Raw genomic sequence first — 138,961 nt, 5'->3', positions numbered from 1 at the left:
ATCCACATTGTAGGAAGCAGATGAAATGGACCAGGCACTAGAGAAACAGGACTCCCAGAAGAACACAGCGCCTCAACAGTTCTCTATCAAACAGACTGAAGTAATAGTTCAAACATCCCTGGGCCCAATGTGGAGGCTGGAATGACCTGTTGTGTAAGCGGAAGGTTTAGCAGACAGCAGTCTGCAACCTTACAGCATGCTGGACTAAGAACCAAGTGCAGCCCTCTGGTAAGATGGTGGTTTGGCCAGAGGGCAGCCCTGGAGAGGTGGCGCAGCTGGGAGGAGCACCCACAGCCTGCCCTGCTGAGCACCCGTTTACTCTGTCCCCAGGGAGCCAGCCCAGGGAAACACAGCAACTCGCCAGAAGTCACAGGGCAGTAAGGTCAGCCCAGGGCTGTGTCCCGAGCACTGAGTACTCTCACGGTTGGCCTGGCGACGTGGGAGGCTTCTGCAGGTGGGTGTGCTGTGGGTGTGAGTGACAGGTATGTGTCTGTTTATGCTCACATGTGCATCCATCACCGTCTTGATCATGTGAGCAAGTATGGAAGCAGCTGGGGTTCTGGTGGGAGTCAGGGAGGAGGTGTGACTTTGGGGTGCATGACTTACCCACCACCCTGGAAGGAAGTGTCAGAGCCTGGCTAGCTGTAGGTGAGGGGGCAGGAGGTAGAGGCGGCTCACCTGATCGATGTTTCTCCTTGGTGGAAGGCGTCTCCCTTGCTGCCCCGAAGCCCATGAGTCCCTGTAGTATGGTACAAGACTCCAGGTTTAGGATGAGGTCTGCCCATGTGACTGGGGGCTTCTTGCAGGGCAGAGAGCTCATCGGCTCCAGAAGCTGCAGTGTTTGGGGTACCTGGTGACTTCAGCCCTAGACCTCCCCTGCTAGTTAGAGGTGAGGGGACCCCACAAGACAGCAGACAACAACCTGGTGTGATGCCCAGCCCTTGGGAACTGAGGTGGCCACCGCTCCAACAACCTATTTCTGGTGAGTACAGAGAGGTCGCGCTGCTGGGCTGCTTTTCTTTATGGGCTGTCTCACTGCCATGTCTGTATGTCTGGGGTGGTGTCATGGGTGTGTGGTGCAGAGAAGAGGCCAGACCACAGCACTACAGCAGGGCAACCCTGCGCCTTGGAGTTCCCCAGCCCAGGTCACTTCTGCTTTCAGTGGCAAAGGGAGAGAAGGGGACACTGTCCCCGGTCGCTGGGCCTTCCCCTCCGCGCGTTCCTACGGCTGTTCTGGCCTCAACTTCCAGCCGAGGATCCCCAGCTTTGTGGGTTCCCCCTGGCTGGGTTGTGGTAAGGAGGCAGGGCATGATGCAAGAGCCTCCCGGGTCTCACCATCTTACCTGGGTCATCAGTAGGGCCTGCACCTAACTCCGTGCCAGCCGCCGCCAGCCGCCACCAGCCGCCACCAGCTGTTGGGCTTCACAGTCGTCGGTGTGGACATCCAGCAGGACTTCCCGTGCGGGGCATTCACCAGTGTCACTGGTCTCCACCCAGCACCGGCCGCCCCTCCCTTTGTATCTCCAGAGATACTCCATGCTCCCTTGGTGGTGGAGGCGATGGTGGTCACCCCATGCTGGGTGAAGGCCACCAGCTGCGCTCTCAGGTGAGGGTTGGGTGGCTTTGGTGTGGGGGTGGGGGGGAGGGAAGTTCCCAGGCTTAGAGGGACTGGCTGAAGAAGGTCGGGCTGCCCTCGTCTCCAGTGTTTGAATCCCAGTCTGCCTCAGGCCTTTGACATGGCGGACTTCCAGATGACACAGAAGCTGGATCTGCAGGTCTGGAGCGTGGCCAGATGGCTCCAGCAGAGGGATGCTGAAGGCTTTCTCTGTGTGCTTATCTCCAGGTGGCCTGGGATTGGGTCAGCAGGAGTGGGCATGTACTCTAGTGTGTACTTCTGCATTTCAGTACAGGCTCCAACTGAGTCATGGGAAAGACCCTTGGAGCAGGCAGTCCCAACGTCCGGGGGTGGCCTTTGTGTTGGGGTTCTTCCTGCCTCAGGGGACTTTTAGGGTAAATAGACACAGTTCCTGGAAGCTGCTCGGAATGGACCTGGGGGCTGAGGGTATCCACTGATGGGCTGTTGGCCTAGATCCCAGAGGCCAGAGATGGGCTTTGGTGGAAAGGGCAGTGGTCTTTCCTGGGGGAGGAAAGAACATGTGTCTTGCTTGGCCCGGCACATGGTAGGTGGTCACTGATTAGGCCTCTCCTGCCACCTTGGGGGCTGGTCATTGAAAAGTGCTCTGCCTCACTCCTCCCTGAGTCCAGGGAGCTGGTCCTACAAGACACCACTAACTCCAAACAGCTTTCGGTCTCAGGCTGGGGTGGCACAGAGTGCCCAAAGACTGTTTGTAAGAACGTCCCTGCTGTGACTCCTACCAGAGAGCATCGAGGGTGGCCAGGAGTGGTCAAGAGATGGAATTAGGGACAGAAAAGATACGTGCAGGAAAGTGGATTGGACCCAGATGAGGGGACCACAGAGCCAGGGCTCTGGTCCTGAAGGAGACTTAGGTTTCCCAGACCCTCCCTGTTGCCTCCAGCCCTTTCAAGGGCTTGCATCTAACACATGGAAGCTGAGCTCCAAAGCTGTGGTCCCTGGGACATGACTGACTGTTACTCCCAGTTCTCAGGGACAGGCCGACTCCATCACAAAGCCGAGGAAAGGAGAAAGTCAAGAGTAGAGCCCCAGAGAGGCATGGACAGGGGGTTTCCTCAGGTGAGGTGACCAGTGGTCTGAGTTCAAGTGTGATGGGATGTAGGGGGAAGAAGAGCAGGTGCCAGGCTGGGCTGGAGCCTAGGCTGAGGGATGTCTTTCTTGTCCCAGCTAAGGACTCAGTTGTGTCCTAGTCTCCAGGCTTGTCCTGGCTTGGCAGGTGTGGGGTTAGGTTCCGGAGCCTGACTGGGCCAACCTCGAATCTTCCTGGGTTATTTCCAGAGGTAGAGATGGAATGTTCCAGATTCCCACACTGAGGAGGGTGGCTGGTGGGGACTCTGCTTCTAAGATGCCTCCAGGCAGGTTCCTGCACCCAGCCCCAGCTGCCCTAAGTTCTTCTGAGTGCCCCGGGCTCTCCAGCCTGCCTTGGAGCTCCTAGTCTCCCTGCGGCCCTGGGAGAGCGTGTGGTTGGACACAAGCAGTGACTCCATGTCCTTGGATGCTTCCTCTGGCTCCGATCCCCTTAACCACTCTGTTGAGGAGGCCACAGAAGGGCTGCTGAGAGATTCCGGCCAGCCCAGAGGGGAGAGGCCTCACTGTCCTCTGCTCCCTCCCTTCCTAACACTTGGAACACAGCTCTCAAGGCCAGGACTCAAGTAGCTGCCTTTGATCATGAGATAAAGACCTGGGGTTGGTTTCTGAGGGTCTTAGAAGCTACCAGGGCGGCACTGACGAGAAACCCCTGTGGCTTAGTATCCAGTTTCCAGGGATAGGGCAGCCTGGGCCAGCTGGGACACAGTGGAATGTTGTCGAAAGCACAGTGACTTGTGTGTGATTCATGCTTGGAATGTGCCCATCTCAAAGGAGCCGGGGCGCTGGGAATTGGCAAGCCCTTGGGTCTCAAAAGCCCCTTTCCTTCCCCTTCCTCTTCTGTTTTGGGTGGGTCCCCTCAACACTTCCCTTGCTGAGACAGGAGACCTCTTGCCCTCTGTGAATGAGAGGGACAACTCCACAGAAAACTCCATTAACCTTCGCCCCCTGGCATCAGTAAGGCGCAAAGGTGGGAAAAGCAAGGGCAGAACTGTTCTTGGAGGGACAGATGATGCCAAGAACAAGGCAGAGGGGCTGAGACTCGACCCTGCGGACTCCCATCCCTGCTGTGGGATCAGGTGCCCTGTTAACTCACAGCACACCCAACAGACAGCCGGGTGTCTGGAAACAAATGAGCATGATGACGAACCGAAGGAGACAGACCATGAGGTCATCAGCACAGAGGCAGCTTGTCAAATGTGGGGCGGCTTCAGTATCATCGAGAGTAACGACTGTTGGGGCCGGAGTGATGGCTCAGCGGTTACTAGCACTGGCTGCTGATGCAGAGGACCTGGGTTCGATTCCCAGCATCCACATGGTGGCTGACAGCCTTCTGAGCTCCAGTTCCAGAAGAGCTGTCACACTTCAGTTCTAGGAGATCCAATGTCCTCTTCTGGCCTCGGTGGGTATCAGGAATGCACATGGTACACAGACATACCCGAAAGCAAAACACCCACATTAAAGAAGAGGAGGAGGAGGAAGAGGAGGAGGAGGAGGGGAAGAAGAAGAAGAAGAAGAAGAAGAAGAAGAAGAAGAAGAAGAAGAAGAAGAAGAAGAAGAAGAAGAAGAACTGTTTGACAAGAATATACCAAGAGAGTAAAAATCCATCAGTCCTTGACACAAGCTAGAGTCATCTGAAAGGAGGGAACCTCAACTGAGAAAAGGCCTCCACGAGATCCAGCTGTAATTAGTGATTGATGGGGGGGGGGGAGGCAGCCCATTGTGGGTGGTGCCATTCCTGGGCTGGTGGTCCTGGGTTCTATAAGGAAGCAGGCTGAGCAAGTCATAAGAAACAAGCCAGTAAACAGCACCGCTCTGTGGCCTCTGCCTCAGCTCCTGCCGCCAGGATCTTGTCTCCCTTGAGTTCTTGTCCTGACTTCCTTTGATGACAGACTACAATGTGGAACTATAAGCCAAATAAACACTTTCTTCCCCAGCTTGCATTTGGTCATGGTGTTTCATCACAGCAAGAGAAACCCTGACAAAGACAGAGGCCCCAGTGGAGAAGTGGCCCATGAGTCCATCCGTGGAGGACACGTGTCTATCTACAGTATCCAGTCATAAGGAAGAAGCATTCAGACACCTGCTGTAGCTGGTGAAACCAGAAGACACTGTAATGACCAACATGTGCAAGGCACCCGGGACAAACAGTATCTCATGATACTGATGCTGAGGTCCCTAGATTGGTTGCCTTTATAGACACAGGAGATTGAATCATGGTGGCCACACTGGGTAGGGTGGTATCTTAATTAGGACTTCTATTGCTGTGAAGAGACATCATGACCACAGCAACTCTTTTTGTTTGTTTGTTTTTTTTTTTCAAGACAGGGTTTTCTCTGTGTAGTTTTGGTGCCTGTCCTGGATCTCACTTTGTAGACCAGGCTGGCCTCAAACTCAGAGATCTGCCTGGCTCTGCCTCCCGAGTGCTGGGATTAAAGGCGTGTGCCACCACCACCTGGCCACATAGCAACTCTTATAAAGAAAACATTTAACTGAGGTGGCAGATCACAGTTTCAGAGGTTCAGTCCATTATCATCATGGTGGGGAGCATTGCAGTACACAGGCAGATGTGGTGCTGGAGCAGTAGCTGAGAGCCCTACATCTTACAGGCAACAGGAAGTCAACTGAGACACAGCAGTGTCCTGAGCATAGGAAACCTCAAAGCCTGCCCCCACAATGACACACTTCCTCTAACAAGGCCATACCCACTCCAACAAAGCCACACCTCTTAATAGTGCCACTCCCTATGAGATTATGGGGGTTAATTACATTCAAACTACCACATGTGGTGTTGCTGAATGAGGACTTCCAGCGTTACAAAGTGAAAAAGTCCTGGAGATGATGGTGGAGACTGGAGGTATTCACTAAAGGGTGGTCAAATGGGCTGGGGTGGTGGTAATGCACACCTTAATCCCAGCACTTGGGAAGCAGAGGCAGGAGGATCTCTGTGAGTTTGAGGGCCAGCCTGGTTTACAGAATGAGTTCCAGGACAGCCAGGGATACACAGAGAAACCTTGGGAAAAACAAAACAAAACAAAAACAAGACAAAAAAAAGAAAGCGGAGTGGTCAAATGGGCATTTTGTAATGAACTTCAACCTTGTTGGAGTTAAGTGCTGTGAGATCTGTGTGGTTTGCCACACTGACACCTCTGGGGTAGGCAGGCCAGAGTGCGGCTCACCCCAATTCACAGGAATTAGTAAATGTGAGAAGGATGCTAACGGCCACCTGCAGAATCAGAAAAGACAGCTGCAAGCCGGGCGGTGGGGGCGCACGCCTTTAATCCCAGCACACAGGAGGCAGAGCCAGGTGGATCTCTGTGAGTTTGAGGTCAGCCTGGGCTACAGAACAAGATCCAGGACAGGCACCAAAACTACATGGAGAAAACCCTGTCTCGAGAAAAAAAAAAGAAAGAAAGAAAAGACAGCTGCCACTCCTCGTGGTGAGTGAAGGTGGAACTCCCAGGAAGGCCCATCAGGTTGCAGGAGGCCATGTCCACTTGTGCCTCAGCCACCAACCCTTTTGCCCTCCAAGGAGAGGGCTGTTGTGGGGGGCAGTGGTGTCGTGGCCAGGGACCCGGGAGAACCTTGCTTGTGCACGAGATTCCTGGAAGGGCACAGCCCATGAGCAGCTAGAAGGTTCCGATGAACTCTGTCTTCTGCTCGTTTGTCAGCTGCCTGCCCCGTACCCCCGAGGGCCAGCTTTCGAGGGACTGTACCGCCACCCACACAAATATGTAAATGTCTGTTGAGGGTAGGGTGAAAGAGAAAGAGCCTCCAGCAGCACAGCCCTGGCCTGGCATGGGTCTGGGCGGGGTGGAGTGGGATGCAGAGAAACTCCTGTCCTCGGACTCACCCAGGGATATGCTGTCCGGGTCACGACCTTCCTGCTCTCCTGGAGTTGTCCCGGCACACGCTCTCTCAGGGCCGACTTTGCCTTTGCTGCTGGAAGAGCCAAGACTGAACTGGGGACATCGAGGGCTGACAGGGGACAGGGCCAATGCCCCCAGGCCCAGAGCCAGCCTCCAGGGTGGAGGGCAGTTGAGTTTGGAGTGGGTCACAACTGTTTCCATGTGGCATTTTCCGGGGAAAATGGGCTACAGTTGGATGTGAGATGTATGAGCCCCACCGGCCCAGGCAGCCCTCAGTGGAGGAGGCTGCCTCAGTAATGCCTCCTGCTCACAGAGCCGGGGTGGAGGTGAACCCCTGCAGGGCTCTGCCCCCAGAAAGGGATAGGCTGGGGTGGTAGGGTACTTTCAGGGCACCAGGCAGGTGTTCCAGCAAGGAGCAGTGTGCCTAATCACTGCCCTCCTGGCACAGGAACTCCCAATGCCAGGCCCAAGATGGAAAGAACTGGCTACATGACCTGCCCTGTCTGGCTGAGGAGCAGGCAAGGACCAGTCCATACGGAAGGGCCTGGCCCGGCCATTTCAGCCTCCATCTCTGAGCTCTCAGTTCCTGAGTGAAGGTGAGGCCTTGCTGAGGGTGTCCTCAGAACAAGATCAAATCAGTCTGAAACAGTTTCTTGTCATCCCAGCACGTTGTCATCACAGTGATGTAACCAACCCTTAGGCTCAGCCTGCACTGTGGTTAGGGGAGTGTCAGAGTGAGCATGCTCAGACCCCCACTACTTCCTGAAACCCTTCAGCTGGGCCTGCAGGGGTGCTCAGTGCCGCCTCAGGACGGACCTGCTCAGCAGCCTCAGGACGGACGGGCTTAGGTAAGTCAGCGGGTCCCAGGTCTGGGGAGTGGGCCTGGGGGACCAGTCCCTCCACAGTGGTGTCTGGGAGAGATGTGCAATAATGGGGCTTGGCCATTATTTAACCAAGGTCTGTCCCCAAGAGGGAACGCAGGGGCACCATCCTCACCCACGTTGTGGCACAGGGATAATAGCATACGTCATACTGCCCATGCCCTGGCCTGCCTGGATCCTTCCGGAAGATCCTTACTCCAGTTGTAGGTACAGACAAGAGTGGAGGGACTAGACTTCCTCTTACAGGGAACCGAGAGGGCCACGAAGGCCTTGGGAACATCCTGGGCAGTATGGTTGGTGGGGTGAGGGGTCCTCTTTCCAGGAGTGACCTAGGGTCGGAGGCAGGTTCTGAGGAGGGCTGGGCAGGACAGGGGAGGCTCAGCTGGGACAGGCGGTAGTTTGTCTGGTCATGGGGCAAGATCCTGGGACTAGCCACTAACAGACTTCTGAGGCCAGGCATCCCGCGTGCCCGGCAGAGGGGATCTTATAACCTCTACTGGATTTGTGAGGCCACCCGGACAGACTGTTTAGGTTAGCCAGGAGTGTTTAGGCTAGCCACCAAGGACTGGAGAATGAGGCGAACATTGTCCTGGTCTTACAGACCAGGGCGCATGGCACAGCCCTTTAGGGTGTTAACCACGCAGAGGACTGAAGATGGAGATCACCGAGGGAGGGTGAGGAAGACTAGCTGGCACAGGCGCTCGGTTTAGACATCAGTCAAACTGAAACGTGCATTTAAAATTGGCATTTTTTTTTTAACCTTTAAAATTGGGAAGCGTGGTGTGGGGGATGGGTCATCAGCTCCACATGACATATGGTCGACACCAGTAATTTAACAGTTCCTGCCCAAAGGGCACTCTGAATTTGAGGACAGAAATGAGGTTGGAGATTTTTTTTTCTTACCTTTTTCTTTGTGTGTGTGTGTGTGTGTGTGTGTGTGTGTGTGTGTGTGGTGTATGTTTCCATGTGTGTGGACACATGTGAGTGGACATGCACATGGATGTGGAGGCCAGAGATCCACATCCCAAACCATCCTCAATTGCTCTCCTGCCTCCTTCCGGGAGGCAGGGCTTCTCAATCAAGCCCGGTCTGCAGATATGACTGGTCTTGCTAGATCGTTTGCTCTGGGGATCTCATCTCCACCTTCTAAGGCTGGAATGTGGACTGCCACATCCACCAGGCATTTATGTGGGTTCTGAGGATCCAAGTATAGGTCCTCATATTTGGACCTATGTTTGACGAGTACTTTTACAACTGAGCTGTCTCCCCAGGAGAGTGTTGTGGGAGGATGAGAAAGTGAGTTACCAAAACAACCAGAAATGCCTGTAGCAGAGAAATGGGGCACCGCATGCTGGCGACTCGATGGGACAGTCCAGTGGCCCTCGGCTACAACCCACCTCACAAGTCCCAAGTGAAGCAAGCAGGTAGACCCAGCAGGTGGCAGAGACAAGGTGTGTCCTTCCTTTGTGCTTTCTTGTCTGTTTAGAAAGCTCCACAATCCAAAGGTGACAAGCATGCTCCTGGAGACTGGAGGGACGGTCGTCAGTGCAGGCAGAGCTCAGGGCTCAAGGGCCGTGGCCGTCACATGGGGCATGCTGCCTGTGCATGCCTCGGGGACTCCAGGCACCGCTCTCCCCAGAAGGTGGGTTTACATAAGGGGCTGTGCGGCCACAGGGGCTGCGTGGGATGCAGATGGCTCTGCAGGAGGCTGGAGACAGGAAAGTGGAAGTGGGAAGGATGATGAGAGCTAGGTGACCAGGAGGAAGGTGTGGTTTGAAGACAGGCTAGATAGCATCAGCATGAGCGTGAGGTGGACAAGGGGAAGTAGAGGTGTGGGTGGAACTCAGGGCAGATAGAAAGGGACATCCAGGGGACGCGGGCCCGTTCATCACATAGCCTGGTGGGAACAGTGAAACGAGTGATGTCCCCAGGTCATCAGGCCGGCGGTGCTGCTGACGCCTGATGGGGTTCAGTCTGTCACGGGTCCCTCTGGGTACAGACCAAGGAGGGGGACTGAGTCCACCAAGTCCAAGCAGACATCGTGAGCACGGTAAACCATGTGGCCATGGTCTTGGTGGATGTCGTGGGCCCCGTGGCTATGGTAGACCCTCCTCTGCCAGATTCTCACAACGTTTGGGAGCACACTGTTGCTGAGTTCCAATGAAAGTCTGCCACGGTCTTCTCCCATCGGGGGTCAACCATTCTCAACTACCTCACAAATGAGACACAGCCCTAAAGATGGTCCAGGATGTCAAGAGGAAAACAATTCACTACCCACAGCCAGGCCAGACCCCCACAGTAAGCTGAGAGGGCAGTGTCTACTTCTTGAAGGGGACAGACCCTGGGATCCTTCTCTCCCTGGTCTTTAAGCACTCTGCTCGGGTTCATAAGATGGCCTGGCCCGGCCATACTCTCTGAGACAAGCATGGAGCATGGGGCTATTGACCCATGCCCCTTTCTGTGGAAGAAATAGCCTAGTTATTGCAAGATGTCCACCACAACTGATCAAGCTGGGTTAGGGATCCTGGGAGGTTAGGCCAGGGGCCCTGAGGGTCCTGAGCACGATCCCTTTTATAACGGAGAAGACCTGACAACAGAAAGGGAAATGGCGTGTAGCCTGGCAGGCTGGGAAAGGGGCAAGCAAGTCATTGACCAGACTGCAAGGCCAGTAGCTGTATCAGGGCTGGGGGTGCCCAAAGCCAGCCATGGTGAGGGGGCCACATCATAGCATGGGGGTTCAAGAGGCGCCCTCTCTGTGGTGTCCCAGGCTGCTCCTGCCTGAGACTCGTGGTTGGCCTCCTTTGATACGGGTGCTGATGCCCTGGGGTTTAGGGACATGACCCAGATGGGGATATGGGAGCCTTGTGTTTCCCTATCTAGGTGGAGCAGATGGTCCCAACCGCCCACCCGATCTCCCTGGCCCAGCTCTGTCCACAGGTGACAGGGACTTGACTGGCAGTTAGGGCGGTCTCCACCAGTGCGTCCTCGCCGCAGGAGGAAAGTGTGTGTCACGTTTTCGGTTGAGCCCCTGCTTCCTCTGGCTTCTTTCTGCAAAGTGGCTGAAAGCTAAGCACCACCCTCTTCCTCATCCCCAGGGCCACCTGGTGCAGGGGACGGACCCGCCTTTCTAGGCTGTCTCTGCGGCTCTTCAGGACTCTAATTCTGGTTGCGAGGAGGGCAGGTGCTGTGTAGCCCCCACTGCGCACTCCGGGGCTTCCAGCTCCGGTCCGTGCAGTCACGTGTTCATTCACGAGCGTGAGAGTCCTGATTACTGTCATTTTGAATTTGGAAGGAGAGGGCAGCTTGCTCTGTCAGATGTAAGGCGGGCCTTTAAGGTCCACAGCCCGCTCAGGGGCTCAGCCGCCGGCCAGGAAGGGGGATTCCAGGTGGCGTGTGGTGTGACCCTAGGTAGAGCGATACATCAGACAAGGTGGCACCCCAGATGAGTGATGCTCGGTCGAGGTGGTGTCTCCCCTCTACACTCAAGAACTCCGACTGTGCTGATCCCAGGTAGGGCTGGATCCCTTCAGCTCTTCCCTCGAGGGCCCTGGCCCAGGTAACTGTTGTCAAGATTTGGGGACTCCTGTAGTGCATCTCTGTTCTCCCTCACCCTGGAACTCCAGTGTCGGGAGTAGCCAGAGAGCCTCAGATCTTAGCCAGGCCTTGGAGATGGGCGCAACAGCTCCGATGGATGGACACATGGCACCCACCTAGGATGGCCTCTGTCACAGCTCCCGGAGCTCAGAGTGAGGGTCTCACAGACCCTTGCCAGGGCCCTTGAATCATGCCTCACAGGGAAGTGGCCTGAGACCCGGAGGGACAGACAGACGGCACCTGTTCTGTGCCCAGCAGGTCAGGGGGTGTTGGGAAGACGCAAGGAGCCTGCTGAGGGAGGACACCGCTTGGCAATGGCCCTTCCTGCTCTTCCTGGCCTCGCCTCTCTTTAATGGCGCTGAGGTGTTACTTCCGACTTCTCCAGAGGTTGGTGAACTTCTGTAATCTCAGGTGAATGGTTTGGCTTCTTGTTATTTCCAGTTTTCAGAAACAGTCGAGAAGGGAGCAGGGGAGCTGGGAACTGGTAGCTCCACCTGTGAAGCTGCAGGGCTTAGTGTGGATGTCTGCCGGCTCAGCTTCACTTGGACTGGCTTCCAGAGAATTCCAGTGGCCACCCCTGAAGGCCCAATGTACATTGGACAGATACTGTGGTTATCTGCCTGACTGAGGGGCAGCCATGGTCTGTGTTGTGGGAACAGGCGGGCTGAATCCAGTGAGGAATTCCTCGAGGCCCAGACCCTGCCCTCCATCTGCAGGCCTGTGGAACACATGGGTCTTGACAGGCCTGAGTTGTCTCTCGGGCTGTGGGGCCTCTGGATGAGGTTTCCCCAACACTGACGATGCACTGAGAGCCTCCTTTTGAAACCTCTTCACCTAGGTGACATAGAGCCCGTTCAGAAGCACCCCTGCCAGTCAGAGAAGGATCCACTGGATTCCCCAGTCCACAGCTCTGTGCACTGATGATATTTCCCTCAGAGGGTCCGGGAGGGGTCCTTGTCCCCTTCACACTGGTGATGTGCTTAAATATAGCTTTTGGGTCACACAATCTTAACTTTTTGGGTCATTATTTAATCAGAGAAAAAAATTTCCTTAGGAAGAATTTTAGCAAGTTAAAAGTTAAATTTTCGCAAGGTTGCTGGAAACTGACTGCAAAATTGGGCTGTGAAATATTTGTACCCCCCAACAGTCCCATCATAGAGCTTCAGGGCACCGTGTCTCCAGTCTCCAGAACACCCACTTAGTTATTTTTACCAACCTGACAGGAAGAAAAGACAAAACAAAAACAAGGACCCTCTTCCTCATGCTTATTTTTGTATTCTTGGCCTTTGGGGAGCTTTTCTTAATTCTTCTGTGGACACTCATGTGCCTTCCAGCTTTGCCAACTATGACAAACAACAGTTTTAACTATGGTACCCGGGGTGATACACTGATGCTCGTTGGCTTCTCCGGTGCCCGGCTCTCTCAACCAGGTTGCCTTCTGTTGCTTGTGGGATGCTCTAGCATCTTTGTTGAATGCGTCAGCCCGCGTGCTTTCATCCGAAGTGCTGGGGTTACAGGCACGCGGCACCACGCCTGGCTGGCTGGCGGGTTGGTCTCCTCCTCCTCCTCCTCCTCCTCCTCTTGTTTTGCATGTTTACCCAAATCCTTCTCAACTTGCCCTTTCTCCAGGCCCCTCGAAGCCGCTGTCAGAGCCGCCTTCACAAGGGGCACAGAGCCCACGTCGGAGCTGCCATGAGAACAGAGCCCACCAGTGCGGCAGGTGAGGAGGTCTCCTTTGACTCCGACACGTAAGAAGGCCGCAGGAATTCCTCTGTGGTATACCTGGTCTCACCATTCAAAAGTCAACATGCAGCCGGGAGGTGGTGGTGCGTACAACTGTAATCCCAGCACTCGGGAGGCAGAGGCAGGCGGATCTCCGAATTTGAGGCCAGCCTGGTCTACAGAGCTAGTTCCAGGACAGCCAGGGCTACACAGAAAAGCCCTGTCCTGAAAAACAAAAACCAGCACCACCACAAAACAAACTCAAGACGCAATGGGCTGGGGATGTGGCCCGCTGGCTGGAGTGCTTGTTGAACAGGCAGGAGGCCGTGGGTTCGGTTCCCACCATCACATGAAACCACGTGTGGTAAGTGGTGCAAGCTGAACAGTGCATGTGAGGCCAGCCAGGTCAGTCAGTTCATCAGTGGATCAGTCCGTAAAGAGAGCTCAAGACACACCCACTTCCTAAGTGCTAGGAAAAGCCAGGCACAGGAGTGAGGGACACTTGGTACTCTGAATGTCTATGAGAGTGACCAGTGGTGAGTCATGAGCCATCTGGTAGCCCAAGAGGGCCGTCGGGAGGTCCCAGGAAGCAGCTGACCAGGAGCTTCCCATGGCCTTCTCACCCTTCTTTCCACTCCAGAGGCTCCTCCCTACTCCAGGTCTGTTTACCAAGGTCACCTGCAGGGGTGTGCGGTTGTGAGGGCCACAGTCATGCTCAGATGGTCTATGTGACAGGACCTAGTGTCCATAGAGAAGACCTGAAGCCTTCGGTGGGCCTGAGCAGGTGGCAAGGGACAGAGCCACACCAGGGAATCTGTGGCTGGACCGTGTGGTGTTGTGAAATGCCAGGGCCCAGGTTGGTCCCAGATTGTGTTTATTGTAGATTTCAGTAAGACTGTGTGGGTACAGCTGGGGGACAGAGATGCCATGTCTGAACTGGGATCAAGCAGTAAACTAGAGACAGGACAGAAGGACAGAGGGGTGTCTGGACCAGGGAGTGGACAGACTCCCATGCGTTTGCTTTCACAGTGGTGAGGGAGCTGTCCAGGTGAGGAGTCGTCTAAAGACCTGCAGCTGCCCGTGGCTCAGTCCTCACCCTCACTGCCTGCTGGTTCTGATGCCAAGATTTGGCACTGGGGTCCAGGGCAGCTCACCACCTCTGGAACCTCAGTCTCGGTTTCTCTATCCAGATGTGATAACAGCATGCCTTGGGTGGTGAGTAAGGGCACCGGATTGTGAGAGGACAGCATCTTATGCCCAGTGTCAAAAAGGAATTAAAAAAAAAAAGGCAGATGCTGGGTAGCCCTGAGTGTTGTGGGTGGGGATGCAAAATGGAGCAGACACTGTGGGAATGATCCCAGGGCTCCTCAAGAGAAAACACAGAGTGGCCACGTGACCTAAGTAAGCTTGCTTTTGTGCATGCCCAAAAAGGAGACAGCAGGGACAGAAGTCAGAGTACACCCGTGCTCACAGGAGCATTACTCATAATGGCCCAGTGGTGGCAGGCAGCCTAGGGCTCATGGACACATGACGGATAGTGAAGTGTATGTGCACTGTGTCATCCTGCACGGAGTGTCTTGATGGGGCGCTATTCTGTCTTAAAAAGAAGAGATGTTCTGACGTACCCTACAAGGTGGATGAACCGTGAGGACACTACGCTCAGTGGAATAAATCTGCACTAATGAAGACTCTATTTGTGTGAGGCCCCTCTACAGAGTTAGGGAGAATGGGGGGAAAGGGAACTGGGGATGGGGGTATCAGTGCTTCTAGAAAAGCTTTGGTCTGCAGACTGAGAAGTATCCAGAGGTGGGTCGGGGCTGGGTTCAGCACCGTGGATGTACTTAGTGATGGTGAACTGCATGCTGGGCAATGCCTCAGATGGAACATTTTGTACTACATGCATTTCATCAGAATTTTTAAAAAGCAAGCCTGGAAAATGCATGAGTTGCATAAGGACGTATCAGGCCCTGTATCTGGGGACAAGCCACCTTCTTGACAAGGAGCCCTCACCTGAGGGACAGTACAGTTCTCAGCTGACACCTGGGACCACTGCGGCATCTCATAGGACCACTCACGTGGCCCAAGTTGCCCTTATGGGATCTGTCCAGGCTGAGGATGATGACGTGGGCAGCTGAGGTCACAGGGAGTCTGTGACAGCTGGCCAGAACACCCAGAGCCATGCCAGCGTGCGGGACACATTATTTCTCTGGACAGTTGGATGTCCATGTAGAGGTCAAGGGATTAACTGGCCCTGAATTCCTGTGGGAGGCCAAGCAACAGATATCAACCTGGGACCAGAAGACAGTGTCCCTAAGGCCCTTAAAGCAGAGCCAGGGCATGGCTGAGGGTTTTGCCACCAGATGGCCACTGCGGCCAGAGAAAGAAGAACCACAGCAGTCAAGGCCTGGGGCTGATGCCTGTCCTAGCCAGTCTCTGGTCCCACTGGCTCCCTCCAGCTGGAGTCCTTTTGAACTCCTGATGTGTCTAGTCTGGAGTCTATGGAGCTTCCATTTTATTTAAAATGTTTATTAATTATTTGTGCATGTGTGTGTGAGTGTGTGCGCGCGCGTGCGTGCGTGCGTGCCTCTGTGCGTGTGCGTGTGTGTGTGTGTGTGTGTGTGTGTGTGTGCGTGTCTACCAAGCATGTGTTTGCCATAGTGCACATGAGAAGGTCAGAGAACAACTTCCAGGAGCTGGTTCTCTCCTCCTCCTGTGGGATCCCGGGTCAAACTCAGGTCACCGGGCCTGGCAGCAAGTGCATTTTACCCGCCCGGTCACCTCTCCACTCCCACCACCACCGCTGAGTGCCTCACTTTTTCTTGGTATTATGAATCTCCCTGGGGGGTTTCCATAGACTCCCGCCCACCTTGCCGCTTCTGTCCCACAGGAAACACCACGCTGGGGTCCCCTGAGACCTGCCGCATACCCTATGAGGACAGCAGAGTGGTCCTGATGGTGGTGTACAGCGCAGTGTGCGTGCTGGGCCTGCCGGCCAACTGCCTCACTGCATGGCTGACACTGCTGCAGGTGCTGCAGAGAAACGTGCTAGCGGTCTACCTCTTCTGCCTGTCACTCTGCGAGCTGCTCTACATTAGCACGCTGCCGCTTTGGATCATCTACATCCGGAACCAGCACAACTGGAGCCTGGGTCCGCAGGCCTGCAAAGTGACGGCCTACGTCTTCTTCTGCAACATCTATATCAGCATCCTCTTGCTGTGCTGCATTTCCTGCGACCGCTACCTGGCAGTGGTCTATGCACTGGAGAGCCGAGGCCACCGCCACCAGAGGACCGCCATCTTCATTTCTGCCTTTGTGTTTGTTCTGGTTGGACTCGTGAACTACCCGGTGTTTAACTTACCCATGGAGAAGAGCTCCTGCTTTGAGCCCCTGGGGATGGACGCTACCATAGCCACCTACCACTACCTGCGGTTTACCTTTGGCTTTGCCGTGCCTCTGGTCACTCTAGCGTTCACCAACTACCAGGTTTTCAGGAGCATCAAGCTGAGCATGAGCCTGAGCATGGCACAGAAGGCTAAGGTGAAGCACGCCGCCATTGCGGTCGTCGCCATTTTCCTGGTCTGCTTTGCCCCTTACCACCTGGTGCTCCTCGTCAAGGCCGTCATATTTTCCTTCTTCGGAGGAGCCATGGATGCTGTGTGTGCCTTTCAAGGCAGACTGTACACCGTCTCCGTGGTGTTCCTGTGCCTGTCCACAGTTAATAGCGTGGCCGACCCCATCATCTATGTGCTGGTCACAGACCATTCTCGACAAGAAGTGTCCAGAATCCACACGGGCTGGAAAAAGTGGTCCACAAAGACAGAGGTCACATACTTTAAGGACTCAGAGGAGACACGCTCACCCACAGCACTTGCACACACCTACACCTTCCCCAAGCCTGTGCATCCTCCAGGGTCACAGCCGGCTGAGCCGGGTTTACAGTGCTCCCCAGAAAGACTGCCTGAGGAATTCTGCTAAGCCCATTATGCCTCAGGGGAGGATGCTAAGCCCCGAAACCAGCACCAGTCACATATTCCTGGTCCTCTGAGCCACCGTCTGGAGTGCCCACCACATGGTAGATGCCTTTCGGGAAGATACACTGCTGATCTTTCCTTCCTAAGGCCACTCAACTCTAGATATCTACTCCTTGGATGTCCAGAACCTCCAGGCCCTCCTATGTGGAAAGAGACTGTGTTTTGAGAGCACCTTAGGCTGCCAGGGACTCGGGGGGATGTGGCTGGAAGGAGAGCCATCGGCAGGGCACTTCACAGAGCACGGGACGATGACTTTATTTCCTATGCTTTCCTGCATTGTCCAGTGGCTACTGCAGTGCATATTGGGGCCTTCCACAGAGGTAGACATGACCTGCATCTAAGGTCACCATCACGGTGCCTAGGGACTGTGACACAGCCAACCCCGAGGGCTCCCAGTGGGGCTTGTTCTGCGTAGACATAATTGTCTTCTAGGGGAGCCATGGGGCATGGTGGCCAGCTGCTCCAGCTCCTGGTAGCCCCATACATCCTCCCTAGGGAGCCCTCTACCATTTACTTTAGGAAGTGTTAGTGGACACCCCAGAAAGAGGTTGGCGTAGCTGCTGGCAAACAAGGGGGCATCTGGCATCTGGCATGCCTTGCGACGTCTGGCCTTGGCGTCACAGGGGAAGCAGGCTGGGACTCCTGAAGGGGCAAGTCAGGAGCGAGCCTCTCTGCCCGCTTCCTCCAGCGCTGGATCAGAGACAAAGACCTCAGGGCTCTGAGTCAAATCCCAGGTGCTCCTTAAGAGCCCTGTCTCGGCCCAGTCATACGCATACTTTTGTTAGCTACCTCACCGGGTCACTCACGGTTGGGGCTGACCCCCGCCCCTTCCCCAAGAGACTCCCAACATACTTGGAGTACAAGGTCTAGAGGCAGCGAGGTCAGCGGGCTTTGGAGCCGATGCCGCTGAAGCGCGCGCCTCACAGGAGTTGCACAGAGATGGTGATAAATGACATCCGAGGTTACCTTTCCTCGTTCATTGTAAGAAGTACTGAGAAACCTGAGAATGAGAACACCAAAACAGACGTTGATCTGAACCTCCTTTTGTCGTTGTTCCTTATCTTTTATGTTTTTGAGACAGGGTTTCCTGCGGCTCACTAGCAGGGGATGAGCTGGGACTCCAGGTCCTTTTCTGTCACCTCCCAAGGTCTGGGATCACAAGCACCAGCTCCTAACTTCCTCTTTTGTGGTTTTTTGTTTGTTTGCTTGTGTGTGTGTGTCTGGGACATGTATGGAGGCCAAAGGCTAACACCTGATATCATCCTCCATTGCTCTCCACGGTATTTATTGAGACAGGGTCTCACACTGAACCCAGAGCTCACCAATGTGGCTAGACTAGTCAGCCTGCTTGCTCCAGGAGTCCCTGTCTCTGGTTGGCAAGCAGAAAGGCAGTCCAGGCAGGTCGCCATGCTTGTCCTCATGCCTCAGCTTTTTGCTTTTGTTTTTTCCTCTGTGTAACAGCCCTGGCTGTCCTGGAATTGTCCCTGTAGACCAGGCTGGCCTCAAACTCACAGAGATTCACCTTCCTCTGTCTCCCGAGTGCTGGGGTAAAAGGCATGTGCCACCACACCCGACCCCAGTCTCAGCTTTTATGTGGGTGCTGGGGTCCCAACTCTGGTCCTCATTTGTGAAGCAAACACTTTTTGAACTGACCCATATTCCGAGCCTCTCTATTTCCTTTTGTTTGTTTGCTTGTTTTTTGAGACAGGGTGTCTCTGTGTAGTTTTGGTGCCTGTCCTGAATCTCCCTCTGTAGACCAGGCTGGCCTCGAACTCACTGAGATCCACCTGGCTCTGCCTCCCGTGTGCTGATATCAAAGGTGTGTGCCACCACCGCCCGGCCTATTTCCTTTTTAAAATAAGACATTTTTACCTCTCTAGGTAGACATTTTTTCCTCTTGGAGGGCCAAACCTAGGACTGGAAGATGAACCCTTGGAATATGGGGACCATGACCAAGGACTCTAAGTGTATTCCAGCAGTGGTGAAGGGCAGGCGGTGGTGCAGGCTCTGGGGCCTCATGGTTCTGTATTGCCTTAGCAAAGTGAAACTGAACAGTCTCTCATTCCCATAGCCATCCACAAAGGCGAGCATGGGGAGGGACAGACGCCCTGCTTTCCCTGACGCACTAATCTGACCCTACTCTGGACTGGGGCTCCTCCATCCTTCCTCCACAGGCCCAGATGCCCTTTCTGGCAGCTTCTTCCTGCCTTAGTCCCTCTCCTCCCCTCAGCCTTGGGGCTCTGACATCACCCCAGGGCCAGCATCCCGTCCAGCACTCCAGAAAAACCATCTCGTTGGGATCCTGCATGGACCATATGGGCTGGCCTGAGCAGTCTCTGTGGGGAAGGCAGGTGACCAGAGGCTCCGGTGATTCCCACGTGGCCCCCACCCTTGTGGTTCCTCCTCATCATGACCCCCATCAGGAAAAATACACCCGGTGGGGAGGGGCTAAACCAGGAAACGCCAAAGGAGTTTATTTTACTTCTAACAAAAGCACATATTCTTGAAAGACTAAGAAGACAAAAGATGGCCAGGCCGTGGTGGCGCACACCTTTGATCCCAGCACTCAGGAGGCAGAGGGAGGCGGACTTCTGTGTGTTCAAGGCCAGCCTGGTCTACAGAGCGAGATCCAGAGATCCAGGACAGGCACCAAAACTACACAGAGACACCCTGTCTCGAAACCCACCCCCCCCAAAAAAGACAAAAGGTTCTAGAAAATGTTCCCACTGGAGACACCATGGCTACCGACGGTGTGGGTGATTTCCTGTACATTCCACCAAAGGGATTTCCCAGTGGATCCACGGCTACCTCTTCAACCAGGCTGGGAATCCCCACTTTGGTATGAGTGAGCACATGTGTGAGTGACTGAATACAGACACTTATTTTTTTACCACTGAGCTAAATCCCCAGCTGGGAATCCCCACTTTGCTGGGTTATCAGGGAAGCAGCTAGAGTCAACAGTGAGGGAGGCTGGAGACAGACAGAGGTGGGGCCAAGAGGGCGACCTGCAGGGGCCTGGAGTGGGTGTGTCTCTGGAGGTTCCTGTGAGGGACATGTGGGGCAGACAGGGGAAGTTAGAAAACCGGTGCTTGAGGAGACCCAGACGGACCTGGGCAGTCTGGACACGGGAGCTCTCTACAGACCAACCAGCTTGGGCCTCCCCAGCTTGGAGACCAAAGCATAGCCCCTGCAGGAAGGGCGGTGCTTACCCCAGGGGGCAGTAGCCGGCGGAACCTCCCACCTTTCAAGGGCCTGGTCCATCTGGACCAGGCTACAAGCCAAGCGCCTGTTGCAAATGCTAAGCTGTGGAGTGCTTGGCCCTGCCGGTGTGCGGAGGGTCCGGTGTGGAGGGTCCGGTGTGGAGGGTCTGGTGCGGAGGGTCTGGTGTGGAGGGGCCGGTGCCGAGGGTCCGGTGTGGAGGGGCCGGTGCGGAGGGTCCGGTGTGGAGGGGCCGGTGCGGAGGGGCCGGTGCGGAGGGGCCGGTGTGCTGAGGGGCCGGTGTGGAGGGTCTGGTGCAGAGTGTGAGCTCAGCCCATTCGCCTGCCTCTTGACTGTTGTTCTTTCCCCTCATGTTAGCAAAGATCAAGTCAGGGTCTTGTCATCACTGACCACAAAGTTTCAAACACCTTCATCTGGTCGTGGAAACTTCCGGAGTTCAGTTGGGGTTATTAAGAGCCTAGTGAGTGTGTCAGATCCGCCACACTTCCGCCATCCCTCCTCTGCATTCACCTCTTCACCTACTCAGCTACCCCCTCACTCATTCACTCCTCACTCACCACAAGCACACTCATTCGCTTACTCACGCTCTGATTCACTTACTCCGCCCCTCTTTCCTTTCTCACAAACCATGCTCTTCCCATCCCTCCCTTTCTTGCTAACTCTCTCCCTGGTCCTCACTCCCTCCATCTCTTGCACACTGATGCTCTCCCTTCTCCCCTTCCCTCCTTCCTCTCTGGTCTGTCCACTCCACAAAGTGCCCTGCAGTCCAGTAGTGAGGGAGGCAGGCCGTGGTGAAGCGCATCATGCCATCCTGGGGTCATGCAGGAGGGATGGACAATGGGGAGTGCCTTAGGGTTGCTGAAATAAAACACCACGACCACAAGGAACTTGGGGAGGAAAGCGTTTGTTTCAGCTTACGTGTCCTGATCACCGTCTATCATGAAGGGAAGTCAGGGCAAGAACCGAGAGGTAGAACCTGAAGCAGAGGCCATGGGGAAATGCTGCTTACTGGTTTGCTCTACTTGATTTATTCAGCTTCTTTCTCCCTTCCTTCCTTCCTTCCTTCCTTCCTTCCTTCCTTCCTTCCTTCCTTCCTTCCTTCCTTCCTTCATTCATTCATTCATTCATTCACTGGTTTGTTTTTTTATTCATTTACTGTTTTTTCCAGACAGGGTTTTCTATGTAGCCTTGACTGTCCTGAAACTTGCTTTGTAAACCAGGCTGGCCTTGAACTCAGATCCACCTGCCTCCACCTTCCAAGTGCTGAGATTGGAGACATGTAGCGTCCCATCTGTGTGGGTCAGTACACAGATGCTGTGGTCCACAGGGGGCCGAGGCTGTACGTTGTGCTGGCAGCAGAATTTGGTATTGTGTAGTAAGTCTCTCAGGTGGTGCTGGTTTTGAAGACGTGAGAGGTCATGGAGAGCAGCTGAGGCTTGGCACTGTGTGGCACTGTGTATCGGGGCGTGAGTCCCTGAAGAGAGGCCTGGAGAGGCTGTTGGTGAAGATGCAGGCCAGGGGCAGAAGAAACTCCATTTGGGAGATGCCAGGACCATGGGATGACCTCTAGGGGAAGGTGCAGATGTGGACTGGAGCTGGCTTGAGCCTAGGAGATTTGTGTCCGGTAGCAAACCCTTTGGAGCCTAAAATACTGTGAGTCTCAGAGGTCTGGTGCTGATCTTGATGTTGTTGGACTTTGGGTCTGTTTTTATTTGAATGTAACTGCTTCCTGGTTTTTTCCTTCTTTGAGTAAGAAAGTGTGTAGCTCCTTCTTTTTCTCCTCCTCCTCCTCCTCTCATTATCATCATCATCTTGAGACAGGTTTTCTCTGTGTAGCCCTGGCTGTCCTGGAACTCACTATGTAGACCAGGATGACCTTGAATTCAGAGATCTGCTGGCCCCTGCCTCTGGAGCACGAGGATCAAAGGCATGTGCTACTGTGCCTAGCTATTTAACTTATTTTTATTTTACAGGAGCCCACAGTTGAGAGACTTTGAACTTTTAAAGAAACTTTGGAATTTTACAGATACTTTGGAGTTTTAGAGAAACTATGGATATTTTAGAGAGGTTTAAACTTTGAGAGGGATTTTGGCTGTTTTAAAGAAACTGAACTTTTTTTTTTCTTTTTGGTTTTTTGAGACAGGGTTTCTCTGTGTAGTTTTGCGCCTTTCCTGGATCTCGCTCTGTAGACCAGGCTGGCCTCGAACTCACAGAGATCCGCCTGCCTCTGCCTCCTGAGTGCTGGGATTAAAGGCATGTGCTACCACTGCCCGGCAAGAAACTGAACTTTTAAAGACAGCAGGATTTTTAGTTATTTGTGCTTTATATTACTATATAATATTAACATGCCATCTTGGGGACAAATGGGAAAGGAAAGGTTCTAGTTGAATAGTGATGTGTCTGTGTATCAAACTCAGTTGTGCTGGCCAGTTTTATGTCAGCTGAATACAAACTAGGACCATTTTGGAAGAGGGAACCTCAGTTGAGAGAATTTCACCACCAGATTTGCCTGTGGATAAGCCTGGGTGCGTTTTCTTGATTGGCGATTGATGTGGGGAGGCCCAGCTACCTGTGGGCAGTGCCACCCCTGGGCTGGTGGTCTTGGATGCTATTGAGAAGGTAGGTTGAGCAAACCATGAGGAGCAAACCAGTAGGTAGCACTCCTCCACGGTCTTCCTGTCAGTTCCTGCCTCCAGGTCCCTGCCTCCAGGTCCCTGCCTCCAGGTTCCTGTCCTGATTTTCCTTGATGATTAACTAAAAGCTGTAAGACAAAATAAACCTTTTCCTCCCAAGTTGCTTTTGGTCTTGCAGCTTTATCAAAGCATTAGAAACCCTAAGATACCAGTCCTGCCAGGACCACCAGGGGGCAGCATCACCAAGCCAGAGCAGGCCAGTGCCTTTCCTTTCTGTGACACACCCTTTCAACCATTTTCTAAACAGCTACCTGACTGGAGTCTTGTTTTACATATACTTTTTTTCTGAATGTAAATTTATTATTTGATTTCTTTTCTTCCTCCTCCTCCACCTTCTTCCTTCTTCTGCCTTAGCATAGCATGAAACTTCTGACAATTCTCCTGCCTCAGTATCTTGAATGCTGGGTTTATAGGACTGAGCCTCCATACCTGGCTTTACATTTTGCATCTATTTTTTTTTTTTTTATTTAACTGGGGAAAGTGCATGTGGCATGTATGTGGAATTCAGAGGAGAACCCCAAGTGTCCTTGAGTTTCACTTTGTTTGAGACAAGCTCTCTTGTTTTCTACCGCATACACCAGGCTAGCAGGCCCAAGTGCGTCTGGAAAGTCTCCCTCTCAGCCTTCCATCCTGGCATGGGAGCATCGAGATCACAGACACCCTGCTGCATATGGTTTTACATGGTTCTGGGGATTCAAACACAGGTCCTCACACTTGTACATAAGTATTCTACCCATAGACCCATCTCCCAAGTCCCTAAAACTCAGCCGTAACTGCGTGCATATATCCAGGTCCTGTGTGGGAATTCTCTACTGGATATGACGCTAGGGATTAGATCAGTGGGCTGAAAACCTTCATCTCCTAGAACATGCCTTTCTGCACTGGTACTGACTCCATGCTCCTCTCCTTGGGTCTCACAGGATTAGTGGCAAGTTCTTTTGAACCTCAATGTGTGTGGACCCCCCAGGCTCATACCTCGTGTCTTGGCCCACCTCTCCAATCCTGCCCTCACACAGCTTCTGCTCTCTGCACATCAGCTGTTTTTACCCACATTTGAATTTCCAAGTCATAGGAAAGTAGCACACAGTTTCCACGGGTGCAGATGCTCCTAACCCGGGAATCTAGTTGATCACATTTGCCCTGACATTGCTCCCTCTTTCATCCCCATGTGGCTATTTTGTTTTCCTGCCCCAGGGGGCAAGCAACCTGCTGCTCCTAACCCTTCTGAGAGTGCTCTGAGGGCCGGGCAGTGGCGCACTTCTTTAATCCCAGCACTCGGGAGGCAGAGGCAGGCCTATCTCTGTGAATCTGAAGCCAGCCTGGGCTACAGAGTGAGTTCCGGGACAGCCAGGGCTGCACAGAGAAACCCTGTCTTAAAAAAGAAAAAAAGTACTTTGAAAGTCAACTGAAACTTAGTAACCACAGCCAACCTTAATAATCAGGAAGCAAGGCTTTTGCCAAAGCCCATCCAGTCCCTAGAGCCAATGTCTCCAACTCAGGGCACACTCCCTTCAGCGTTGCAGGTTTCCTGTGACTTCCACGGGATTTCCAGTGACGTTCAAACCCACGGTACCAATGGACGGATAGTGATGACAGCTTCACCTGGGTGAGGTGAGTCAGCCAAGACCCCACGTCAGATTAATCAGGAAACATTTTGCACCCATTAACTAATGTACTTCTTAAGCAGTTTCTGGGAGAATCTGAGATAGATTCCATGAGATCAGGGCCCCCGTCTGCCTCCTGCGTTCATGCACATCCACGGTCCACGCTTGTCTGTGTCTAATCAGGCTCACCTGAGGTCCGCCATGTGTACTCTCAGCTGGTGTCTATGTTTCTCTGACTGGTCTAGCCTGCCACCATTTCCCTTCCTGCATACAACACTGGGTTTTCTCAGCTGTAGTCTGGGTGTTTGTTCTCAGGAGGAATGGTCTTTTCAATAATGAAATAGGTAGAGACCTTGATCTGGGCTCTAGGATGCCTCCTCTCCCCAGGTAGCCTCATTTCCACAGCAGGAATATACTTGCATGTATTTCTATATTTTCCTATATTAAAATTGAGACTGTGCTCTGATATCTCCAACCTCAATCCAACAATCCAAATGGGGCCAACCTCTTTCCTTTCTTCATCTTTGGATATGTGGTGGCTTGAAAAAGAATGGTCCCCATAGGCTCAAATATTTGAATACTTACTCACCAGGGAATGGCACTATTTATGAGGATTAGAAGGATTAGGAGGTGTGGCCTTGTTGGAGGAAGTGTGTCACTGGCTTTGAGGTTTCAAAATCCCATGTCAAGCACTGTGTCTCTCTTTCAGCCTGCAGGTCAGGATATAGCTCTCAGCTACTGCTCCAATACCATGTATGTAGCCACGCTCCCTGCCATGGTGATAATGGACTAAATCTCTGAAATTGTAAGCAAGCCCCAATTAAGTGCTTTCTTTATACAAGTTGTCTTAGTTTGGTTTCTATTGCTGTGAAGAGACACCAAGACCACAGCAACTCTTTTTTTTGGGGGGGGGGTAGAAAATAAGTTTTTTATTATTTATTTTATTTTATTTTACAATACCATTCAGTTCTACATATCAGCCACAGATTCCCTTGTTCTCCCCCCTCCCACCCCCTCCTCTTCCCCCCAGCTCACCCCCCATTGTCACCTCCTCCAGGGCAAATCCTCCCCTGAGGACTGTGATCAACCTGGTAGACTCAGTCCAGGCAGGTTCAGTCCCTTCCTCCCAGACTGAGCCAAGTGTCCCTGCATAAGCTCCAGGTTTCAAACAGCCAACTCATGCAATGAGCACAGGACTTGGTCCCACTGCCTAGTTGCCTCCCAAACTGATCAAGCCAATCAACTGTCTCACCTATTCAGAGGGCCTGATCCAGCTGGGGGCCCCTCAGTCTTTGGTCATAGTTCATGTGTTTCCATTCCTTTGGATACTTTTTTTCAATAATTGAGTAAAAACCAAAATTTATTATAAGCCACAGTCATCCTAGGGACCTCCATGCTATATATATAGCCTCCATGGTTCTATGAGTTGTGGTCTGATTGTTCTTTATTTTATATCTAGAATCCACTTATGAGTGAGTACATACCATGACTGTCTTTCTGGGTTTGGGTTACCTCACTCAGGATGATTTTTTTCTAGTTCCATCCATTTGCCTGCAATTTCATGCTTTCATTATTTTTCTCTGCTGAGTAGTACTCCATTGTGTATATGTACCACATTTTTTCCATCCATTCTTCTGTTGATGGACATCTAGGTTGTTTCCAGGTTCTGGCTATTACAAATAGTGCTGCTATGAACATAGCTGAGCATGTATCTTTATGGTATGAATCAGCATTCCTTGGGTATATGCCCAAGAGTGGGATGGCTGGGTCTTGAGGTAGTTTGATTCCTAATTTTCTGAGAAACCGCCATACTGATTTCCACAGTGGTTGTACAAGTTTACATTCCCACCAACAGTGGAGGAGTGTTCCCTTTGCTCCACATCCTCTCCAACATTGGTTGTCATTGGTGTTTTTGATCGTAGCCATTCTGACAGGTGTAAGGTGGTATCTCAGAGTCTTTTTGATTTGCATTTCTCTGATGATTAAGGATGTTGAGCATTTCTTTAAATGTCTTTCAGCCATTTGTAGTTCTTGTTTTGTGAATTCTCTGTTTAGTTCTTTAGCCCATTTTTTAATTGGACTGTTCAGTATTTTGATGTCTAGTTTCTTGAGTTCTTTATATACTGTGGAGATCAATCCTCTGTCAGATGTGGGTTTGGTGAAGATCTTTTCCCATTCTGTTGGCTGTCTTTTTGTCTTATTGACTGTGCCTTTTGCCCTGCAAAAGCTTCTCAGTTTTGAGAGGTCCCATTTATTAATTGTTGTGCTCAGGGTCTGTGCTGTTGGTGTTTTATTTAGGAAATGGTCTCCGATGCCAATTCGTTCAAGAGTGCTTCCTACTTTCTTTTCTATTAAGTTTAGTGTAACTGGATTTATGTTCAGGTCTTTGATCCACTTGGACTTGAGTTTTGTGCATGGTGACAGATATGGATCTATTTGTAATCTTTTACATATTGACATCCAGTTATGCCAGCACCATTTGTTGAAGATACTTTCTTTTTTCCATTATATAGTTTTGGCTCCTTTGTCAAAAACCAGGTGTTCATATGTGCATGGATTAATGTCAGGGTCTTCAATTCGATTCCATTGGTCTGTATGTCAGTTTTTATACCAGTACCAAGCAGTTTTTATTACTATAGCTCTATAGTAGAGTTTGAGGTCAGGGATGGTGATGCCTCCAAATGTTGCTTTATCATATAGGATTCTTTTAGCTATCCTGGGTCTTTTGTTTTTCCATATGAAGTTGAGTATTTTTCTTTCCAAGTCTGTGAAGAATTGTGTTGGGATTTTGATGGGGATTGCATTGAATCTGTAGATTGCTTTTGGTAAGATTGCCATTTTTACTATGTTAATCCTACCTATCCATGAGCATGGGAGATCCTTCCATTTTCTGATATCTTCTTCAATTTCTTTCTTTAGAGATTTAAAGTCCTTATCAAGAAGGTCCTTCACTTGTTTAGTTAGTGTTATCCCAAGGTATTTTATATTATTTGTGGCTATTGTAAAGGGTGATGTTTCTCTGACTTCTTTCTCAGCCCTTTTATCATTTGTGTATAGGAGGGCTACTGATTTTTTTGAGTTGATCTTGTATCCTGCCACTTTACTGAAGGAGTTTATCAGCTGTAGGAGTTCCCTGGTAGAGTTTTTGGGGTCACTTCTGTATACTATCAAATCATCTGCAAATAGTGAAAGTTTGACTTCTTCCTTGCCAATTTGTATCCCTTTGATCTCCTTTTGTTGTCTTATTGCTCTAGCTAGAACTTCTAGTACTATATTGAATAAATATGGGGAGAGTGGACAGCCTTGTCTTGTTCCTGAATTTAGTGGTATCGCTTTGAGTTTCTCTCCATTTAATTTGATGTTTGCTGTTGGCTTGCTATAAATTGCTTTTATTATGTTTAGAAATGTTCCTTGTATTCCTGATCTTTCTAAGACCTTTATCATGAAGGGGTGTTGGATTTTGTCAAAGGCTTTTTCAGCATCTAAGGAGATGATCATGTGGTTTTTTTCTTTCAGTTTGTTTATATGGTGTATTACATTGACTGATTTTTGTATGTTGAACCATCCTTGCATCCCTGGGATGAATCCTACTTGGTCGTGATGGATGATTGTTTTGATGTATTCTTGGATTCGGTTTGCCAATATTTTGTTGAGTATTTTTGCATCAATGTTCATGAGGGAGATTGGTCTGTAGTTCTCTTTGTTGCATCTTTGTGTGGTTTGGGTATCAGGGTAATTGTAGCCTCATAAAAAGAGTTTGGTAGTGTTCCTTCTGTTTCTATTGTATGGAACACTTTGAAGAAGATTGGTATTAGTTCTTCTTTGAAAGTCTGGTAGAATTCTGCACTGAAACCATCTGGTCCTGGGCTTTTTTTGGTTGGGAGACTTTTGATGACTGTTTCTATTTCTCTAGGGGTTATTGGTCTATTTAAATGGTTTATCTGGTCTTGATTTAATTTTGGTATGTGGTACTTATCCAGAAAATTGTCCATTTCTTCCTGGTTTTCCATTTTTGTGGAGTACAGGTTTTTGATCTGATGATTCTCTGGATTTCCTTGTTGTCTGTTGTTATGTCTCCCTTTTCATTTCTGATTTTGTGAATTTGGGTGCTCTCTCTTTGCCTTTTGGTTAATTTGGCTAGGGGTTTGTCTATCTTGTTGATTTTTTCAAAGAACCAACTCTTTGTTTCATTGATTTTTTTTGTATTGTTCTCTTGTTTTCTATTTCATTGATTTCAGCCCTCAATTTGATTATTTCCTGGCGTCTATTTCTCCTGGGTGAGTTTGTTTCTTTTTGTTCTAGAGCTTTCAGTTGTGCTGTTAATTCATTGGTATGGGATTGCTCCATCTTCTTTATGTGTGCATTTAGAGCTATGAATTTTTTTCTTAGCACTGCTTTCATAGTGTCCCATAAATTTGGGTATGTTGTACTTTCATTTTCATTGAATTCTAGGAAATCTTCAATTTCTTTCTTTATTTCTTCCTTGACCCATTGATGTTTCAGGTGGGCATTATTCATTATTCAGTTACCATGAGTTTGTGGGTTTTCTATAATTTATGTTGTTGTTGAGGTCTAACTTTAAGGCATGGTGGTCTGATAAGATACAGGAGGTTATTCCAATTTTTTTGTAACTGTTGAGATTTGTTTTGTGTCCAAGCATGTGGTCAATTTTTGAGAAGGTTCCATGGGGTGCTGAGAAGAAGGTATATTCTTTTGTGTTAGGATGGAATGTTCTGTAGATATCTATTAGGTCCATTTGATTCATAACATCTGTTAGGTCCTTTATTTCTTTGTTAAGTTTCAGTCTGGTAGATCTGTCTTTTGGTGAGAGTGGTGTGTTAAAATCTCCCACTACTAATGTATGGGGTTTGATGTGCTTTTTAAACTTTAGTAGTGTTTCTTTTTTGAATGTGGGTGCTTTTGTATTTGGAGCATAAATGTTTAGAATCGAGACTTCATCTTGGTGGATTTTTCCCATGATAAATATGTAATGTCCATCCTGATCTCTTTTGATTGATTTTAGTTTAAAGTCTATTTTATTAGATATTAGGATAGCTACACCAGCTTGTTTCTTAGGTCCATTTGCTTGGGAAGCCTTTTCCCAGCCCTTTACTCGGAGGTAGTGTCTGTCTTTGAAGTTAAGGTGTGTTTCTTGTATGCAGCAGATGGATGGGTCCTGTTTTCTTATCCATTCTGTTAGCCTGTGTCTTTTTATAGGTGAGTTGAGACCATTAATATTGATGGATATTAATGACCAGTGATTGTTAATTCCTGTTATTTTTTTGTGGTTGTGTTGTGTTGTCCTTCTTTGGTGTATGTTGGTGTGGGGTTATCTATTGCTTGATTTTTCATGGATGTGTTTAGCTTCTTTGGGTTGTATTTTCCCTTCTAGTGCTTTCTGTAGGGCTGGGTTTGTGGACAGGTATTGATTAAATCTGGTTTTATCCTGGAATATTTTGTTTACTCCACCTATGGTGATTGAGAGTTTTGCTGGGTATAATAGTATACACTTATGATTCTGGTGATCTGGTTTGGTGGCTGGGCAGTGCCTTCTTCTGTGTTCCCAGGTCACATTTTGTTCATTCGTCAACTCCTCAGCTGATCTTGTTTCTTCAGACTTCAAACTGTAGGCATCTGAATTCTCTCCCAGATGGATTTCAGCTGAGCGGGGTAGTCTCACCAACACCTCCAAGTTGTTGGGTTTCGCTGGATCAGCAGCTGGGCCCTGGGTTGTCCTCAGACGGAGTGTTCAGATTCGTTCTGGTTCTGTCCCACGGAGATAGCTTCTTCCCTGGGTGTTGGGGTTAGAGGCGTCCCTGTTCCAAGCTGTGTCTGCTTGTCTCCATCGCTGGGCCCGTCTACCTCTGCGGGCCGCCACCGGGCCTGTATGTCTCTGCCGGCTGCAACCGGGCCTGTATGTCCCTGTCGGTCACCGCCACCGGGCCCGTCTACCTCTGTGGGCCGCTGCCACAGGCCTACCTGCGTCTGCTTGTCTCCGCCGCCGCCGGGCCTGTATCCACAGCAACTCTTATAAAGGAAAACATTTAATTGGGGCTGACTAAAGTTTCAGAGGTTTAATCCCTTATTATCATGGCAGGACACGACAGTGTGCAGGCAGACATGGTGCTGGAGAAGGAGCTGAGAGTTCTACATCTTGGTCAGCAGGCAACAGGAAGTGAACTGTGTCTTCACGGGGCATAGCTTGAACATATGAGACCTCAGAGCCTGTCCCCACAGTGACAAACACTTCCTCCAACAAGGCCACACCTCCTAATAGTGCCACTCCCTACGGGGCCTTTTCTTTCAAACCACCACACAAGTTGCCTTGGACATGGTGTCCCGTCACAGTATTAGAACAGTAACTGTGGCAGAAGCTGGTACCAGGAGGTACCCTGAGGTCACCACTCCCTATATTCCATTTAGCATCAGGCTTTTCTTTGAACTTTTTATCTCCTTGAACACAGGACTTGGCTCCATTACACTTCCTGGTGCTCCTTTTCTCCTCAAACTGTACTTTTGTATTTCTTTTTGTCCAGCTTGCCTCTTTTCATTATAAGCTGCATAAGAGTGATTACTATTAAGCACGTAACACAGTCAATACTTGGCTGACTTGAAATCCCTTCTGTCAAGACCATTAATATAAACCTCTTCAATTTAGCCTCAGGTAGAATTTTTGGACAAGGATAGAAAGCAGCCACATTCTTTGTCAAAAAAATCACAAGAACAGTATCTAGGCTGCTTACTAATATTCTTCCCCTCTGAAACCTCCAGGGTTGAGCTCCCTCAGCACTGTCTTCCATGTTCCTATGAGGATGGCCCATTAAGCCCCACTTAGTGTCCAACTGCTGTTCTGGTCTAAAGTTCCCAAGTCTTCCACATCCCTCTAAACACCAGTATGGGCAGGCGTGCCACAGCAGTATCCCAGTCCCTGGCATGAAGTAGATAAGGATGCTACCGCATTTTTATTTGCGCTGTATAAATGGGAAAATGCTCAAACAAATGAAAGAAAGGTACCACTAGATCATGGCAAAAGAGAATCTCTGTCCCTTGGCCCATAAACCAGTTTCCAGACTTGAGCCAGATTGTCGACACAGAACTCCTTGTATGAAGGGAAGGCCAGGTTCCCCCAGGAAGGATCTTGATAAAATACCTAAGGGTTTTAAGTTAGCCTTTCTCCAGTCCTTTCCTGGAAGGAACTGTAGCCTTTTACAAGGGTAACTGTACACTGGGGTAAGGAAGTTATCAGACTTTCTGGGGTCTTTTGGATACTGGTTCTGAATTGATGCTGACTCTGTGAGGCCCCATGAAATATTGTGTCCCTCCAGTTAAAGTAGGAGCTTATGGAGGGCAAGTGATTAATGGAGATTTGACTGAACTCCAACTCACAGTGGGTCCAGTGGGTCCCTGAACTCATCCTGTGGTTATTTTTCCAGTCCCAGAATATATAACTGGGATAGATATACTTAGAAGTTGGCAGAATTCTCACATTGGTTCCCTGACCTGTGGATTGAGGGCTATTATGGGAAGACTAAATGAAAGCTTTTAGAATTATCTCTGCCAGGAAAAATAGTGAATCAGAAACAGTAGTGCATGCCTGGAGGAAATACAGAATGGGTAGTAGAGAAAGGTAGTTATAAATACCAGCTAAGGCCATGTGACCAGTTGCAGAAATTAGGTTTATAATTTTCATGAGTGATTCTGTCATATTTTGTTAAGAATGTATTTGTAAAGATATTTGTGTTTTCTTTCTTTGATTTCTTTATCATGAAATGTAACATCAATTAAGAGAACTTCAGTGATTATATTTAAGTTTGAGATACTGAAAGAATATCTCTCAAGGGACATTGCCATATAGTCTAAATTTATAATGCATGTGCTACTGTATATGGGGTAGTTACATCATGTTAAACATGATTATGACCTGGTTATATTTTTCATTTGGAAATTAAGCACCACATAAAGATATATGGTTGTGTGTCAGGTTGGCAAGGGATGGACATGTGATGGCTATTCTTGGTTATCAACTTGACTACATCTGGGATTAACTAAAACCCAAATGGCTGGGCATGCATGTGAGGGATTTTTTTTTTAATTCACTCATCTGAAGTGGGAAGACCTACTTCTTATTTTATTTATTTATTTGTATTTTATTTACATTGGTGTTTTGCCTGCATGTATGTCTGTATGAGGATGTTGGATCCCCTGGAACAGGAGTTATAAATAGTTGTGAGCTACCATATGAGTGCTGGGAATTGAACCTGGGTCCTCTGAAAGAGCAGTTAGTGCTCTTAACCACTGAGCCATCTCTCCAGCCCCTGGAAGATGCTGTGGGCCACAGGAATGTATCATAAGAACTCAGCTGGTTATGGCAAAGTCACTACCTGGAGGGATCAAGGAATTCCTCCAGAGGAAGCCAAATTCCAAGGAGCTTTTGGTGTTATTCGGCTTATATATATATCATCTGTCTTCTGTTATGAAAATCATGTGTGCCTTCATAGTTTTCCCAATTGATTTTTCACTAAGAAGGGCTAACAGTGTGGACTGATCACTCTCTGGACACACACATTCCAGGTATTTGGAGAACTGCCTCAGGAAAGGCTTCCTCTGGAATCAGATATCTCCCTTGGCCACTTTCAAGGACTAGCAGTAATAACAGTCCACATGCAAGTCTCCTGATTTAAGGTAAATTCCACAAGGAGACACCGCCTAGGTCAGGTGGAACTTAAATAATAACTTTACACAATTCAGCTCGGACCCTCCTTTCTTACAGCCTTACTAACTTTATAGACCTTTAACTCCTTACCTAACCACTTCTAGGAATATTTAGATAACCTTCTGCACTGACAGCTATGCTCAGCCAGAACCCCAGTTCAAACCTCCCTGTAATTATCATCATTGGCAGCATCTGCCAGGTCCATCCCCAGATGGAGGAAAGTACCTTATCAGAGATACCTCTGTACTCTCTAAGAACAGACTTAAGCATCCAGACTACCTGTTTGAGAAGGCCTGGCGGATGTGCCAATTAAGCTTAACTTCCTCCTTTCCCAAATCTTACCTCTAGTTCCAGATCTCCCTTTATTTTATTTTATTTTTATTTATTTTTTTTTGTTTTTTGTTTTTGTTTTTGTTTTTTTCCATCACAGGCAATTTATTTTGTTCTATTCATTCACAGTTAATACAGAAAATACTTGGAAACATTTCCATATAATGTTTGACACAGAAATCATCAAATAGAAGTATACAATGTTGACAGGAGGCAGTACATTTATAATTTATAACCCCAAATGTATTTATAAATTAGAAATGGAAAGATCTACAAATGAAATTATGAAGGTTCACCAAAGTCATTTAATCTGTCAGTTTCTCATTCATTTTTATGTCTTAATAATATTCTATTGTATGAATAAGCCACATTTTATTTCTCTCCAGTATTTGATAGCTATTTGAGTTGTTTTAACTTTTTTACTATTAGCAACACACTGCTATAAACCTTCATGTACATGTTTCATAGGTGCACATTTTCAGTAGTTTGAGGATATATTCCTAAGGGTAGAATTGTTGAGTAACAGAGTAACAATGTTTTGCATTTTGACCAACCACCAAACTGTTTTGCCAAAGTGGCACACCATTTTACATTCTCACCAAATCCTTGTTTTTAAGGCTCTGATTTTTATACAAAAGCATTCAATCATTCTGTCAGACCAAACCAGGAAAAGTAAGCTATAGTTCAGAGCTGTTCTATTCCATTTACTATGCAAAACCATTCTTGGCGTTTGCAACTCTCAGCCCTTTTGAGTATTCTTGCAGTGTTCACCTTTTCCTCCACCACTTTTTTTTTCTTCTTTTTTTTTCTGGTTTATTTCTATCTATTACAAATGTATAAAAAATCCTCCATCAACGCTGCTGATAGCAGCAGAACCTTGAGAAATATACCTTTGATTTGCCTCGGAAAAGGAACACATATTGCACTGTAAAGTTTATAAAATTGGCGCAAAACATTGTGATAATGTTACAATACCAGTTTTAAGAGTTCAGTGACTAATGGGGAGCCGATGGGATACATGCAGAACTGTGAAAGCGATCTCACTTAGCCAGCTGTACAAGTAGACTGTAAATCTACATTCAGATCATTTCTGAACTAAGACTATCATCTCAGTTTATCTGTTGAGGTCAACCAGGAAACCCTAGAATATACCTTGATTTTTGCAAAAAAACAAAATAGGGGGAGGGGTTTCTTCAGCATTTCAGTCCACGAGTAACAGTATCCTAACAGGCAAAGTGTTCTCTCACTGTCAACATAGAATGAACTGCTGCTGGAGGTCAACTTGGGCTTTAATTTGCATTAGCACTTACATGCATAGTAGTCCAAGTTGTTGACCTCATGACTTTTAAAAGTAACTCTAAAAAAGTAAAATGGCCCTTCTTGGAAGACTAAAGAAAGACATCCAGCCACAGTTGTAAAAAGTCTCATCAAAACAATATACCCTTTTATGAATTACGCCTCAATTAAAAAAAAAAAAAAGGAGCCCCAAATAAGAAGCAGCTCTGAAAAAGAAAATATAACTTAAGATATTTGAAAAAAACAAGGTGAATACAGGTTCAAAAGTAATTAAGATACATTTTCTTGAGGCTATCTAGAATTAGGCTTTAAAGAATTCTACCATTTCAAGTTTACCACTAGTTACTAGATACCTATTTACAAACAAGATGTTCACCTTTTTTGTTCCTTTATCAAGAGAAAAATCTACCTTCAGACTATGAGGGTGGTGATGGGGAGGGACTAGAAAACAAGATTCAAACAATCCCATGCAAATATCACATTTTTCAAATGGAAGAACTCCAAACTGCACTAGAAGTTCCAATCACTAAGACACTTTCCATTGAAATGATTTAAGTACAACTACATGGCACCAAGATTTAGGCCTAATATAGGCCTGACAACCAAGTCCTTGTTTTCTGGAAGAAAGGCCTCAAAAGTCCCACTCAATTCCACATAACAATACTTCAAAGATCAATTAGGTTTTCCTTTCCTTAATATTTTTGTTTTTGACTTCTAATCTTAAAGACTAGATTAAAACTTAGCTCATTTCCCAGAAGGCATTGCTTCCCTTTGCTCTATGAAAGAGTCCACCAAGACCTCTTCCTCAAAACCATCTAGCCACCAGCCTCCAGCCTGTGCTTGTGATGCATGTTTCTCAACATCCTGAAAAGGTAATGTAGGTAAAATATGCTCATAAACATTAAAACTAGTTGTTAGAAAGACGTAACTAGCTTTATAATTTAAGTTTTAAAGCATAAATACTTGCAGCTTAATCTGCACTGACAATGATTGTCGAAGCCTAGAATTCAACATTTATAAATTCTCATTCACACACACAAAACACACTATTATCACACAACTTGTGTCTTGAGAGAATCTTCTGCTTTTTAAATCTTTGGCCTCCCAGTCAATCCCAAGTTCTACCAACTTTTCCGAGTTCTGGTAGTTACCTGGACCACTGAGGCATTGCCACAAGACTTCTTCTCTTTTGAAACATCCTTTTTCTCTAGATATTAGGATAGCTACACCAGCTTGTTTCTTCTGTGGTGTATGTTAGTGTGGGATTATCTATTGCTTGATTTTTCATGGATGTGTTTAGCTTCTTTGGGTTGAATTTTCCCTTCTAGTGCTTTCTGTAGGGCTGGGTTTGTAGACAGGTATTGATTAAATCTGGTTTTATCCTGGAATATTTTGTTTACTCCACCTATGGTGATTAAGAGTTTTGCTGGGTATAATAGTCTGGGTTGGCATCCGTGGTCTCTTAGTGTCTGCATGAGATTTGTCCATGATCTTCTAGCTTTCATAGTCTCTACTGAGTAGTCTGGTGTTATTCTGATGGGTTTACCTTTATATGTTACTTGGTCTTTTTCCTTTGCGGCTCTTAATATTTTTTCTTTGTTCTGTGTGTTTAGTGTTTTGATTATTATGTGGCGAGGGGACTTTTTTTTTGGATCCAGCCTATTCGGTGTTCTGTAAGCTTCTTGTATCTTCATATGTATTTCTTTCTTTAGGTTAGGAAAGTTTTCTTCTATGATTTTGTTGAATATATTTTCTGTGCCTTTGAGTTGGTATTCTTCTCCTTCTTCTATCCCTATTATTCTTAGGTTTGGTCTTTTCATGGTGTCCCAAATTTCCTGGATGTTTTGTGTTATGACTTTTTTGTCTTTAGTGTTTTCTTTGACTGATGAATCTATTTTCTCTATCGTGTCTTCAGTGTCAGAGATTCTCTGTTCCATCTCTTGCAATCGGTTGGTTATGCTCGTTTCTGTAGTTCCTGTTCGTTTTGTCAGGATTTCTATTTCCAGCATTCCCTCAGCATGTGTTTTCTTTATTGTCTCAAATTCATTTTTCAGATCTTGGAATGTTTCTTTCATCTGTTTAATTGCTTTTTCTTGGCTTGATTTGATTTCTTCCCATTTTTTGTTCGTTTTTTCTTCCATTTCTTTAAGGGAGTTTTTTATTTCCTCTTTAATGGAGTTTTTCATTTCCTCTTTAAGGGAAGTTTTTATTTCCTCTTTAAGAGAGTTTTTCATTTCCTCTTTAAGGAAAGTTTTTATTTCCTCTTTAAGGTAGTTTTTCATTTCCTCTTTAAGGAAAGTTTTTATTTCCTCATTGAGGGAATGTTTTATTTCTTCTTTAAGGGCCTCTATCATCTTCTTAAAGTCATTTTTAGGGTTGATCTCTTCTGTTTCTTCTGTCATGGTATGTTTAGATCTTGCAGGTGTAGAATCACTACGTTCTGATGTTGCCATATAGGTCTTTATGTTTTTGCCTGTATTTTTGCACTGGCGTCTACTCATCTTTTCCTCTGTGCGGTGCAGGTGGTGTCTGTGTCTGAAAGTGCCTCTCTTGTTCTAATTTTTAGTCTTGGTTTAGTAGGGGTTCTTGGTTAAATTGGTGCTATTGGGCTGTTTCTTCAGGGACAGCTGATTTCAGTTGGTGAATTATATACTTATGATTCTGGTGATCTGGTTTGGTGACTGGGTAGCGCCTTCTTCTGTGTTCCCAGGTCACGTTTTGTTCATTTGTCAACTCCTCAGCTGATCTTGTTTCTTCAGACTTCAAACTGTAGGCATCTGAATCCTCTCCCAGATGGGTTTCAGCTGAGCAGGGTAGTCTCATCAACACCTCCAAGTTGTTGGGTTTCACCGGATCAGCAGTTGGGCCCTGGGTTGTCCCCAGACGGAGTGTCCAGACTCGCCCTGGTTCCAACCCACGGAGATAGCCTCCTCCCCAGGTGTTGGGGCTAGGGGTGTCCCCGTTCCAAGCTGCGTCCGCCCCTCTCCGTCCCCAGGCCTGTCCACCCCTGTGGCCCGCCGCCACAGGCCCACCTGCGTCCACTTGTCTCCGCCGCTGGGCCTGTATGTCCCTGTCAGCTGCCGCTGGGTCTGTCTGCTTCTGCGGGCGGCCAACGGGCCTGTATGTCTCTGCGGGCTGCTACCGCGGGCCTACCTACCCCTGCCCGTCACTGCTGCGGGGGCCCATCCACCTCTGCGGGCCGCCACCGGGCCTGCATGTCTCTGCCGGTTGCCACTGAGCCTGTATGTCCCTGTCGGCCGCTGCCACGGGGCCCTTCCACCTCCAAGAGTGGCTGACCTGTGTCCGCCTGTGTCCGCCGCATGGCCTGTCTACTTCTGTGGGCCGCCGCCGGGCCTGAGTGTCTCTGTCGGCTGCCGCCGCCAGTCCTGTCCACCTCCGTCTGCTTATCTCCGCTGCAGGGCCTGTCCCTTATTTTATTTTTTTAAAGATTTATTTTATTTATTATGTAAATAGTGTTCTTTCTGCAAGTTTGCCGTAAGCCAGAAGAGGGTATCAGATTTCATTACAGATGGTTGTGAGCCACCATGTGGTTGCTGGGAATTAAACTCAGGTCCTCTGGAAGAGCAGACAGTGCTTTTAACCTCTGAGCCATCTCTCCAGCCCCAGATCTCCCTTTAACTATCACCAGAGGCATCTAGCTGTACACAGGTTGCCTAGTGACCAAGCACACTTTCCCCCACCCTGCAGAAAAACGGCAGATAGCTTGGACAGATAGGAGCCACAGGAAAAAAGAAGGCATTTTTATTTTTACCCATTGACCTAGCAACTTATAGAATCTTAACATTTTCTACCAATCACGTTTAAGACTATAGTGGAGCAAATAAGGTCCCTCTTTTTAGATATTACCCAAATTTAGCTTTTAGTTAATTCATTTCCCCATTAGTCACTTCCCTTTTGGGTTGCAAATGGTAATTAACAATTACTGCCTCTTTATGTGATTCTTATCACCCCTCCATTTGACCCTGGAAGCCTGGCTTCACCCTGCCAAGGGATTACTGCTTGCAAGTATATATACCAGGACTTCCAGGGCACGAGAGGATGGAGAAGAGAAAAGAGAATGGAAGAACTAGATGGGTAAGAACTTGAGAGGAACAAACTGAGATGGGGAAGAACTAGATTGAAGGGCTAGAAAAGAGTACTAGAGGAACAAGATGAAAGATGAGGAAGAGCCAGATGGGGAAGAATAAGATGAGGAAGAACAAGATGGGAGAGGAGCTGATATGGGAAAGAACTAGATGGATGAGAACCTAGAAGGGGCAGAACTAGATGAAGGAATTAAGATAGAACCTAGAGGGGACAACAGATAAATGTAAAGAGAAATTGGGCAAGAAAGGAGCTAAAAATGAGAGCAGAGTATAAACTTGTAGAGAGAGAACTGACAGAATAATAAAGTATATGGACTAAGGAGTTTCGTGTACATAGATTCATTTCTTTTCTTCAAAGATTAATCATCAGCTGGTTGTAGATTCTTCCCGGACCCTGGGAGGGGGATTTTCAAGGGGCTGGACCCCCATAGTCCTCGATAGGAAGACCTACTTGTAATCCAATCTTTGAGGTGGGAAGATCCCCCTTTAATCTGGGCCACACCTTCTGCTGGCAGCCTATATAAGGAAGAAGGAAACTGGCTTTCTCCTTGACTGCTTGCTCTTAGTCTTGCTAGCAAGTCCACTCCTTCATTGGCATTAGGACCTACTTCAAGATTCTACTGTATACTGAAGACCAGCTGAGACAACCAGCCTTGTGGATTGAACACTACTAGATTCTTGGACTGTGGTAGCTTGAATGTAATTTGGCCCCTATAAACTCATAGGGAGTAGCACTATTAAGAGGTGTGACTTTGGAGTAGATACGACCTTGTTGGAGGTGAGCTTTGAGCTCTTATATATACTCAAACTATGCCTAGTTCAGTTCACTTCCTGTAGAACTCTCAGCTCCTTCTCCAGCACCACGTCTGCCTGCACGTCACCACGTCCTGCAATGATGATGATGGACTAAACCTCTGAAACCATTAGCCACCCCAACTAAAAGTTTTCCTTTATAAGAGTTGCTGTGGTCTTGGTGTCTCACAACAATAGAAACCCTAAGACATGGACCTTCCATTCACAGGCAGCCATTGTTGGATTAGCTGGACCACAGCCTGTAAACCATTCTCATAAATCATGTATATTTTGATGTATAAATATACAGATATAGGTAGATTCATTCTATAAGTTCTCTAGAGAACCCTGACTAATACAGACTCCCTTCTTTAACAGTGAGGCTCCTCAGATTCCTCTTCCACAATGTGTCTTTATCTGCTCAACAAATCCTGGCTCCTCCAACCTCCTAATTCTGTCTTGGCTGGTAGGCTAAAAGCTGGTCCTTGTAAAGTTTATTGAGCTCATAGTTTGGAACTTCAAGAGCATGGTGCCAGCATTGGCTTGGCTTTGGTGAGGGCCTTTACAGAAGCTGGCATCACAATGTAGACGCACATAAGAAGATCACATGTCAAAACAGGAAGCTAGAATGTAGAGAGGGGCCAGTTTTGCTTCTTCACAACTCTCAATCCTGGGACATGCTCCGAGCACCACTCCCCCAAAGACCTACTTACTTTTCTCTGGTCCCACCCCTTAAAGTTCCCACCTCTTTCCAACACTAGGGCCAAGCTTTCAACATGTAAGCCTTTGGATAACACACACAAATTGCATCCCAACCATGGCCCAAGCCCCAGGTGAGCATGCCATTGTTTCAGATGTGGACAGAAGACAGGAGACCCCTGTCTCTGAGATGAAGGACTTTGCTACTCAAGGTAGGTCTAAGCATAGGAACCACTGGACACTCACTTCTCTGAGGAAATGGGTTTGTTTTTTAGCTTTTACATAAAACTGCCATATCTTATGTAGTGTGTGTGTGTGTGTGTGTGTGTGTGTGTGTGTGTGTGTGTGTGTGTTTTAATAATGTGGCTCAAAGTTGGTTTGCTTTGGAGTTGGGGGACATCAAGGCCAAAAGCCAGCATCCTATCCAATGGTACAGAGCTCAAAGCTGGGTTTTCCCAAGCTTGTGGTTCTTAGCCTTCTTATTACTGTCTGCACTGGCTACAGTGTGTTGCTGGTGGGGTAGCTGCTTATGACTGAAAATGGAGTTTACTCAGCCTGCCTCTGTCCAACAAATCTATTGCACTCCATCCTACATGGCTTGGAAAGAGCAAAGAGCATGATACCTGTTGTGGATGCACAGAACTCATACACTGAGACAGTGATGCTTAGACCCTGGAGCCACCAACTATTTTCTGGGATCTTGAACAGTTCACCGAATTTCTCTGTCTCACTGTCCTTATTTGTGAGACAATGGAAGGTCACTGTTTTTGTTTTGTTTTAAAGATTAATTGGAATTAGTAATGCAATGGTGGTTATCTGCCAGAGAGGGTAGTCTCTTAAAGCAGATGCTTTGAAGGCAAGCTGGGAAGGCAGGAAAGGAGGCTTACAGCTGGTCTAGGCAAGGCGTGGGTAAAGACTGGATCAGGGCACACATGAGGTACCTGGAGGGTGGCGGGAACCATGGGAATGGGATATGGCTCGGCAGCTTGGGAAGCCAGGCACCTATGCTGCGGTTTCCTCTGAGCACCAGAAATGGGGCTACTGAGGGGTCCTGAGCAACGGTGCATTTAGGGGGCTCTGTTGACTGCAGGTGGGAGTGAGTGGGCTTGCAAAGGCAATGGCCAGTGGGAGGCAGCTCTGAAGGACCTGAAGGAGGCAGGGAAGAGAAGCCAGAAGCAGGAAAGGAAAAGGAGCAGTACAAGACTGTTTTAGTTTCCATAGGTACTGGTTATGTTTCTCTTCAATTTCCCTGAACACACTGATCACTGCTAATTACATCCAGAAAACTTCTGTATCAGTCACCCACCAATCTGTTTCCACCCTGTTTTTTTTTTCTTTTGTTTGCCATGTTTTTTTCTTCTTCTTCTCATTTTGGTCCTATGGCCTGGAATGCCTGTTAATATGTGATTAAATTTAAGATATTTCAAAAGAGTAGATGAGGTAAAAGGAGGGGGCAGAGGCCCTGGAACACATTTTTACTCTAGAGAGTAATTTTTTTTAAAGTTGGTGTGATGGGATTAATTGCCAATTTGACAGAATCTATGATCACCCAAGGGATGGACCTCTGGCCATGCCTGTGGGGGGTTATCTTGACTGTGTGACACCCTCCAGGTACCTCACATGTGTTGGTTGAGGTTGGAAGATCCATCTTAACTGTGGGTAAGACCTGGGTTGTACAATGAAAAACTGAGCACTAATTTCTTAGCTAGGATTTCTATTGCTGTGTTGAAACACCATGACCAAAAGCAAGTTGGGGAGCAAAGTGTTTATCCAGCTTACACTTCCACACTGCTGTTCACCACCAAAGGAAGTCAGGACAGGAACTTAAACAGGGCAGGAACCTGGAGGCAGGAGCTGATACAGGGGCCATGGAGGGGAGCTGCTTACTGGCTTGCTCCACATGGCTTGCTCAGCCTACTTTCTTGTAGGACCCAGGGTCACCAGCCCAGGGATGGCTCCACCCAGTATGGGCTGGGCCCTCCCCCACTGATCACTAATTAAGAAGATGCCTTACAGCTGGATCTCTTGGATGCATTTCTTCAGCTCAGGCTCCTTCCTCTCTGATGACTCTAGCTTGTGCCAAGTTGACACACAAAACCAGCCAGCACACCTGGCTCAGCATCATCAATCTCTGCCTAGCTGTGGATGTGCTGTGACCAGCTCCCTCAGGCTCTGGTGATGAGACTTCCCCACCATGACAGGCAGTACTTTGAGCTGTGAGATAGGGTAAACCTCTCTTGTCTTTTTTTTCTTTTCTTTTTTTTTTTTTTTAGTTTTAGTTTTAGTTTTTTGAGACAGGGTTTCTCTGTGTAGTTTTTGTGCCTGTCCTCGAGCTTGCTCTGCAGACCAGGCTGGCTTTGAACTCACAGAGATCCTCCTGGCTCTGCATCCCGAGTGCTGGGATTAAAGAAATGCACCACCACCACCCAGCTGAGTATTTATAATAACAACAGGAAAAGAAACTAAGACCTTAGGCATAGGGAATAATGGTTTTCATTATGACTTTTTTTTTTACATTTATTTGCTTATTTGTTTGGAGGCATGGCTAGTGCATGTGATAGCATGCCTGTGGAGGTCAGAGGACAACCCATGAGAATTAGTTCTGTCCTTTCAGCATATGGAGTCCAGGACTCAGACTCAGGTCATCAAGTAAAGGAACCATGGAGTTGCACTGGCCTAGCTGCCTTGGGAGGCACACAGCATAGGTTTTTCAGGTTAGAGCCCATGGCTCCTGGGGCACCATGTGTCTTTCAGTTCCTGAGAAATCAAGGCACTCCCTCAGGTGGTGAAGCATTTATGCCAGATTGTGTTTCTCTGTAAGTTCCCTTGGAAGTCAAGGAAGCATGGGAGCTGATGGGACAACTGGTCTTAGACATCAATCTTGTGTACCCTGATCCTGGAAATGACAACTGCATTGATCCTGGCAATTGATAGTATATTCTGTTTCTGATAAGGGTATAAAAAATATAAATATAAAAAATAAAATATAAAAAATCTGGTTGCTCTCAATACAATTGTTATAGCCCCAGTCTTGCTGTGGCCCCTCCAACCTAAGCCTGGTTTAATTTCTCACCTGCTGTATCAGATAACCTTGGCCTAGTAAGTAAGCATGGGCACTTAAAAATCAAGCTTGGTGGCAAGCACCTATCTCACTGGACCTCATGAAATCTTCACAAAAGGATATGATTATACGTTGCTTACATTGGCTCCTCTCCCATTGACCCTCCCCTGTTTACCCTCCTGCTGGTCCCCTCCCTCCCTCCCCAAACAGTCCCCTTCTGCTTCTGTGTCATTACATAGATTATTTTAAAACGCAATGTGTAGTTTTTTTTTTTTTTAACTTGTTGCTCTTTGGGGGCCAGTCACCCAGCTCCCTAATAAATACATGGAGACTTATTCTTTCTTATGAACGCCTGGCCTTAGCTTGGCTTGTTTCTAACTTAAATTAACCCATTTTTCCTTAACTACATTTTGCCTTTGGGCTTTTTACCTTTCTCTATCTGTATTGCTTTCCTTCTTACTTTGTGGCTGGGTGGCTGGCCCCTGGCACCCTCCTCTCCTCCTTTTCTTGCTCCTACCTCTCTTCTCTTATTTATTCTCTCTGCCTGCCAGCCCTGTCTATTTCTGTCTCCTGCCTCCCTATTGGCTGTTCGGCTCTTTATTAGACCAATCAGGTGTTTTAGACAGGCAAAGTAACACAGCTTTACAGTTAAACAAATGCAACGTAAAACGATGCAACACATCTTTGCAATTAACCCATTTCTATTAATTTACTTTCTGCCTCATGGTTTATTACCTCATCTCCCTATTGCCCATTCTGCTTGCTCTGTGTCTCTTCGCATCTCCTTTCTTCTTCTCAGCATCCTGTCTGCTCTGAAAATCCTGCCTAGCTATTGGCCTTTCAGGTTTTTATTAAACCAATCAGAATGATATATCTTAACAATGTACAAAAAGGTTATTCCTCAGCATTTCCCCCCTTTTGTCTAAACAAAAAGGAAATTATACTTCAGAGAAAATACTTCATTATCTATTCTTAGTCCAAAGTTTTATACTTAAACCATTTTTCGTCATAACTTATATTACCATCCTAAAAATATCTTTTTAGACCTTAAAACATCTTTTTAGATAAACAACTTAAGCTTTTATATTTCTCAACTTTATAAACTTTATATATCTTTTGTAAGTTTCTCTTCTGAATTTGGTAACAAGGAAAACTGTAAAGCTGTATCTAGTTTTAAATCCCCAGAGACCCAAGAAGGATAAAATATTACTTGAGTAAACAGGAAGTGCAGAGAAAACAACTTCTAAAACTATAGAAATGACAGAGACATCTGGCTGCCTGGAAGGTCAACCCAAGGTTCCTCTGCAATGTTGGGGCATCCATCTTCAGCCTCTGGGCCTAGAATATCTAACAGACTTTTCTGTAAAGCAGGAATTTTGAAGGACTGCCCTACCTTGTCTTTGCAAAGTTCGGCAGTCACTTTCTTTGTATCCTGCTTGTCCAGTTTGGACAGCATACTGTCAGCAGTTGAGGCAAGGGTGACCTCTTTCCCAAATGGCTAGCTTTGCCACAGAGAAAGCAAACTTCATATGGTGGTTCTTTGATGCCCATCATCCTTTTTAGAAGTCAATAAGTGCTGCCAGGAGCAGGCATTTCTCACTGTCATGAAAAGCCTTATGTTACTAAAACATTTTAAGTATCCTATTCTGTAGGTCCTTGAAGTGTTTGAAGATCACCTATCTATCTAAAATATATCTCTCCATTGTTAGGATCCTGGAGAAGTCCCACAAAAGATCACCATTCATGTATGCAATTAACAAGAGTGTTTATTATCTCAAGAAAGATTCCAGTATACTGGGCCTCCATCCTACACAAAGGCAAAATGGCAATGACCCCAAGAGGAGCTCACAGGCTCCTTTTAAGCACAGCCAAGGGGAGGTTCTAAGGCAGTCAGGTCATTTTAGATACGACTGGCTTAAGCAAGTAGCAATCATATTAGTACATTCTAATTGACCAAGGCTAGTCAGGGACTGGTCAGGGGTACAGTTTTTCATTTTGGGGAATGCCTGGACAAGTCCTAGGCTTTGTCCTTGAACATTTGGTTATCACCTTGAGCTTGCTGATGTGGATCAGGCCTGGCCTGATCTGGTACTGCATGTACCAGGCCTCCTCGTCCTTGCTGTTAGGGGTGTTTGAGATTGATTATCCTTCGTTTGTGGTTCCCTCAGAAAATGCTTGATCAGTCTTAGGAAACTGAAATTGAGGCCTAATCTCTGAGAGAGAGAAGACTGAGCAGCCTGTTATGGCATCTGCTCAGTCCTCTCATGTATGACCTTGAAAACATATCTAACATGACTATAAGTTCAATTGTTATAGTCATCTATACCTATTCTTGTTTAAGGTATTCTACGTATGTAGCTCATTTTAAAAGGTTATATAAAGTTTTAGTTTTTGAAAGCTGTATTTCTTTAATATCCTAAATAACTTTCAAAGACTAAAACTTTGCATACCTTAAACAAGAGTAGGAACATATGTACAGTATGTACTAACAAAAATAACCTTAAATTTGCATCAATATACAAAAATCCATACCAGTGTAAATTTTTGATAGTTTTTTTAGTTTGAAAGTAGATTCAATAATCTACCCTTTTATCCTATCATTCTTATACCCCCCCTTTTCTTTTCAAAAGGAGATCCCTGAATCTAATCTTCTTTGTTTAGGTTTTTTCCTGACCATTCCAATACCAACTTATAATCAACCCCTCTAAATGATGACAAACATCCATAACCCACTGAATGACCAAAAACCACCCACTCCATCTCTTGAGTATGTAGGTGTCATGCTCTCTAGACTGCTTCCTGCTGTCTGGGGTGCTGGGCAAACTGGGATAATAGTCAAGTCCTGGAGGTGTGAGTTGTATCATTTGTTGTTTAGTCTCTGTGTGATGGGAGAGTGCAGGGCTTATCCGAAGTCCTGGCTGGAGTAGTCTGTGAGGCTGGACCATCTCAGCTAGCAGCATTGAAACTGTTCTGGATGTAGATTTTTTTGGGGAAACTGTAACTGAGGCATTCTGAGAGGCTGAATCATTTGGGCTACTTGTCTTATCTTTGTGTCCAGTCCTTTTGTTATGAAAACATACAGACTTTGAAGGTAATATATATAGCTGTATTAAAACAAGTATGGAATGCGCAGCATGCTCATGCCAGCGAAAGATGATTTATATTTGAGCAGGTAAAAGGCATCTGTTAACTTTGTTTGTTTGGACTGTATAATCAAATTGATTGAGGGCTCTCTAGCCAATAAGGTTTATTGTGTCTCATTCCGTCTCAGAGCTGTCCCCACGTAGGGGGTCAGCACACAGGTCACCTGTCCTGCAGTCTTTCCTGGCTTCCTCCCTCACATCTGTAGCTGAGATCCTCAGGTGGTCTCTTCTGGTCAAATCTGATCTTTAGTAATCTGATCTTTGAAAGAATCCATAGCTTTTTGTTTCATATGGAAACAAAAGCACAACCTCTCCCCAGCATAATACATTTTTTACTTCCATTTTAAAGTTAAGGCATTCCTAAAGTATATAGGTTGGTTTAATTCAGCAGTCCCTTCCACAATCCAATGTCTCTCAGCAGCTGTTGTCTGTTCATTAGCATTTAAAAAATTCAAAATTAACAAAGCACCATATGAAGTCCAAACTCTCTGTATTTTATATAGTCCCCATCCTTATGTGGCTTATTCTTTTTGTTAATTATTGCTTTACTTTTCTCTCTCTCTCTCTCTCTTTTTTTTGGCTTTTCGAGACAGGGTTTTTCTGTGTAGCTTTGTGCCTTTCCTGGAACTCACTATGTAGACCAGGCTGGCCTCGAACTCACAGAGATCTGCCTGCCTCTGTCTCCCAAGTGCTGGGATTAAAGGTGTGCGCCACCACCGCCCAGCATCTCTTTCTTATTTTAAAACTATTTTTTATGACTGTCTATACCCTTTTACTTTTTTTTGAGACAGGGTTTCTCTGTGTAGCCTTGTGTCTGTCCTGGATCTCACTCTGTAGACCACACTGGCCTTGAACTCACAGAGATCTGCCTGGCTCTGCCTCCCAAGTGCTGGGATTACAGGTGTGTCACCACTGCCCGGCTAACTTATGCACATTGTTAAACACACTGTAACCTGCTTAGAGGCTTTTTTTCTGTCTGAACCTGCTTTACTGAATATCTGTAACCTTTCTGTCTGCATGAGCAAAACCTTAAACAGCCGCGCAGCTCAGTTCATGATGCACTGGTGGCTCAAGCCAGCAGGCAGTGCCCGGGAGACACCTCTGTACCGTGGCCCTCATGAGAGACTGAGGAACTAGGAAGCCATGTTTGGCTCCATTTTGTGTTTAGAACATTTTTTAAGCTTTTTCAAGTCTTACGTGGAAACATGTGTCCCCATGTTGGACCTTTTCATTGGGACTGTTGGCTTCCCAATTATCTTGAGTCAACTTAAGTCTAATTATGGATAAATAGAAACACTGGATCCCTGGTGACAGGCTAAGCTAGTTACCTCCACCCAAATCTGTTGTGGAATATTATTTTAAGATGTGTTACATTTGTTTATGCTGTGGAACATTTGTTTAATGATGCAAAGATGTGTTGCATTTTTTTATGTTGCATTTGTTTAACTCTGTGAAGCTGTGCTACTTTGTCTGTCTAAAACACCTGATTGGTCTAATAAAGAGCTGAATGGTCAATAGCAGGTCAGGAGAAAGGACAGGCATGGCTGGCAGGCAGAGAATAAATAGAAGAAGAAATTTGGGGGGGGGGAGAGGATCGAGGAGCAGGAGAACAAGGAGAGGAGGACTCCAGGGTCGGTCATCAAGCCACACAGCCAGCCACAGAATAAGAGCGAAAGATATACAGAAGTAAGAAAAGGAAAAAGCCCGGAGGCAAAGGTAGTCAGGCTAATTTAAGAAAAGCTGGCTAGAAATAAGCCAAGCTAAGGCCAGGCATTTATAAGTAAGACTTAGACTCCACATGTGATTTATTTGGGAGCTGGGTGTTGGGTCACCCAAAGAGTCAAAAAAGCCCCAGAAGTAAAAACACACAAACAAACAAACAACACAAATTCTGTTAGTATTACCGCATACCCAAACTGGAAGTTTTAGGGTCGAAAATCAGTTCCAATCAAGCTTGCCTGAAGACATAACAAGGCCATGTATCTGATAAGATCTCAGGTAGTGCATGTGTGCAAAATTGACAGTCTTGGTCCAATTCAAGCTGGACTATAGGATTTCTGATGGTTAGACAAAAGCCAGCATTCCTCGGGAACTTGTGGAACAGGTTTCTGTTCCCTAAAAGGAGTCATTTCCCTTGCCTCTGGGAGAAGAGACAGATGGCTCTTCATTGACGTATACCTGGTTGCCTGTCAAATCCCATGCTGGCCTCCAAGCTCCTTCAGTTCCTACTGACAAGTACCAGGTATTCTTCACAAGCCAAGCTATCCTCTGTCCCTTGTCACCTCCGCTAATTCTCCTTCACCATCCTAGCCACAGGCTATTCCAGGACCGCCCCACCCCTGTTCTCTTTATAATGGCCAGGTTTTCCCCCTGCCCCCACGCTTCTCCCTTAGCCATGCCCAGTCTGCTTCTTTCTCTCTGCTCCAGACTTCCGGACGCTCCTGGATATTTTCTTTCTCTTACCCACAATAAAAACCTTCCACCCATGGAACAGCCTTTTCAGTGGTTTCTTTACTGCCCTCGAATACAGAACCCAGTCATCATTTTTGTTGAGAAAAAGGCAAACACCAGGGAGAAGAGCAGCAGAGGGAGGAATAAGACCCAGGTGGCACAAGACCTTGTACCCACCCGACTACTCATCAGCCGTGAAGAAAGGGAGCAAGGGGCTTGTATGAGGTTATGAAAACTGTTCTCTGTTCAGTCAGAGAGCCTACCAGCCTAGGCTAACAGTGGCTTTGGAAGGTTGTAAAGTAAATTGCCACTTGGGCTACACCGGTCTCCAGTGCTCTTGCATGAAGTGAGGATCTTTGTTTCTCACACACCTCCTACCTCTTTATAATCTCACTTTCAAAGAAAAAAATCTTGGGGTCTGGAGAGGTGGCTCAGTGGTTAAGAGTACTTACTGCTTTTGCAGAGGATGTGGGTTTAGTTCCTAGAACCCACATATTAGCTCACCATTTGCAACTTCAAATGATCCAACACTCTCTTCCGTCCTCCAAGGGCGCCAGGCACAAACACGGTGCACTTACAGACAAGCAAGCAAAACACTCAAACACAAAAAACAAGTCAGCTGTAACTGGAAGTTTCTCTAGTCCTGCCTTGCCCCTTGGTCGGGCTTTATCTCTCCCACCCCAGGTCCCTCAGCTGCTTACAAATAATCACTCAGAGGCTTATATTAATTGCACTCTATGGCCTATGGTTTCAGCTTCTTGATAGCTAGCTCTTTCATCTTAAATTAACCCATATCTATAAATCTGTATGTTGTCACGTAGCTCTGGTGTTACCTGACATCTTGTTCCTTCGGCCTGACTCCGCCCTTTTTCTCTCTGTATCTCTGCTTGGATTTCCTGCCTGGCTGTACACTTTCTTGCCATAGGCCAAAACAGCTTTATTTATTATCCAATGGGAGTCACACATAGTCACAGCATACAAAGATATCCCACAGCACTTAGCCAGGCAGTGGTAGTGCAGGCCTTTAATCCCAGCACTCAGGAGGCAGAGGCAAGCAGATCGCTGTGAGTTCCAGGCCAGCCTGGTCTACAGAGCGAGTTCCAGAACAGCCAGGGCTGTTACACAGAGAAACCCTGTCTTGAAAAACCAAAGACGAAGAAAAAAAAAATCATTATGGTGGGTGTGATGGTGGCACAGAATTTTAATACCAGCACTTGGGAAACAGAGGCAGGTGTATCTCAGCAAATCCGAAGCCAGCCCAGTCTACATAACAAGGTCCAGTTCAGCTAAGGGCTACCTAGTGAGACCTTGTCTCACAAACAACCCCATCAACCAACCAACCAAAACCCTTTTGACAAAAAACACTGTAAAAATGTTTTTATTTGTGTAGGGGTTTTACCTGCATGCATGTCTGTGTACCATGCCTGGCTGTGAGCCACCATGTGGGTGCTAGGAATCAAACCCTGATCCTCTGGAAGAACAGCCAGGACTCTTAACCACTGAGCCATCTCGCCAGCCCCCACAAAGAAATGTTGTTGAGTCAGGCAGGGTCTCACTCCATAGCCTGGCTGGCCTGGCACTCTCCATATAGACTAACAGAAATCTGCTGGCCTTTGCCTCCTGAGGGCTAGGATTAGAGTCCTGAACTTCCACTGCATTATTCATCTTTTAGATGATATCCTTTGAACAAAGTAACTTCAAAAGCCACCAAAATTATGGACTGCTGTTACGATGCTCAAGTAGGACTCTCTTGAGACACACACACACACACACACACACACACACACACACACACACACACACACCCCTCTGGGTGTGCACTCCCTCCCCAATCTTGCTTCACAGATTCCTGAAACCTTCCTGCAGTGTACATTAAGATCCTGGGCAGAGCTCCTCAGGTTGAGATGCTGAGTTTACCTCGTTGCCAGTGACATCTGCAAGCACACATTCATACATGCTGGCGCAACACTAGTGCACATAAAGTAAGCCCAAAAAATAATAGTAACTAAAAAGGAAAAGCATGGTCTAAATTCAGAGGACATTCCTTTCCAGCAGAGTAAGAAAGGGAAAGTACGCCCAAGAATGGGAGTGGGTTAGTGAGTTGAGGAGAGCGCCCACAAAACATAGGGCAACGATGTCTACAGCCATTTATAGGGCACTGATATAATTTCTGTTTTGGCTTCGGCTTTTCTCTCGAACGCTCTGCTCATTCGGAGCCGAGGTGGGGAGCTTTCCAGTCCTTCCCCGCAAACAAGCTTGTTTCATGCCTTAATGTGGTATCCTCCCTTCAGGGGGACATGCAGCATCCACCCAGCTCCCCCTCATCAACGGCGTCGGGGCTTGGTGTCCTGTTTTAAGAACTTGTGCACTACCAGGACACTGTATGTGTCGGTGTTGGGAGTTCGAACCAGGGCCTGTCCGGGGGACTCCACCAGCGGGGGCTCGTTCAGCTCTTCTATACCTTCCAAGGAGGCGCGGGGTGGAGCCGTGCACAGCGCCAGCGCCGCCGCCGCCGCCGCCGCCAGGTTCGACCGTAGGACACCAGGTTGCTGGAGGGCGAGGAGCCAGCAGCGCCGGCAGGAGGGAGGAGACTGGGAACCGGGTGGAAGGGACGAGCGCGAGAAAACGGGGGGCCGGGGGCGGGGCCGGGCGCACGGAGACCTGGGACCCGGGGGGCCGGGGGCTGCAGCCGGGCGCGGGGGATCCTGGGAGCCCGAGCGCGCGGCATCCTGGGACCGGGGCGGGGGGAGGTCGGGCCGCCGAGAGACAAGGCGTGGGGGCGGAGCGAGGCGCGGGGAGGCCTGGGAGCGGGGGGCGGGGCGGCCCGGCGCGCGATCCTAACGGCTGCAGACGCCGCGCGGGAGCCCGCCCTGGGGAGGCCCCGCCCGGCGTGGGTTTGAACGGAGCTCCGCCCCGCACTCCACCAATTGGCGCTCGTGCGGCGGCGCCATGGCGACCCTTTGTGGCCGCTGACCGGTCTCGCCTCCCGAACCGAGTAGCGGCCTGCCTCGCGGCCCAGGTAAGCGGCCGGGCCGTCGGCTCCTCGGAGCCTCCGCGGCCTCCAGGGCAGCCGGGCCGCGCCGGGGGCCCCCGGGCCTCCGCCCGCGCCCGCCGCCCTTTCGCGTCCCGGACGCCGCGGCGTGCCGGGTGACACATACCGAGAGCCGGAGCGGCGGGTACGAGCCGGCCCTCCCGCCCGCCGCCCACGCTCCCTGGCTTCCGCTCTTTCTTCCTGCCGTGGCCCTCCTGTCTGTGTCCCCTCTGCTTGCCTCTCTCCTCCGGCGCTCCTTTGGTTGAGCCCGGGTCGGTCTTCCACCCCACGGTTCGTGGCCCGTCTGGCCGCCCCTGCTGTGCGTCCGTCTTCAGAACTGCGCGTGGGCCGCAGTTGTGGGGCAGTGGACTTTTTTTCCCTGGCTCCTGGCAACGCCGAGCTCCGAGCGTCTGCTTGTTGGCTAGGGACGGATTCCGAGAGGTCAGGGTGGGCTCCCTGCAGCCTCCTGCCTGGTGAGTGTTGGCCTTGAGTTCTTTTTTTTTTTTCCCCTTTGTTTCTTGAATCTTAGTTCCCCTGAGGCTATCAAGGGTCTTGGGTTGCCTGCTCTTCCCCTACCGTAGTAGACCCCACTTCCTTCCGAACTGATCGTCTGTGGCCCGGTAGATACTGCCTACACTGGCATCGTTGGGAATCGACTGGAAGCCCGCTTGGTCTTCCCTAATCTAGCCTGAGGCTAAACGGGAATAGAAAGAAGTGCCGGAGACCTTTTCTAGAGTGTCTCTCACCCAAATAGGGTCACCAGGGAAGGCGGACCTCCGAGAACCTGGGACAGATGTACTGGTCCAGACAGAACCCTTATACTTTCTCTTGGTGGCCCTTGTATCTGACTACCAGATGGCAGGACTGAGCCAGCCATTGATTTGATTGATCCACAGGAAACTGCCCCATCAGCCTCCTGCATGCAGCTTCCTCGAGGTTTTATAGGTGAAATTTAAAATGCAGTGAGGAACCCCTCCCCATTTTAGAGGGGCTGGTCTTAGAAGGAGTCAGGAAGTTTCCCTCAGGTTATCACTGGAATACCTCCAGGCATAGGAAAGCGCCAGGTCCTCCCAAGGATAACGCTAATAAGGACCTTTTAGTTAACTATTTATACAAAATCTCAAGCAGAAATAGTGGGTCAATAAATTCCATCAAATAACCACCAAGTTTACTGGCCCCAGCAATTTCCCAACTTGTTCCCTCCTCCCACTCTTTTTGAGGAAGTAGTTTAAAGCAGTTATGGGGTTGTTGTTTGAGACAGGGTTTCCTTTAGTCCAGGCTGGCCTCAGACTTGACACTGTAACCAGAAATAACCTTGAACTCTTACTCTTTTTGTCTCTGCTTCCCAAGTGTTGGGATTACACGTGTGCCACCATGCCCAGCTCTGAAATCACTAAATCCTGATTCACCTTAAAAATGCAACATCCAGATTAGTGCTTAATTGTGGCTACAGTCCAAGCCCTGGTTGTGATAGGTCTATTCAGGTAAAACCAAGACTGACGGCTGCCTAAACTCATGGTCAGAGCCCAGGAAGCTGCATGTCATCCTTCAGTAGAAAGATTAAGCAACCTCAGGACGGGCACACAGGTGGCCACAGGGAGCTGTACCCAGGCCAGTCTAGGAGAGCCCCCTAGGGCTCAACCATTTAGGGCTGGTCAGAACATGTGCTGGTGATACAGGTCTTTAACCTCAAGTTCCCTCTTTCCTCTTGCAGAGCAGCAGGTAAGCAGCCACAATTGGATATTTCATTCCAGGGCTTTTGTTCTGTGAATGCCCCACAGTTTATCTTGTGGGGACCCCCCCCCCCTTTGTTTTTAAATGTATGTGTTGGTGAGTTCAACCCTGCATGAGTTCATGTGCACCATGTGTGTGGAGGTACCCTCGGGGACCAGAAGAGGACATTGGATACCTGGAACTGGAGTTATAGGCAGTTGTAAGCCATCATGTGAGTTCTGGGTACCCAACCTTCATCATCTGTAAGAGTCATCTCTTCAGTCCCACCTTGTTTTAAATCTCTAAATCTGAGGATGGTGAATAAGTCTGAAGGACAGCATCTGGCGCTAGCAAAGATAAGGAGTGTTGGTTAATGTGGTGATATATTGTGTACCCTAATAAACTTGCCTGAGAATCAGAGGACAGAGCTAGCCTCTAGATTAGACATAGAGGTCAGGCAGTGGTGGCACACACCTTTAATCCCAGCACTTGAGATCTCATGCCTTTGCTTGGGAAGCACACATGCCTTTAATCACAGGAAGTAATATGGCAGGGCAGAGAAAGGTACATAAGGTGTGAGGAAACAGGAACTCACTCTTGAGGCTGAGGATTTCGTAGAGGTAAGAACTAGTGGCTGGCTGCTCTGCTTCTCTGATCTTTGAGCTTTCACCCTGATATCTGCCTCTGGTGTTTATATATATATATATATATATATATATATATATATATATATATATATATATATATATATATATCCATCCGAATTAAAATTCATACAACAGGTTAAAGCTCTATTGTGCAAGAGTTGTATGTACCCTAAGCAAAATTAGTATATCAGGAGAGGTAGTTTGATAGCAAATATGCAAAAATTAATGTAGAAAGAAATTGGTGAGGACATACGCTCCCTAGAAAACAGTGTGATGAGGTTATCAAGGGCCTTAAATGTTTCTGCCCTGAGTCTTAGTACTAAATCAGGAATTAAGGGCACAGAAACCAAGTGCCAAGAATAGAAAACATTGGTGACTGGAGACTGCAGGGTCCTGGCTGTAGACTGCCTGGCATACTTGTGCGTACAAGTGGGCACTCACCAGAGATGATCCACTTGTTACATAACATGATAAGCAGAACTTGCTGTGCACTCACCACAAGTGGAAGCTAGTGCTTAGGAAGAAGAAAAGGGCTGGGAAAAAGGAATCTAGAGGATGGCAGGTTTTCTCTGGGTGGTTAGAATTGTGGAGCATTTCTCTTTGTGATTTTGGATTCTCTTCCAGATTGTCTAGTGAACTGTGGGAATAAGCAACCAAACAAGTGAGAGCAGGAGGAGGCTGGCCGTACAGCAGGGCTTCTGTAGCTCAGGAGGAGGCTGGTCGGTCCCATCACTGTTTTGCAGTCTTGAGGAAAGCTCTGCAGCGGGGTGACTAGGGGTGGGCTGACTAGGTGATGAGCATCTCCTATGTGAGAACCAACACTTTCATTCTGTAATCACAAATTTAAGAAGCAAAACAGTTTTAATTTTATGATTCTGCAGAAACAGATGTCAGCCTAGCAAAAATAGCTTCTCAATTTGGCACAAGGAGTAGTTTTTAAAGCCCCTGGTGAAAAATTCTGCCTTTTGGGTTTTCTGAGACAGTCTCACTGTGTATCCTTGGCAGGCCTGGAACTTGCATGTAGACCAGGCTTGCCTTGAACTGGCAGAGATCCACCTGCCTTTGGGGTTGGGATTTAAAGGCTTTTACCATCACACTACAGTTCTGTCTTCTTTTTCCCTTAGGCCGATTCTCCAGAGAGATAAAATCTTCACATTTGTCTAGCATAGCCTGCTTGATGGATTCCCCAGAATTGGTTCAGAGCGCAAAGCCTCATCTAATGGGGTTCCAGATTCCCTCCTTTTCTTATTGTGGACTTAGTCACATGGCAGACTGAAACTTTGCAACCTTAGGATGAACTAAGGGGGCCTAGACAAGCAGGGCCAGCTGCTACCTAGGAACAACAGGGACACAGTGCTATACACAGATAAACCCTGTCTCAAAAAACCAAAAAAATTGAATGAATGAATGAATGAATAAGTAAGACTGTCATTTGTTTCTTAGGTTCTGTGACTGGTTGTAGTAGGTATTTGCCACTTTGGTTAGTCCTGAGATGGCACCAGAGATGCTGTACTAAGCTTTTTCTTTGGGGCCATCAACCAGCTCCCAAATCATAACACGAAGACTTACTAGTTATGAATGCTTGACCTAGCTTAGGTTTGTTTCTGGCTAGCTCTTTTAACTTAACCTGTTTCTCTATCTACCTTTAGCCTTGGGGCTTTTTACTTGGCTTCTGTAGATCTTACTTTCACTACTTGTGTCTGCTGGCTGGAGGCTGCTTGCCTTCTTGCCCAGGGCATATCCCTCATTCTCTCCTCTGGTTTTTCTGAGCCTAGATTTCTCCTCCTATTCTCGCTGCCTGCCAGCCCCGCCCATCTTTTCTCTGCCTGGCTATTGGCCTTTCAGCTCTATTAAACCAATCAGGTGCCTTAGGCAGGCAAAGTGAAACAAAAGTAATACATCTTTACACAGTTAAAGTGTACTCTGCAGCATAAACAAATGTAACACATCTTTGCCTAGTTAAATAATATTCTACAACAAGATGCTGTTATCTTTTTTGTCACACAAGCCTGATGACCTGAGTTTTTTTCTTTCTTTTTTTCTTTTTTTCAGAGCTGAGGACCGAACCCAGGGCCTTGTGCTTGCTAGGCAAGCGCTCTACCATTGAGCTAAATCCCCAACCCCGAGATGCTGTTATCTTTTTATATCCTGGCTATAGGATGTTTGTTGGGCAGTTACCAATTAGTGTCCTGGAGAGGTTGCTGGTTTCTAAGTTGTTCTTATAGGTTAGCCTTCTGAGCTGGTCATTGAAGATTATGATTTAGAATTGTTTCCTCTGCTCCAGCCAGAAGCATTTGTACTTTGTCTCTTATAAGAGTGTATGCTCATAGGTGCTTCTGGGCTTTCTTTTTTGGCAGTGGTGTGTTCTTAACACTACTGACTGCTGATCAGTCTGCCTGTGGCTCAGTACAAAGTCAACTTTCCATCCCCAAAGAGGCACTAGAGCCCTGTCTGGATTTCAGAATTGGGTGTTCTTCATTGGGTGTACCCACCCAGGGTTTTGTGGTTTGAGGTACCAAGGAGCCTTGTGCTTAGTATTAACTTTTTTTTTTTTTTGGAGACAGGGTGTCAGTGTAGCCATGTTGGCTTTAAACCAGTGATCGTCCTGCCTCCTGAATACAAGGTTCAAAAGCACACGTGTTACTGGCTTTAATGTCCTTTGATATGTCTCCACATATGAAGTGTGAGTCTCTGAAGCCTGCTTATCTTTTTTTTTTTTCTTTTTGTTTTGTTTTGTGACCCTGAGTTTATCAGGGTTGTTGGCATGAACATGGGCAGGAGTTTACTGGAGCATGGGCAACTTAACCTTCTTTGGTGGCTCCCTCCCCTGGCCACTTTTCCTGAGCACCTCCCCTCAGTTGTGAAGGAATGTTAACGGGGTCTCATCTTTGCACATAACCACAGCAGCTGTGATTTCATGTGTGTAACAGCATGTCATGTCTTGACATTATTGTTTCACAAAACTCTCCATCCTCTACCTCTTAGATTCTTTCTGCCCCACTTCCAGGATATTTCCTGAGCCTTGGAGCCAAGGAGCATTGATACAGATGTCTGGTTTAAGGCTAAGCACTCACTAGTTCCTTATTCTTCTGCATTAAATACAGTCTATTGCAAATGGTGGAAGCTGCTCTGACCAGGGGTTTAAATATATTTAGAAGGTAGTTTGGGCATCATATCCATTAGGAAGATAACAGGAGTAGGCTTTCCCCTAGGGGATTAGACCTTGTAGCCATGGGCTTTTGACCAGGTTTACAATACCAGGTATGAATTCTGTCCTGTGGAACAGACTTCAGATCCAAACAGAAAGCAGTTGGTTATCTCGTAATAGTCATGTCACTGTCTCTCCAGTGAGCATCTTTTATCTTAGAGATTGGTATTTTAGTTTGCACCACTGATGACATCTTTCTTCAGCCTGTACTCCACCTTCTGGAAACTTCCAGTTCAGGAGCCCATTTTTCCTTCCTCTCTGTCCTTTTGTGAGTTCTCCCCACTGCATGCATCCTCTGGTTGGCCACACTGCCCTCCCTGGACCAGTCTGCCTTCCAGTTGGGTTATCTTTCAGATTCTCAGGGTCAGAGTGGGCAGCTAGGTCTTCTGACTGCAAAACAGGGTTTAATTCATGACATGTGAGCAAGTTTGGTTTGAGATCTGTGTTAAATCACGAAGAGTTGAAATTGTAGAGATAACTCTGAAACAAAAAGGAACTTTTGGGACTTCCCACCCCCTAATCCAGGGTTTCTTGATACAGTTGGCCTAGATATATATTTTTTTCAAGACAGGATTTCTCTGTGTAACAGTCCTGGCTGTCCTGGATCTCACTTTTTAGACCAGGCTGGCCTCGAACTCACTGAAATCCGCCTGCATCTGTCTCTCAAGTGCTGGGATTAAAGGCATGTGCCACCACCACCCAACCCTTGACATAATATATTAATTCTCAATAAACTTAGCAGTTTTACACCCCCCCCCCAGTGGCTTTAAACATGTAATTGTTTTTTTAAAAAAATGAAAAAAAAATCTAATTTAGACTTAGCGACCCACATTTGTAATCCCTCCACTCTGGAGGCTGAGGCAGAAGGATCTCAAGTTAAGAGAACAGCCTGTTAAATACACACACTACCACCACCAAAAAAGAAATTTCTGTAATGCAAAGTTACATTAGTTGCTTTTCTGTTGCTGTGATAGAATACTCTGACAAAGAACAACTCAGGGAAGGAAGGGTTTGTCTGGACTGCAGTTATAGCAGGGATGCTTTAGTCCATCGTGACAGGGAAGGCACAGCAGTGCAAGGCTGAGGCCAGTGAGGGAGCCCAGTGATCGATCACACGTCATCCGCACACAGAAGCAGAGAACGGAAAGTAGAGCCAAGTATACAACTTGAAACCAGTCCTGGGTTTGCAGTTCTTTCAGCAAGGCCTCACCTCTTAAAGGTTCCGTAACCTCCCAGACAGTACCATCACCTGGGGACCAAGTGCTCAAACACAACCTACACTTATTTATTTATTTATCTATCTATCTATCTATCTATCTATCTATCTATCTATCTATCTATCTATCTATCTATTTATTTATTTATTTATTTTACAAGACAGGGTTTCTCTGTGTAGTTTTTGGTGCCTCCTGGAACTTGCTCTGTAGAACAGTCTGGCCTTGAACTCACACAGATCCACCTGGCTCTGCCTCCCTAGTGTTGAGATTAAAGGTGTGCGCCACCACTCAGCTATTTGTTTTTAAAAGACTTTATTTTATGTGTGTAAGTATTTTGTCTGCATGTATGGCTGCACTATATGCATACAATGCCTCCAGAGGCCAGAAGAGGGTGTCTGTTGGATACCATGGAAACTAAGTTATAGATGGTCATGAGCCATCATATAGGTGCTGGGAATATAATCAGGGTGCCCATCTCCAGCTCCAAATCTAACAAGTTTAAAAAGCATTTGCCTGGCATGGTGTCACATACCTTAACAATCCCAGCACCCGGAAAGCAGAGGCTGGCCTGGTTTACCCAGTGAATTCCAGGCTAGCCAGGACTACCTAGTGAGACCCTAGTTCAAAAACAACATAACCCTGAATATTCTTACCACGAGCAATTTAGTTGTTTTGTGTTTGTGTGTTGTGTGCATGTGTGTGTGTATGGATGGAGGTCAGAGGCTGATGTCTAGTATCTTGCCCATTTGCTCTCCACTTTAATTATTGAGGCAGGATCTCAGTTGAGTCCAGAGCTAGCCTGCTCCAGGGATCCCCTATCTTTACCTCCCAAGCTCTAGCATTTATATGAGCAGTAAGGATTTAACTGTAAGCATTTAACCTGCTGAACCATTATTGCCCTGGCCTCATGAAATAGTCTTTATTTTTTAGACTTACGTTCTCTGTGTATTTCCTGCATTTACGTATGTTCGTGCCTGGTGTTCTTGGGGGTCAGACTAGGGCACTGGGTTTCCTGGAACTTAAGTTATAGATGGCTTTGATGTACCATGTAAGTACTGGGAATTGAGCCTGGATCATCTGAAAGCAGCCAGTGTTCTTAACCACTGAGCCATTTCTCTGGCCTCTCTCGATATTATTTGTACTTTGGTGGTAAGCTCCTTTCCCTCACTATGAGGTAGATGATAAAACTTGAGGGGTGGCATGGGCAGGAACAGCTGCTTACTTCCCTGGGCATGGTCTTATAGGAAAAAAAGAAGCTCTTAGCATTAGGTCTCTTAATTTTTTATCTTGAGATTGTAATTTTTTATATGAAGTTGCAAAAGAACCTGAGACTCTGCATTCCTCTCGTCACTTGTCTTTCGCTTAGGTTTGCGTGGGATGTGTTGGGAGCTGGGCACTCTGTGGCCAGCACACTTGTCCAGGCATGTTCTCTCCCCTGAGATCTCCTGCATGAGTATAATAAGGAGGATGGAGTTGATTGGGGTGTGGCCTCTGGAGACTGGCGACTGGCTTTTCTCTGGTCTGTAGTTCCAATGGGAGCTCCGGTCATTTCAACTTATTTCCAGTTTGGGACAACTGTGAGTAGAGTACTACGACCGTTCTTGTACAAGTTTTTACATGAGCCTTAGCTTTCATTTCATTGGAATAAATACTCAAGAAGTCACATAAATTACGTAAAGGTCTCTGACTTTGGAAGGAAGAAGAAAAAGTAGCCTTTTTGTGTCTGTAAAGAAATCCTAAAGTTTACATATTTTGGAGATTCTGTTGAGAACAACTTGGCATTTAATTTCAAATTTATTGTTTAAAATAATTTTTTTATTTTAAAATAAAAATTTAAAAGCTGGAGAGATGAATCAGCAGCTAAAAGATCTTGTCCCACAAACATAAGGACCAAAGTTCCTATCCCAGTACCCAGATTTTTATTCTCTTTAAAATGCATTTCTGTAGATGGGTGTAGTGGTGTACTCTTTTAATCTCAGCTCTGGGAAGCTGAGGCAGGAGGGTCACACGTTCAAGGCCAGCCTGGGCTACATAGCAAGATACTTATCTCAAAGCAACAACACCGCTTTATACAAATAACATATTTCTCCTATTTGTGTTCATTTGTCTGTTGATGAAAATTACGCTACAACTTAGAGCTGTGTTGTCTGACGGTGGCTGTGTCTGAGGCAGCCTCCAGATGGTGTCTCAGGCACTTCTCTGTTGTCACTTCTCTGGCTGTTAGAAACTGCCCTGGGTACTGTCAGCCAGGAGGCTGCATAATGCTAAATGGTGTCTTCTTGGTTCCCACAGGACACGATGTTTGCTAGAGGGCTGAAGAGGAAATACGGTGACCAGGAGGAGGTAGTAGAAGGTTTGGGCAGCGTCCCTTCCTATAGCCTGCAGCGGCAGTCACTCCTGGACATGTCCCTGGTCAAGCTCCAGCTCTGCCACATGCTAGTGGAGCCCAACCTCTGCCGCTCAGTCCTCATCGCCAACACAGTCCGTCAGATCCAGGAGGAAATGAGTCGGGATGGTGTGTGGCATGGGATGGCACCCCAGAATGTAGAACGGGCACCAATTGACCGCCTAGTCTCCACAGAGATCCTGTGTCGTACGGTCAGGGGAGCTGACGGGGAGCACCCCACTCCTGAACTGGAAGATGGTCCCCTGCAAAGCCCAGCTTCCGAGCTTCCCATAGTCAGCTCAGCACAGGGGCAAAGGAACCCTCAGAGCAGCCTCTGGGAGATGGACAACCCCCAAGAAAACCGGGGAAGCTTCCAGAAGTCACTGGACCAGATATTTGAGACCCTGGAGAACAAAAACCCCAGTTCAGTGGAAGAACTCTTCTCAGATGTGGACAGTTCCTACTATGACCTGGACACGGTGCTAACAGGAATGATGGGTGGTACCAAGCCCAGCCTCTGCAATGGCCTTGAGGGCTTTGCTGCAGCTGCCCCACCTCCCAGCTCCACTTGCAAGTCTGACCTGGCTGAGCTGGACCATGTAGTAGAGATTCTGGTGGAGACTTGAGAAGAGGCCCCTGGTGGGCCAAGGACAAGGCCACACACCTCACGGAGCTCACATGTACTATGATCCAGAGACAGACAAGCACTTGTCCCTAAGGGGGCTCTGACTCTGACTCTGAAAATGTCCTGGACAGGTTTTCCTCTGCAAGGCTGCAGCCCTGGAGCTGCCTCAGGGCTATATCCCTGAGGACAGAGCAAGCCATTGCCAGGAACTGAGCTCTCTGAAGGCTTTTGGGCCCTGGGTTCATTTTCCTGTTTGTGGGATCACTGTGGAGGATGGTGTGCCACAGTTGTGTCTAGTCCATTTTAAATTAGGTAGGCGAACTTTCTAAAATTAAGTTTTATATGTTTTGGGCAATACTTTGTCTTAAGATATATTTTTTAAACTTTTTATACTTTAGATTTTTTTCAGCTATTTTCTTAAAAGTATATTTTTTCTACAAACATCCTTTGCTGCTACATTAGAAACATTTATAACCTAAATAATTACAATTGGTGTGTGTCATTTTTAAGGTTTAAATAGAAAGTATTTTTTTTTGGTGATGAGTCTCTACAATCCCAAGGCAACAGTGTAAATGTAGCTGGCCAGGTGTTTACATGAGAGGCTCCATCGTGGTCTGCATTCTAGTAGCGTGCCTGAAATGAGAACCATGCATGGCTCCATTGCCCCCTCCCTGGGTCTGTTCTGCAAGTTGTCTTCCTGGGCTTCATGCAGGAGGGTTTTATTATGCCTATTTATATGTAAATGCCACTGAAGGCTGAGATCAGATGTCTGGAGTACACCACCAGTTCTGTCTCAGGCAGTGCCTTATTGTAGTCTTCTTGTCCCTGGCCATTTTCTGGTTCCCAGCACAGCACTATGTATGACAGGAAGACACGACATCCTAACAACACCCAACGCCTCCTGTTCCATGTCAAGTGTGTACATGGAGGCTGCTGGGTACCAGGCATGGTGGTTGTGCTTGGAAAGGGCATGTCCCCTCACCCATGTTCTCAGTAGGGAACACCCATGCTTGCCTGCTTCTGAAATGGTGCTCGAACATCTTAAGGTTAAAAACAACCTGACTTCATATAATTTTAGGCCCCTTCATCCTGGGGTGGCCCCTATGCTGTCGGCTTGGATCTCAAGGTTCTGCTACCTGATCATGTGTCACACTCCTCTCCCCTGCATGTTTTTCTGTTTCTCATGTGCTTTTTTGGATTTCCCCACCTGAGCCTAAGAGGTTTTTTTTTGTTGCTGTTTTTTTTTTTTCTGTTTGTATTAACTATACTTTAATATCAACAATGTAAACCTATTAAAAGTATCCAGCAAATGGAATGTGTTATGAACTTTCTTCCTCCTAATCCTTCTACTGAGTTTGCTTTCAGTGGTTTCAGCATTTTATATGCTTTGTAATGTAGGCAAAGAACTTTTTTGTGCTAAATAGGCAATGGATTTATTTTCCTGACCTCGTGGCTCCCAAGGCAAAATTCTCCCTTACCCTACAGCCTTCCTGGGCCTAAGGACTCTAAGTAAGCTGTAGGAACAGACTGGCTGAGCCCCAGTCTATGACAATGATATTGTGTCCTTACAAAAGCTAGTTGAAAGGGTGTGTTTTACTAAATAAACCTGAAGCAGGTTTTTTCTTTTACATTTTATTTATGGTGGGATGTATTTGTCATAGTGCCCATGTGGAGGTCAGAGGACATCCTTCTCAGAGTCAGCTTTCCCTATGGGCCCAGGGATGGAACTCAGGTCCACAGACAGCTGAGCAGTCTGTCTAGTCCCTAAAACAGGGTTTGCTTGTTTAAAGCATTTCTGCTCCTTCTGGTAGCTACAGTGTGCTTGGCAACCTTAAAAAGTAAGCTCTTCGGAGAAGAGCCAGCTTTAAGATGCTTGTTTTTAGAAAGTTGCTGGGAGACCTGAGACTGAGTGACCTTTCACCCTGCCATATCCTACATTTCTGCCTGGACCTTAGAATGACCTCAGAAGGCAGCGAACCCCAGAGTATAGTTGCTGAATTTCCCAAGCACCTTTGGGTGGCATTTTTAGATGATATATAAATTTGACCACTGCTTAGAAGCAAATTTCCCATGTGTTCACTGATTTGTTTACAAATACTTAACTAGGAATGCAGCGTTAAAATCCCAGCACTTGAGAAGCAGGATTGCCAAAAATTCAAAGCTAATCTAGTTAGTATCAAGGCAGGCCTGTGGTAGGGATCATTGGTCAGTATGCCTCTCGAGTAACCATTTGGTCAGCGGCAGGCCGGGAATGTAGGTGCTCCTGGCAGCCTGCCCCCACAGCTGCTTTCTGTGCAGACGGGGCTCAAAGGCACTCAGGTCAGAGCTGTCCCAGGTTTTTCATGCTTAGGACTGCACGTACCTCATCTTTTTTTGCAAAGTACCCCAAATGTGTACCAGATTGGCCCCAACAACATTTCATAAGGGATAGGGTGGGGTCCATGAGGCCCTACCCATCTAATCTATTCAGTTAAAGGTTGGGGGAGGGAATATCATTTTCTTAAGTGGTGTGGTCCCCATTCTCCAATAAATAATGTTCCCACAGTTGTGCAACTTAATTAAGTCACATTTAAAAAAGACATGGAGAGGGTGGTGGTGGCACACGCCTTTAATCCCAGCACTCGGGAGGCAGAGCCAGGCGGATCTCTGAGTTTGAGGCCAGCCTGGGCTACCAAGTGAGTTCCAGGAAAGGCACAAGCTACACAGAAACCCTGTCTCGAAAAATCAAAAAAAAAAAAAAAGACATGGAGGAGGTAAGGAGATGTGGGAAGAAGGGTTCAGAGGAAGACAGGATGAAATGACTACATGTATAAAATGGGTATTTTTTTAAGTCCCAAATATATGAACCGCATCCTACCTGTCCTTCAGTTCCCACTGCATCCCTCCAGACAATTAGTTAATTTTGATGTGTTGCTTTAGAGCTTCTAGGCAGCTGCGGTGAGGTGAGTGGAACACTGCCCAGCTGATTGAGAACACTTGACTGACAGCAGTGTTGTGCTGACCCCTGCCCTCCTCCATGCTCCATGTCTGTTGCCTCACTGCTGACCCCACCAGTGTGACAGCAGAGCAGAGTGCAGGACACAAACCCAGTGAGGGCCCTTGTCGCCCCTAAGCTGAAGCAGGCCAGATAGAAGCCAGCCCCACCCTGCCCTTTCAGCTCAGTACAGGACATGAAACAGGACAAGTCACCATGCTGAGGAGGGCAGAAGGGTGAGTGAGGAACAGGAACCAGGCACACAGTGACACCCAAAGCAAAGCTAACAGCCAAGTAAGCCTCAAACCTAAGCCTCTTACCTCCTGTTTGGCCAGAGCCTGAGTGAGGCTGGGGATTGGCTCCTGCCTGTATGTCTCAAAGCCCACTTCCTGGTGAGGAAGAGTGGGAAGGGCAAGGGCCTTGGCGAGGACTTGCTGCTCTCCTGTGCTGTGCTGTGCTGTTCAGGTGCCGTCTTCAGTTCAAGCTTGCCTGTCCCAGGCAGCTGGACCCTGGCTCTCAGCATCCATGTGTTCTGAGAAGTGCCTGGTAACTTCACCTCACTGCAGCTGCTAGGAGCCCAAGAGCAGAGTGCATTTCAGTCCTCACAGCATGCTCTGCCTTACATTGTTTGTTCATTCCTGCTTCAGTGGTCGGGAACTGCATACATTTAGGCATATGATGTTTTCAGACGTCTAGGATGGCTAAAGGGAGCTGGTGACCGAAGGCATTACCTCAGCAGTTAGTTGAGTAATGAGAATACTAAATCTCTTCAGTGATTTCTGAGAACATTCACTTTTCCCAAGATAGGGTTTCTCTGCATAGCCCTGACTGTTCTGGAACTCACTCTGTAGACCGGGCTGGTGCCTGGATAAAGGCATGCACCACCACTCCAGCTTCGTAATTGTTAAGCACGCCCAGTGTTTCCACTGTAGGAGTCTTGAATGCTGACTGCCTGTGGCGGACACCATCTCCACCAGGCCCTGCTAACTGCCACTCAGACTCTAGGAATTTCACATTTTAAGGACCCCCCCCCCAAAGAGTCATCTGCTTGTCTCTGCACCTGTTACCCACTCATCCTAATGTCTCTGGGCTCATCCATGTTGCTGCAGTATCAGGGTTTCATCTTTTCCTGGATAGACAGTACTCTTCCTTATCCACTCATCCACTGCAGAACAACCCAGATGACGCCATCTCGGACACTGAACCAGGCTGCTCTGAACAGGGCACAAACAGCTCTCCCAGACGGTTCCTCCCTTTGGATATGGCCCCCGAGCAGCAGGATTGCTGGATCACATGGGAGTTGTTTTAAAAAGACTCTTTATACTGTTTCCCATAATAGTTGTTCTCGTCTACATTTCGTCATGTCCTTGCCAGCTCATCTTTATCCTAACAGGAGTGTGGTGCCTCACTGAGCCTGACTGCACTTCTCTATGGTTGATGGTGGGAAGCATGTTTTTCATATGCCTACTGGCCTTTACATGTTTTTTTTTTTCATTTACATTTTCTGAGAAGCATTTTTTACTCCAGTTATCTTTTCTACTGGGTAGTCTGAGTAACTTATACACTGCTTCCTTTCCAGACAGCAGTACCTCTGCATCTGCAGCCACAGGGAAGTTGTAGCTTCCTCTTGCCATGTGCTGGTTAATGCTGCTTTCTGAAAATGCAAAGTTAAGGCAGCTTTCCTAAACATCTGGCAACCCCCCAAAACAAACACCCCCTCCCCACATAAAAGAAAAATAATGGGTTATCCTTTCGTTATAAGCCTCAAACTACATGTCACCTAGTGGTGGCTGAGTACAAGGATCAGATGTATCACCAGCACCTTTCTTCTCCTCTACTGACGGGAGCAGTTCCAACACTCCATACGTCCTGTCTAGACGGTTGTCTGGTTCCGGACAACTTGGTCAGTTCAGTCAATAGTGAAGCTAGTGTCTCCCGAGCAAGTCAGCCCCACAGGAGCATCTCCAAGAGCTAATAGCGAGTCAATAAGAACACAGGCTTATACAGTCTTTTCTTTTTAATAAAAGTTTACAAAATTCAGTGCTGCCTTGAGTATGCCCCTAGAAGAAAAAAGATCTCTCAGCAGATGCTCATCCAGCTGTTCCCCTGGGACACCCAGTGCGGTTTCCCACCCACCCTTCTACTCAAGAGAAAAGCTTGTCTCAAGGCTGCTGGGTGAGGGAAGGATCCGGCACAGGGGTATGCATTAACATCTTAGGGAACAGCACGAGGGAAGCCAGGGCCAGGGTGGGGTCCTGCAAGTGATCAGTAGCTGCCTCCCAATTTCTGAACTCATGGATCCAACTATGAGCCAGGCAGGAGTCATCAGGCACCTGGTGCCAGCCTACAGTGTCCCCAGAAACTATGGAGACTGATTCTGCCCTAGGACTTTACCTCTGTGCACCCCATCATATCTGAACGCATTAGGTATACAGTAGGTTGATAGAGGTCCTAGGAAATGAACATGGATCTGGGAAACAATGCCATAGAATAGTTCTCAGTACTAAAACCAGTAAGAATGTAAAATATCTCATAGAGGTACAAAGTACTCCTGCTTTTAGCAAACATCATTATTAAAGAATGCCATTTTTAGGTTGCGTGGAGTAAAGATCTTTTTTTGTGGAATGGTGATGTAGTGCCCATTTCCTTGTAGTGGTGTCTTCAGAAACAGGCTGTAGGTAATCAGGCTGCCTTGTCTGCTGCCAGATGTCCCTGAGAGCTGAGAGGAAAGTGGAGATCAGGTACTAGATCTGACACTAAAGAAACCTGGATAAGTTCCCTGCATACCCTGGAGCCCCCCTGGATTTCCTTCTTGGCCTCAATGTGCAGTTCAACCAGAGAACCATCGAGAGGGTGAGGACAGAGGCTACAAGAAGTCATTCACTCTGCCCCTGGCCTCTCCTCCCTGTATCTAATTACTGCCACATAACTTCCCATATGGCCAGACCAAGTTTCTTACAATTCTGTGACTGCCCTGCTGTCCAAAAGCAGGGTGGGTCTGTTCCTTACTGTGTTCCTGGCCCTTGCACTGGGTCTTACCACCTCAGCCTTGCACTCCTGACTCCAGCATCTGGTGGACCTCACAGATTTCCACACTCAGAGCTGCTGCTGGACATCCTCCAAGTACTATGGTGAAGGATGAACATTCTAAATGTCTTGTTGCTTAAAGGCAACTGCAGCACTCCTCCAGAGGTTTGTCCTTCCAAAAGCTGAGGGACAGTCTCAGGGGACCTCTGGCATCATGCCCTGTTAGTTCATAATGATGCCCATTCCTGAGTGCCATAGAGCCCATCATCTGCCCCATATATCAACCAAGGCTGCAGCTCGCCTCCGCTGGGCGCCAGGCACCACTGTGCCCTGATGCTTGGCTTCCCACAGACACAGGGCTGTATTCCGTCCCCTCCCATCCTGTCACCTCTCCCCAGCACTACAAAGCAGATCCTTGTGGCATATACCCCAGTCACTGCCTTACTGGTTGTCTCCTGGGCACACATACAGACAGCCCTTCCTGAAGTGTCTGGTTAAAGGTGGGTACGAGATCCAGTCCAGACAGGCCTGCTCTTCCACCCTGGTAAAAGAGAGGGGTAGGAACAAGACCCCTTTCCTGTCCACACCTCTCTTCCGGCTGGGCCCTGCTGTAATGGACTGATGGGGTGGCTGCAGAAGGACCCTCAGCCTGAGAAGCTGCTCCCCAGACCTGTAGGTGCCTCTGCCAGCCTCTGACCCAATGGTTATAGCCACCCTGGCCTCTCGACACCCATCCTGGTCCTCGGGTGCTCTTGACTAACAGTCCATGGTCCTTGGCACTCTGAGGGATGGGGCTCCTGACTCTGCTCACCTTGGTCTGAATCAGGGCTTTGCAGTGGTGTAGGCGGAAACTGCTGACTGCCAGCAGCTCTTCAGGCTTTCTGAGGTCAGAACCTTCTAGAACATGACCCTGGCCTCCAGAAAGGCTCTAAGGAAAGAAACCTCTGTTACAGCATTGCCAATTTCACTCTAAGATCACAGTAATCTTAATTCTGGATGCTTTGGGTCCCTCAGAGGGTCAGACCCATGGCCCTACCTCCCACCCTTGCCTGCCACCTGCTGAACATCACCTGGTTCATGAGCCTCAAGAACTGGGGTGCTCTGCAACCTTCCAGATGTGGCTAGGCTGTGTCTCTAAAAGGTTAGGTGTTATGAACTGAATTCCTAAGTTCATAAGTTAACTGCATTTGGAGGGAGACTTTGGGAGGTGATTAGGCTTAGAGGAGGTTATCAGCAGGCTGCCTCCATGGTGGCATTAGTGGCTTTACGAGCAGAGCAGAGAGGCTAGCGCTGGCATGCCTGCTGTGTCTCCCTCATGATGCTGAGCCGTGCTGTAATGGAACCGGATGCTGAAGCAGGCATCAGCACCACATTTTTGGACTTCCAGCCTCCAGAACTATGACTCACACGAGTGTGTGAATGTTATAAACTACCTGGTGTTAGGTACTTTGTTACAGCAACAGAAAAAGAATGTCTTCATAGTCACCTCCAGGAAGTCCCCTTCGCCTCTCCATTGCCTGGAGTTGTCCTGACACCCAGGAACCTATTTCCTAGCCTTCAGGTTCAATGTTTCCTGCATCATAGGGTCAGACTGACCTCCTATGTGGGGTGTGGGTGGGAAGGGGTTGGGAGGATGCTCTTCTCTCCTCCCAGTTCCTCACTCACTTCCTGACTAGCCTGACGACCTTGGGCTGCCAAGGTAACCAGCCCACATCGCTGCCCTCACCAGGTCCAAGCTTCCTTCCTTCTTGGCCTCTAAGTTTCTCTATTTAAAGCTTTGCATAATATTTAAGAATGAAAGGATCTTGGCCACCTGTCCTCTGGCTCTGAGGTGTAACATCTCTGGAAACAGGGGCTTGACCTGTGTGCATGCTCATGCTTCACTGGGCGCTGTCCACTACTTTCTCCAGCCACCTCCTGGGCCTTTCTCTCCTGCTGCTCTGCCCTGGACTTGGCTGGCTCCCATCTCAGACGCCAGGCTTTCTTCTTGGGACCACCATATGTTTAGTAGGTACCTGATGGCTTCGACCGCCACCTAAACCACCTCTCAGGTATACACCAAATCAACCCACTACATCGCCGAGGTGTCTCAAATGTGCCTGATCCCGCACACACCACATATCCATGCAGAACTTGACCTCATTCCCAACCCTTCCTGTGTGCTGCTGTAGCCCTGGCTCTACATGCACCCCCATTGGCAGGCACCTGGCCCCTGCCCATCCTTCTTCTCCACCTGCTTCTATTCCCTTTAGCGGCTCCCAAGAGGCCTACCACCGACAGGGTAGCACATCACTGCGTTCTGCTATAACACGGTATCACCTCCTTTCATGCAACCCTGACCCACATACACCTTGTCTCCTCATGCCTGCTGGTGTATACTCCTGCTGGAGTCACGCACATGAATCTAAGGACAGCATGCCACCAAGAGCGACAGGACATCCCACCCCACTACCCTCATGCCACGCCTTGCCCTCCCCAACTCTGCCCTGTTCCAGTCTGAGGAGAACATCAAGACCTTGTGGAAGATGGTCTTCCCAGTGCGATGGCAGGTAGGTGTCCTTACTACAGAGTCTGTATTCAACACCACCCACCCTGTCCCTGGTCAGTGGTCTCCAAAGTGTGCCAGGCCAGCTTGACCGGCCACAGTGTAGTCTCCACCTCCCGTAACAGTTTCCTGAATATGAAAAAACCCCCACAGGCTCCTGTGCTGGGGGCTTGTTGCCAGCTTATGGCTTTCTGGAAGTGACTGGATCCTGAGGACCCTAACTTCATGCATGTATTAATCCACCAATGGGTTCATAATCCCACAGCATTATTGTGAAGTGATAGAAATTTCAGGGGCGAGGCCTGGGTGAAGGGAGTGGGTCATGGGAGGTGTGTCCCTGAGGCTCTATCTTGCCTTGGTCCCTGCTGGCTACTGCTTCTCTCGGCCTCTGTCCACTGTGACAGTTTTCTTCTGTGATGCCCTTCATCTCCCCACAGGCCCAGAATCATGGAAACAGCCCACCACAGGCTGAAGTAGCTAAAATCTGAGCCAAAACAAATCTTTTCTCCCCTCTGGGTATTCTGCTTGGGCACGCCAGCACAGTAGCAAGCCTGACTGCCACACTCCCCAGGCCTCCTTACCTTCTGAGCAGCATCTACTCCAAGGACAGGAAAGAGGTTTTCCCGACAGTGAGATTCGCTCCAGAGACGCTGTGAAGCAGATGCAGTGTCGGGGTTCTGAAGAGCTCTCCAGAGTTTCCTAGATTCAGAGCTGGGAGAAAGATGCAGTCACGACGGGAGACCTGAAAGACTTCCCCGCACATCACTGAAGCCCAGCCCTACAGCAGAGGGCACTGGCCCATGAGGACTCAGGCCTGGGCGCTCCTCTCTTGTAAACCCAAACATTCACTAACAACACGTCCTCTACCTACGTATCTTCTTGGAGAAGCCTGAGGCCAGATTTATTGGTGTTATTCACTCAAGTGTCTACAACTGTACTGGTCACAGAACAGGTGCATGCAATACAGAACGCATACTCAGGAGAATCAAAGAAGAAACCCATAGGGGAATGTTGACTGTGGCCATGTTAGTGCTGTGTGCCGTGTGCACTGAGCCTGTGAGAAGTAAAATGGCACCCAGTAGCTGCAAGGCCATACAGGATGTGTCAAATGCTGGGTCATCTTTTCCCAAACACTCACATGTTTCTGAACATACAAGAGTGTTCCGCCCTAAAGCAATAGCCATCCCCCTGTTCCAGCATGTCTAGCCTTGCCAAACCTGACACCTGGGCCACCTGGGCCTCTGAAAAACTTGACATTAGCACAGCCACCTCTAGCTGGGGCTGCCCTGAGGCAGGTGCTCCAGATAGGCTACACTCGACAGGAGCGCCAGGCAGCTGGGTACTGCTGGTCACAGCCCCTGGGTTCCAGGCCTAAATCCCTAGGCCCTGGTGGAGGGTCTTCTGGGCAGGTTCTGGGTTGGCCCCACATGGTGGTCATGATGGATAAGAGTCCGGAGTCTGCAGAGCTCTGACAATGCCCAGGCCTGCTCAGGCATGCAGAAACCCGAAGCATACCAGCTAGCTTTCCCTGAGCCTTGGGTGACAGACAGCTTGCTCACCCTACCTTCTCTTCACGCAGTGTCTCAAGACAATTTCTCTTTAGTATTCTGGCCCCTTACCACTGTTACTGTCAGTGGAGAGCACACCCCTAACGAATGGCCAGCCAGACACTACTCTATGTGTGATTTTCTCTAGAAGCACACACAGGTAGTCCTAAAGGTCAGTGATGGCTCTTGGAGTGTTTCCTATAACTGTGGCTGAGGTCATACGGGTCATAACTTGCCACTGAGCCAAATCCCTAGCAGCAGCCCAGAGAGGCCACACCAGGGGCACTGCTGGAGTGTCCATCTGTGCTGCTGGTCCCTCTGGAACACTGTGGCCTACAGGTGGCTACAGGGACGCTATACTCTTTAGGAACAATCAAAAAGCATTGTGAAACCACTTCAGGAGACAAAGATGAAGTTGCTTTGACAACCCTTGGTCCCAATCATAGTTCATTACCACAGTCTAGGCACAGATGCAAGGCCAGCATTTTCTTCACTGCTTATTTCTAAGAAATGGTCTAGAGAACAAATGTCTTCAGTTGCCCGTTCCACTGGGACTTCTTGAAACGCACACCTAAAAACCTTCTCATAGCTGAGAATGGACTGGAAAGAGAGAACATTCCAATGTTAGGAGCAATGTATACATTATATTATTCCAAATAATTGACTTTAATATGGATGCATTTTGTCCCTGGTTGCATGCTCAGTTGGTGTGGCCATCACTGATGATATTATTCCTCAGAATCTCCAGGCTGTGTAAAGACACAGTGAGAGCCATGGGTTTGCAGGAAAGGAGTGCACAGCTCAAACTTGGTCAGGACACGTGGAGAAGGTGGACTGTCGGGACACGTGGAGAAGGAAGGTGGACTGTCAACACTGCCCCTGTCTCCATGTCAAGGGGCTCAGAAGTCCATGGGAACGGCAGTGGAGACATACTTTACCTCGCACACGCTGAGTTAGGGGAGGAGGTGTGGACAGGGTCTGAAGCAGGTGGTAGCAGAGCGCGGCTGGCAAGTGTTTGGGTGAGTGTTAGGTGTGCCGTGTGCAGCAGCTCAGCACATGCCTACACTCATCCAGTGTTCTATGTAAAATTCCTGTTATGCACAAATGTTTTCTGACATTTCTAATATGGTGGAGAAAGCCCCCGATTCAGAACAAATGTTAAGGTGCAGCTGACTACAGTAATAATGTTCCTCATTGGAGGTCCAAGGAGACAGGCCTCCCCAGCAGTGTCTACCCAGCAGCACCCTTTCCTTCCATTCTTTCTCCTTGTACCCATATTTGTTCACCCGTGTTTGGGGCGAGCCACTGGGGAGGAGAATGGCTGGAAGGCAGGGCTCAGAGGCAAAGGTGTGGTCAGTTCTGAGGGCTGAGCAGGACCCTGGCCTGGCACGACCTGGCTCAGTACTCAAAACTGAACTGTGAGCTCTGACGTTCAGGTTTGCGACTTTGTAAATCTGCAAATTCGGGATTCCCCATGTGCCCTGAACAGGACCACACAAGTGCGGCTTCAGGCCCCAGGAGAAAGTTCAGAGCAAGCTGCCCAGCTTGGACCCCCACCGTGCCTTGTTCAGATCCCTTTCTTCGGAGTCCCTTGGCCAAGCCCTCCATTCCTTGTCCCCCCTCTTAAGCAGAGGACAGCCAACCACACAGCAAAAGACAGACCAGAGAGGGGGCTCAAAGGCTGGCAAGACTCCCACGCCCTCAGCACACAGAAGCCTGGGCAAACTCTAACGCGAAAATACTTTGCACTCAACCACAGAAATACCTCTGAAGACGGGCCAGCAGCAGTTCCTGACACCCAGGGTCCACCCTGCTGCACCTGGCAAGAACCATGCTCTTTTGGGACTGAAGGGGTTCTCAGCGGCTGATGTTCTGCGGCTCTTCCTAGGAGTTCAAAAGACTGAGAAAATTGCTCGGACTTAGCTGAAGACTCCAGGAAGCCTTCGAACTCTCCCCAGCCTCCGCTGAGCTCCCCTGGGTGTGGACAGCTGAGCATGCAGGCGGGAAGACCCTCTTCCAGTCTGGAGCCGCCAGCTTTAGCGTCAGGCAGAGGAGTCAGGGGACCATCGCAGCAGATTCTCCTCCGTTCCAAACCGTCGCCACTCTGTCCTCCAGCTGTTTGGTGGAGGGACCCCTCTCCAGGTTCTTGTGCGAGGTCACTCACTGCTTCTCTCCTCACCTCCTGCCCGCCTTGCATCTTGGTGTGGCCAGGCCAGCCGACCCCCGAGGGAAAGCTGCTCAGAAAACATGCAGCTGCTGAGCTGGAGTTGCCCAGGGCTTCCTGGGAGTGTTCACGTGCCTCTGTGGAGTCGACCCCTCCTGGCACGCGCGGGTGGCCAGTCCTGCACGGGGGCGTGTCCTAGGGCCAAACAAGTGAGGCGAAGGAAGGCCTGTGGCCAGATGAGCCGCAGAACTGGGTCTGCGAGGCCGCTGGCTGAAGGCAGGGAGCTCGGGGATCGCGTCCCAGGCGGGAGTCTCACGGGCTCCTCCAGGTCCAAGGCCCCAACGGAGGAGGTCCCGGGCTCCCAGAGGCCCGCAAGGCGCGCACCCACCTTGGCCACCGCGACGCGCCTCCCGGCGCCCGGCCGGGAGATACCCACAGCCAGCTTAGCCCTGCAAGCCGGCGCCGCGCGTTGCCCGGCAACGGTGCGCGCCCGCAGGCTTCCGGCGTGCTTCGCGTGGCGTCAGCACGCCACCGCGTGGCGTGGCCAGCAGCGCCCCCGCCCATGCCCCGCCCTTTTTATACCCTTGCGGGGCCGCAACTTGCGGAGCAGAGGAGAGGGCAATGGCTACACGGCGAGTGGGATCCAGCCTGCTATCCTGGCCGGCTTTCCTGCCTCCTCCGCCCTACAAATGAGCGGTTCTCGTTTTGTTATGGCGCAAGGTGCTTGTGTGTTCGATGTGTCCCCTGCAGTCGCACACCTGGCCGCTGCCAGGGTGCTGGCCCCTCAGCCTACACCCTCCCACCCTGCTGGCCCTGGTTCCTGCGCTCTTGTTGAATGGTTTCTCAAGACTGGAGGCCACATGGGTACGATGGAAAAAGTGTCTCGCTGATTTAGCCCAATCCCAGACCACTGTCCCTTGAGTGAGGATGAGGGTCTAATGTCTGCAGAGCAGGGGAGCCACTGACTTCTGTCATGTGCTCACAGTCTGGGCCTGGTCACCAGCCAGTCTCAAAGCAGGGCAGGGCCAGTCTTGGTCATGGGCAATCAGACTCTCACGGCCTCCTGCAGCCAGCTGTGCTGCGGCGTAAGGGTCCTGATGAACCAGCCTTGCCCCCGGCCACAGAAATCCCTGGCCCTTTCCCATCTGTCCCCAATTCCGAGGTTCATGAAGTCAGCCTGCAGCATGTCACATCTCTACCCAAGCCATCCTGGACTAGCAGCCATTACCAACCTCCCCTGGGAAACAGGTGGGTCAGGCCTGCATCTAACCCCAGTTCTAGCCCCGTCCTCCATACACAGATTTCCCCCTGCCCTGGACTTCCTTGGGCCCTGCCCTTGCATAAATTACTCAGTCTCTCATCCCCGGCCTCTTCAGAACTATTGGGAAATTTGATTTAAAAGTGACAAGATGAGATCATTCTCTGCATCTTGGACCACAGCCTTCGCTATTCTCTTGGGCAGACCAGCCTGGCACTGTTCTCTAAGGCAGGCAGAGAGCTCAGGACTAGGTCTTGGCTGAGCCATTCCAGCTCCCAGTGGCCCAGGAGGATGGGGTCAGACACTGTCTGTGTTTGCAGACACTGACTTCTGTTGGCCTCGCTACAACCCAGCAGGTCCTCCTCTCCATTTGCACGGCTCCAATTCCCCTCGCCCACTGCCCTTGCTGTCCTTGAGGTCCAGGGAGCTGGAAGAAGATAGGAGGACTGAGTCCTGGGCTCAAAGTGGGACACGTAGACTGGGAAGAAGAGTGGGGCTGGAGCAGTCCTTCCCGCCCCCAGTTCCTCCCGAGTCTGTCTAGGCCTCAGCTTTGTCCGGGAGGAGGGGAGACTGGAGAATGCTCAAGGGTCTAGTTCTTGAGTCACAGGCCCAGGTTGGGGTGCCTGTGTGAACAGTGAGTCAGCGGAAGGATGCTCCCCAAAGATGTCCACATTCTAATCTCCAGAAGCCACGGATATGAAACCTTAGAAAATGGATAGATCTGCTGCGTGGGGTTCAAGTGGAGATCTGGAGATGGGGAGATAGTCCTGGGTCCTGTAGCTGTGCTCAGGGCAAACGAGTCCTTCCAAGGGGGCACTGGGTGTGGTGGCACAGGCCTGTCATGCCAGCACTGGGAAGCGGATGGAGGAGGATCAGAAGTTAGAAGTGAGTTTGAGACTAGCCTGGGCTAAGTGGTGAGACCCTATCTAGCAGGAGGGAGGGAGAGGAGGGGAGGGAGAGGTAGGTGTGTGAAAGCCTGTGCTGCCGGAAAACAAGTGTGTGTCATTTTAGCCCAGTCCATCAGTGATGTTTCTGCAGCAGACGTAGTGAACCGACAGACCTGGGTGACCCCGGGGACCCCACTAAAGACGTGCCGCCGTGAGGAAGGGGTGCCTAGTGCAGCCTGAAGAGCAGGTCAGAGGACCCGGGTGGGTGGGCAAAGGAGGCAGCAGCTCTCCTTGGTTAAGTTAGGGCAGCCTGGGCTAGAGCGGCCCCTAAAGTTAAGGTGTGAGAGGGTGGGCTGAGTCCCGAGCGGCCGCGAAATGGCCGAGCCCCAACAGTCCTCCATCCCCTCACCTGTTTCTCCCTCTCTGGCCCCCAGTTCCTCTGCCTGGGGTAGTGCTGCTTTGCCCAAAGCCTACAGTCACCCTGGTGCCTCCCGAGGTCACCTGATGGTAAGGACCGGTTGAACAGACCGTCCCAGAAACCACTGATGTCTCCCAGTGACATGGGAGGTCACACGCCCGCTTCTGTGCCTGTGGTTTGTGTGGTCCAGAGCTTCCTCAAGTCCCAGGTGGGCCACAGTCCACTGCCGTCGGGGCAGCAGAACACTCCAGTATGCCCCATCATCTCCCCACTTCCTGATCCCAGCTGCGTGCTGAGCTGTGTGGATGCAGGGGTTGGGAGGACCTGGGACCATGCCCAGACCTCACAAGTACTCAGCACTGAGGAAGAGGAAGTCGAGGCAGGGCCTCTGTGGTCATGGAAACAGAGGGCTCTGGGTAAGGGGCTCCCACCTACTTATGACAGCCCTCAGCCTCTTGGACCTGCAGGCTTGGACCCTTCTTCGTGGTCTGAACCGAGACTGAAGCAAAGGACTGAGATGAGTGGGGTGTCTGCGGGGAGAGCGGCCACAGATGCCACTGCCTTCCGCGTGCCTGTGGGCTGAGGTGAGGCGGGGCCATGATGATAGCAAAACTATTTTTGCCATGTTGCTGCGGCTGCTGCAGGATAATGCATCAATCATTGATGCTCTGGGCATCATGGTCAGCCTTCCTGGAGAGGCAGTGGAGCATTGGGTCAGGCCAGTGGGGGAGGGGCAGACGTGAGCTAGCCATGACCACATCGGGTCCAATCCTCTCTTTACCTCCAGTCCCCGGGACCCAGCTTTTGGGGGGAAAGATCATGGGGTGTTACAGAGCCACACAACACCCCCGAGTTGACGTTTAGAGGAGGTGTGAAGCCTTTGTGTGCTGGGTGTGGTTGTGAGCTGGGTCATCTCCCCCCATGCTGGGGAGGGGGTATCAATTCCCGAGCTAGGCCTTGCTGCAGGAGGCCTTCCCCAGCAGGACATCTGTCCCCAGAGGAGGACATGGGGAGGAGGCTGGAGCCGGAGTGTGGTGACGGGAACTCCTGGCAGTGCATCGCTCTGCGGCAGAGGACGGCCAGGCTTCAGACTGGGGGAAGGAACAGCCCGCGGAGCAGAGCAGGTCCCCTACCACATACGTTTTTCTCCCTTGCTCCTGTTCACTGTGATCCCGTGGCTAGGTTTAGGCTTCAGAATACTACTGGTGTTAGAAGGGTCTAGCTGGGCCCTGGGGAGGGAGTCTGACTTGTGGCTGGTCCACCCGCGTAGGTAAGTGGCTTCCATAACAGGGTCTTCCAAAGGCATAGTGAGCCAGCCACAACCACGAGGCCCCAGGAGCACTACTCAGGAGTGTACGTATCTGTGCACGTGAACCTGAGTGTGTGCGCAGGAGTGTGTGTGCACGTCTGGGGATACTGGGACAAATCCAAGGTGGTCTGTGGCATGTGTGTTGGTGTGAGTGTATGGTCTTGTCTTTCCGTCTGTGGCTCTTCCCTGGGGTGGAAAGCTCTCTAGGCAGATACCCCAAGGTGTCTGTCCCCCACAGTGTCTGGTCTGACCTCTAGTCCAAGGGGGATCTTCCGGGAGACGGCAGCTGGACTCCCCATGTTAGGCCTCACCTCGCCCTGACCCTCAAGCTGTAGTCCAAGTGCTGGACCCCGAGCAGCACGGATCTGCCTACCAGCCCTGAGTCAGAGTGGGCGAGAGAAGGGAGGCAGAGCCCTTGGGTTCCCACCCCACATCCTGGATCTGGGGCCCAAGCCAGCCCTGAAGCAACCCTCAAGGCTGCAAATGAGTATGGCGGTGAGCAGCCTTGCCTTTTTCTCAAGCCCCGGCAGAGCAGACACAGACGCTTCGACCGTGCACGGCCAGGTTCATGCATGGTCACCTTCTCACTGGGTCAAGGGTGTCCAGGCCCCATGGAGGAAGCTCAAGAGGGTCTCAGGTGTCCCAAGGGAGGCCTCATGACCAAGCACAGCTCATCCTGACAGTGGCAAATGGGAGCGAGCTGGCACACCTAGGTACCTCTTACCCAGCACTGTGCCCCTAACGTGACGGCCTGTTTGAACCGGGGTAGCCTGGATGACATCCACATCCCAAAAGAGCTGATGGGCACCGCCACAGCCCTAGGTGGATCACGCTAGACAACCTGAGACCACTTTGCTTGAACGACATTGCCGAGAGACCAGGGACATAACCGGGTCTGCACCCAAAGGTCTTTGGTGATACAAAACTACGCCTTGTTCCCAGGCCCTTGCTCTCAGATCCTGAAGCCGGATTCAGATGCACAGGACCGACAGACTGAGACCTTCCAGCCTATCCAGCAGACAGAGATGTACCCCAGAACGCAGAGACCCCTCTGCCCAGAGACAAGGTAGTGTTCTTCATCCAGGGCGTTTCCCCGGGGACGGGATGAGACCCGTGTCCCACCAAGGCAGGGCTGAGGTCTGTTCAGCTGGAGGGGAAGGCTGCCAAGGCTCCTTCCCAGCAGTGCCTGGTGTCTGTCTGACCCGTGTTGTTGGCAGGCTGCCCAGCACTGCAGCCCAGCTAACGGGAACTGCCGAGGGTGAGTCATCCCAATGCCCACTGGCTCACCTGGGCCTGACTTCTGTGGGGAGTTCCCGCTTGCACCTAAGACTGTGTGCTCCTGCTCCTGTGTGCATATGCATCTGTGTCCTGTTACACTTGGTGTGTGTGTGTGTGTGTGTGTGTGTGTGTGTGTGCGTGCACATGTCTGAGTATACGGGGACAAATCCAAGGTGGCCTGTGGTGTGTGTGCCGGCCTGAGTGCATGGTTTTGTTCCTGGGTCCGTGTGGTTCTTCTGCTGCATCTTAGCCTCCCCTGGCTCCCACCCCATCTTGTTGCCCTAGAAAAAGTGGTGTGCATACCTCGCTCTCTGTCCACCTGGCATGGCCAGCACACTGTCCGGGACATTTCTCTCCCTCAGGCCTGCACCAGGCTGGGGTCAGCCAACTCTGCTTCTGTGGAAACTTCTTGGGCCTTTCTCCCCCCAAAATGTGTTCCCTCCTGCATGGTGCTCAGGTAGAGGCCGGTGAGATCCTGCCCTCTCCTGTCAAGGCCTTACCCAGTCCTCTTTGTTAGCATCCAGGATGTCCCAGGATCGCTGAAATCCCACCCAACCTCACTGCCCTCGTCCAGCAGCTCTTGATTTTTTCAGAATGCCTCCCCCAAGCTTCGACCTGGAGCCCCTGACGTCCTTGTTCAGGCCATGTTCTGCACCTGCTCTCATGCCCATCCTGAGAACCAACATTGCCTCCCCACTGACAGGAATAGTTCCCACACTTGTCTTGTTCACAGCCCCCTAGGCTGCCCGGAACCTGCCAGGGGCCCTCACTAACCATCCAGCACTGCCGTGCTGTACCTTCGTTGCAGGTACAAGCCAGTAGAGTCCTGTCATGGCCAGGTCCCAGGGGCCAGGCTCTTGACAAAAAACACTGAAAAGACAAGTCCTGCCTTGGGGCTGTAGGATGGCTCCAATTCTGGCCCTGTTCTCCCGGACGGCCTACAGGGGATCTGCCCAGGGCACCTTGCTCAAACTATCGGCTTCTAGCCTGTCCTTGCATCTGCTTTACCCCGTCTCTTATCTTTTGCCCCCGAACCCCATCGTCTCCGGAGGAGCTCAGATCGCCAGCTGTCATTTCCCTGGACTGCGGTGCCCCACTGTCAAGCTGGAGGGAAGGAAGCCCTGGATTCCGGGTGCAGCGATCCGGTAGCCCCTGGAGGAACTTGACAAATCTCTGCCCCAGAAACGCAATCTGGAGGAGGGAGGGGGTGAGGTCAGCTGGGGGTAGGGCAGACCACAGGGGCCTGGGTCCGACGGGGCGGGTCCAGTGTAGGGCGGGGCCTCAGCTGCGGCAACCAATGGGCTGAATGAGACCGGCGGTAACCGCCCTCGCCGTCTCTGCCGAGTGGTCAGCGCGGGCTGGGCGGACCAGGGCGGGGCCGTAGCCAAGGTCTGGAGGTACCCCAAGCGTAAGCCGCAGTCACAGCCCGGCTGCCCGCGGCAGCGCAGGGTACCGAAGCCGTGGGCTCCGCCCTTCTCCAGGCGCATCAGCTCCTGGCCTTGACTGGACGCGCAGGGCCAGCCGCCGGCGGCCCGCACCACCAGCCGCCAAGATGTGCGACTGCTTCCACGTGGTGCTGCCCACCTGGCCCGGAGCCCCCGGCAGCGGTGCGCCTCACCCCCGCCTGCAGCCCGCTTCCCTCGGGCGGGTGGGCTCTGCGGGCGCGCCGGGGCGTGACGGGGGGGCGCGCAGTGCGGGACAAGTTGCGCGTGGGAGGAAGGGCAGGGGAGATGGATGGGGGCTGGCGGGCGGGTCTCCGGTGCTTTTGGTCCTTCGCTGGCTCTGTGGGTCTCTGCATCTCGCTGGTCCTTGTGCCTGCCTCGTTCTTCTTATTGCTCTCCCCATCTCCGCTGCTCACTTTGTTTCTTGGGTTTGCATTACTCTGTGTGGCTCCTTGCGCTCCGGACTTGCTCGCTGTCCCTTCCTACCTCTCACCTTTTCATCACGGTCCTCCTGTAACCCCCGGGACGCTGCTTTGCCCAGTGAGGTGGCTATAGAGGCACGTGTGCTTCATACTGGATGGAACAGGCCCAGGTGATCGGTCATCAGTCCTAGACTAGGAGACCTGCGAGATCTAGCCTCTGACCTGCTTTTGGGGAGGACCATCCTGGCTAGACCAAGGCTTAGACTGGGGCTACCAGGCTTAGGCACTGTCCTGGATGCACTGTGTGGCTACTATGTATACCGAAGGCCAACTAGGTGTGGCTGGGGCAGGGTGAGGCTTGAGGTCTGGGGCTTCCTTCCCAAGGGGCCCGAGTAGGGTCCTGTTGCCCCAGTCAAGGCGGTTGACCCCACCCCATGGTCAGTGCTGAGCATCTGCTGCAGAGTGGGCGCCTGGTGCTTCTTCTGTGTGATGGTCCCTGTCCTGGACCTACCTCTGGTGTCTTGGAGGGCAGGGTGGGGCAGCAAGGAACTACCCTTCAGACCCGGGGTCAGTCATGCAGCAGCCTGGCCACACCCAGGGCACCTGGCCAGCCACTGGCTAGGGGATTGGGACAGAGGCGCTGCACTGGTACAGGCTGAGCCCCTCCCTGTGGGGGAAAACAAGTTGATAACAGTTATGGCGACGAGGCCACTCACGATGCAGAGTGCGATGCAGAGGGGTGGCCCTGCCTGGCACCTTCTCCACTCAGTGGAGCTGCCAGAGCTCTTCCTGTGGTCTATTTGTCCAGGGTGGGCTGAGGCCGGATTGGAGCCTGGGACTCTTTGAGAACTGGCTTTTGCTATCCCAGGGGTTCTCCTGCTGGGACTCTCCCACATACAGATGGGAGCCCAAGGGCCCTGACTAGCCAGCCCCACTAGTGGTGGGAGAGTGATGGACCCCCACCTTCTCCTCTTTCCCCATTGCTGGCCCTGGTCCACGTCGCTGCAGATGGGCCTCCCCAGAGGGAAGAAGCCCAGGTGCACAGGATTGCTCTGTCTCCAGTGCTCATGAGTGGCTTCCGTATTCTTAGGTTCAGGCTGAGGGACCACCTCATTGACATTCTGTACCCCACCCCACAAGGGTGTGCCTCTCCCACTCCAGGGCGTCTCTTCCCTCTTTTAACTGCTGGTTCCCTAGCTTGTCTGGAGCAGTTTCTCCTTGTGTCTACCTGCTCTTAGGGAGTTAGAGCAGTGGCCTCTGTGCAGCTCTGGTAGGAGGCTTTCAGGATGAGGGCCTGCATGGTTCTGCCCGGGCTGTCCTCCACCCTGTCCAGGGGCCCAGGGATATACATGCTTCATAAGGATACTCAGTGTGGGTTGAAGGGGAAGGATTGGCTTTAGGCCTTTACCAGCTGTGGCCCACTCCCAACAGGGCAGAGTTGCCCTCCTGTGCCAGGCATACCTGGTCTCTTAAACTCCTGGTGCACACCCTTGGCCATCTGCCGCCTCCTACAGCCCAGGGCAGAGCCACCATTATTCCAGCTAACTTGCTCAGAGGCTGCCCCCTGGTGGATGTGCTGGGAATGTACCTACACAAGATTGGGCAGGGGTGGGGAGGGGTGAGGCTGTACAGGGATCCACCCAACCCAGGCATGCCCAAGTGCCTTCACCCACTGTGAGACTGACATCAAGAAGTTTACCACCACAGGTGCCGGTTGTCATACCGCTCCGGGCAAGCGTGTGAGTGTCTTCCCAGAGGCACAGCTGAGTCACAGAGAGTTAGGGCGAGTCCTGTTTTCCAACGGTGGCTCCTGTGCCGCACCTGCGTGAGCCTGGCACGGCCTAGGCACCAACTCCCAGCGTTCTTCAAGAAGCCGCTGCTGGATCTGGGGAGTCCCCGGCGCTGTGACATCATGAGGGATATCTGGATGTTCTTTCTTTGGGGCCGGGGGCCATGGTGTGGCTAGCTCCTTCCCCCAGAGAGTATAGGGCCAGAGCAGCTTTTAGGTGCCCGGCCTTGGGGTCAGGACGTAGGTCCAGACCTGACATCTGTGCCCAGAAGTGCCCGGGCTGCCATGCTGGGAGAGAGCTGTGTTCCCAGTGAGGACACCTGCAGTTCTCACCACTTCATCATCTCCTGGATAGGGTTGCCACACTGGTAGGAATCTGTGTTCTTGTTCTGAAGATGGGATACAGAATCAGGGAGCAGGGATGCGGAGCCCTGCATCACAGTGGAACTTGCTAGACACCCAGCAGAGAGAGGCGGTAGGTGGTTCCCAGAGGCACTAGCTGTCCTGCTCTACCAGGCAGGGCACAAAAGAGGCTGGGTTCTGGCGACTCCTCCTCAGCTTACACGTATCTGTGGACGGGCACTGAGGGGGAGCAGTGGGGGTTATCCTGGACCACTTCCCTACTTGAATGAGGTGAGATTAAAAGCTGCTGTTGGGGCCTGGATCAGTTGCTAACAACACCCAAGGCTCCTTTTTCCTTTCTTCCCCCCCTCCTCTATTTATTTATTAATTTTCAAGACAGGGTTTCTCTGCATACCCCTAGCTGTCCCGGAACTCACTCTGTAGACCGGGCTGGCCTCGAACTCAGAGATCCGCCTGCTTCTGCCTCCTGAGTGCTGGGATTATAGGCCTGCGCCACTACCACCCAGCAAGGCTCTTTCTTTGGATGGCTCAGGGGACAGGACTGTGCTTCATCCTGCTCTCTCCAAGCCCCAGGCTGTATCTGTTTTTTACTATCAGCCAAGAAAGGGGTAGTTTGGGCTTGAGAGCAGACAGGAGGATTGGCCTGGCAGATCCCCCAGCCTCCCAATCTCCTGTGCTCGGGCAGCTGTGCCCACCTCCACCTATGGTCTTGTAGCAATGCCTTGATCCTCTCTCTGCTCAGACAGGCTCGTCTGTCCTGGGCTACATTAGTGGCTGCCCCTGATGAGAGCATTTCACTCCAGCCTTCTGTGTCTTTCCTTCCTTCCTGTGACCTCCTCCACACCCTTCACTGAAGATGTTTGTGTTTCAGGTGCAGCCTGGACCAGCTTGGCTAGGGAGGAGAGGTTTGAGCCCTGGCAGAAAGAGAGGAACTCTTATCTATCTGGGTGTCATGGCCACATGGGAACAGAAAGTCAAGATCTCGCTGGTATTGTCCTCTGCCTAGGAGGAGGCAGATCTTGCACCCAGGGATGGTCTCAAGTATGGGAGATGCCTACTCATCTCTGCCTGTCCACTTATCCACCTGTGCCTGAGAGCTGGTACACTACTTCCTGGAGGTCCTCAGACTTAGGAGGGAGAGCAGAGATTCACTCATTGCTTGTCTAGCAAGTGGGAAGTGGCCCCAGTACATGGAGGTGTCACGGAGGGCTCAAAGGTGTCCATGAGGAGGGAGGCCACAGGCAGCAGTAACCATGTTCACCAGGCTGGATCTGGGCAGTTCTTGGATAGGGGACAGGTGCTGGGCAAATGGAGTTATACAGAGGGAGGGAGGCTTAGTTTGATGGAGACACTGACTCCCAATTTTGGACCCCACTCTAAGGGAAGCTGTTGTCCTGTGAAGAGCATGTCTCCAGGGACCCTGTCTTCCTGTTCCCTGCCTCTGCCTCTGGGTTTCCCTTTATTTTCCTTTTTTTGGAAGTCATGGGCCAAGGGAGCCAAGGCCTGCCTTGCTGGGATAAATATTTAATAGTCAGAAGCACTTTCTCAGATGGAAAATTGGGTCTGGGCCCAGGAGGCCTGGGGCGGGAGGCTGTTCCCCACTCCCCACACCCCACGCATGGCGGCGGCGGCGGCAACACACCCAGCCACTCCTGCGGCTGGCCGCTGAGCTCCCTCCTGGCCCCCATGTGTGCAGGTGGGAGCAGAGGACAGTGCTGAGGTCCCTCTCCAGGGTCCTGGCTGTACACTTGGTCCTTGCATCCCAACGGTGAAGGAGGAGCGGTCGGCAGAGTTGTTGGGTGTTGTGGGGCAGACCAGGAAGGGATCTCAAGTCCCTTCCCTGCCAGGATACAGTGCTGGCAGTGAGGGCACAAACAGCTCAGGGCCTCCACTGGACCTGGGCCTCCTTGTCCACAGGCCTGCCCCCCGCCCCTTAGGAGCTGCCCAGCCCTGGGATTTACAGCTGAGTCAAGGCTCCTGCTTGCCTTGAGTGGAGGTGAGAACAGGAACCAGCCTGCAGGCATGGAGGCCAGGTGCCTTGTCCACCTCCCATGTCTTCTTTGATGCCCTGGTGGCCTTTGTTTCCTGAGAGCGGGACCCTCTGTGGGAGGAAGAAGAGCAGCCTGCCGCAGATGCTTGGGGCCAGCCCACTATGGGGTGGCTCCTTCCTTGGCAGGCCTCGCTAGAGGGTGGGAGGGTGGCAGTGGCACCCAGGACGTGCTGTGACACATCCCCTAGGAATGCCCTGGGCTGAGTCACCATCAGCTGCCCCCCCCCCCCCGCCCCACCCGATCTTGTCACTGCCAAGTTCCCATGGTATCAGAGAGCTGGGCTGGGGTCCCGGCAGCTTCAAGCTGGACGTGCAGCGGGCGTCACTTGACACATCCTAAGTCTTAGGGTCTGTGACATGTGACTCGCAGATGCCCAAGCCCTCCACTGACTCACACCTGACCACTGGGCCCTGCTCTACAGAATCAAGGGTTGAGCAGGGTGTGTGTGTGTGTGAGAGCATCCTTAGGATCTGAGGTAGGCAAAGCCTGCTGAGAGTCAAGTGAGCCCCTCTGGGTCGGCTCTGGGCAGGGGCAGCTCGTGAGGTCCTCCAGAACCACAGCGATCCCGACTTTCCCTCCCTGCTGTCACCTGTCCCAGTCCCTGTCATCCCAGGAGTCAATGGTGCAGCGGCTCGGGGGTGGGGGGTGGGGATGGGGGAGGGGTAGGAGGTGGGGGATGGAGATGGCCCATGCCAGTGCTTTTTCTGTGGCAGAGCCCGTGCTGGGGGATCATGACCCACTCAGGTTTGGAAGATGACTCAGCTGTCCAGCAGCCTGTCCCTTTGCGGGGACCATCCCTCCGGCTATAGTGAGGTGGGACTCCAAGGCTATGGCCGTGGTGATCTCAGATCCGCCACCCCACCCCACCCCAGGTGGGTGGGGCGAGGGACAGAAGAAGCAGGGGGAGTCAGAAGGCACTGTGCACTGGGCCCCAGGGACCGAGGGGCCTGGCGGGATGGATTGCCAGGCTCAGGAGACCTGCTTCTTGCCAGCATCCTTCCCGCCTCCCCTCCCGCTGTACTGCCCCAGCCTGCAGCGCCTTGCTGACTCAGCCAGCCTTGCCCCACCTAGAGCTGACAGTTTGGTCTGGTGTCAGGCGGTAAACAGAGTTCCCAGGTGAGAGCTGCCTGGGAGATGGGCCCTGGAGCGGGAGGTGGGGAGCAGACCTAGCCAGCTTCCTTGTGCAGTGTAAACAGAGCTGTTTTCTCCTGTCACCACCGTTAGGTTTTTAGGGCAAGGTTGGGAGAAGCCGGCCGGTTCTTCCCCTTCCAGGACTGAGGGTGTCCCTGAAGCTCTGCCTCTTTGCTCGCCAGTGACCCCTGCCTCTCTTGTCCTTGGCGTTCTCTGAGCTGGTCTCCACTTCAGGCTGCTCTCGGCTTCTGTATCCCAGTAGAGAGCCTGGCTCTTCTGCTGCTTCTAGTGGCTCTCATCTCAGGGCCGACGTGCTGGTCTAGGGCCTGGTATCTTTGGCAGGACCGCCCATATTGACCTCCCCTACCCTGGAACCCTGGGCTGGACCCCTTAGCTCTGAGAGCCTGCTGCGGCCTGTGCTTGGGCTCGGGTGCCCACAGCCGGCCCCGGGATCCCAGCAGAGCTACAGCTGGTACATCTGGTGGCTCCTGCTCAGGCCTGCTGTCCGCCTAGAGCAAGGAGGGGCTGGAGCCGAGGAGCCCGGGGAGGTGTGTGAGCTCTGGGCAGTGCGTGACTTGAGATCTGAAGACCAAGGAGGCAGCTTTCTCAGCCACCATTAGTCTCCAAAACCTAAGGGTGGGAGTGAAATGCAAACGTCAGTTTTGAGGTCCAGCTACACATGTATTATGCAGTACTCCTCACCCCATCCCCAAGTGCAGGAGATGCCTTCTGCCAGAGCACTAGGAAGGTGTTGTGTTGGGTGTGTTGAGGATCGAGCTGGCCTTTCCAGACTTCCTCCTCCTCCTCCTCCTCCTCCTCCTCCTCCTCCTCCTCCTCCTCCTCCTCCTCTTCCTCCTTTTTTCTAAGACAGGGTCTCACTATGTACCTCTGACTGTTCTGGAACCTATCATGTAGACTAGGCTGGTCTCAAACTCACAGAGATCTGCCTATCTCTACCTCCCAAGTGCTGCATGGACCACCACATCCAGCCCCTTCCCCCTTTTTTGAACCCCCAACCATCACAGGGAAACTGAGGCCCAAGACCTGGGCCTGGGAGAACCCGCTTCCTATCTGTGTAGCCACACAGCAGGCGGCTGCTGCTCACACCGTGGGCAACTGGCTGGGCTGGTGGTTGTGAGTCAGACAGCGGGCGTTTCCTCTCCGGGTCAGCTGCCTGGGCTGGTGGGGGTGGGGAGCTGGGGTGGGGTCCCTGGCTCCCGGAGTCGAGCCTGTGAGGGGAACCGCCCACTCCCTCTGGTAGGGTGTGTGTGTGTCGGGGAAGGGGGGTTGGCAGGGCTCTGAGCCTGGCTGAAGACATGGGAGGAGGGACCGCAGGGGAGGGGCTGTGGAGGGAGGGACGGGTGGGAGCAGCCAGCCCAGGATTTCTTCTACACAAGTTTGGGAACGTGTCCTCTTCGGAGAAGTGGCTGCACCCTTCTGCACCCCGTCCCCTCCTGGGCTCAGCCCGCAACACCTGCCCCTCTCCCTCTCTCTCGCCACTCAGCAGGTCAGAGGGGGCCGGATGGGCAGCCAGCAAGGGAGGCTGGAGGGGCAGAGCTGGGCTGGGCACCTTCCTCCTGTTCTGCTTCCTGCTGATGTTGAAGGATAGGGGTGTCAGTTCTCGGTGGTGGCCGCAGCTGACTTGTGCCAGGGCCAGCCAGGCTGGTTTGGGAAAATGCTAGCCAAGAGCTGTTGGGACCCCAGATGGCCTGGAGCTGAGAAGGCCCTGGAGCAGCAGTACCTCCCCGTTTGTATTCCCAGCTGTGGGGTGGCACAGAACTCCCAGCTGCCCCTGCCCCTGCCTGGTGTGACTAGTGGTTTTTGCTCGGAGAGAGCCTAGTGCGTGAGGGACATTGGTGCCAAAGGTACCAAGTCGCTATTTTAGTAGCAGGACACAGACCCGCAAGGCTGGGCCTTGTGGCCTAGGGAGGGGTCCTCAGATGGTGGCCGCTGACCCGGGTTGGTGTACAGAGGCCTGGAATGGTTGTAGAAGGTGGCTCAGACGAGACCTGACTCACTCACTGGGGTTACCCGAGGTGGGACTGGAATAGTGGACTGCCCATGATGGGCCACACTGTTCCTGGTGTCCGGAGTTTTGCCTTTCTACTCAAAGGACCAGGGAAGCTGGTCTATTCTTGGACGGTTGAAGGTGTGGTGGCCCTTCCTGCTGGCTTCTGAATCTTTGGGGGTCGACGGGCTAGTATACTTTCCCATGTCTGAGTTTCTCCAGATGCAGGAGCTGGCCTGGGCCCACCTGTTGTTCCTATGGCCCACAGATGCAGCGTCCTTCTAAGTCTGGGCAGGGCCACCCATCGCCATTGTATTTTGGATTTTGAGGCAGGTTCTTTCTCCATAACCCACACTGGCTTGGGACTCCCTGTGGGGCTCCGGCTGGTCTTGAGCTGCCTTTCTCCTTGTCTCTGCCTCTTGAGTACTGGGATAATGGCCACTCGCCACCACACTCGGCGTGGCCAGGAGTTTTGACCAGCTCATTCTCTTTCCCTCCTTAGCCATTTCTTGTACTAGCATTTATTCTGTCCCTGTTGTATACCAAGCTCCAAGTGTGAGGGACACAGAGGCAACAACAGCAGGACGACCTCGCTGCCTGTGAGTTTGCCTCTGGGGGCGTGGGGGGGGGCGAGCAGTCTGTGAAGAGTTCAGCAGTGGAGAGGGCCTGGGCACAGAAGGAAGCAGTGAGCTGAGGCAGGTGATTCCAGAGAGCTTGTTTTGGGAGAGAAACATGGGCACATCCTCCTGGGTGTAGCTGGCCTGTGTGGGGAAGAGCTCTGGCCCAGGACTGTGCGGCTCGCCCTTCGGAGCTGGCGCTGTTCCCTAGTCCTCAGACTCATCTGCAGACGCACTGGGGGACGGAGTGGGCAGGCCTGCCCCCGCCTGGCTGTTGCTTCACGAGGTCTAAAGGTCTCATGACAGTCAGCCCGGCTTGGCGCTTGCTTTGTGAAGTGCCGGGATGGGGCGAGGCCTGGGCGCATGCAAGGTGGGGTGGACCCGGCTGCATGTGAGCCTGTGAGGGCACTCGGATCCCACTCTGAAAGCAGTGGCCTCGGCAGTGTGAGCCCGCCCTGGGCACCCATGCACACAAGCCTCAGGCAGCTGCAGAGTCTCTCAGCCAGTTTCCTAAAGATCCCACTGCCCTGGTAACATGCAAACATGGCTACTGAACCAGGCCCCACCTGGAAGTCAAGCAGTCTGAATGCAAACTCCAGTTTTGTTTAGACACATGGCCTACCCTGCCTCCACAGCCCTGCTGGGATGGCCCTGAACAGGAAAGTGGCCATGGATCATGGGGGCAGGATGGCCCTCTATGCAGCCCCTGCTTGGCTCCCTTACCCTCCTCCGGGGCGGACCTGTTCAGCCTCACCCTAGTCCAGTTCCTAGAACTCCATCTTCTCTAAAGCAGGTGTGCCCCCACGTTGCCCCCACTGCGTCCTTGTTCGGCACCAGCATGCCCGGGCGGGGAAGTGGCTTCCCCGGGCCCTCGTGGTCCCTTCCTGAGTACAGGTTTGTGTCTGTAGGAGTGGGATGTCAGCGGCAGTGTTTGGAACTGTGTGAAGGGCTTGGGGTGCTAGGGGGTAGGGCAGGGAATTTGGGGGACCGTCAGGTGACAGTGGCCAGACTTGCTAGGCTTGGCTCAGGTGTGTCTCCATTTCCTCCTCTATAAAACAGCGCTTTGGTGACCTTCAACAACCTGTATCATTATTTAGGTGGTAGTATTCAAGGCTGGGCTGCTTACAGAGCTGTCTTTGAGAGAGACGTATGTGGGCAGGCTGTTAGGGTGCTTCCCTGTCTCCTTCCCCTCCCCCCGATCTGGGAGTCATGTTCTAGGTGGATGAGACTCTGCCCCGAGGCTTTCCTCATCCCCACAGCTGGTGGGTGGAGGCAGCCTCTCTCTATCTAGCAGTCAGTAGAGTTTCTGCCTTCCTCTTTGTGCGTTCCTGGGCGGGGGATCCTGCTAAAGCCTGGAGTGCAGCCTCATGGCAGAGTTCATGCCTCTTCCCAGGGCCGTTGCTCTCCATCCGCACAAGGAAGGGGGGCTGTGTAGGTGGGATTGGCTATACTGAAGCCTGCTGAGCCTGAGAAGGGGCCTGAACCCCAGCCAGCAGGGCCAGGGCTGGTCTGCCTCATGCTTCCCACGTCCCAGCTGTCAACACCTTTCCTCATAGGCTTTTGACACCCATGAAACTCCTGTGAAACAGATATGGAATACAACTTCTCAGGGGTAGGTCACTGCCTGGCCATGGGGGTCTTCCACTCTGGGACCCCCATCCCAGCACCAGCTGGGCCCAGTATTAGGCCTGGACCTTGGCCAAAGCTCCAGCTTCGGCCAGGGAAACAGGAAGATGTAGGTTCATCTACCCTTGCCTGGCTTTCAGGAAGGGTAGCTGACCCAGAGTCCCTCCTATAGCTACCCCCTTTGCACATCCCCTAAGTCAATATGTGGCTAGGGCAAAGTGTGGATTCTCTGAGCAGTCCTGGGAGCCCCCAGTGGTGGTGGGGTGCATGGACAAAGACTGGGCGGGGATGATGATGGAGACAGATGATCGGCACACTTTCTATCACTAGGTTATGGGACATGCACATGGGGATTCCAGGGATATCGAGTTCCTTGACTATTATCTTGCCTCAGGTCAGTCTTATAAATGGAGACTGTGACTTTCCTGATGTCCTAGAGGTCAGGGTCTATGGTTTAGCCCACAGAGTAACAGGAAGGAGAGGTGGGACCTGACAGGCGGTCTTTGACCCTCCCCACCTCCCTCGGGAGGACTAACCCCAGGAAGCTCCATCCCTGGCCCTCTCAGAGCCACTTTTAAAAGAACAACAGCAAGAAAGGCAGGAGAAGAAGCTAAGTGTCAAGTGCTGATAGGCACAACTCCTGGGGTGCCTCTGGGGACAGGTATGTCGGGACTGGCAGGGTAGCCTCTGAGCATACCTGCGGAAATCCAGGTTGGCCAGAGCACAGTAGCTACATCCAGAATCCTGCTGTGCCTGGAACTCCTTGTGCTATGGGAATGTCAAGGTCAGTGCACAAGACTCCATTACTGACAGCGACAGTGTCTGTGTAGCAGGGACTCCACCCCTCAGGACAGGCCTGAGGCAGCGGTGGGGCATTATCCTCAGCATTGCTTCCTTAGTGGAGGTAGTCCTGGAGCCCAGGCCCAGCCCGGTCCATGTCCATCAGGGCTGTTCTTCCTCTAAATATTTAGTAGAATTCAGGGGCTTTAGGCTGGAGTTCTATGTGAGGGGAAATTTTGTTTGTTTTTTCTGTGTCCCAATAAAACTTTATTTGCAAAGGCAGCAATGGACTAGAGAGGCCGCTCACTGCCGTTCTATTTTCTGACTAATAAACACTATTCTCAGCACAGAGAAAGTACGTTGACTTATATCACTTAAAAATTTGTAGGGTGCTGGGTGTGGTGGCGCACACCTTTAATTCCAGCACTCAGGAGGCAGAGGCAGCTGGATCTCTGTGAGTTCCAGGACAGCCAATGCTACATGGTGAAACCCTATGTCAAAACAAAACAAAACCAAAAACCAAAAATGGAAAAAAACCTTTGTAGGGCGGAGATGAGCATGAGCGTCACCGGAGCAGCAGACCATGCTGGCACCATGGTGACATGCTGGTGCCTATCAGCTTGTGCCTGGCTGTGAAGCAGCCAGCAGGTAGACGGCAATGGCCTTGGTCAATACCAGCAGGCCATTTTCCAAACCGATTGTCCCAGTTCACCTCATGCCTAGGACGGGACAGGAATTCTAGCTGCCCACGTCTTCCTCTCCTTCAGCACACCCAGGCCTTTTCATTTCAGCCGCTCTGGGAACGGCATGAGTCCTCACTGTGGATTTGCAAGGCCGGTTGTACATCCTACGTGCATGCCCCCCATGCCCATTCTTCTCCCTCCCCAGTTCCTTTCCTGCCCCCCTTCTTCCTCCTTTCTTCCGACTGGAAATTAAACTCATGGCTTCTCCAGTGCAAACCCTTCTGCCACTGACCTGTGCTCCAGCCCTTGCCTGGTTTTCTCTGGGTCATTTGGCCTTTCTTTTGGTTTATAAGAACTGCTTGGACTTTCCGGGCAGGGCGCCTGTATTGGCTAATTTACAAAGATGTCTTACAAACATCTTTGCCCAGGCTGGGGCCTGAATTTTCACACCCTCACCGGGGTCTTTGCCTGACTGAAGTTCTAAATTTTAAGGTAGACTGATTTCTCACTTATTTCACTTGGGCTAATTTTAAAAAAGGTACATTTCTTTCTTTCTTTATCGGGTCTGTCTCTGTGTGTGTTGAAACGCATGTGCCACAGGACATGGAGAGCTCAGAGGACAACATGTGGGAGTCGGTCCTCTCCTTTTACCTTGTGGGTCCCAAGGACTGAACTCAGGTCACCAGGCTTGGTGGCCAGCACCTTTTACCCGAGGGCCATCTCACCAGCCTTGGTGTCTTGTTTAAGATTTTTTTGCTCTCTCCCAAAGTAATTTCTGTTTTTTTTTTTCAAAGATTTATTAAATCTTCATCTTTGGAACTGTAATTCACATAAAATCAGTGTGCTCTGTGGCTGAGTTGGCAATAAAGATTAGTATTTTCCCATGTCCAGTGGCCCCTGCACCCCTCACTGAGAAGAGGCTTCCATTCCTATGGTGCTGGGAGGTCTACTTTGCTTTGTGTTTTTTTAATCTGCATTTCGCTAGGGGACTGGCCAATTTTTCTTGTATTAATTGACCATTTTCACACCATCCTTTGTAAAGCATGCAAATTTTAAACTCTCTCTGTCTCTCTTTATCTCTCTCTCTCTGTCTCTGTCTGTCTGTCTCTGTCTGTCTCTCTGTCTCTGTCTCTGTCTCTCTCTCTGTGTGTGTGTGTGTGTGTGTGTGTGTGTGTGTGTAGGCCAGAGGCCAATTTCAGACATTGTTCCCTGGATACTGTTCACACTGGATTTTGAGGCAGGGTCTCTCACCGGCCTTGTAGGCCAGGCTGACTGGCCTGTGAGCCCCAGGGAACCACTTTCCTCTACCTCCCCAGTGTTAGGGTTACAAGTGCAAGCCATCACACCCACGTTTTAAAAAAGATGAGTGCTGTGGAAGCCTGTCCTGCATGGATTGGTTCTGGAAACGAAGAAAGGGAATCAAGAAAGGACAGACACACAGACGCACACACAGAAAAGCTGGCACAGAGCAGCTGCAGCCACACAGCCTGCAACCTCGGTGCGTTCGTTATGTTCAAGGAGGGTAATCTAATGCGAGTCTGCTTGGAAGTCTTCAGAGGGCGCAGTCTCGGTTGCCGTCCATCTGGGAGGAGGCTGCTGCAGTCAGGCTTTCTGTCGGCATTTACACATGGACTAGAGGAACGTCTTGCCAGTTCCCGGGAGCTCGAGGCATTGGTCTTTGCCAATAATACACATTCACTTGGGACTTCACCTACCAACTCAGGCTTTCTTTCTTTTTTTCCTCCCTCCCTCTCTTCTTTTCTCTTTTCTTTCAATGTGTACAAGTGTAATGGTTGTTGTAGGAGAATGGGTATCAAGTTCTTGCCTGATGGCTTTTTTTTTCTTTCAGTCTTTGCAAATATTGTTGAATTTTCTTCTTATTTCCACAGTTTTTAATTTAATCTTATTTTTGAGCCAGGGTTTCAGAATGTGGCTCTGGGTAGCTCAGAACTCACCACGTAGACCAGGCTGCCCTTGGACTCACAGCGGTCTGCCTGCATCTCCCTCTGGAATGCCGGGATTAAAAACAAGGGCCACCATGCTGCCTTCTCTTTAACCTTCTCTTTGAGTCCTGGCCTTGTGTCGCCTGGACTGTGCACACAGGTGCCCATGCCACGGTGCTTACGTGGAGGTCAGTTCTCTCCACTCATCACGTGGGTCCCGGGGGGCTCCTTTACCTGCTGAGGCGTCTGTCTCACCAGGTCCGGGGCTGGCTGTTCTCCCATACTTCTGAGAAGCCGGTTGTCAGGGGTGTTTTTGTGTCTTTCTGTGTGCTGGGCCACTTTCTTTGGCCATGGTTTGTTCCGTGAAGATCTCCGTGTTTCTCCTGCTCGGCATTTGTCCGCTAGTTCCTTCCATTGCCTCTTCAGCAGGGTTTTCCGCCTTTTTCTCTTTTTCTTCCCCCGAAGATTCCCGAGGCTGTGCTCATCTTTCTTCAGCTTTTCTCTCGTGTTCTTCAAAGCGGTTATGAAATTCAGTCTGAAGTGCTTTCTGCAGGCTCTTCCCATCTACCATTGAGTCTCTAATACACGCTCCACTCCAGAATTTCCACAATTTTGGCTTTAAAAACTCAGGGTCGAACTGATTGATTTTTATGTGCTGCGTGGTAGCATCTATCCCAGACCGGCCTGAAAACATACGGCTGAGGATGACCTTGAACCCCAGTTCTCCTGCATTCACCCTTCCAGTGGTGGGGTGCAGCTGTGGGTCCCATGCTGGGGTTTGCAGTCCTGGAAACCGAAGCAGGGCGTTGTGCATGCTAGACACGCAGTCTACCAACTTCACTCCATCTCTCACCCTCGTAAGCTCTCTCTCTGAGAGCCCGCCCTCAGTCTTTAGCCCTATGCATGGTTTCCTTTAGCGTTGGAAACAATCTGTTAGCGGTTAGTTGGAGCCTTCGGACTCTTGGAGACCCCGTCCGTCACTTGCCCTGCTCTTCAGTGTGGAGCTCCACCTTCTTGTTTCTTCTTACTGCCTGTGATTTGTGGGATGGATAGACGCAGGACATTTAGCAGAGCATATTGCAGCAACTCTGGATGTTCATTTCAGGCTCTGGGTAGTTATTGTTTGTGTTTTTCTCTTGGACTAAATCTGCAAATCCCACTCCACTGCTGTCCTGCGGTTGCTCCACCCAGGGTCTCTGGAGCTTCCCTCAGGCCCATGTTCACCCTTGCCTACCCTGTTCCCATGTTCGCCTTACAGCCTACCGCCCTCACGTCCACTAACCGCTCTTGTCTCTGCAGTGACTGGACGGCAGCTGCAGAGCCAGGAGCCGGGGGTTGAGACTGAAGAGGACGACTCTGTGAGTGTCACCCCAAGGGGAACCCCTTCCTCTCCAGCCCCGCCCCGTCTCCCCCCAGGCTGGAGAGCTGGTAGCTGGAGGTAACTTTATTATCTTCTGCCAGGTGACCGAAGGGCCCGTGGGTGAGATCATTCGGCCAAGGCCGCAGGGGTCCTCCCCTGTCTATGAACACACAGCTGAAGGTGCTGGCTTTGGAGCCCAGGTAAGGCTGCAGGGCAGAACTGCTGGCCGAAGGAAGGCTCAGGAGTGGCCCACAGGCACGTTACCCCTGTTCACGAGTGTCTGTGCAGCCTGCTTGCCCTCCCTGCCGTGGGCATTTGGTCTTGCCCTCTTCTCCACTGCCCCGCCCTTGAACTGCCTGAGCCACGGTGGAGATGGGGACACTTGCAGCTCGTGTGTGTGTGTGTGTGTGTGTGTGTGTGTGTGTGTGTGTGTGTGTGACCAACTCTGAGAACCCACTGTGGGATGTGGCAGGGGCATGCTCCTTCATAGCGCACCCATACATACACACTCATACCATCTTGGAGAGGAGACTGCTGACTTCCTTGGGAGAGGAGCCATGGCAGGGATCAGAGGAGACCTGTCTGCGCTAAAGACTCATTTAAACTTTGAAAGTCTTCCCCCTTCTAAAGTACTTCCAGTTGCTACAGGGTGGGGGCATACCTGTTCCTCAGTGAGGAAACAGGAGGCTGAGAATTGCCTTTCCCAGTGAGGTCCTAGGTACTCAGCTCCCCGGTACACTCCGCACCCGGAGTTCCTGTATTCCTGCATCCTGGGTTCTCCTGCTCGGAGCCTTCCTGACACTCACGTCTCCTTAGCAGAGTAAGTGGTAACTCCCAACCCCTTGACTGCAGGAAAACAACCAGGGCAGGCACAGCTCCTCTGGCAGACGGAGATCCTGGTGGAAGAGGGATTCAGGAGAATCCACAGCCTTCTCCAGTATGAATCATCCAGAGGTAGGTGCCATACCATCGAGAGTCAGGGGATAACCCTTCCTCAAGGGCGTCAGCCCCAGGAGATGGAGGGAGGGGCATACGCTGTGCCCTGGGGATGGTACGCCTGTGCCTCAGGCCTGGGAGGGGCAGATGCAGAGGCTGGTGTCTACCCTCTAATGGGAAGAGTCTGACACCTGACGAGCATACGTGCAGCCATACTTCAGTGTGCAGTGGACAACCCTGTGGACAATGGCACCCAGGCTATGATGCGGAAGAGCCTTGGCCAAGGAAGACGGGAGGGGCTCAGCTGGGTGCCCATGAAGGGTCATTTCGCCTGTGCTTCCCTGGATAGCCTCAGTTGGATGGGCAAAGTGGGCGGGCATCATTTGCAGAATCAGGGGGACTACAGACATCCCCAGTGTTTGTGTCCCTCCTGGGATCCAGCCCTGGTGCTTTCCATGGGATGGATGCTTCACACATTTGTAACGAACCAGTGAAGGATCAGCAGAAGGAAGGCTGGCCAGAGCCTCTCCCCTGACTCAGTCCTAGACTCGGCCGCCTAGACAGGCTGTCCCCTGATTCCAGCTGAGGCTTCCTGCAGCTGGGCTTTCTCTAAACCCCAGACCCAGCAGCCTGGCCCACTTGGATGGTACCCCAGCTTCTACCCAGGCAGCACAGATCACCATCCTGGGGAGATACTGGCCACTACAGTGATGCCTATATGAGATAGGCAAACACCCACCATGCCCTCCTTCTGCCTCAGTCTACACAGGATGCAACAGAGGTGACACTGAAGACTGAGGTGGAGTCAGGAGCCAGTGGCTACACTGTCACAGGTGGAGAGGACCAGGGGATCTTTGTCAAGCAAGTCCTGAAGGATTCCTCCGCTGCCAAACTATTCAGCCTGAAAGAAGGTATCACAGCTGTCCCATCCCTGGGGGCTCCACCATCAACCCAGGATGAGGGGGAAATGGAGAAACCTGGAGGGGTGGGCCTCACCTAAGGCTCGGGATGCCCCGAGGGCTTTGCTCAGCCTCTCCAGGCTGGGACTGCCCACTGTGCCCTGATTTTCCGCATGTTGTTTGAGGTGCCACTGGGGAGCGGGACATAGGCTGAGGGGCTTCCCCTTACCAATGTGGCCCCCAGACCACTTCTATTCTGGTGGGGACAGGGGCACTGAACCTGGCTTCTTCTTCCTTTAGGGGATCAACTTCTCAGTGCAACCATATTCTTTGACCACATGAAATATGAAGATGCTCTTAAAATCCTTCAGTACTCAGAACCATACAAAGTTCAGTTCAGAATCAAACGGAAACTCTCTGCCAGCAAGGGAGAGGAGTCAGCCATTCAGCAATCTCAGCAAGGCTTGAAAGGCCAGGAAAAACAGGTAAGGTCCTGCCCAGTGAGATCTAAGGTAGCCTCAGCTGCACTAGAGACCCCCTTCCTGTGAGCACTGTCTATGGTACAGAATCTTGTACCCAAAACAAACAGCTTCTTCTCTGTTCCAGGACAAGGAGAGTGCGGAGGGATACATGGAGACGCCTACAAAGACGCTAGAGGCAGATGGAGACCGAGAAAGGCTTATTTCTAAGTCCAGGGATGGTCGCCAGAGGCGGCCCCAGGACAGACTCTCCTGGCCAAAATTTCAAGCCTTAAGGAGCAAGCGGGGGACAGGCCCCCGACGCTCACACAGTTCCTCAGAAGCCTCAGAGCACAGGGACACACGTGATGTGTCCCCCACAAGCACAGACACAGAGGCCCAGCTGACAGCTGAGAGCCGAGAGCAGAAGGCAGGGTCAGGAAGACGGAGGAGGAGGTTCCTGAACCTGAGATTTGGGATGAGCTCAGGGCAAGGCCCAGATACAAATGAGCAAGTGGGCAGAGACCTCCAGGACAGACAGGATCGGGCTGGAGTGCTGCAAGAGTCCCAGCCGCAGGAGGACGGGACACAGGCACCCGGGTTCAGGTCGGCGCTAACTATGCAGAAGCCTACGAAGAAGCCCAGTCATCCCAACTTGGACCAGGAAGGCCCTGGAGAAATGGTAGTGAAAACAGACAGACATCACAGAAAGAAGAAGCAGTTGGCAAAACAAGAAAGGGAGAAGACACTTGGCCAGCATAGAGCTGAGACAGCCCGAGCAAAGAGCTGGGATGACGAATGGGAAGAGGTAGAGAGCCTGGAAATAGGCATTGCAAGATTGTCTCTGCAAGACAAACCAGACCAAGGCGGCTCACAGGTATCACCATGCGACGGGAAAACCAGGGAAACTGGGTTTTCCCAAAATAAGATGAAAGAGACAAAAAGAGATGAGAAAGAAGTTGTCCTACCAGACAGAGGACAGCAAGAATCAGGGTACAGGGACGGAAAAAGGATGCAGGGACAAGGAGATTCACAGGAAGGAACAGGGCAAAGTGAAGAGAATGAGAGAGAAGATAAGGAACAGGTAACACAAACAGAACAAATAAAGCTGAAGATGCCCAAATTCAGAATACCATCTTTTGGATGGTCTCCAACAAAGGAAGGAAGACCAAGGAAAACCAGACAGGAATTAAAGACATCAGACTATGAAACACTGGGTGAGGAAACATTAAAGGAGGTTGTACAGAGAGAACAGAGAGACTATGTAAAGGACAGAGAAACAACTCAGGAGAAAGAAAAGAGACAGAGAACAGAGACCAGGGAAGAGGAACAAAAAACTACCAAAGAAGGAGAGTGCTCACAAAGAGAAATAAATTTCAAGATACCCAAGTTCAAGATGCCCTCCTTCGGCGTGTCCGCGCCTGGCAAGCCCTCCGTGGAGGCCTCGCTGGAGGTGGCGGCGCCCAAGGTGGAGGCGGACGTGGCCCTGCCCTCCGTGCAGGGCGACCTCAAGACCCCTGACCTCAGCATTCAGCTGCCCTCGGCCGACCTGGAGGTCAAGGCCGGCCAGGTGGGCGTGAAGCTGCCCGAGGGCCAGCTGCCCGAGGGAGAGCTGGCCGCACAGGCTGCTGCAGGAGCCGGCCTGAAGGGCCACCTGCCCAAGGTGCAGATGCCCAGCCTCAAGATGCCCAAGGTGGACCTCAAGGGCCCGCACGTGGAGCTGAAGGGCCCCAGGGTGGACGTGAGGGGCCCCAAGGGCGAGCTGAGCGGCCCCGACGTGGACGTGAGCCTGCCCGGCGTGGACGTGGACATCCAGGCCCCGGGCGCCAAGCTGGAGGGGGACCTGGCACTGGCTGACAAGGACGCGGCCGCCAAAGACAGCAAGTTCAAGATGCCCAAGTTCAAGATGCCCTCCTTCGGCGTGTCCGCGCCTGGCAAGCCCTCCGTGGAGGCCTCGCTGGAGGTGGCGGCGCCCAAGGTGGAGGCGGACGTGGCCCTGCCCTCCGTGCAGGGCGACCTCAAGACCCCTGACCTCAGCATTCAGCTGCCCTCGGCCGACCTGGAGGTCAAGGCCGGCCAGGTGGGCGTGAAGCTGCCCGAGGGCCAGCTGCCCGAGGGAGAGCTGGCCGCACAGGATGCTGCAGGAGCCGGCCTGAAGGGCCACCTGCCCAAGGTGCAGATGCCCAGCCTCAAGATGCCCAAGGTGGACCTCAAGGGCCCGCACGTGGAGCTGAAGGGCCCCAGGGTGGACGTGAGGGGCCCCAAGGGCGAGGTGAGCGGCCCCGACGTGGACGTGAGCCTGCCCGGCGTGGACGTGGACATCCAGGCCCCGGGCGCCAAGCTGGAGGGGGACCTGGCACTGGCCGACAAGGACGCGGCCGCCAAAGACAGCAAGTTCAAGATGCCCAAGTTCAAGATGCCCTCCTTCGGCGTGTCCGCGCCTGGCAAGCCCTCCGTGGAGGCCTCGCTGGAGGTGGCGGCGCCCAAGGTGGAGGCGGACGTGGCCCTGCCCTCCGTGCAGGGCGACCTCAAGACCCCTGACCTCAGCATTCAGCTGCCCTCGGCCGACCTGGAGGTCAAGGCCGGCCAGGTGGGCGTGAAGCTGCCCGAGGGCCAGCTGCCCGAGGGAGAGCTGGCCGCACAGGCTGCTGCAGGAGCCGGCCTGAAGGGCCACCTGCCCAAGGTGCAGATGCCCAGCCTCAAGATGCCCAAGGTGGACCTCAAGGGCCCGCACGTGGAGCTGAAGGGCCCCAGGGTGGACGTGAGGGGCCCCAAGGGCGAGCTGAGCGGCCCCGACGTGGACGTGAGCCTGCCCGGCGTGGACGTGGACATCCAGGCCCCGGGCGCCAAGCTGGAGGGGGACCTGGCACTGGCCGACAAGGACGCGGGCGCCAAAGACAGCAAGTTCAAGATGCCCAAGTTCAAGATGCCCTCCTTCGGCGTGTCCGCGCCTGGCAAGCCCTCCGTGGAGGCCTCGCTGGAGGTGGCGGCGCCCAAGGTGGAGGCGGACGTGGCCCTGCCCTCCGTGCAGGGCGACCTCAAGACCCCTGACCTCAGCATTCAGCTGCCCTCGGCCGACCTGGAGGTCAAGGCCGGCCAGGTGGGCGTGAAGCTGCCCGAGGGCCAGCTGCCCGAGGGAGAGCTGGCCGCACAGGCTGCTGCAGGAGCCGGCCTGAAGGGCCACCTGCCCAAGGTGCAGATGCCCAGCCTCAAGATGCCCAAGGTGGACCTCAAGGGCCCGCACGTGGAGCTGAAGGGCCCCAGGGTGGACGTGAGGGGCCCCAAGGGCGAGCTGAGCGGCCCCGACGTGGACGTGAGCCTGCCCGGCGTGGACGTGGACATCCAGGCCCCGGGCGCCAAGCTGGAGGGGGACCTGGCACTGGCCGACAAGGACGCGGCCGCCAAAGACAGCAAGTTCAAGATGCCCAAGTTCAAGATGCCCTCCTTCGGCGTGTCCGCGCCTGGCAAGCCCTCCGTGGAGGCCTCGCTGGAGGTGGCGGCGCCCAAGGTGGAGGCGGACGTGGCCCTGCCCTCCGTGCAGGGCGACCTCAAGACCCCTGACCTCAGCATTCAGCTGCCCTCGGCCGACCTGGAGGTCAAGGCCGGCCAGGTGGGCGTGAAGCTGCCCGAGGGCCAGCTGCCCGAGGGAGAGCTGGCCGCACAGGCTGCTGCAGGAGCCGGCCTGAAGGGCCACCTGCCCAAGGTGCAGATGCCCAGCCTCAAGATGCCCAAGGTGGACCTCAAGGGCCCGCACGTGGAGCTGAAGGGCCCCAGGGTGGACGTGAGGGGCCCCAAGGGCGAGCTGAGCGGCCCCGACGTGGACGTGAGCCTGCCCGGCGTGGACGTGGACATCCAGGCCCCGGGCGCCAAGCTGGAGGGGGACCTGGCACTGGCCGACAAGGACGCGGGCGCCAAAGACAGCAAGTTCAAGATGCCCAAGTTCAAGATGCCCTCCTTCGGCGTGTCCGCGCCTGGCAAGCCCTCCGTGGAGGCCTCGCTGGAGGTGGCGGCGCCCAAGGTGGAGGCGGACGTGGCCCTGCCCTCCGTGCAGGGCGACCTCAAGACCCCTGACCTCAGCATTCAGCTGCCCTCGGCCGACCTGGAGGTCAAGGCCGGCCAGGTGGGCGTGAAGCTGCCCGAGGGCCAGCTGCCCGAGAGAGAGCTGGCCGCACAGGCTGCTGCAGGAGCCGGCCTGAAGGGCCACCTGCCCAAGGTGCAGATGCCCAGCCTCAAGATGCCCAAGGTGGACCTCAAGGGCCCGCACGTGGAGCTGAAGGGCCCCAGGGTGGACGTGAGGGGCCCCAAGGGCGAGCTGAGCGGCCCCGACGTGGACGTGAGCCTGCCCGGCGTGGACGTGGACATCCAGGCCCCGGGCGCCAAGCTGGAGGGGGACCTGGCACTGGCCGACAAGGACGCGGGCGCCAAAGACAGCAAGTTCAAGATGCCCAAGTTCAAGATGCCCTCCTTCGGCGTGTCCGCGCCTGGCAAGCCCTCCGTGGAGGCCTCGCTGGAGGTGGCGGCGCCCAAGGTGGAGGCGGACGTGGCCCTGCCCTCCGTGCAGGGCGACCTCAAGACCCCTGACCTCAGCATTCAGCTGCCCTCGGCCGACCTGGAGGTCAAGGCCGGCCAGGTGGGCGTGAAGCTGCCCGAGGGCCAGCTGCCCGAGGGAGAGCTGGCCGCACAGGCTGCTGCAGGAGCCGGCCTGAAGGGCCACCTGCCCAAGGTGCAGATGCCCAGCCTCAAGATGCCCAAGGTGGACCTCAAGGGCCCGCACGTGGAGCTGAAGGGCCCCAAAGTGGACGTGGGGGGCCCCAAGGGCGAGCTGAGCGGCCCCGACGTGGACGTGAGCCTGCCCGGCGTGGACGTGGACATCCAGGCCCCGGGCGCCAAGCTGGAGGGGGACCTGGCACTGGCCGACAAGGACGCGGGCGCCAAAGACAGCAAGTTCAAGATGCCCAAGTTCAAGATGCCCTCCTTCGGCGTGTCCGCGCCTGGCAAGCCCTCCGTGGAGGCCTCGCTGGAGGTGGCGGCGCCCAAGGTGGAGGCGGACGTGGCCCTGCCCTCCGTGCAGGGCGACCTCAAGACCCCTGACCTCAGCATTCAGCTGCCCTCGGCCGACCTGGAGGTCAAGGCCGGCCAGGTGGGCGTGAAGCTGCCCGAGGGCCAGCTGCCCGAGGGAGAGCTGGCCGCACAGGCTGCTGCAGGAGCCGGCCTGAAGGGCCACCTGCCCAAGGTGCAGATGCCCAGCCTCAAGATGCCCAAGGTGGACCTCAAGGGCCCGCACGTGGAGCTGAAGGGCCCCAGGGTGGACGTGAGGGGCCCCAAGGGCGAGCTGAGCGGCCCCGACGTGGACGTGAGCCTGCCCGGCGTGGACGTGGACATCCAGGCCCCGGGCGCCAAGCTGGAGGGGGACCTGGCACTGGCCGACAAGGACGCGGCCGCCAAAGACAGCAAGTTCAAGATGCCCAAGTTCAAGATGCCCTCCTTCGGCGTGTCCGCGCCTGGCAAGCCCTCCGTGGAGGCCTCGCTGGAGGTGGCGGCGCCCAAGGTGGAGGCGGACGTGGCCCTGCCCTCCGTGCAGGGCGACCTCAAGACCCCTGACCTCAGCATTCAGCTGCCCTCGGCCGACCTGGAGGTCAAGGCCGGCCAGGTGGGCGTGAAGCTGCCCGAGGGCCAGCTGCCCGAGGGAGAGCTGGCCGCACAGGCTGCTGCAGGAGCCGGCCTGAAGGGCCACCTGCCCAAGGTGCAGATGCCCAGCCTCAAGATGCCCAAGGTGGACCTCAAGGGCCCGCACGTGGAGCTGAAGGGCCCCAGGGTGGACGTGAGGGGCCCCAAGGGCGAGGTGAGCGGCCCCGACGTGGACGTGAGCCTGCCCGGCGTGGACGTGGACATCCAGGCCCCGGGCGCCAAGCTGGAGGGGGACCTGGCACTGGCCGACAAGGACGCGGCCGCCAAAGACAGCAAGTTCAAGATGCCCAAGTTCAAGATGCCCTCCTTCGGCGTGTCCGCGCCTGGCAAGCCCTCCGTGGAGGCCTCGCTGGAGGTGGCGGCGCCCAAGGTGGAGGCGGACGTGGCCCTGCCCTCCGTGCAGGGCGACCTCAAGACCCCTGACCTCAGCATTCAGCTGCCCTCGGCCGACCTGGAGGTCAAGGCCGGCCAGGTGGGCGTGAAGCTGCCCGAGGGCCAGCTGCCCGAGGGAGAGCTGGCCGCACAGGCTGCTGCAGGAGCCGGCCTGAAGGGCCACCTGCCCAAGGTGCAGATGCCCAGCCTCAAGATGCCCAAGGTGGACCTCAAGGGCCCGCACGTGGAGCTGAAGGGCCCCAGGGTGGACGTGAGGGGCCCCAAGGGCGAGCTGAGCGGCCCCGACGTGGACGTGAGCCTGCCCGGCGTGGACGTGGACATCCAGGCCCCGGGCGCCAAGCTGGAGGGGGACCTGGCACTGGCCGACAAGGACGCGGGCGCCAAAGACAGCAAGTTCAAGATGCCCAAGTTCAAGATGCCCTCCTTCGGCGTGTCCGCGCCTGGCAAGCCCTCCGTGGAGGCCTCGCTGGAGGTGGCGGCGCCCAAGGTGGAGGCGGACGTGGCCCTGCCCTCCGTGCAGGGCGACCTCAAGACCCCTGACCTCAGCATTCAGCTGCCCTCGGCCGACCTGGAGGTCAAGGCCGGCCAGGTGGGCGTGAAGCTGCCCGAGGGCCAGCTGCCCGAGAGAGAGCTGGCCGCACAGGCTGCTGCAGGAGCCGGCCTGAAGGGCCACCTGCCCAAGGTGCAGATGCCCAGCCTCAAGATGCCCAAGGTGGACCTCAAGGGCCCGCACGTGGAGCTGAAGGGCCCCAGGGTGGACGTGAGGGGCCCCAAGGGCGAGGTGAGCGGCCCCGACGTGGACGTGAGCCTGCCCGGCGTGGACGTGGACATCCAGGCCCCGGGCGCCAAGCTGGAGGGGGACCTGGCACTGGCCGACAAGGACGCGGGCGCCAAAGACAGCAAGTTCAAGATGCCCAAGTTCAAGATGCCCTCCTTCGGCGTGTCCGCGCCTGGCAAGCCCTCCGTGGAGGCCTCGCTGGAGGTGGCGGCGCCCAAGGTGGAGGCGGACGTGGCCCTGCCCTCCGTGCAGGGCGACCTCAAGACCCCTGACCTCAGCATTCAGCTGCCCTCGGCCGACCTGGAGGTCAAGGCCGGCCAGGTGGGCGTGAAGCTGCCCGAGGGCCAGCTGCCCGAGGGAGAGCTGGCCGCACAGGCTGCTGCAGGAGCCGGCCTGAAGGGCCACCTGCCCAAGGTGCAGATGCCCAGCCTCAAGATGCCCAAGGTGGACCTCAAGGGCCCGCACGTGGAGCTGAAGGGCCCCAGGGTGGACGTGAGGGGCCCCAAGGGCGAGCTGAGCGGCCCCGACGTGGACGTGAGCCTGCCCGGCGTGGACGTGGACATCCAGGCCCCGGGCGCCAAGCTGGAGGGGGACCTGGCACTGGCTGACAAGGACGCGGCCGCCAAAGACAGCAAGTTCAAGATGCCCAAGTTCAAGATGCCCTCCTTCGGCGTGTCCGCGCCTGGCAAGCCCTCCGTGGAGGCCTCGCTGGAGGTGGCGGCGCCCAAGGTGGAGGCGGACGTGGCCCTGCCCTCCGTGCAGGGCGACCTCAAGACCCCTGACCTCAGCATTCAGCTGCCCTCGGCCGACCTGGAGGTCAAGGCCGGCCAGGTGGGCGTGAAGCTGCCCGAGGGCCAGCTGCCCGAGGGAGAGCTGGCCGCACAGGATGCTGCAGGAGCCGGCCTGAAGGGCCACCTGCCCAAGGTGCAGATGCCCAGCCTCAAGATGCCCAAGGTGGACCTCAAGGGCCCGCACGTGGAGCTGAAGGGCCCCAGGGTGGACGTGAGGGGCCCCAAGGGCGAGGTGAGCGGCCCCGACGTGGACGTGAGCCTGCCCGGCGTGGACGTGGACATCCAGGCCCCGGGCGCCAAGCTGGAGGGGGACCTGGCACTGGCCGACAAGGACGCGGCCGCCAAAGACAGCAAGTTCAAGATGCCCAAGTTCAAGATGCCCTCCTTCGGCGTGTCCGCGCCTGGCAAGCCCTCCGTGGAGGCCTCGCTGGAGGTGGCGGCGCCCAAGGTGGAGGCGGACGTGGCCCTGCCCTCCGTGCAGGGCGACCTCAAGACCCCTGACCTCAGCATTCAGCTGCCCTCGGCCGACCTGGAGGTCAAGGCCGGCCAGGTGGGCGTGAAGCTGCCCGAGGGCCAGCTGCCCGAGGGAGAGCTGGCCGCACAGGCTGCTGCAGGAGCCGGCCTGAAGGGCCACCTGCCCAAGGTGCAGATGCCCAGCCTCAAGATGCCCAAGGTGGACCTCAAGGGCCCGCACGTGGAGCTGAAGGGCCCCAGGGTGGACGTGAGGGGCCCCAAGGGCGAGCTGAGCGGCCCCGACGTGGACGTGAGCCTGCCCGGCGTGGACGTGGACATCCAGGCCCCGGGCGCCAAGCTGGAGGGGGACCTGGCACTGGCCGACAAGGACGCGGGCGCCAAAGACAGCAAGTTCAAGATGCCCAAGTTCAAGATGCCCTCCTTCGGCGTGTCCGCGCCTGGCAAGCCCTCCGTGGAGGCCTCGCTGGAGGTGGCGGCGCCCAAGGTGGAGGCGGACGTGGCCCTGCCCTCCGTGCAGGGCGACCTCAAGACCCCTGACCTCAGCATTCAGCTGCCCTCGGCCGACCTGGAGGTCAAGGCCGGCCAGGTGGGCGTGAAGCTGCCCGAGGGCCAGCTGCCCGAGGGAGAGCTGGCCGCACAGGCTGCTGCAGGAGCCGGCCTGAAGGGCCACCTGCCCAAGGTGCAGATGCCCAGCCTCAAGATGCCCAAGGTGGACCTCAAGGGCCCGCACGTGGAGCTGAAGGGCCCCAGGGTGGACGTGAGGGGCCCCAAGGGCGAGCTGAGCGGCCCCGACGTGGACGTGAGCCTGCCCGGCGTGGACGTGGACATCCAGGCCCCGGGCGCCAAGCTGGAGGGGGACCTGGCACTGGCCGACAAGGACGCGGCCGCCAAAGACAGCAAGTTCAAGATGCCCAAGTTCAAGATGCCCTCCTTCGGCGTGTCCGCGCCTGGCAAGCCCTCCGTGGAGGCCTCGCTGGAGGTGGCGGCGCCCAAGGTGGAGGCGGACGTGGCCCTGCCCTCCGTGCAGGGCGACCTCAAGACCCCTGACCTCAGCATTCAGCTGCCCTCGGCCGACCTGGAGGTCAAGGCCGGCCAGGTGGGCGTGAAGCTGCCCGAGGGCCAGCTGCCCGAGGGAGAGCTGGCCGCACAGGCTGCTGCAGGAGCCGGCCTGAAGGGCCACCTGCCCAAGGTGCAGATGCCCAGCCTCAAGATGCCCAAGGTGGACCTCAAGGGCCCTCACGTGGAGCTGAAGGGCCCCAGGGTGGACGTGAGGGGCCCCAAGGGCGAGCTGAGCGGCCCCGACGTGGACGTGAGCCTGCCCGGCGTGGACGTGGACATCCAGGCCCCGGGCGCCAAGCTGGAGGGGGACCTGGCACTGGCCGACAAGGACGCGGGCGCCAAAGACAGCAAGTTCAAGATGCCCAAGTTCAAGATGCCCTCCTTCGGCGTGTCCGCGCCTGGCAAGCCCTCCGTGGAGGCCTCGCTGGAGGTGGCGGCGCCCAAGGTGGAGGCGGACGTGGCCCTGCCCTCCGTGCAGGGCGACCTCAAGACCCCTGACCTCAGCATTCAGCTGCCCTCGGCCGACCTGGAGGTCAAGGCCGGCCAGGTGGGCGTGAAGCTGCCCGAGGGCCAGCTGCCCGAGAGAGAGCTGGCCGCACAGGCTGCTGCAGGAGCCGGCCTGAAGGGCCACCTGCCCAAGGTGCAGATGCCCAGCCTCAAGATGCCCAAGGTGGACCTCAAGGGCCCGCACGTGGAGCTGAAGGGCCCCAGGGTGGACGTGAGGGGCCCCAAGGGCGAGCTGAGCGGCCCCGACGTGGACGTGAGCCTGCCCGGCGTGGACGTGGACATCCAGGCCCCGGGCGCCAAGCTGGAGGGGGACCTGGCACTGGCCGACAAGGACGCGGCCGCCAAAGACAGCAAGTTCAAGATGCCCAAGTTCAAGATGCCCTCCTTCGGCGTGTCCGCGCCTGGCAAGCCCTCCGTGGAGGCCTCGCTGGAGGTGGCGGCGCCCAAGGTGGAGGCGGACGTGGCCCTGCCCTCCGTGCAGGGCGACCTCAAGACCCCTGACCTCAGCATTCAGCTGCCCTCGGCCGACCTGGAGGTCAAGGCCGGCCAGGTGGGCGTGAAGCTGCCCGAGGGCCAGCTGCCCGAGGGAGAGCTGGCCGCACAGGCTGCTGCAGGAGCCGGCCTGAAGGGCCACCTGCCCAAGGTGCAGATGCCCAGCCTCAAGATGCCCAAGGTGGACCTCAAGGGCCCGCACGTGGAGCTGAAGGGCCCCAGGGTGGACGTGGGGGGCCCCAAGGGCGAGCTGAGCGGCCCCGACGTGGACGTGAGCCTGCCCGGCGTGGACGTGGACATCCAGGCCCCGGGCGCCAAGCTGGAGGGGGACCTGGCACTGGCCGACAAGGACGCGGGCGCCAAAGACAGCAAGTTCAAGATGCCCAAGTTCAAGATGCCCTCCTTCGGCGTGTCCGCGCCTGGCAAGCCCTCCGTGGAGGCCTCGCTGGAGGTGGCGGCGCCCAAGGTGGAGGCGGACGTGGCCCTGCCCTCCGTGCAGGGCGACCTCAAGACCCCTGACCTCAGCATTCAGCTGCCCTCGGCCGACCTGGAGGTCAAGGCCGGCCAGGTGGGCGTGAAGCTGCCCGAGGGCCAGCTGCCCGAGGGAGAGCTGGCCGCACAGGCTGCTGCAGGAGCCGGCCTGAAGGGCCACCTGCCCAAGGTGCAGATGCCCAGCCTCAAGATGCCCAAGGTGGACCTCAAGGGCCCGCACGTGGAGCTGAAGGGCCCCAGGGTGGACGTGAGGGGCCCCAAGGGCGAGCTGAGCGGCCCCGACGTGGACGTGAGCCTGCCCGGCGTGGACGTGGACATCCAGGCCCCGGGCGCCAAGCTGGAGGGGGACCTGGCACTGGCCGACAAGGACGCGGCCGCCAAAGACAGCAAGTTCAAGATGCCCAAGTTCAAGATGCCCTCCTTCGGCGTGTCCGCGCCTGGCAAGCCCTCCGTGGAGGCCTCGCTGGAGGTGGCGGCGCCCAAGGTGGAGGCGGACGTGGCCCTGCCCTCCGTGCAGGGCGACCTCAAGACCCCTGACCTCAGCATTCAGCTGCCCTCGGCCGACCTGGAGGTCAAGGCCGGCCAGGTGGGCGTGAAGCTGCCCGAGGGCCAGCTGCCCGAGGGAGAGCTGGCCGCACAGGCTGCTGCAGGAGCCGGCCTGAAGGGCCACCTGCCCAAGGTGCAGATGCCCAGCCTCAAGATGCCCAAGGTGGACCTCAAGGGTCCGCACGTGGAGCTGAAGGGCCCCAGGGTGGACGTGAGGGGCCCCAAGGGCGAGCTGAGCGGCCCCGACGTGGACGTGAGCCTGCCCGGCGTGGACGTGGACATCCAGGCCCCGGGCGCCAAGCTGGAGGGGGACCTGGCACTGGCCGACAAGGACGCGGGCGCCAAAGACAGCAAGTTCAAGATGCCCAAGTTCAAGATGCCCTCCTTCGGCGTGTCCGCGCCTGGCAAGCCCTCCGTGGAGGCCTCGCTGGAGGTGGCGGCGCCCAAGGTGGAGGCGGACGTGGCCCTGCCCTCCGTGCAGGGCGACCTCAAGACCCCTGACCTCAGCATTCAGCTGCCCTCGGCCGACCTGGAGGTCAAGGCCGGCCAGGTGGGCGTGAAGCTGCCCGAGGGCCAGCTGCCCGAGGGAGAGCTGGCCGCACAGGCTGCTGCAGGAGCCGGCCTGAAGGGCCACCTGCCCAAGGTGCAGATGCCCAGCCTCAAGATGCCCAAGGTGGACCTCAAGGGCCCGCACGTGGAGCTGAAGGGCCCCAGGGTGGACGTGAGGGGCCCCAAGGGCGAGGTGAGCGGCCCCGACGTGGACGTGAGCCTGCCCGGCGTGGACGTGCACATCCAGGCACCGGGCGCCAAGCTGGAGGGTGACCTGGCACTGGCCGACAAGGACGCGGCCGCCAAAGACAGCAAGTTCAAGATGCCCAAGTTCAAGATGCCCTCCTTCGGCGTGTCCGCGCCTGGCAAGCCCTCCGTGGAGGCCTCGCTGGAGGTGGCGGCGCCCAAGGTGGAGGCGGACGTGGCCCTGCCCTCCGTGCAGGGCGACCTCAAGACCCCTGACCTCAGCATTCAGCTGCCCTCGGCCGACCTGGAGGTCAAGGCCGGCCAGGTGGGCGTGAAGCTGCCCGAGGGCCAGCTGCCCGAGGGAGAGCTGGCCGCACAGGCTGCTGCAGGAGCCGGCCTGAAGGGCCACCTGCCCAAGGTGCAGATGCCCAGCCTCAAGATGCCCAAGGTGGACCTCAAGGGCCCGCACGTGGAGCTGAAGGGCCCCAGGGTGGACGTGAGGGGCCCCAAGGGCGAGCTGAGCGGCCCCGACGTGGACGTGAGCCTGCCCGGCGTGGACGTGGACATCCAGGCCCCGGGCGCCAAGCTGGAGGGGGACCTGGCACTGGCCGACAAGGACGCGGGCGCCAAAGACAGCAAGTTCAAGATGCCCAAGTTCAAGATGCCCTCCTTCGGCGTGTCCGCGCCTGGCAAGCCCTCCGTGGAGGCCTCGCTGGAGGTGGCGGCGCCCAAGGTGGAGGCGGACGTGGCCCTGCCCTCCGTGCAGGGCGACCTCAAGACCCCTGACCTCAGCATTCAGCTGCCCTCGGCCGACCTGGAGGTCAAGGCCGGCCAGGTGGGCGTGAAGCTGCCCGAGGGCCAGCTGCCCGAGGGAGAGCTGGCCGCACAGGCTGCTGCAGGAGCCGGCCTGAAGGGCCACCTGCCCAAGGTGCAGATGCCCAGCCTCAAGATGCCCAAGGTGGACCTCAAGGGCCCGCACGTGGAGCTGAAGGGCCCCAGGGTGGACGTGAGGGGCCCCAAGGGCGAGCTGAGCGGCCCCGACGTGGACGTGAGCCTGCCCGGCGTGGACGTGGACATCCAGGCCCCGGGCGCCAAGCTGGAGGGTGACCTGGCACTGGCCGACAAGGACGCGGCCGCCAAAGACAGCAAGTTCAAGATGCCCAAGTTCAAGATGCCCTCCTTCGGCGTGTCCGCGCCTGGCAAGCCCTCCGTGGAGGCCTCGCTGGAGGTGGCGGCGCCCAAGGTGGAGGCGGACGTGGCCCTGCCCTCCGTGCAGGGCGACCTCAAGACCCCTGACCTCAGCATTCAGCTGCCCTCGGCCGACCTGGAGGTCAAGGCCGGCCAGGTGGGCGTGAAGCTGCCCGAGGGCCAGCTGCCCGAGGGAGAGGTGGCCGCACAGGCTGCTGCAGGAGCCGGCCTGAAGGGCCACCTGCCCAAGGTGCAGATGCCCAGCCTCAAGATGCCCAAGGTGGACCTCAAGGGCCCGCACGTGGAGCTGAAGGGCCCCAAAATGGACGTGGGGGGCCCCAAGGGCGAGCTGAGCGGCCCCGACGTGGACGTGAGCCTGCCCGGCGTGGACGTGGACATCCAGGCCCCGGGCGCCAAGCTGGAGGGGGACCTGGCACTGGCCGACAAGGACGCGGCCGCCAAAGACAGCAAGTTCAAGATGCCCAAGTTCAAGATGCCCTCCTTCGGCGTGTCCGCGCCTGGCAAGCCCTCCGTGGAGGCCTCGCTGGAGGTGGCGGCGCCCAAGGTGGAGGCGGACGTGGCCCTGCCCTCCGTGCAGGGCGACCTCAAGACCCCTGACCTCAGCATTCAGCTGCCCTCGGCCGACCTGGAGGTCAAGGCCGGCCAGGTGGGCGTGAAGCTGCCCGAGGGCCAGCTGCCCGAGGGAGAGCTGGCCGCACAGGCTGCTGCAGGAGCCGGCCTGAAGGGCCACCTGCCCAAGGTGCAGATGCCCAGCCTCAAGATGCCCAAGGTGGACCTCAAGGGCCCGCACGTGGAGCTGAAGGGCCCCAGGGTGGACGTGAGGGGCCCCAAGGGCGAGCTGAGCGGCCCCGACGTGGACGTGAGCCTGCCCGGCGTGGACGTGGACATCCAGGCCCCGGGCGCCAAGCTGGAGGGGGACCTGGCACTGGCCGACAAGGACGCGGCCGCCAAAGACAGCAAGTTCAAGATGCCCAAGTTCAAGATGCCCTCCTTCGGCGTGTCCGCGCCTGGCAAGCCCTCCGTGGAGGCCTCGCTGGAGGTGGCGGCGCCCAAGGTGGAGGCGGACGTGGCCCTGCCCTCCGTGCAGGGCGACCTCAAGACCCCTGACCTCAGCATTCAGCTGCCCTCGGCCGACCTGGAGGTCAAGGCCGGCCAGGTGGGCGTGAAGCTGCCCGAGGGCCAGCTGCCCGAGGGAGAGCTGGCCGCACAGGCTGCTGCAGGAGCCGGCCTGAAGGGCCACCTGCCCAAGGTGCAGATGCCCAGCCTCAAGATGCCCAAGGTGGACCTCAAGGGCCCGCACGTGGAGCTGAAGGGCCCCAGGGTGGACGTGAGGGGCCCCAAGGGCGAGCTGAGCGGCCCCGACGTGGACGTGAGCCTGCCCGGCGTGGACGTGGACATCCAGGCCCCGGGCGCCAAGCTGGAGGGGGACCTGGCCCTGGCCGACAAGGACGCGGGCGCCAAAGACAGCAAGTTCAAGATGCCCAAGTTCAAGATGCCCTCCTTCGGCGTGTCCGCGCCTGGCAAGCCCTCCGTGGAGGCCTCGCTGGAGGTGGCGGCGCCCAAGGTGGAGGCGGACGTGGCCCTGCCCTCCGTGCAGGGCGACCTCAAGACCCCTGACCTCAGCATTCAGCTGCCCTCGGCCGACCTGGAGGTCAAGGCCGGCCAGGTGGGCGTGAAGCTGCCCGAGGGCCAGCTGCCCGAGGGAGAGCTGGCCGCACAGGCTGCTGCAGGAGCCGGCCTGAAGGGCCACCTGCCCAAGGTGCAGATGCCCAGCCTCAAGATGCCCAAGGTGGACCTCAAGGGCCCGCACGTGGAGCTGAAGGGCCCCAGGGTGGACGTGAGGGGCCCCAAGGGCGAGCTGAGCGGCCCCGACGTGGACGTGAGCCTGCCCGGCGTGGACGTGGACATCCAGGCCCCGGGCGCCAAGCTGGAGGGGGACCTGGCCCTGGCCGACAAGGACGCGGGCGCCAAAGACAGCAAGTTCAAGATGCCCAAGTTCAAGATGCCCTCCTTCGGCGTGTCCGCGCCTGGCAAGCCCTCCGTGGAGGCCTCGCTGGAGGTGGCGGCGCCCAAGGTGGAGGCGGACGTGGCCCTGCCCTCCGTGCAGGGCGACCTCAAGACCCCTGACCTCAGCATTCAGCTGCCCTCGGCCGACCTGGAGGTCAAGGCCGGCCAGGTGGGCGTGAAGCTGCCCGAGGGCCAGCTGCCCGAGGGAGAGCTGGCCGCACAGGCTGCTGCAGGAGCCGGCCTGAAGGGCCACCTGCCCAAGGTGCAGATGCCCAGCCTCAAGATGCCCAAGGTGGACCTCAAGGGCCCGCACGTGGAGCTGAAGGGCCCCAGGGTGGACGTGAGGGGCCCCAAGGGCGAGCTGAGCGGCCCCGACGTGGACGTGAGCCTGCCCGGCGTGGACGTGGACATCCAGGCCCCGGGCGCCAAGCTGGAGGGGGACCTGGCACTGGCCGACAAGGACGCGGCCGCCAAAGACAGCAAGTTCAAGATGCCCAAGTTCAAGATGCCCTCCTTCGGCGTGTCCGCGCCTGGCAAGCCCTCCGTGGAGGCCTCGCTGGAGGTGGCGGCGCCCAAGGTGGAGGCGGACGTGGCCCTGCCCTCCGTGCAGGGCGACCTCAAGACCCCTGACCTCAGCATTCAGCTGCCCTCGGCCGACCTGGAGGTCAAGGCCGGCCAGGTGGGCGTGAAGCTGCCCGAGGGCCAGCTGCCCGAAGGAGAGCTGGCCGCACAGGCTGCTGCAGGAGCCGGCCTGAAGGGCCACCTGCCCAAGGTGCAGATGCCCAGCCTCAAGATGCCCAAGGTGGACCTCAAGGGCCCGCACGTGGAGCTGAAGGGCCCCAAAATGGACGTGGGGGGCCCCAAGGGCGAGCTGAGCGGCCCCGACGTGGACGTGAGCCTGCCCGGCGTGGACGTGGACATCCAGGCCCCGGGCGCCAAGCTGGAGGGGGACCTGGCACTGGCCGACAAGGACGCGGCCGCCAAAGACAGCAAGTTCAAGATGCCCAAGTTCAAGATGCCCTCCTTCGGCGTGTCCGCGCCTGGCAAGCCCTCCGTGGAGGCCTCGCTGGAGGTGGCGGCGCCCAAGGTGGAGGCGGACGTGGCCCTGCCCTCCGTGCAGGGCGACCTCAAGACCCCTGACCTCAGCATTCAGCTGCCCTCGGCCGACCTGGAGGTCAAGGCCGGCCAGGTGGGCGTGAAGCTGCCCGAGGGCCAGCTGCCCGAGGGAGAGCTGGCCGCACAGGCTGCTGCAGGAGCCGGCCTGAAGGGCCACCTGCCCAAGGTGCAGATGCCCAGCCTCAAGATGCCCAAGGTGGACCTCAAGGGCCCGCACGTGGAGCTGAAGGGCCCCAGGGTGGACGTGAGGGGCCCCAAGGGCGAGCTGAGCGGCCCCGACGTGGACGTGAGCCTGCCCGGCGTGGACGTGGACATCCAGGCCCCGGGCGCCAAGCTGGAGGGGGACCTGGCACTGGCCGACAAGGACGCGGCCGCCAAAGACAGCAAGTTCAAGATGCCCAAGTTCAAGATGCCCTCCTTCGGCGTGTCCGCGCCTGGCAAGCCCTCCGTGGAGGCCTCGCTGGAGGTGGCGGCGCCCAAGGTGGAGGCGGACGTGGCCCTGCCCTCCGTGCAGGGCGACCTCAAGACCCCTGACCTCAGCATTCAGCTGCCCTCGGCCGACCTGGAGGTCAAGGCCGGCCAGGTGGGCGTGAAGCTGCCCGAGGGCCAGCTGCCCGAGGGAGAGCTGGCCGCACAGGCTGCTGCAGGAGCCGGCCTGAAGGGCCACCTGCCCAAGGTGCAGATGCCCAGCCTCAAGATGCCCAAGGTGGACCTCAAGGGCCCGCACGTGGAGCTGAAGGGCCCCAGGGTGGACGTGAGGGGCCCCAAGGGCGAGCTGAGCGGCCCCGACGTGGACGTGAGCCTGCCCGGCGTGGACGTGGACATCCAGGCCCCGGGCGCCAAGCTGGAGGGGGACCTGGCACTGGCCGACAAGGACGCGGGCGCCAAAGACAGCAAGTTCAAGATGCCCAAGTTCAAGATGCCCTCCTTCGGCGTGTCCGCGCCTGGCAAGCCCTCCGTGGAGGCCTCGCTGGAGGTGGCGGCGCCCAAGGTGGAGGCGGACGTGGCCCTGCCCTCCGTGCAGGGCGACCTCAAGACCCCTGACCTCAGCATTCAGCTGCCCTCGGCCGACCTGGAGGTCAAGGCCGGCCAGGTGGGCGTGAAGCTGCCCGAGGGCCAGCTGCCCGAGGGAGAGCTGGCCGCACAGGCTGCTGCAGGAGCCGGCCTGAAGGGCCACCTGCCCAAGGTGCAGATGCCCAGCCTCAAGATGCCCAAGGTGGACCTCAAGGGCCCGCACGTGGAGCTGAAGGGCCCCAGGGTGGACGTGAGGGGCCCCAAGGGCGAGCTGAGCGGCCCCGACGTGGACGTGAGCCTGCCCGGCGTGGACGTGGACATCCAGGCCCCGGGCGCCAAGCTGGAGGGGGACCTGGCCCTGGCCGACAAGGACGCGGGCGCCAAAGACAGCAAGTTCAAGATGCCCAAGTTCAAGATGCCCTCCTTCGGCGTGTCCGCGCCTGGCAAGCCCTCCGTGGAGGCCTCGCTGGAGGTGGCGGCGCCCAAGGTGGAGGCGGACGTGGCCCTGCCCTCCGTGCAGGGCGACCTCAAGACCCCTGACCTCAGCATTCAGCTGCCCTCGGCCGACCTGGAGGTCAAGGCCGGCCAGGTGGGCGTGAAGCTGCCCGAGGGCCAGCTGCCCGAGGGAGAGCTGGCCGCACAGGCTGCTGCAGGAGCCGGCCTGAAGGGCCACCTGCCCAAGGTGCAGATGCCCAGCCTCAAGATGCCCAAGGTGGACCTCAAGGGCCCGCACGTGGAGCTGAAGGGCCCCAGGGTGGACGTGAGGGGCCCCAAGGGCGAGGTGAGCGGCCCCGACGTGGACGTGAGCCTGCCCGGCGTGGACGTGGACATCCAGGCCCCGGGCGCCAAGCTGGAGGGGGACCTGGCACTGGCCGACAAGGACGCGGCCGCCAAAGACAGCAAGTTCAAGATGCCCAAGTTCAAGATGCCCTCCTTCGGCGTGTCCGCGCCTGGCAAGCCCTCCGTGGAGGCCTCGCTGGAGGTGGCGGCGCCCAAGGTGGAGGCGGACGTGGCCCTGCCCTCCGTGCAGGGCGACCTCAAGACCCCTGACCTCAGCATTCAGCTGCCCTCGGCCGACCTGGAGGTCAAGGCCGGCCAGGTGGGCGTGAAGCTGCCCGAGGGCCAGCTGCCCGAGGGAGAGCTGGCCGCACAGGCTGCTGCAGGAGCCGGCCTGAAGGGCCACCTGCCCAAGGTGCAGATGCCCAGCCTCAAGATGCCCAAGGTGGACCTCAAGGGCCCGCACGTGGAGCTGAAGGGCCCCAGGGTGGACGTGAGGGGCCCCAAGGGCGAGCTGAGCGGCCCCGACGTGGACGTGAGCCTGCCCGGCGTGGACGTGGACATCCAGGCCCCGGGCGCCAAGCTGGAGGGGGACCTGGCACTGGCCGACAAGGACGCGGGCGCCAAAGACAGCAAGTTCAAGATGCCCAAGTTCAAGATGCCCTCCTTCGGCGTGTCCGCGCCTGGCAAGCCCTCCGTGGAGGCCTCGCTGGAGGTGGCGGCGCCCAAGGTGGAGGCGGACGTGGCCCTGCCCTCCGTGCAGGGCGACCTCAAGACCCCTGACCTCAGCATTCAGCTGCCCTCGGCCGACCTGGAGGTCAAGGCCGGCCAGGTGGGTGTGAAGCTGCCCGAGGGCCAGCTGCCCGAGGGAGAGCTGGCCGCACAGGCTGCTGCAGGAGCCGGCCTGAAGGGCCACCTGCCCAAGGTGCAGATGCCCAGCCTCAAGATGCCCAAGGTGGACCTCAAGGGCCCGCACGTGGAGCTGAAGGGCCCCATGGTGGACGTGAGGGGCCCCAAGGGCGAGCTGAGCGGCCCCGACGTGGACGTGAGCCTGCCCGGCGTGGACGTGGACATCCAGGCCCCGGGCGCCAAGCTGGAGGGGGACCTTGCACTGGCCGACAAGGACGCGGGCGCCAAAGACAGCAAGTTCAAGATGCCCAAGTTCAAGATGCCCTCCTTCGGCGTGTCCGCGCCTGGCAAGCCCTCCGTGGAGGCCTCGCTGGAGGTGGCGGCGCCCAAGGTGGAGGCGGACGTGGCCCTACCCTCCGCGCAGGGCGACCTCAAGACCCCTGACCTCAGCATTCAGCTGCCCTCGGCCGACCTGGAGGTCAAGGCCGGCCAGGTGGGCGTGAAGCTGCCCGAGGGCCAGCTGCCCGAGGGAGAGCTGGCCGCACAGGCTGCTGCAGGAGCCGGCCTGAAGGGCCACCTGCCCAAGGTGCAGATGCCCAGCCTCAAGATGCCCAAGGTGGACCTCAAGGGCCCGCACGTGGAGCTGAAGGGCCCCAAAGTGGACGTGAGGGGCCCCAAGGGCGAGCTGACCGCCCCTGAGGTTGAGGTATCCTTGCCTAGTGTTCTTTCACCTGTTTCTTCTTCTTCTCGTACCTTTGTGCAGTCTCATGACTCTTCTGATCCTTCTGTTGACTCTTTTAAAGCTCAGATTTTATATCCTAAGTTCTATAAACCAAAATTTGTGTTTTCTCTTCCACCATCATTATCAGAATATGACTTGCCTGTGTCTGAGCATGGCATTGCCTCTGCCATTAGTCCTCCCGCAATTTCAGATTCTTTAGGCTCCATGGTTCCATCTTCAGATCCCCCTGTTTCTCCTGTTTTGGATGAATCCTCCATTGACTTTGCCATGACATCGTCACTTGAAGGATCTGATCATGAAGGAAAGGGAAGTTCCTTCAAATTGCCACGCATCAAGCTCCCTCCATTCCACTGGTCCCCGAAAAAGGAAGGTGGGTCTGCAAGTGATTCTGAGTCCCTTCAGGCTGGCCCTGTAACTGGTTTAGGCTTCTCTATGATTGAAACGGACACTCAAATTGGGACATGTGCTTCCCCAGTGGAGTCCCACCAGCCTGCATCTATGGAGAAGGAAACAGAGAAGGGGAGAACCCGGAAGCTGAGCTTTTCCATGCCACGACTTGCACTACCCAAGATAAAGGGCTCCAAGGGGCGGGCTGGCATGCTCCAGGGAGATGTGAAGCCCTCACTTTCTGGTACCACAGCTGGAGTTGACTTGGTAGCCATAGAAACCACTGTCAGTGATATGCATGTTGGGAGCACTCATTCAACAGATGTCACTCCAGCGCCCTGTGTCATCTCCCCCTCCATGACAGCAGGGGTGACTGACCTGGATGTCAGAGGTGACAGCGAGAGTCATATGTTTGGGGGTGTGTCTGCAAGTGAGCCCCTTGGGGAACTGACAGCATCTATAACTGGAGACCGGCCGCCATCCTGTAGACAAAGAGATCATGCCTCCACCACGGAAAGCCCTGAGATGGATCCCACAGCAAAGGAGATGTCAACAGGCTCGCATGAGCGCTGGTTCAAAATGCCCAAGTTCCGAGTCCCTGGTTTTAGGCGCTCTTCCTCCAAGGAGCGAGATGGGGCTGGAGAAGAGGAAGCTGCTCAGACCCAGACTCCTGTTGTCAGTGTGCCCTTAGAGGCAGAAGGAGCACTAGCCACTGTGCAGCTGTCCCAGGCACCTGAGCCGAAGGTAAGGGCACAAGTCTCCCTGGGGTCCCCGGAGGAAGGGACCAGTGTGAAGACCCCAGAAAGCCTGACATATGCAGATGTTGTAAAACGTGATCTCCATGGAACAGGCCCTAGGCTGCACAGCTCCATTGCTGGGATGTCCGAGACACATCTGTCCACCCCTGGGTCAGGGACCCATCCAGCTAAGGACTCCTTCTCCCTTGAGATGTCTTGTGTGAGAGTCTCAGAACCCCAACCTCCTCCAGAAGGAATAGGAGGAAACATTCTTGCTGAGGCGGAGGCTAGAACAGGAAGCTGGCCTTCCCAGCCGCAAGGGCCTCTGAGGCTGAAGGCTTCCCTCACTGAGATGCCATCCCAGGTCTCTGTGGTGAGCACAAGTCAGCTCTGGGAGGATTCTGTGTTGACTGTAACATTCCCCAAACTAAAGGTGCCCAAGTTCTCCTTCCAAGCCTCCAGCTCCGAGGCTGATGTATTCTTCCCTGTGGTGAGGGAGGTGCAGTGTACAGAGGCCAGCATTGGCAGTGCCGTGCATAAAGACAGCCCTGGGCTCTGGGAAGCCAGCATTCTAAAAACGGGAGCTGAGGATCCCAGAGCGCCACCAGCAAGCCTTGAGCAGTCCTTGGGAGCATCCCCAATTTCTAAGGTCAGAGTGCACATTCAGGGGTCTCAAGGCGAGAGTCAAGAAGTCATGATCTGCGGCAGGGTGGAACGAGAGGGTGAGGATTCCTCAGCACACGGAGCCTTTTCCACTCAGATTGTGCGGGAGTCAGAGATTCCTGCTTCTACAGTTCAGATTCCTTCGTATGGGTTTTCTTTGCTGAAAGTGAAAATCCCAGACCCCCCTGTGCAGCCTAGTGTGTATACTGTGGCTCCCGACTCCCAGGCACAAGAGGGCTTGTGTGGGGCTCCCCCGACAGCTGCTGGCGATATCCCTCCTGATGCCGGCGAACCCTTCGAAATGATCTCCTCCAGTGCTGGCATGCTGCCGCTATCACCGGAAGTGCCTCCTGGGCCCCAGCTTGCAGACAGCACCTCTGATGAAGAGCCGGCCGAGATTCTTGAATTTCCCGAGGACAGCCAGGAGGTAAAGACCCCTGAGATGGCTACCAAACAGAAGTCAGAAGGTAAAAAGGCCAGCCTGTTGTGGTCCTGGCTTCCAAGCATTGGCTTCTCCTCTGTGGAAGAGACGGCCGCTGATTCCAGAGACGCCGCCCAAAGACCGGCTCCAGTCCACGTCCAGCCTGCAGCTCGGCCGGACCCTGACCTGCCCCGGAAACAGGAGAGGGCAGGCTGGTTCCGGTTTCCCAAGTTAGGATTCTCCTCTTCGCCCACCAAGAAGAGCAGAAGCACTGAAGGTGAGGAAGGGCAGGCAGAGCAGAGACCCCAGGAAGAAACTATCACCTTTTTTGACGCTCGAGAAAGCTTCTCTCCCGAGGAAGGGGAGGAGGAGGAAGCCGAGACAGAGGTGACCAATGCCAAGCCCGGCTCCAAAGCGATGGTGGCGTCCTCTGCAAGAACAGAACTAGTACTGTTGGAACAGACTAAAGACACCGGTGACAAATCTGCACCCAGGCCTGTGGCCCAGTGAGGGCCGGAGGTCAGAGTCAGTGCAAGTGACAAGCTAAGCTAAAAGCCAGGGGCTGGGCACCGCGAAAGCATCCTCCTCTCCCCTAGGATGCATGTTGTCCACCTTGATCCACAGACTTGAAACCAGCGCAGAAATGAATAGTGCGTCTGTCACATCACACAGTCCTCCTACATGAAACCGATAATAACGCTAGCTGCTTCCGAGCCTCGGAAGCAATGAAGGCCGCAAGTTACTGCTGGAGAACTCCGCTGGCCTTTGTGGGGTAAGTCGCAAGAGGCCACCCAATGCCAGGAGAGCACCATTGCCTCGGACGCTCCCGTGTCTGTGAGTTGAAGCAGCTTTTGGTGTGACCTCTGCCGCACTGTTGCTGTATCCTGGTGAGCTCGGCTTTCCTGTCGGGTGGTGCGGACTGGGAAAGCCCTTGCCCTGTTGCTCCCGAACTTCCTCCTTTGTTGATTGTTTTCACTACTGGCAAGCTTTGGGACGGTGGCTGTGGTGACGTTCACCCAGCCGCCTCTCTCCACTCCGCCGCTGCAGCCTCACAGCCAAACTCCGGATCCTTGTGTCACATTCTCAGCGCCCTACGCATTCTCCTCACACAAGATGAGCCACGTAGTTTCTTTCAGGCTGGTGTGTGTAGCAGAAGGGTCTGAGCGGTGGCTGACTGCGCTCAGTGATAACTGTGGGTGACCCAGTACGTCGCAGACACGGGTCTGCTGTTAGTGTCTGTCAGTATGTGTCTCTCTGTCTACCTGTCTGCCGGTGACAACCGTTTTCCCAGGTGTGTACCAGCCCTTTGCTCTGGCTCCTGAGCACCTCGTGAACGGATTGCAGCCCATACGGACAGTCCCACGCAGTCACCTCCTACTGAGCAATAAAGAGAATATGCACCCAGTGTCCAGTGTGCCGAGGTCTTTAGCTCTGGTGTCCTCGTTGATGCCGATGCTTGCCCCCCTCCCCCACACTTCAGACTCCACCTCTCCTATGTAACTCCAGAAACCAGAGCCGAGCTTCATCTTAGAGAGAGACTGCCACTTCTCACGTGTTTGTCCACACCCATGGCCGGAGACATCCACGGCTACAGAGGAAGAAAACGGGGCTCTGAGTCCACCATAGGGCCCCCCTCCTGGCAGCTGGTCATCAGGGCTAGGATGGAGCACGGCACATAGAGTAGTGACAACAGAGAGCAGCTGACCTGGAGGCCGAGCTGGGGGCTTGGCCCATCATCAGAAGTTGCTTTCACCCAAGAGGCCTTTCAGCAGTCTGCAGTGAATCCACATTACTACAGCAAGGCCAGGGGTTTTCTGCAGCCCCCCCCCCTCAACTGCCTGCTGACACCCTGCTGGTATTCATTGTTCCCAGGGTACCACTGGAACCTGGACCCAGCTCCCTCCTGATGCACAGAGGCTCTTGGCAACAAGTGTCGGTAGCTTTAGGGGGGGCAGCCCCCAACTACCACCAGGGTGATGCAAGAAAGTCCACGAAGGCAGCCAGAGCTTAGGAAAAATTCTTACATATCCGAGGGCTAGGCCTTTTCTATCTGAGGAGTAAATAATAAGGAAACACACGTGGTTTCTGGTGATAACTTTCTCTTTTACTTCAACTTGAGAAATCCCCTCTCTGAAAACACCTCTGTCTCCACACAGTTACATCTCTTTATGTACATTTTCCACACACACTTACACAGCCCCCCTTCTCTTTGAAAATTGTTCTTGCTCTCTCTCCTGCCTCAGCTCCTTCTGCGCACACACACTCACACTCTAACCCATACACACACTCACACTCTAACACACACACTCACACTCTAACCCACACTCTAACCCACACACTCACACTCCAACACACACACACATACTCACGGCCTGCTCTTTCCACAGTTCCTTCACACAGCTCTCTCTTCCACCCAGCTCCCCACAGCCGCCTCTCTCCACTCCGCCGCCGCTGCCTCACAGCCAAACTCCGGACAATTGTGTTACATTTTCAGGGTCCAACCAAGATAATTCTCATAATCCAAGATAAGTCACGCAGTTTCTCTTAGGCTCGTAATGTCACAGTGACCCATGCACGCAGCTCTAAGCTGGTGAGGGATCCCAGACAGTAAACAAGTGACTGAGCCTTGAGCCACCAGGGTATGCTCAGAAAGGGGGCTACTGCAAGAAACTGTGTCAATGTAAACAGCCTGGCCTTGATTTAGCAATAAACAACACTTGGGAATTAAGTGTTTTAAAACACTTTAAGTATTTTCTGCAGGGGCAGTTTAGTCTGCTTTGAATTTGTTCTGAAGTCCAAAATTCGCTGTCTGTGTACAAGGCTGTCTTGGTGACTGAGAGTCCTATGTCAGCCTGATAATGTAAAATATCCTAGTTCTGTTTCTATACATCAGCCTACACAGAAATCATCTTCCAGAACATCCACAGCTCTACGTGTGCCCAAAGATGGAATATATTCTTGAGATAAACACACAAGCAGTGGGAGACACCCATAGCAGTTCTTGGCAGAGAAATGTGGTAGCACATGAGAGAAATTACTGACAGAAAACAACCGGTTTCCACAGCAGTGACCCACGGCCTGGCCAGGTGGGGCTCCCCATCAGGTGGGGCTCCCCATCAGGTGAGGCTCCCCATCAGGTGGGTCTGGCGGGTCGGCCTGTTAAACACCAGTTGTTCCTACTGTACATTCCCACGGCCCTGCAAACAGGAGTGCCTTGTCTCAGACAGGATGGCTCGTGGCTTGACTGAGCTATCCTGGAAGACTGGGGGGGGGGGCGGTGCTGGCCACCCCCCGAGGATGCCCTGAGAGGGCCAGAAGCGTGGCAGCTGACAGGTACAGGGATTGGTCAGGGAGGAGAGGCTGGGCCTTCTCTCCATGTCCCCATGAGTAGCTACACAGTATGGGAGTGTCATCCAAGTTGAGGAGACAGAAAATCCTGGAAAGCTGGTCAGCTTGTCATCCTTGCCCAGGGTACCTCGCCTCTCTCTGGCCTGACTTCCAAACACCAGGCAACCTTGGTGTGTGCCCAATGGCACTACAGAGCGAGTCTGTCTAGCACACTTTTATGATCCCTGGCTTCTAAGGGTCGTGAGTCCTGCCTGTGTTAGGTGGGCCCTCTGTCCAAGGTTCCACAAGGCTGCCATCAGATGTAAGCAGGGGCCATGTCTTATTTCCAGATGGAAGGGTAGGAGCCACTGCGGTTGCTGTGATTGCTGGCTGTGTCCGTTACCTGGGAGTGGGTGGGCACAACAGGCCTCAGCTTCTTGTTGCCTGGAGGCCACTGGGTTCTCTATCACATGGACTTAACTGCGTAGCCATCAAGGGACAGACGCCCAGCCAGATGATGTACATTCTCACATCACTCAGCTGGGGAGGTGATGTAGGCGGAAGTTTCTGTGTCTGGACAGCAAAATTAATCCATAATTCTTATCTATGTTTAGTCACGTGGCTTGGTACCTTTTCTCAGTGTGGCGTTCTCATCTTGCTTCCTCTTCATCTGGTTGGCGACTCCTGACTCCGCCCTCCTTCTTCCCAGCATTATCAGTTTGGTTTTCCTGCCTATACTTCCTGCCTGGCTACTGGCCAATCAGCGTTTTATTAAACCAATTCAAGTGACAAGTCTTTACAATGCACAAGAGCATTATCCCACAGCAAGGTGACATTCCCTTGTACGTCCTTTTAGAGACAACAAGGCATGAGTCTTGCCCACACTCAAGGTGATAGCACATAGAGGTGTGAGTGCCAGGAGTTGGGTACCACAGAGCCCATTAAGAGTTAGTTTGCCACATCAAGAAGGGCCATGTCGCCGGCCGGTGGTGGCACATGCCTGTAATCCCAGCACTCGGGAGGCAGAGGCAGGTGGATCTCTGTGAGTTCAAGGCCAGCCTGGTCTACAGAGCTAGTCTAGGACAGGCTCCAAAGCTACAGAGAAACCCTGTCTCGAAAAACCGAAAAAAAAAAAAGAAAGAAAAAAAGAAAGAAAGAAAGGCCATGTCATGGTACCATACCCCCAGGGTCTCCTAAGCCTGTCAAGCTGGGTCTCTTTTAGAACAGACCACGAAGTCTAGTACTGACACCAGTGAGGGAGACAGAACCTTCCTGGCCGAGCCGGCAGGACAGCGCGAACCCGGGTCTCTCCTGGAGCATGTCTGAGAGCCATGCAGGGCCCAGAGAGCAAACCCACGTGTGCACTCTAGGAGGGGCAGACGCTGCTCCTGAGTGAGGCGTGACTCTCAGCCGGAGGACCTGGAGCGTGGTGGGATGCTATAGGGAGCAACCACAGCCGTGGCAGAGCTTGGCCTGGCTCGTGCCCAGCAACTGTCGGGTCCTGCAGGGTTGTGTGGATTCCCGGCCTCGGGCAGCCACACTTCCAGGCCCGCACACAATTGGTAGGGAGGCAGGCTGGGTTAGGGGACCTTCTGCACAGATGGGGATGCTGATGCCTGAGGCGTCCTTTAGGCAGCTGGGTTCAAGGGCACCTGGTGAAATAGCAATAGGTTGACCCCCGCCTGGTGTGACCATGTTCGCTCTCCCTGAGTGCAGAGGGACGGAGAGGGCAGAGAAGGCCATTCAAGACTGTAGCTAGAGTTTTCCTGCTTTGCCCACAGTCAGGACAAATCTTTGTCACCCGCCAGTCCCACAGCCGCTCAGACCCAACCAAGTAAACACAGAGACTTATATTGCATACAAACTGTATGGCCGTGGCAGGCTTCTTGCTAACTGTTCTTATAGCTTAAATTAATCCATTTCCATAAATCTATACCTTGCCACATGGCTGGTGGCTTACCGGCATCTTCACATGCTGCTGGTCATGGTGGCGGCTGCAGTGTCTCTCCCCCTCAGCCTTCTGCTTCCCACAATTCTCCTCTCTCCTTGTCCCACCTACTTCCTGCCTGGCCACTGGCCAACCAGTGTTTTATTTATTGACCAATCAGAGCAATTTGACATATAGACCGTCCCACAGCACTTCCCCTTTCTTTTTTTTAAAAGGAAGGTTTTAACTTTTACACATCTCCAAAGTCAGCTTGGTATATTTGGGAATTTGGGCGTAGCTTCTCTTACTACTTCCTGCTGGAGGGGGGCGCTGTATCTTATGGGGACACAAAGAAAATTTTAGGATCATGGAGTAGTCCGTGAGACCGTATCGTCTGAGCCAGTTGCCTTGAAACAATTCTGGATGTTGGATCATCTGGGCCATGGTGTCATCGGAGACCTTTCAGGTGGTCTTGGCTGGTCAAACCTGATGTATCTTAATCTGGAACAAATCCATAGCCTCTGGCTTTCTGTGGAAACAAAAGCAGAGCCTCCTTTCCAAAGCAACATATCCTTACATCCAAATTTTGAAGTTAAGGTACCTTTAAAACACACATTTTGGCATAACTCAACAGCTTTTGCAATCAAATGTTTCTCTTCAGTTACGAATATCAAAGAGAACATAATCCAGATTCTCTGTGTGGTAGCCATCTTTATGTGGCTTATGTTTTTATATTACCTTGAGCCTATTGCTTTAAACTGCAGCCTTCTAAGCCTGAAACGGCGCTGTGGCTGCTGGCTCCGCCCACTTCAGCTTCCCAACATGGCGGTGGTACATTTTCCGCCAGCTCTGGGAGCCATCGTGGGTCTATGCTTTTATCCAAGCAGTGTGTAGCCCAGAAACCTCTTTTTTTGTACTAGCAAAGGCTAAATCCACCATGCAGCTTAATGTGCCACTTGCAGAGGCCTCATTCCCGCCATACTGCAGATCAAGCTTGCATGCTAGGAACCCGCCAGTAGCTCAAACCGGCAGCTGCCGCTCATTTGAGAGAGACAATTAGGAAGCTGTTTTTAGTTCCGTTTTAGAATCTTTTCTCAGGTTTTAGGTGGAAACTCTTGCCAACACGTTGGGCGCCATTTGTAGCTAGAGTTTTCCTGCTTTGCCCACAGTCAGGACAAATCTTTGTCACCCGCCAGTCCCACAGCCGCTCAGACCCAACCAAGTAAACACAGAGACTTATATTGCATACAAACTGTATGGCCGTGGCAGGCTTCTTGCTAACTGTTCTTATAGCTTAAATTAATCCATTTCCATAAATCTATACCTTGCCACATGGCTGGTGGCTTACCGGCATCTTCACATGCTGCTGGTCATGGTGGCGGCTGCAGTGTCTCTCCCCCTCAGCCTTCTGCTTCCCACAATTCTCCTCTCTCCTTGTCCCACCTACTTCCTGCCTGGCCACTGGCCAACCAGTGTTTTATTTATTGACCAATCAGAGCAATTTGACATATAGACCGTCCCACAGCACAAGACCCCAGAGGACCCTGGGCTTCCGTTCAGGATCTTCACACCACCAAACCTTCCTGTCACTCTGACCCTTGGGACAGCTGCAGAGCAGGTGGGCCTGAGTCTCGGTCAGAAACAAGGGGGAGGTTGGGTGCTGAGGCAGGCTTCCAACTCAGTATCACAGTCCAGCACCCAAAGCCAGGACTCCAGAGGGGTCGAGGACACCACGGGAAGGCTCACACAACCAACTAACCTGGGCTCACAGTGCCTCACAGAGCCTGAACGGACGATCGAGGAGCCGGCCTGAGACTGACCTAGGCGCTCTGCATCTATGTTACAGTTGGGAAGCCTGGTCCTCTTACGGGACTCCTAACAGCAGGAACAGGGGCTTTTGGAACCCTACTCCTCATACTGGGTCTCCTTGCCCAGCCTTAATACACGGTACTGTATTAAGTCTTATTGCAACTTGATATGCCATGTTTTATTGATACTCATAGGAGACCCGCTCTTTCCTAGATGGACATGGAAGAGGAAGGGATTGGGGAGTGGGGGTAGGGAACGGGGGAGAAGTACTGGGAGGGCAGGGTGGGGGTGGGGGTCTTCAGCCAGGATTAAAATAAATAGATTTTAAAAAGTCAGGATTCCATTCTAAACATGGCTTCATGTCCTGCCTTGGCACACAGGATAGAGTGAGCTCCTGCAGGCTGCATCCAGTCCTTCTGGATTGACGTCAAAAGTTCTAATACTGGTCTTCAGGATGCCACCCACTATTTCTGGACAGGGTCCTGATCCCACCCCCATAATAGCCATGCCCCTGCAGCCCTGGCCTCATCCCTATCGTACCACCCTGTCCCACTTCCTCAGTCCTGTCTCCACACAACAGTGGCCACAATTCCAGCTCCCGATGAGGCTGGAAATTGGGGTCCACAGTTGCTCATACTGCTCATGCCCACCCCACCCAGCCCCAGTTCTGAGGGCCAGGGTTGAAAGAAAAGACTTCCTTTCATGAACACAGGGCTTGGCAGGAGTGGCCATATTCATGAAGTCTTTTGGACCTCCCTGCAGAGACAGAGGTTGCTTCGGGAGCCGGAACATTCTGCAGGGCACCTTGCTTGTGAGACAGCGTTGCTGTTTGGGGGTATCCAAAGAGGGATATCCTGAGGGATTCCTGATGGAGGTAGGCCTAGGGGGTGAATTTACGTCCATTGTAGGGGCTAAGCCTTCCTGATCCTGGGAGCACTTGCCGGCAGAGTCCTTGCCCGGGCAGGAGAGGCCTGTGGGTGTGGTCATGATAAAGCATTTCAGCATGCACTTGGAGGCTGGCAGGAAATCAGGGCCCACACACAGTGAGAAAGTGACTCACAGGGAATAGGAATATGGCCCAGTAGGTAAAGCTCCTGCTGTGAATGCATGAGAAGCCGAGTTTGGATCTCTAGCACCCAGGTTTAAGCCAAGTGCCTTGTAATGCTGATGCCGGGGAGGCAGGAACAGGATTCCTGGGGCCAGTGGACGAGCTAGTCCAGCCAATCCAGCAAACCCTGGGTTCAGAGGGAGACCCTGTCTGAAAAACTAAAGTGGAGGAGGACACCCAGTGCCAACCTTTGGCCACTGCACATGCATGGCATGTGGACCTGCATGCACATAGGTACACACACCCCAAACAAGAGTGGGGGTAAATGACACAGAGATGCCTACTCTTGACCTGGGTCGGGTCTGCAAGCCAGTGGCAGGGTTTTATTGGTGGTACAGCTGGCAGCACCAACGTTACATCTGGGGACAACCATAGCAACTGATCATGGATGGGCCAGAGGGGGACAGCTGGGTTCTGGGGTCACTTATGTGTGGTGGCTTTCTTTCCGTGTCACGGAGGGCCTTCCTCTGCTTTATCCTTCCTTTAAAAGCCACCCGGAGCTCTCTCAGCAGATGACGACCTCGGGCCCCGAGTGACGGACTTCTGCTTTCTAAGCTTCCGAGCTTGAGTGAATGGCAGCCTGGTGTCCACCTCGAGCAGCAGGCCAGAGCCAAAGGGGTCAAGCCTCAGGTGCAGTCCTGGCTTGGGACTTGACTGCCCAGGCCCATAGCATAGCGGGAACTCCAGTCGCGTTCGAAGATCCGCCTCAGCTGCTCCTGCACCGGGGTCACGCCTGGCGGGGCGTCGGGGGTCGTCTGACTGACAACCAGGCCCACACCAGCGGTGCTGCTGAAGTAGTCTTCTGACCAGTTAGAGGTACCTGGAGGGAGAGAGACCCCGGTCCCTGAGCCCGTGTCCCCGGCAGTCCAGCCTGTGCTGTGGCCCTCGCCACAGGTTGAGGGGCAGCTCAGAACACTCATTAGTCTGTTGCCATCAGGTTGCAGACAGGGCAGCCCCTCATGCGGGCGCAGTCGGCTCTTTACCAGGACTTCACCTGGCAAGCTGGGCCAAGTGCGCGATTCCCAAAACATTCAAGTGCATCTCTCTTGTCCAGCTGTCTGTCCTCCCTTGCCGTATCCCAGTCACTCACCTATGTAGGCTGCCCTGTCCGTGACCATGAACTTGCTGTGGTTCACACGGCTGAATGGGATGTTGGAGTGATTGCCCACAGGCACAACGAAGAGTTTCTTCCGAGAATAAGAGTGAGTTAGGGTGGGCAGGGTGGGAGAAGAAACTTCCTTTTCCCCCAACCCATAAGGTCAGCTTCTTACCACATCCACCGAGATGCCAGCTGAGGGGTTGCTGAAAGCCTGCAGGGACCTCAGAAAAGCGAACATGGTGGGGTCTGTGTTGAACCAGCAGCTGATCAGGAGGCGTACATGCACACCTCTACTGAAGGCCGCTGTCCGTAGTGCATTGTCCAGGGCCGGCCAGTACCTAGGAAGAGGGGATCAGAGTTCTGCCGGGAAGTCAGGATGAGCAGGAGTCTCAGCTGGAGGCAAACTGTGCCTAGGAGCTGCCAGTCAGGAGGGCGGACCTCGTCTAGACCCACCTGGCAGGGTGAGTGAAGCGCGTGGTAGGGAAGTACTCCATCACCGAGACGTAGATGAACTCACGAGCATCCGCCATCACTCCCAGCACTGCGTCCAGATCCCGGGTGCGGCCATAGGGGCAGAATGAGGGTGGTGAGGCCTGTAGTGGGGGAGACGCGTCTCTCAGAACACCGCCCCCTAGCTACCACCCTTGAATCAGCCTTTCCCTGACCCCACTGCACACCCTGCATGACCCTGCGTGACCCTCAGAAACCCCGTGTGGTGAGAGAGGCAGTCTCCCAATGCCCAGGCAGGGGTGCCCCTGAGGCTTGGGTAGGAGCCACTAAAGCAGCTGGCCATCCTGGGTTCCAGGGGGCTGGCCTAACTGTTCATGGGCTGTCCTGCCTGGGAAGCAGACCTGCTCTCTCCAGATGGGCTCTACACACGTAAGTGGGCTCTGCTCCATCTGCTGCGGTCTCTGGTCTGGGCCAGTGTCTGGGCTGACGTGGAGCTTTCCTCCACTGTGGTGGAAGGATAGCTGCTGTGATCGCCTCTCCTACCCTTGGAGTAAAGAGTAATCTGTGCTCTGGGCCTCTCCTACCCTCTCCAGAGCCCAGCCACTGCCTCTGGGCCCCCAACCCCCCTCAACAGCCTGGAGGTTCCTGGACCTCAGGTCTGCCACCTCCCAGCGCCTCTCACTGCTGGTGCTGTCCCAGCATCCTGTGTGTGGATGCTGCCTAGCCTGGAGCCTGCCTCCTGCAGCAGCCCCAGGGCCATTATCTTACCGAGAAGTAGGCTGTGGTGGGTACCCCATCAAAGAGACCTCGCAAGGGATGGAAGCGGTTGATGTGGGACGAGAAGTTCCGAGGCCAGGTTTTAGGGAGAACAGCTTGGGGAGTCCCTAGCACCCAGTAGGTCTGGAATGTTTTCTCAAGGTCTTGAGCCAGTTGGCTGCAGTTGTAGATGATAGCACCCAGCTCCTTCACCTGCAGGGATCAGGGTCAGTAGACATGGAGAGCAAAGATCCCTGGGGTTGTGTGGAAACCACCAGGGATGTAAGGCAGGGGGGCAATTCCTGTTCAGCTGGCAGCCACTAGGCAGCATCAACCCCAGGGTGGGATAGGGCCACCAGGGTCCCTGTTTTCCTTAACACTATTCCAATGCTCAAAGCAAATACAGTAGAAAATGCATGAAAACACAAAGGAAATAAAACCGTTGTTAAATTCAGTCGAGCTGTAACTCCTGACGCTATGTTTATATCTACCGTTTGCACTAACATCTGTGTGTGTATGTGTGTGCATGTATGCACGTGTTGACATAGATTGAACCCAGGGATGTGCAGATGCTAATCACATACTGTTCTACTCAAGTCTTTGAAATCATCACTTCTAAAAAGTCTTGGGCTTTGTAACCTGCATTTGCTTTCTGTACACATGTATGTACATGCGAGCAAGTGTGTCCATGTGTGTGCAGGTACATGTGCATGTGTAGAAACCACAAGACAAACTTAGGTATCATACTCCTGGAGCTGTCCACCTTGTTTGTGATTATTTTATATGTATGACTATGTTTTGCCTACATGTATGCCTGTGTGTGCCTGGTGCTTACAGAGGCCAGAAGAAGGCATCAGATAGATCCCCTGGAACTAGTTACAGTTTATTGTGAGTTGCCATGTGGCTGTTGGGAAGCAAACCTCAGTCTTCTGGAAGATCTTAAGCCAGTGCTCTTAACTGATGAGCCATCTCTTCAGCTCTCCATCTTGCTTTTAGAGACAAGGTCCCTCACTGGGACCTGGGGCTTGCTGAGAGGCTGGCTGGCCAGCGAGCCGCAGGGATCCACCAGTCTCCACTTCCCCCACCACGGGGACCTCAAGTGTTTGCTCCCATGCCCCGCTGTTCATATGGATTCTGAGGCTAGAACTCAGGTTCTTACACAAGGCAAGCGCCTCACTGATTGAGCTGTCTCCCCAAAACTTCGAGCTGTGTTCTCCCTGTGAGCGGTGGCCTGAGTGTCTGTCCAAGTTCTTAAAAGCTGTTCCAGGGCCCGAGTGCAAGGTCATGTAAAATCCTAGAACTGGCGGAACCAGCTCTACGATTGGTCCCCACTATGGAGTAATGACAAAATTGGCATGTGACCCAAGTTTCTGCTTGCTAACTTGTCACAGTACCAGCTTTCTTCGGACTCCTGAGGACACAAACAAAGCCCCTGAGGATGGAGAGGAGAGAAGCTGCTCCTGGGCCCCCATCCCTGGGTCTTGGAACCCACCTGAGCCAGGGACCGCCAGTCCATGTTGGCACTGCCCAGGAAGACATGCTGCCCATCCACGACCCAGAATTTGGAGTGTAGGACACCTCCTGTAAATTGCCTCATGGGAACCTGTCGTATGTGGGCACCTGTGATGATAGATAGATAGATAGATAGATAGATAGATAGATAGATAGATAGATAGATAGATAGACAGACAGAGAGCTGGCTCTTTAATGCTGATTTCAGTTCAGCCTAACAGAGGGATGTGCCTTTGAGTTCACTGGTTCACCCTCAGAACGACCTTGCTGATCAAGGCTGTTGCGGTGAGGAGGCAAAGACACAGGCCAACCTGAGATTCCTCCAGGCAGCCCAGCTCCAGAGCCTTGGTGATGGCTATGCCGACCACCTTGTGTTTTTCACCGTAGCCTCCATCCCAAGGCTTTATCTAAGTCCCCCTTCTCTGCGCCGTGGACCCTGGGTTCAAGTCCTCCAGGGTCCTAGCAAACAGAGGAGCCTCCCCACACACCTCGCCATCCTGCTGGCCTTTGACTTTGTCCCATGGTGCCAGCCACACAGTGCAGCAGAGCCTCAACACGCAGACACCTACCGTGGGCAGCCAAGACCTGGAGGTCAGTGGATGTCCTGGCCAATGTTGGGGTGTGGGTGGCCACTGCCAGGGAGATGTTCCTAGTCAGGAGCTGTTGAAACTTCTGTAGAAGGGCCTCTCCCTGAAAGGCCAAGCCAGCATGAGAAGCTGCCCCAGGCTGGCCCCTTTCACAGCTCAAGGTAGGCCAAGTCTTGGCCCATGACTAGAAGCCAAATAAACGACATCATGCACAGGCAAGTGCTCTATCCCAGTCCCTCCGTCCCCGCCCCCAGGAGCCACGGTGTGTGTGGGGGGGTGCGGCTGGCCTTGCTGTTCTACGTCAGCCCCAGCCCAGAGCTGAGCCCTGGGCCTGGCTGAGCCTGACTTGCTGAGTGCAAAAAAGCAAAACCAGAAAGTAAAACCAAGGACCAACCAGCTGGGAAGATGAGTCATTGACTCCAATGTCAGGTCCAGTGAGGGACCAATAGTATGAGGCAACATGGACGCTCTCCTGAGCAGAGTCCAGAAGCTGCAGCCAAGCCTGGGCCAGGGGCTGGGCAGCAGGGCTGCCAGATGCAAACGGCAAGTCCTGGGGGATACTTTCCACAAGGATGAGCCTGGGACAGAACCAAAAGGGGCCCAGTCAGCTCCATTCCTGCTGCCCAGCTGGAGGGACTGGCCCCAGTGTGGCTCCAGGGCCCCAACTCATGTCAAAGGTACAGAAGAGGGGACAGTGAAGTGGGAAGGGTTAGGCTGAGCCCCGCAAACCCTAAGTGTGGGGATACTCAGGAGAATTTACAGCGAGGATCCTGAGGGAGGGGCATGCTCAGCCTAGAAGAGGCCACAAGGAATTCCCTTGGGGAACCCAGCTTCCATTCCTGGGATAATCAAGAACTCTCTGTGACCTACATCACCCGCTTAGGGGCCCACTGATGCACCCAGCCAGGACACATACCCCCACAACCCCGAGAGAGCCCCCAGCGTTCACTCACTGACAGGAGTTACTCTGCTGCCCAGCGTCTCCTCCCAGGGCCTCCCAGGACCTGGAGGGCACTTCCTCAGGCCACATCTGGTGACGGGTGAGGGAAATGGGCACTTGCCCCAGGATCAGTGTGAGAGTCACAAAGCTGAGCCCCAGTACAGCCAGCATCCCCAAAACCTGCAGGAGGAGACATCCCCACAGACTTCCTAGCAGCCAAGACATCGCTCCCTATACTGCAAGAGATGGTGTCCAGGCTTCTGGGAAGGGGGTGGGGGTAAGCAAGGGGAGATGAGGGGTACATAGGGCACGGCCTAGATGGGGTTGGTGGTCTACAGTCCTACCTGCCGTGATGAGTCATGGACAAGATATGCAGCAGTGCAGATGGCCTTGGTCTGGCCTGGCACATACACCACCACCACCACCATGACCACCACCATGACCACCACCACCACCACCACCACCACCATGACCACCACCACCACCATGACCACCACCATGACCACCACCACCACCACCATGACCACCACCACCACCATGACCACCACCACCACCACCATGACCACCACCACCACCATCACCATGACCACCACCACCACCACCACCATCATGACCACCACCACCACCATGACCACCATAACCACCACCACCACCATGACCACCACCACCACCACCATGACCACCACCACCACCACCACAACCACCACCACCACCACAACCACCACCACCACCACCACCATCATGACCACCACCACCACCACCACCACCACCACCAACACCACCACCACCACAACCACCACCACCACCATCACAACCACCACCACCTGCCTACCATGACAGCTCTGCTGTGTGGATCATGGGGTGAAGCATAGCGTGGCCACTTGGGGACCTCCACTGCTGTCTGGAGAGGTGCCAGCATCTGTACAGAACAGTGTGAGTGTCACCTCCTTAAGCAGTCCCTACAGATGCACACCCCAACGCTCAGATGCCAATCACAGCTCAGACATGGGGCCAGCCCGGACTCCAGACCCCAGACATCTGGCCCACAGACGAGGCCTTCTGTGGGGCCCACTCAGGCTGGGTGCTGCTTGTCCCCGTTGGCTCCCCCTTGGTCTCCCCGATGCAGACATCTTGAGTGTGTGTGTGTCTCGGTTCCTTGTTCCAACCACAAGTGAAACCGGGTCTGAAAGTACCATTTCTGCTTTGTCTGCCTCATCCACTCTTTCTTGTTAGCCATGAACGGCTGCTTCCCTTCCCCAGCTGGCCCCCTGTTTTGGCCCCAGGATGGACAGCTGGCTGAAAAGTGGGTCACGACAGAAGGGCCACTGAGAGCTGAGTCTGGACCCCTGCACTGCTGTCCAGGGCAAGGGACCGGAAGGGATGCTGCAGCTATTTGGGATGGAGAACTTGCTTTGTGAGCTCAGAATGGTCACTCTACACAGAGTCAAGGCAGCCCCTCAGGAGGCCCTGAAGCTCTGAGTGCGACCTCAGATGGGGAAATCCTGTCACAGCAAATGGGTCACCCAGCCCTGGCAAAGACACCCATAAGGACAGGAGCTGACATCACTCCCAGCCTGGATGCCTTGGATGATTGTAGGTGGCTGGGTGTTGGAATCTGGAAGCTTCTTCAGCTCTGAGGGTCAGTAGCCCCATCCCACTGTCCACTAGGAGTTGTGCTAGAAGGCAGCCTACAGAGAATGTGGCTAGCCTCAGCACTACAGAGAATGTGGCTAGCCTCAGCACAGGGGCTGTGTCTGCCCTGGAGCACAGTGTTAGAGGGAAGTAGAGCCTAGAAACCACAGTGAGAGCATGGAGTTGAGGGGGGGGGGTGTGCTGAGGCAGAGTCACCCACAGAGGCCCAGCACCCTCTTACCAGAGTTCCCAGAAGTGGGGAGTCAGGAGGTCACTTCCACCCCAGAGCAGCGCTCTGCTCTTGGGGCTACCCTAACTCACAGGGGGGCAGCTCAGGTGACTTGGGCAGCTCTGGAAGCCCAGCTTCTGGCTTCCACCCATCTTTATAACTTCCAGGGGAGGTCTAGACATGAGGTTCTGGGCCAGGGTCACTAGAGATAGCCCTCACAGAGCTGCTGGCCCACCTCTCCTGGCTCCTCTGAGAGAATGTTCTCACTCCCTAAAGCTCCTGGACTGACAGGAGGACAAGAACACAGCAGCCCTAATCTAGGACCCCTAAGGGCCACAGAGCTCTGACCTCTTTCTGGCCACTGGGAGCCTGAGGTCAGGGAAGGAGAGCCAGGAAAGGTGTCTCTAAGTAGCTGCAGATCTGCCTCATCTCGGGGCTCTGGATCTTTCTCATCCTTTGAGTGGGGCTGTCTATCTAGAATCACTCTCTGGTACTGGCATCTCAGGAGTGGGGTGAGCTGGGAGCTGGGTTTTTGAGCCTCCCTAGCCTCAAAGGTTGGAGTTCCTGCTCTGTGGGCTAAGCTGCAGGACAGGATTTGGGTGCCCGGTGACTGGAGACCCTGGTATCCAGGTCCTGGATTCATAGATCAAGTGAAGAGTGGTTGTCTGCAGGCCAATCTGGGTGTTTTGTGGGATATGGGGTGCTGGGAGGATGGAGCTGTGGGAGGTAGACAGAAGCCCCTCCCGAGGTCCTCTGTCTGGCCCCAGCCTGGCTGTCACTTACCTCTAGGTGCCCTGGCTTGTCCATCATGGCTCCAGCCACCGCCTGCAGGCTTTGCTTGTGCGGCACCTGCCTGCTCTCTGGCCTGTTGCTTCCCCTTCCATCCACTTCCTCTCTGTTCTGAGCACCCCACCCCCACCTCAGGACCAAGTGGGCCTCTAGAGGGTGGAGCTGAGAACTTTCTCCTCTAGAGAAAATCTACCCTGCCTACTCCTAGAGAGGGCCCCTCAGTCACATGCCTAATGTCATAATTAAGTTTGACTGTAGGCACCAGGGACTCAACAGCATCACGAGCTAATTGACAGATCAGTCCATTGATACATTCGTGATGGGTAGACTAGTGGGAGGAGGCAGAGGCTGTGGAAGATGGGGCCTGACTGGAGGACGTAGGTTTCTGGGGGCAGAACTTTGCAGTCCATATCTTGTATTATTGTGTGCCTGGGTTCTTCATCTCTCTCTCTCTGCTTCCTGGCTGCCTCAGGGCAAGTTGCTTCCTTTTTCCTTGCTCCTGCCTCTATGCCTGGCCTCACTATGGGTCCATAGCAAAGGCAATAGCTGATCATGGGTTGAAACCTCCAAAGCTGTGAGCCAAAATAAGTCCTTCATTCTTTAAATGGTTTGTCTCAGGTGTGTGTCACAATGAAGAGAAACTGACTGACCCATTAACCATACCCGGGGACTCGTGTCTGGAGGAGTTACCAGTGTCGCAGTCACTGGGAATCTAGCTTTCAGCCTCCAAACCCTGGGATCCAAACTTCACAGACCATCACCTCCATGTCCTTAGGAGAGAATGAAGCACCCCTAGAGGAGATCTCTGGAGGTTGAACAAGGTACTTCCGTTTATCTATTACCTACAACTTGATCTAGACTTGGTCACAGGGCCAGACCTAGCTGCAAGGAAAGCTGGGATGTGGAGGCAGCCATGACCCACCCTGCTGAGGAATTCAAGTCGGGCTGGCCCCTGGCCTGACCATAAAACTAGGGTGGCTAGTGGCTCCTTGCAGTGATTCTGTCTCCCCACACGCTCCAAGATGGACCTCCTGAAGGCCAAACCTAGTTGCCTTTAGATCAGGGTCTTGAGAACAGCCCCTACTTTGAATAGGGTCTAGGTTGACTTCCCTCCTCCTCAGCAGGCAAATGGACCTCTATTCAGGGTCTGGCCTCAGACTGTCCTCAGGGGAAGGAGGCCAACTTCACAGGGTGGGTAGCATTCCTGAGGGCAGGGCCTGACCTCAGTGACCTGTTTCGGAAAGTGCATGGAAGAGTCCCGTCCTTCACTTCCTGTGGCATAACTTTGGAGTTGGTTATCCTCTTTAGGACACAGAAGGTAGCCTCTTCAGGTTAAGACCCTGCATGTCTGAATACCACTGTGTCCCAGGTACTCACCCTGAGGGATGGTTCTTCAGGGATTTTGAATGAAACGGACCACAATAAACATGGCAGGATAGAACTCAGTCGGTGTCTTCTTGTACTGGTCAGTGGACTTTCCTCCTGAAGGCAGGGCAGGCAGGGAACCTTAGGTTTCCTGAATCTCTCAATAAATAGTTTTCAGGTATAGAAGGACTGACTGGCCCTGCGGCTTCAAGGAAGCCCAAGCCCATCAGTCACAGCTCCTCTCCTCCACCACATCTTAGGCAGGTCTGGGCATGGCATGTGGCACCACCTTGGGATAGACTCAGCTTGAGTTTATCTAAGGGAGCCTGGGGACCTACAGGGGCTGGTGGACACCCAGCACAGGTCTCTGGGCAATGTGACGACTGGAAGCTTGGTGACACCCTGTGTCCAGATTGCCTCGGACAAACAGATTGGTTTTGATCATTGGAGACTGAAGGAGACCAACTGTACATGAGGACCCAAGTGAGACCCACTTGTCCCCACGTCTCCCCATACCTCGAGGAGCTGGTCCTTCTCCAGCCTCTGCTTTGTGGAGCAGCCTGACTCTTCCCTCATGGTCCTTCCTGGCCACTCAGAGCTCGGCAGACTTCAGCTTCACCACACAGCATCTAAACAGTCGGGATGCTGAACCATCCTTGGGGTTCGTCTTTTCTCATGCCACATTGTAGGACAAAGTGGCCACAGAGAAAATGTCAGAACATAATAGACTCCTCTGGCTTACACACACACACACACACACACACACACACACACACACACACACACCCTGAAGTGCACACACACACACACACACACACACACACACACAACCCCTGAAGTGTATGCACGCATGCATGTGCACACACACACACAGAACCCCTGAAGTGCATACACACAGAGACACACACACACACACTCACACACAGAACCCCTGAAGTACACACACAGAGAAACACACACACAGAAAGACACACACACAGAACCCCTGAAATACACACACAGAGAGACACACACAGAGAATCCCTGAAGTGCACACACACACACACACAACCCCTGAAGTGCACACACACACACACACACACACACACCCCAAAGTGCATGAGGCTGCTGCTGGTGAAATCGCCCTGTTTTGTTTGCTCACACTTGATGGAGCACACTCTAGGACTGATTCAGAATGCAGCAGGGTGACTCCATCAGCATGACATCACAAGTACAACATGCTGTGCATGAAGAACAGGCCACACTTTCACAGGATGGGCAATGCTGTGGGCTGATTCACGCCAGTGCCACACACACATGTGAGTTATATGCTGGCCCCTGACGGCGGCTGTGGAATCCCCGGGTGTGAGGGAGCTTCCAGCCCCTTGTCTTCTCAGCTGTGGCATGTGCTCTCTCCTTGACTGACATGCCTCTGTTCACGGGCCTGTAACACCCGCATTGAGCTTGATTTCCTACACTTTTCCTCGCTGCTTAAAAGAAGAAACAGAAGGCGGGGTCTTTGTTGCTTCTGTTTATGACTGTGTCTCACAAAGCCCAGGGTGACCACAGAGCTGCCCGTGTAGCTGAGAATCACCTTGAACTTCTGATCCTCCTGCCTCCACCTCCAGAGCGCTGCAACAGCAGGCACCAGGTAAGCAGTCTGCAAACAGCCACACCCCAGCCTCCTTGACGCCATTTTCCCTTTTCGTTGTTGAAATATGAATTTTTTTAACACTTTCTTGATCTTGTATGTCCAATGGTTTGGAAGTTATATAGTATTTTCTTTTAAAAATACGCAGTTTTCCTTTTTTATACAAAAAGGGTGTGAGGGTTGCCTCGCTGTTGGGGTTGTAAAAGAGTTTTATTATGATTCTTGCTTTCTTGACATT

The 138,961-nt window shown here is 53.5% G+C and overlaps 5 protein-coding genes across 9 annotated transcripts; 3 read left to right on the top strand and 2 right to left on the bottom strand.

Annotated features, from left to right (window-relative positions):
• The first annotated feature begins 7,273 nt into the window (after positions 1-7,273).
• On the top strand, positions 7,274-18,008 carry Gpr132 (G protein-coupled receptor 132). Its single transcript, XM_076551534.1, has 3 exons — positions 7,274-7,457; positions 12,714-12,804; positions 15,694-18,008. Exons 2-3 carry the CDS (start codon positions 12,777-12,779, stop codon positions 16,779-16,781), a joined length of 1,116 nt encoding a protein of 371 aa, XP_076407649.1. The 5' UTR covers positions 7,274-7,457; positions 12,714-12,776; the 3' UTR covers positions 16,782-18,008.
• A 33,747-nt stretch (positions 18,009-51,755) lies between these two features.
• Cdca4 (cell division cycle associated 4) lies at positions 51,756-63,081 on the top strand. Of its 4 annotated transcripts, none has more exons than XM_076551532.1 (3): positions 51,756-51,963; positions 60,127-60,337; positions 61,053-63,081. In XM_076551532.1, the coding sequence occupies exons 2-3, from the start codon at positions 60,293-60,295 to the stop codon at positions 61,770-61,772; spliced, it is 765 nt and encodes a 254-aa protein (XP_076407647.1). In that variant the 5' UTR covers positions 51,756-51,963; positions 60,127-60,292; the 3' UTR covers positions 61,773-63,081. The 4 variants fall into 4 exon arrangements, with proteins under 4 accessions (XP_076407647.1, XP_076407648.1, XP_015862003.1 ...); XM_016006517.3 differs by lacking the exon at positions 51,756-51,963 and adding an exon at positions 52,102-52,448; XM_076551533.1 differs by lacking the exon at positions 60,127-60,337 and having other exon boundaries at positions 51,762-51,963.
• Positions 63,082-66,744: 3,663 nt separating this feature from the next.
• On the bottom strand, positions 66,745-74,520 carry Clba1 (clathrin binding box of aftiphilin containing 1). Of its 2 annotated transcripts, XM_076551530.1 has the most exons (6): positions 73,630-74,503; positions 72,319-72,464; positions 70,899-71,028; positions 68,584-68,700; positions 68,218-68,313; positions 66,745-67,464 (listed from the first exon to the last, which is right to left on the bottom strand). In XM_076551530.1, the coding sequence occupies exons 1-6, from the start codon at positions 74,059-74,061 to the stop codon at positions 67,303-67,305; spliced, it is 1,083 nt and encodes a 360-aa protein (XP_076407645.1). In that variant the 5' UTR covers positions 74,062-74,503; the 3' UTR covers positions 66,745-67,302. The 2 variants fall into 2 exon arrangements, with proteins under 2 accessions (XP_076407645.1, XP_015862002.1); XM_016006516.3 differs by lacking the exon at positions 68,218-68,313 and having other exon boundaries at positions 73,630-74,520.
• A 6,085-nt stretch (positions 74,521-80,605) lies between these two features.
• Positions 80,606-120,968, top strand: Ahnak2 (AHNAK nucleoprotein 2). Its single transcript, XM_076550534.1, has 15 exons — positions 80,606-80,785; positions 95,333-95,391; positions 95,495-95,593; positions 96,246-96,347; positions 97,090-97,240; positions 97,529-97,713; positions 97,835-100,552; positions 101,048-102,082; positions 102,578-106,162; positions 106,658-107,692; positions 108,188-109,222; positions 109,718-110,242; positions 110,738-112,792; positions 113,288-113,812; positions 114,308-120,968. The coding sequence occupies exons 1-15, from the start codon at positions 80,731-80,733 to the stop codon at positions 120,071-120,073; spliced, it is 18,930 nt and encodes a 6,309-aa protein (XP_076406649.1). The 5' UTR covers positions 80,606-80,730; the 3' UTR covers positions 120,074-120,968.
• Positions 120,969-128,030: 7,062 nt separating this feature from the next.
• Positions 128,031-135,843, bottom strand: Pld4 (phospholipase D family member 4). Its single transcript, XM_006988006.4, has 11 exons — positions 135,723-135,843; positions 133,911-133,997; positions 133,092-133,258; positions 132,533-132,716; positions 132,121-132,241; positions 131,532-131,659; positions 130,052-130,252; positions 129,287-129,426; positions 129,006-129,171; positions 128,825-128,921; positions 128,031-128,554 (listed from the first exon to the last, which is right to left on the bottom strand). The coding sequence occupies exons 1-11, from the start codon at positions 135,747-135,749 to the stop codon at positions 128,361-128,363; spliced, it is 1,512 nt and encodes a 503-aa protein (XP_006988068.2). The 5' UTR covers positions 135,750-135,843; the 3' UTR covers positions 128,031-128,360.
• Positions 135,844-138,961: the final 3,118 nt, after the last annotated feature.

This window comes from Peromyscus maniculatus, chromosome 14, assembly GCF_049852395.1.
Source record: "Peromyscus maniculatus bairdii isolate BWxNUB_F1_BW_parent chromosome 14, HU_Pman_BW_mat_3.1, whole genome shotgun sequence".
Lineage (NCBI taxonomy): Eukaryota > Metazoa > Chordata > Mammalia > Rodentia > Cricetidae > Peromyscus > Peromyscus maniculatus.
The sequence above is the reverse complement of the archived record's forward strand: the minus strand, read 5'-3'. Positions and strand labels throughout refer to the sequence as shown.

Bases quoted from the DNA above. Each gene is read 5' to 3' on its own strand.
- Clba1 (XM_076551530.1), bottom strand. From the start codon at position 74,061: ATGCAAGGCGGGCAGGAGGTGAGGAGAGAAGCAGTGAGTGACCTCGCA. The intron at 68,701-70,898 runs GTAAGGAGGCCT...TTCTTTCCTTAG, and splicing joins GAGTAGATGCTGCTCAGAAG to AGCCTTTCTGGAGGCCAGGG. The intron at 68,314-68,583 runs GTGAGCAGAGTC...CTCTTTTACCAG, and splicing joins AAGCCCTGATTCAGACCAAG to GGTGGAAGAGCAGGCCTGTC.
- Pld4 (XM_006988006.4), bottom strand. From the start codon at position 135,749: ATGATGGACAAGCCAGGGCACCTAGAG. The intron at 133,998-135,722 runs GTAAGTGACAGC...TGTTCTGTACAG, and splicing joins ACAAGCCAGGGCACCTAGAG to ATGCTGGCACCTCTCCAGAC. The intron at 132,242-132,532 runs GTTGGTCCTTGG...TTGGCCTTTCAG, and splicing joins ATGACTCATCTTCCCAGCTG to GGAGAGGCCCTTCTACAGAA.
- Ahnak2 (XM_076550534.1), top strand. From the start codon at position 80,731: ATGTGCGACTGCTTCCACGTGGTGCTGCCCACCTGGCCCGGAGCCCCC. The intron at 102,083-102,577 runs GCACTGGCCGAC...CCGGGCGCCAAG, and splicing joins CCAAGCTGGAGGGGGACCTG to CTGGAGGGGGACCTGGCACT. The intron at 106,163-106,657 runs GCACTGGCCGAC...CCGGGCGCCAAG, and splicing joins CCAAGCTGGAGGGGGACCTG to CTGGAGGGGGACCTGGCACT.
- Gpr132 (XM_076551534.1), top strand. From the start codon at position 12,777: ATGAGAACAGAGCCCACCAGTGCGGCAG. The intron at 12,805-15,693 runs GTGAGGAGGTCT...TCTGTCCCACAG, and splicing joins AGAGCCCACCAGTGCGGCAG to GAAACACCACGCTGGGGTCC.
- Cdca4 (XM_076551532.1), top strand. From the start codon at position 60,293: ATGGGAGCTCCGGTCATTTCAACTTATTTCCAGTTTGGGACAACT. The intron at 60,338-61,052 runs GTGAGTAGAGTA...TGGTTCCCACAG, and splicing joins ATTTCCAGTTTGGGACAACT to GACACGATGTTTGCTAGAGG.